This window comes from Acipenser ruthenus, chromosome 6 (assembly GCF_902713425.1).
Source record: "Acipenser ruthenus chromosome 6, fAciRut3.2 maternal haplotype, whole genome shotgun sequence".
Taxonomy (NCBI): domain Eukaryota; kingdom Metazoa; phylum Chordata; class Actinopteri; order Acipenseriformes; family Acipenseridae; genus Acipenser; species Acipenser ruthenus.
Genome location: NC_081194.1, coordinates 21,928,271 through 22,033,976, shown reverse-complemented (window position 1 = coordinate 22,033,976; position 105,706 = coordinate 21,928,271). Strand labels below are relative to the sequence as shown.

Sequence of the window (105,706 nt, the reverse complement as noted above, 5' to 3'; positions counted from 1 at the left end):
CCAACTGAGCTTGGTGGAACAGTACACACACAGATCACCAACACTGTATATTACTCATTTTTTAAATTTACTAATAAGAAATGCAATTAGCCCCACTGGGATTCCCAATTCACCACATGTGGCTAGCGGCTAGCATATTGGAAAATCTGGCCTTAGACCATAAGCATCAAATAGACAAGAGAATCATTAAACCAATGGATCTGCCCCTCCCGTTATGGAGCAAAAGTATAATTTAATAGGCTATATACTAAATACATTGATTTCTAGGAAAAAGTGATTTCACTTGATCTAACTGAAATTTTCTAAAAATAAATTTTAAGTGGAAGAAAAACAAATGTCAGATAACTTGCAATCCATCTTGATGGCACCACTTCCACTGTCTCCTCATTTGTGAATTCTACTGTCGCATAGGAAGCCATTTGGGAATGGAAATTCACTTTGTATTAAAACCAAGGACAAAATAAATCTATGGATATTGCAAAACTCAGCATGTTAATGCAAACACAACTATGATCATATTTCAGCTTATGTTTTTATGTTCTAACTTTAATCATTTTTGATATGAGGCCACCCAAAATGATATATACAGTATATGTATATACCCTCGCATACCGCCAGCTATTCTCTCTGAACAAATGTCACTAATATGAAAACAGTGCTATTTGTACCCGTTATATCGCCACCCCGCTGTCCTCCACCCGCCAACTTCCCAAGCCAAGCAAACGTAAATATAAGCATTGCAGTTTTCCTCATTGTAGCACCAGTGAAATAATCATGGCCAATTAAAACAACAAAGTTATGCAGTTAACCTTTGACTTGCTTTCCCAATTCGTTGTTAAATGAACGTTCATACCAATGCCATCAACACTCCCGCTCCCAAAGCAAAACAGAAAGTACAAAATGGCGAGTCAACCCTACATTTAAACACCAGAGCAAAAGAAAAAAATCTGCATGTACACATCTGAAAATAAGAAAGCAAGTCAGCAAGACATTGCAAATGTTTTCTCGCCTAAGTGAGGCATATACTGTTAATCGAAGGACAATTGGAGACATTCTAATGGATAAAAACAAATGGCTTACCTTGATGCTGTCGATTTGTTTAACCTGAAAAAGGCTTGACACAGTCTAAAATAAGTGAATTTTATAAACCACAGTAAATGTTAAAAAAAAGTCTCTCATAGATCACCCAGATAGAGTTTTCGTTAGTTATATTATTTCTGGTCTGAACGATGGTTTCCCACTGGTATCTTAACTCCTCCCTCTGTTTCCCACGTTTGCAGTAATCTAAGATCTGCTCTAAACAATCCCAATTCTGTTGATATTTTGCTCAAGAAAGAAACTTCCAAAGGTTTCATGATCGGCCCATTTCCTGAACCGCCCTTCCCGTCATTCTGTATTAGTCCACTGGGAGTCGCAACTCACAAATATTCAGGCAAGAAAAGGCTCGATCTATCCTCACCTCATTCAGGTTCTGTTTTCAGCATTAACGACCTAATTCCCCCTCATCAGTTTTCTCTAAACTATAACAGAATTGATGCTATCCATTTTATTAAAACAGCAGGTCAAGGGGCCTGGCTCTCCAAGCCTGATATCACAGATGCTCAAAGTCATGCATCCTTCCCAGTGGCATCTCTTTGGAGTTCAATGGAGACAACAATTCTATTTCTCAGTTCGCCTCACTATCTGAAGCATTGTGTTGGATTCTACTAAATAATTTCAAATTGCCATTTCTGCTCCATCTATTAGATGACTTTCTATTCGTGGACTTTAAGGATCAGCCCCCTGCTCGTTCTATTAGTATTTTAAGAACTGCATTTTTCCTGGAATTCCTCGGGATTGAAATGGACTCCAACAAAATGGAAGCATGTCTCCCCCAAGACAAATTGCATCAAATTTCAGACGTCTTACAATCCTTTCAGGACAGAAAATCTTGTACTAAACACAAACTCCTCTCTCTACTGGGTCATCTTAATTTTGTTACAAGGATCATTCCACAAGGATGTTCATTTGTTTCTTATCTTTTAAAAGTAGCATCTTCCGTATTCGAACTACAACACCATGTTAACATCAATGTGGGGTGCCGGGCCGATATCAACCTATGGTCCCACCTCCTCTCCAACTGGAACGGCATTTCCTTATATTACAATGACTTACCTACTTCTGCAGACTCTCTCTGTCTCTATAGCGATGCTGCCCCCTCTCGGGGCTTCGGTGGTATCTCAGGTTCCAAGTGCTTCTACAGGAATTGGCCTACCGAGTTCTCGTCCCTTCCTTCCACAGAGCAATCTTCAGCGTTGTTTGACGCATACATGGTCAAAAATGGTCATAACATTTAATTGCGACAACCTCTCTACAGTAGCTATTATCAATAAGGGCAGATCCTCACGTCCCGGGTTCAAAAAACATAATCGCTGACTCTCTCTCTCATTTTAATTTTCAGAAATTCCACGCACTGTTTTCAGGAGACCCCCTACCACATCCATGTCCAGGGTTCAAGGACCTCATATTGTATAAAATCAATCATCTCCCAACATCCAGATCTCTGAATCCACAGTTAATCTCATGAAACAATCAGTCTCACAAAACACCAGAGCCGCTTATAATACAGGGTGGCAGTCTTACATCAAATATTGCTCCCTGTCACATTCATGCCTTACTTCTGAATCTTCCATCATATAATTAATTACTTATTGCTTTTTAAAATGTAATCTCTCCCTTTCCACCATACGTCGATACTTGTCAGTACTACAGTTTCACTGTCGTTTGCTCAGAATCACTATCCCTCCCCCATCTCATCTTCCTCGGATACAAATGCTGCTCCGTGGGATTCAATGAACTGCTTCCAAACCTTCATCTTCCAAGTTGCCTATCACAAAGGAAGTCCTGGAATCCATGATCAACACTCTACGCTCAGGCTGCATTTCACCATACAAAGATGTCCTCCTGGAAGCAATGTTCATCTCAGCCTTCTGTGGATTCCTACGATGTGGCGAAATCACATGCCAGAACCAGTCATTCGACCCATCCTCGGACCCTGCATAGGAGATCTCCATCATCAATCCCAGGTCACGTACTCTTTACTTTTAAAACATTCAAAATCAGACTGAGAAAAGAAAGGCGTGCATGTTTATTTATCAAAAACACATTGTATTATTTGTCCTGTTTCTGCTCTTTTCAGCTATCTGTCACTATGTCTGATGCCAGCAACCAGGATCCCCTGTTAGTCGTGTCCAGGATCTGGTTCTGTGACTACCTTCATTGGTGTCTCCTTCGCGTTGGGCTTCCTCCCGACAACTACTCCAGACATTCGTTCAGGATCTGCAACTTCTGCTGCTTCCAGGAGTATCGCTCCACACCTAATCAAGGCTTTGGGGAGATGGACTTCCGGTGCATATAAACTCTGCAATCGAAAGAATGACTTATTATCGGCTCAAAAAATGTTATGTAGCTAATTATGGACTTTTGGAGTCATTATTTTAGAGGAAAGGTAACCCTCTGCCATGGATTCCCTAAGGTTTCCCCCTATTTCTGGTAAGTAGGGGGTTTTTCCTTACCTGAGCGCTGAGTGGTTTAGATCTGCAGGGAGGGGGTGGCTTAGGTCGCTTCGTTCTTTTGAGGGAAGGTGGCCTGAGTGCCACTTGTATTGCCCGCTGGCCGAGTCATTCTTAATCACTGTATTGCATTCATCTTAGCTCGGCCACAAAGGGGCAGCTATCGAGCTCCAATGGATAAGGCCATGGGCCAAATTATAAATGTGAATGTATTACGTATCTGTCGGCTGTCATATTCATGTTGGGCATAACTGTTTGCCAATTGTTCATGTGCCCATCAGGCATATCTTTCGCAATCAATAAATTGTTATTTTCTACTACTAAGTGGACATCTCCTTTCTGAACAGTAAAATTCAAATGACCAGTACAGAAAAAAAAAAAAAAGTACGCTTTTTTGTTTTTATGTAATTGTTGTTTGGGTGATTTGAAACTAAATTATTTTTTATATATTTATTTTTTTATTATTATTTTTTTTTAAGTATAAACTGTTCCTCAAAATAAACCATGTATGTTTCATACAGATGGGAAAAGATGGTAAAAACATCACTAGTAGACCTGCTGTTGTGTTAAGAACTAGTACTGTTGTTTTAAAAAAAGATGAATGTTTTATTAAAATGGCCTGGAGATACTGTAATTGTATAAATAAAAAATAAAATGTTTGGATTTATTGCAAACATAGGTTGTGTGTGTGTGTGTGTTTTTTGTTGACCCTCACTATAACACCACCCTCGCTTATTGCCCGTTTTTGCCCATGGCCCTTAACAGGGGGTATAAAGAGGGTTGAGGGTTCCGCCAGTCAGCTGCTTGCGCGGGACAGAGGGTCTGAGTGATGGGTCAGTGTGTATGTAAATGTACCCTTGTTTGTGTGAGCCAGTAGGGCTCGGGGGGATCTGTATTTAGGAGCTGCCTACGAGCAACTCGGGGTTGTGTTGTGTGGTTGGCACTGCCTAACTGAGCCACGTATCCTGTTGCTAAAAAGAGCGTCCTTTTGCCTACCATTCCTGTTTAAATAAAAATAGCAGTTTTAACTGCTTTGATCTACATCCTGTGTTGCCTTCTCTTATTCCGCTGCGGACCACATACGCCTCAGGTACAATATATACGTTAATGTGCGTGTGTCTCTTTCAGATTTAAATCACTGCTAGATCAGAGGTGAAACATTGATTTAGAATTGTTTTTACACCAAATGCATCTCAGCATTGTGGCTTTTACATCATCTTTCAATGAATTACATTTTTTTTAGCATGCACATTAATGTATTTAGAAGAAATTAATGCTTCAACTTGTCAGTTCCTAGATCTGACACACCTCCATGGAGATTTTCTTTTGGATTATTATACTGAATACATGTAATCATTACAATCTATAGACTTGTGATACACGTTCACTTTAAACAAAAAAAAAAAAAACAGTATGTGCTGCTGGGATGACCCTAACCATACTAACTGTACAACTAGACTATTAGCGCCCCATGAGAGCTTTTAAAATTGGTAGCCTAACTAATTTGCATAATAATTGACCCAAAATCTAGACCCACTTAGGGAACAGCGCAGGTGCTCTGTGCTAAATCATTAACTAAAGTATTCTGAACCAGACCACTGAAAAAAGAGCAGTATAAAATATATCCAAGTTTAGCTGCTTTTAACTACATAGAAAAACAGGACATTTCCAGTCCTGGTCTGTCATGTAGGCTTTGAGAGAATAAGTAGTTGGTTTCAAAGCTATTATGTGCATGAATATGAAGAAAAACAAATTCAGTTGTGAATAACTGCAATTTACACTGTAATTGAAGGGCAAAAACACGACTTTATAGGTATCACAAGAATTTGGATTACACAAGCATACAAGGAATCATAGTGCTTGTTCCACATTTGAGAAGAGTTTGGAGTTGCGAACACTGAAACTAGCAGAGCTGTGTGGTGCTACAAGAACCGCTACTGCAATAGAAACCTGTGTTATTGATACCATGGTGCCAAAAAAACGAAATAATACAGAACACCTGATACAATTTGATTATTTTTTTTTGTGTGAAATGAAATACGACCCTGACCTAGTAAACGCATTACTGTGTGGATTGTGGAGTCAATCATGCTAGGGCTAGGAAGATAAACAGGCTTAGATTAGTTCACCTCAGCAAACCCTGCTGGTGAGGCAGCGACCAGCCAAGCTTGACTCTGACCTCTACGGATCAGCTTGTCAACATCTGGGCAGCAGTGTGGAGTAGTGGTTAGGGCTCTGGATTCTTGACCGGAGGGTCATGGGTTCAATCCCAGGTGGGGGACACTGCTGCTGTACCCTTGAGCAAGGTACTTTACCTAGATTGCTCCAGTAAAAACCCAACTGTATAAATGGGTAATTGTATATAAAAATAAAGTGATATCTCGTAGCAATTGTAAGTTGCCCTGGATAAGGTTGTTGGCTAAGAAATAAATAATAATAATATGGGACAGCGTGAACGAAGGTCGCCAATTGATCAGCAGTGGTCATGATTATTATTTATTTCTAAGGAGACACCCTTATCCAGGGCAACTTACAATTGTTACAAGATATCACATTATTTTCACATACAATTACATTATTTTTTACATAAAATTACCCATTTATACAGTTGGGTTTTTTTTCTGGAGCAATCTAGGTAAAGTACGTTGCTCAAGGGTACAGCAGCAGTGTCCCCCACCTGGGATTGAACCCACGACCCTCCGGTCAAGAGTCCAGAGCCCTAACCACTACTCCACACTGCTGCCCATTTCAAATGTATAATATGAATCTGAGATACTGAGGGACGTTTCCCTTCAGTAAGTGGGTAATGTGTCTCACATTTTTATTTATTGTTTGGGTTTTTAATTCATATTATAATAAACATGGAAAACAACAACTCGTGCTTGAATTCTATCTTCAGTGCTCTGTATTGTCAGTGTGGGACTTGATGCAGCAGGGGGCACACTAGGTCAGTGCTGCTGCCCACAACATAATTAAAAGGTACTTGTTGTAGAGCCCTGGTTACAGTTGCTAGATTGCTTTCAAATGTTTGCTTTCAATTGAAATGATTTACAATGCTACAGTCATCCTGAAATTATACTACATCTTTTTTTTAATCCAAAAACAATGATGCAATGAACATTTCTAATATAATTCATTTTTACTTTGCAAACTTAAAACAGCATAGCTACAGAAACAATTGTTTTACTCATTTTAAAATATATTTTTCATATTAAATTACAGTATTTCATCCCTAAGGGAATACTACAGTACATGTATTTTTCCAAAGTGTGAGGTGGTGGGGTTGACAGCTCTTGATCAAATGCAGCTGGCAAGTTACTAAAAAAGTAACACTATTGTATCTGAGCCTTTCAAAGGGATAATAACTAATGGATTGGAGCATTCTAACTTAACCAAAGTTCAGCATAAGAAAATCATCTTGTACTGAATTCTAAATTTAAAGTCTGAGCTTTGGTGTGGTGTTGCTTAGGATATTATTATTATTATTATTATTATTATTATTATTATTATTATTATTATTATTATTATTGTACATGGTGAACAGTCATTTTCCTATAAATGTCAGTGTTTTACAGTCTTATAATAACTGGTGAACAATTTTTTCAATGGACTCATCCAGCTATGTGCAACACGCAACAGAACGTGACCCCAGCGCGAGCTGTCAAACTGAAAGGAATTCCAACTGTACCTCACATAGTTGCTGTCTCTCGCTCGGTGGAGGTGGAGGCGTGAGATAATAAGATTGTGTGTATGGTAAGGTTGATGAAAATCTTTAAAAACAATCTCTACCACCAGTACATGAAAACAACAAAACACTGTCAATACCAAATCAAACAACAACGGCTTGCAGATTTAAGCTTGTATTCACAGAAGACATGGAGAAATTTGTTAAGAGCAGATTAGCACAAGTACTCTAGAAAAACAATAAGCGACATGCATTTAGTAAGAAATTACCTCAGCCACATTCCCTCTGTGGGATGTTAGGTAGACCGATAGCCCTCAGAAAGCAGAGGCTCTTAAGTACAAGGAAATCATTCAACTCCACCCTCCAAAAACACCCAAACAAATATTGTACTCTGATTCTTAGTAATAATACACATAGTTTAAAGCCTTGTATGAACAAGGCTTTGAACAGCTGGGTGTACATCAGTATTATAAGTATTAATAGTGGTTTGGTCAGTACAGGAAATGGGGTTCATGGAAGAGTCTGTGTAATATGCATTAAACACTGTGGCGGAGTGTTCCGCCCCTTTGTTTATATTATTATTTGTATTATTATCGTTTACGGCGCGGATGAAAAGCCCCCGCCATTATTTGTTATTGTTTTGTATTTTTGATTTTAAAAACCACATGAGGATGCGTGACTGATCTGCTACTGATTAACTAGCTGACAGTCACGCATCCTTATTAAACTCATGCAGACTATGGCTGAGGGGTAATAAGATTAATAGCTAGTTAACCCCTCGGCCAGAATATAAAATGTTCGGAGAAAGAGTGTTTGGAGAGTGGTGAACTAGGTTGGAGAGAGGAGTTAACTGAGAAATATAACAATTGCTAAGCATGCTGTCTTAAACACCAGCACGATACTTATTTGTTATTTCTTTGGCCAACGCGCCTTTTTGTTTGTGTAGTTTTGTGTTTGTTTAAATCTTTTATTTACTGTTATTTAATAAAAGAGCTGATCGCCGTAGGGTTTCAGTTTTGCCCCGCCATTACCTGTTTGTTTTTTGGTTTTGTGTTTCTGGTATGACATCACCCCTGCAGCCATTGATTTCACAATTGGTGTCCAGAAGTGGGATATAGCGCCTCCAAGAGTCAGACCAGGAATGTTTTTTTTTCAAGAGAAGTGTTTTTGTTTGGGAAAAAATAAATAAATAAATAAATAAATAAATAAATAAATAAATAAATAAATAATAATAATAAATGGGAAGAAGAGGCCGGAGGAAACAGCAACAGCAGCAGCAGGTCCACCAACAGCAGAGCATGGCCGGTCGCAGGTACCGCCGTGTCTATGCCACGTCGGACGTCTGCCTCGCCTGTCTGGATGAGGAAGGGTGGTGCTTCCTTTGTGGTGAAGTCAGGTACCTCAGCCAGAACAATGCGTGGCAGGAGAGAGAGGAGCCAGAGCATCCAGCATCGGTAGGAGAGGGCTCGCTGGCTCCAAGGCGGACAAATCCACTCTCCTCTGAGAGGATCTGGGACTGGCTGGCGGAGCCTGAGAGGGATGTCGAAGAGGCCCTTTCTGCTTTGATCAACCTCCTGTGGGCCTGAGATGGGGAGCGCTGGGAGGCCTGGGAACAGCAACACCACCCAGCATCCCTCCCAGACATCGCAGCCATGGTGCTCAACTACCTGGCTGCAGATATGGTAGGAGCCATTGCTGTGTTCTACAGCGCCAGAGAGGAGCCATTGCTGCCGTCTCCAGCGCCAAAGGGAGAGGAGCCATCAATGCCCTCTCCAGCGCCAGAGGGAGAGGAGTCATTGCTGCCATCTCCAGTGCCAGAGGGAGAGGAGCCATCTCCAGCGTCAGAGGGAGAGGAGCCATCTCCAGTGCCAAAGGTAGAAGAGTCATTGCTGCCGTCTCCAGCGCCAGAGGGAGAGGAGCCATCTCCAGCGCCAGAGGGAGAGGAGCCATCGCTGCCATCTCCAGCGCCAGAGGGAGAGGAGCAGTCTCCAGTGCCTGAAGGAGAGGACTGTCTTAAACACCAGCACGATACTTATTTGTTATTTGTTTGGCAACGCACCTTTTTGTTTGTGCAGTTTTGTGTTTGTTTAAATCTTTTATTTACTATTATTTAATAAAAGAGCTGAACGCCGTAGCGTTTCAGTTTTGCCCCGCCATTACCTGTTTGTTTTGGTGTTGTGTTTCTGGTCTGACGTCACCCCTGCAGCCACATCACTTTCACAAACGCGTACAACAATTCCTAGAAACTGTCTAACTACACACACAATTCTTAAACACAGTGTTTAAGAATTTGCAAAAAACAATATTGTATTCAACAATTAAACTACACAGCCATCCTGAACATGGCAACACAAATAAAAATAACTTGTGTGGTATATTACTGTATAGGGCACCTTGCAGCATTAGATGAGAAGCATAAAAAGGGTAAATTCCTTATGAATAGTAGTGGTATTAATATTAGTTGCCGTAGTATAAATCATATAATTCATAGTTATAGTAGTATTGTACATTATGAGCTTTTATTTTTTTCTATGAACCTTCTGTACCTAGGTCAGATAAGACTGTAAACATTCAATTATTTTAAGTATGTATGTTATTCTATAGCACAAGGTTGCAATGAAAGACACCACTAAACTAAATAATAATGGCCTCCAGATTTTAAATTAAAGAGAAGTCAAAGAGACCAAAGGCATTCTGTTCGACCACCTGACACCCAAAATGCATTATGTATTATAGCAAATAAAATACACCAAGCAAAAAAAAACACCAACACTACTTAATCATTCTCTCAGTTCTGGTTACATCAATGAACCATAATTGATGGTTTATCATGTCATACAATAGCCTGAAGATGATGATGCTAATGGTGATTATTATGTTATTGTTGCTTTATTTTTATTAATATAAAATAACCTTTCCTCAGGAAAATCAGGAAAAATACGTGAGGTCCTTTTCATAAATACCTTTAGGGTAACAACAGTAAGAGTTTTTAAGAAAATAAATATGAATTGCATACAGTAGTAAATCACTAAACAGTTAAAAGAACACTCATTAAATACATGTCTGTTCATGATGGGTTTGTGTTCTTTTGGGATTTAATGTGGAATACAGCATAAATTCAAATTATTCACACATAATTCGTTTTTGGTTTAAATAACACTTCTTACAAAGTGTTACCCAATGATTAACAGGTTCAAATTTACCCTTGTATTTATGTATGTTGTAAAAATGATCTAACAGCTCTAAATACAATATTAAAAAGTCCATGTTAGTTTTTAGTTTTTAAGTTTTTGTATATATGTATATTTCCAGCTGTTCAGATAATTAAAATACTGTATGGTCTTAACAGCGTGGTACACTTTTATTGGTAACATTTTTCTAAGAAGCAAGTAAATGCCTACTATAAAGCACAGGCATTTTCTTTTCTTTCCATGGTAGAAAACTATAATACCATTGACGTTTTAACTATTAATTGGGTCCATATACAATACACATCCTGAATTTGCAGCCGGTTTCCACACCATAGAATAATTAAAAGAGATATATAACTAGTGTAGTTGTATAGCATAACACTTTGCATTGAATGATTTACTGCTTCAGCAATTTATTGTTTCATGTAATTGTATTATAAATCATAATAAACCAGTGATTGACAAGTGTTGCCGAACTAAGCTGTCTCCCTTTAGTGCCCTCTATCCTCCTTCAGTGTTAGAGACCCCTAGAGCTGCATGTTTTTTAACCTTGTTGCAATGGATAGATAAAATAAGGACAGCAGACCATTGTTTATGTGTTTAGACTGCATTTTTGTGTAAGATCTATTGTTTCATTTTATTCAATTTAATAAAAACAGTCTAAAATACTACTCAAAATCACATTACTAATTTATAAATAATGGCTAAAGCAGACAGTTTTGTATAACACACCACTTGACTCTTTTGACAATAATGTGGAAAAAGCATAATAAATAATTACATGAGAGCGTGCCTCAGGACAGTTGCTATCTTCTTTACATCTGGTTCCATTTATGACTCATACTTCCCAAACAAACCATATGTGGCTGCAGAAGGCCCTATAACTTGGTTTGATGCACACTGAGCTATATCCATCTGGCTGGCAGCCACACAAAGGTAATAAAATCCTCTCCTACCTAATATAAAGATGAATTCCCAGTACAGTAAGATTTAATCACTGGTCTGCATCTCATTTTGGACCAAAAGAATGTAAAGACCTCTACATGAGCAATGTCCATACTCGCTGATCCTACACAAAATGTCATGCAATGCCTCATGGATGTGTACCCTTCATAACATTTGCATTGGTTTACCATCAAAAAGTAGTTTCTGGAACTGGATCGTTCTGATTGTTGTGCATTTAAAATGCATACTAGTTTTGAAACTGGGACTCCAGAAGAAGAATATTTTGACACACTGTCAAGCATGCTTACAGTATAAGTATTTGGACATAAAAATACATGCAGAACAACTGGGATGGGGCATTGTTTGCCCATTTTACCCCACTTACTTCCTTCACTATCCTTCAATACATAAGTTCCCTCACATGTGTAATGATCTCATTACCCACCAATTCAAAATAACTTGATGGGTATTTAGATGTTGGATAAATGTTGAGTTTAGAAATCACCATGCAAACCTCCATCCAGTATAATTAGTGTCTCAAAAACTTTTGTAAAGCTACTCTCCGTCACTCACCTAGAGAACAGTTGCTTCTGTCAATAACAGAACTGCAGCCTTGTTTCACTTGATGACCTCAACAGTCATGGAACTGTTGGAAATATCCCAACAGGGTCACACTCAAGCCTACAGCAAATCACACTGGAAATATCTTGACTATTCCCACATTAAACAATATGTTCAAATCTGTTTCCATCACAGTTGTATAGAATACTTGCGGGACATAAACAGACTCAATATTCTCACATTTGGATGCGAGCTTCGAACAGGATTTCTTTGTGTTTTTGTACAATTGGGGATGTGATGACGTCACAGTGAAAATATGGATCAACAACAACACAGGGAAAACCTCTGGGTCTCTGGGTAACCTTAACAAAGTTCTCAGTAATGCACACACAAAGTAATCATATGCAAACAGAGTCACAAGCAGAGAGAAGTTTGAAACATTTTAATTAAAAAAGATGTAGTGGCTATATTTGTCCTTGAATGACTGTAAAGGCATTAGCTGATATGCTTATGCTAGTTTTATTTCTGCTCATGACTAACAGTACTTGATAACTCTTGAAATCTTACACGGTATTTTCCGTTTCCCTTGCTTACCTTCTTAGAGAGGGCTGATACAGTATATCAGAGTGTAATTAAAGATAACCAGTAATGTACATGGAAACAATGTTTTGACTCTCTGTGCACTACACTATCTCTGAATGAATACTTGGATTGCCATAACACAAGCAACTGCCAGCACCCAATGGAGATGTTAAGAAATGGAAAACTTCATATAGGGTTTCTTTTTGTCCTGGCTTGAACCAACCAAAAAAAGAATGGAAAAACTTCAACATTGTATAGCTACTGTTGCCATGCAAAAAAAAAAAAGAACATATCCTGACATTAATGTGCAGCATTCTGTTTCCACCAAATAAATCTAACACCCAGTATACACAGTAAATGGTTGCATGTGGCCAAGTGACCCAATTAATGAATGGCGTGTGTTACTTAATACAAATTGCATGTTCACTATGAAACCTAGAAGCAACATCAATTAAAATATAGCATGGCTCTGAGGGTAGCCAGATGTTCTTATTTTTCCTCCCTTATTGAAACAAACAAAAATAACTAGGGCACTTTTTTCCATTGTTGAGAAGCTGGTAAATCCTCTGATGCTCAAACCACAAGCACAAACCCCTCTCCCCACCTCCACAATGCGTTAGTTCCTTGTATTTGGGTATGTTAGCAGTTCCACTTTTGCCCACTGGTATTGGATTGATAGCTTTTGAGATAAAAGTCCCCTCTATATTATCCACATAGCTAGACTATCAGATGCACTGGAGGAACTACCTGCAGAGGGAACAGTCCATTCTCCATGCCCAACTATTGTCATCTCTTTTTCACCCTGATTGAAAAGGTACAAACTTTTTTAATTAAATTGTGGCATTACCTCATTACAACCCAAAGTTTGTAATTTACGAAAATTCTAAGGCCCTACACAATACATAACCGATCTTGAGAACCGTACTCAAAAACGTTTTAATTAATCCAGCTCAAAGCACTAAAAGCACTAAAAGCACACTAAAGTACCATTTCATGTTTAGTTGGGCTTAATGCATACAAACACTTTTAAAATAGTTTGGTTACAGTTCCTAGCAGCGCAATGGACTGTGGGACTTAATATGACATTATCCCACCATGCACTGTGTTTTACGTTTACAATCCTGCATATATGGAGCCCGTGCCCATGGAAGACATAACGCTTCTTAGCATGAATGTTATGGATTTGTTTCTTAAACACAAGGTACATTTTATGATAATGTGTGCATTTCGTTCTGAAGTTCTCCTTGACTGATTTCATCACTCCACATGCCTTGTTTTCGGCATCTGATCAGCTCCATGATCCACCATTTTACAACAAGCATCAGAAATTGTATATGGTACAGCAGTAATGATAGTCGTTCTCAACTCTTTCTGTGTACTGTATTTGTAATGTCCACGCGCCAAAACATATCAGAAAGCATTTTGGGATAATGGAGGATGCACAAAAAATGTATTTTGGTATTACAGCGTCCACACTTCTGAAAAAGCACACTACCTGATGCAATCTAATTTAGAACCTGACTCGAGATCACTCCCTGAGGTGGTCTCGAGTCCAGTTCTCGAGTATGGTATTAAACGCTGCGTAGTATAGATGCTAACCGTATTTAGCACTTTTAAGCCGGTTTAAAGGGAACTAATATGGTTTAAAGGCATTGAGTGGACAGGGCCTAAATTACTCAAAGCTGCCTGATCAATATGTGTTAGAATGAGCTAAGATGATGCAATACAACCAAAAAAAATACCTCATAAGCATAGTGTATTGATGAAATTAAAATAAATACTGTAGTGTTGTATCATTAAGTTGTTTTATTTCCCTGGAGGACTAAAAATAAAATATAGGAGGAACCTGAAGATATAAAGTATTTGAGGTTTATTCTGTGTATCAAGATTTTCACACCAGTTACCAGTTTTCACAGTGCTGTATTTTCCATTTCAGAAACAATACTGTCAGATCATAATCTCATATAAATAAGTATGTAACAAATTAATTCTTTATTTAAGGACCTTTAAACCCACCAACCAGCCCTACCACACACTGGGGTAAATGTAAGGATGCACACAAAGTAATTTGCGGGTGCAAAACCTCCATAATGCTGCCGTAAATCGTGTTTAACAGCCATACAGTCTGATTTTAGTTGCTGCTAAAAATGTAGTGTATGTAAAGAATAGTGTTCACCTGGCGTTCTGCACCTGCTATCAAATTTGCACTTTGCTACAATTAATCCATTAAATTATATTGAAATGCATTCAAATGTTTTCCAAACAACTCAATTTAATGCTCTCAGCTCCTTCTCAGAAAACTTTTCTTTTCTTTTCTGTGCACTAAGAGGACTTTGCTGCCCTTCATCTGACATATATATTTTTTGGTTTGTATTTTAGTGCTCCACAAATGTCATACAGTGCCTACTGCTCTCTGTACTCCTAACTCTGTCCCCTCTGGGCTGCAAGTGCGGCCGCTTATAGACCGATGTGCTCATTGAGACCCTCATTATCATAATTGCAGATCATTATTTGTGCATGTTGAGTAATTTACATTGATCTTAAGCTTACATAGGGCACAGTGCAAAATAATTGCCTGGCTGCAATGCAATTTTAATTTTTGCATCCACAATTATTTGCAATGCGCTTATACTTAAATCTACCGCACTTACTTACAGCACCATAAAATATCAAGAAAAAAGTAATATACTCCAAACATGAATCTCCTGAGCATCTATTTGTCTTGCAATATGCTGTCTTTTAGATTTATAAAATATGTGCATATTTTATATTATATATAATAGCTAAAAAACACATTTTCTTGTAATCATCTATGCCCTCCGCTTAAGTAGCGTATTTGTATCTTGTTTGTCTTTATTGTCTTTGATCAAATGAAGATTAGGAGTCACTCTGCAGACTTAATGGTGCCAAATAATTGGAGCTTTAGAAAAACATGTGTACTTTTCTTTGAGTTTTAATACTGTTATACTGTTTTTAATACTTTCTATAAAACCACCTCTGCTTGCCAAGGCTTCTGAAATTCCCAATAACTTGCTTAAACAAACTGCACAAAGCAGCTGTCAAGGTAGTTGTCGATGAGCCTGAAATAATGAGAATTCAAAAGAATGCAATTCTCTCATAAGTGGGGGAGTATATTTTTTATGTAGTATTCCATTTCCCAGACTTTACTTGGAACCATCACAAACTTTTTTAATGGAACTGCGTGATTCAATAATAATGGAGCAAGTTCCCAGAATTATTAAAAAGTGAAGACTTGACATGAAAAGGCAAGGCAAGGGCAAGCATGGTGACAGGCATCTCTGGATCAAAGTTATTCCTGAAGGGATAAAGTTCCTGCCAATCTGATCAAAGTATATATGATAACTTGAATCAGCCTTTGGGTTAGACAAACACTCTCATGTTAGCCCATGGTCCTATCCGATAAACCCTATACTGCATGTTGTCATTATGGTTTACTCACTGTTTTTATTCAAGCCTGAAGCAAAGTGTTTCCATACAGTGCAGAGAAAATATATTTAATATGTACTATACTTTTTTCTTGCTGTGTTTTCAGTGTGTGCCATCAGATAGGTAATCATTTAAAAAATGATACAAACTCAGAATAATACACAAAATAGGTTGCATTTTACATTGGACATTGGCACTTAAGAAAGTAAGCAAATTAAAATGCAAAGGAGTTTTCCACTCATAATTTCTCATGTCAGAATGTTTAAGTCAAAGCTGTTTCTGCACAGTGCATTATTAGAATGATTTTGATTGAAGATTGAATATGCATTCAGTCATGTGTGTCTGAAATTGCAATTCTCATATCAAAGGGTAAAGGAAGCATTATTTGTAAGAAGCATTTTGTCTCTCTGCCTGTTCTATTTCTTGCTCTTGATGGCTCATCTACTGCTTGCTAATCAGCCACATTTATTTTAATGAAGCGTGTCTTATTAATTGGTGTCATGATATTCCTAAACTATGCAATCTTGCTTGCTTCTTAGATATGAGTTGCTGGACCCTCTTATTGTTTTCTCTTTATATGAAACTGCATTTAACATGGGTGTATATACTATTACTGTATTTGATATTCCAGATGTATTTATTTATTTATTTTAATTATGTAGTTTTAGTTAACTTATTTACTGTAATATTATGCTCTTTTGTGCTATAAATAAGGGCAATACAAAAGCTAGCGCACAATGCTGCTAATAAGTCTGCTAGGAAATCTATAACAGACCTATTTACAAAGATACCAGGTTGATAACAGGTGTTTTTTTTTTTATAACGGTGCTCAAAGTGTAGATGTCTTTTTTCACGGTTATCACAGATTTCCAGATTTCCGTGAAATGTACCCATTGCTGTGCAGTTCCCTGAGAAAATTCCCATTTCTGAAAAAAATATTGTAAATATACACATTTTGTATCACTCAAATACAGTAAACGTTTGCCTTATTGACGCACTACCTGTTACACTGGTTTTAGGAACCTGGCAGCCGGTTTAGGTAAAAAAAGACACCAGTTGCATCAAAGTTTGGAAATAGCTCTTTCCAGTACAAGGAAGGTCATTTCAGGTTTCTGTTGTTATTTTAAATGTCTTAAAATGGTGGACATAAAAAACCCCACAAAATATTCTACAATTTAGCGTTTACTGTTTTTAAGGTAAGCATTTAAATATTTAAGACTGTTGTAATAACTCTAGAGAATATGATCAATTTTCAATGTGATGCTATTTATTCTGCTTCAATAAGTATTATGTATAATCGTGAAATATGTTGGAATACCTATTTTTATAACTTGAAATGCATTTAAATAAATACAGTCCTAACAATGCATTCAATGAGAAGAGAACAGTATTAAATATACAGATTATGTTCTTCTGCTTCATCTGTTTTAGAAGACATGTTCTGCACATTTATTTAGCATTCACTATTTATTGTACACTTATCACCTAGTAAAAGTAGAAAATAGTCCAATTTGGCTTGAGGGCAAGAAACATGTTTTGAAACACATTGACTAAATTAAGTAAGAACTCATTTAAACTTAGAAATATATTTTTTCATTTATACTGATTAGGAGGCAAGGCAGACTAGCATCTCGTACCAACATTATGATTTAACAGCTCTCATAACCATATTAATATCCTTATTGTAGACATGACTGTAGCATGATTTCAGGTGTGTTTCAGAGCTCAAGCTCTACAAATATATAATAAAGAGTTACATACATGGTATACATGTATAATAACTAACAACTACAAACACTAATGACACTTGAGACGTATGTATTTATATATAGCCTATAATCGTACATACTAAGATACAATCAAAGTAGATATCATAATAAGAAAATAAATTGAAATCAATATATATAGATGGCTTACGGTATTTTTTATTTATTTCTTTAAACAAAAAAAGATTGTAAAATGCACATTAAAAGAGCTGTATATATTAAGCTGTGGCAAAATACCTCCGCGAATGAGGTAAATGACTAATGGGGTTTAATTTTTATTTTTTAATCTGTACTGTCTGATTTTTACACACATGCCAGATAATCGTAAATCAGCATTTTATATGTGGTGTTCTAAATAAATGTACATTCTGCATGACAAAATGCACAATTTTAAATGAAGTTTACAAATTATACACAAAATATATATTCCTATTATTTTTTATTTCCATTTGGCTGCTGCTCGCTGGTGTGAGATCGCCTCCCTGTATGCTAGTAGTTTCCATAACAGTGAATCATGCCTCCATTCATTTTTCTTGATCTCGTTAACATGCATTTTGATTAACAAGTTCCCTTATCAAGTCGTTGAGACCGGAAGTGATGTATGTGACCTGCGACAATTAAGCTTTTTAATGAGAAATGCGTTCATTACGACCTCATTGACTCAATTTCAAAGCATTAACGAATTGATTTAATTAACACATTTTATTTGAAAATCACTTGCTACTAAAGCTTTTGTTACTATACCACAAGTTCGATACAATAACACTGGTTTTTGAAAATCCTGCCCATTAGGTCTTCTTTAAATACAGGTCAGAACAGTTTTCAAAGTCTTAAAATAAAGGTTAGGGCCCATATACAAAACAAAAGCGCACAAAAAATGAATGCATAACATGCAAATTATAGTAGTTTTATTTATTTTTACCAACAATCCTTTTTTTATTGTACTGTAATTGATTATGCAAACCATGTTTTACAGAACATTTTATTTTCCACTGAACATCACAAAGGTTACCAATGTTTTTCATTTTTCTTTACAATGGTTGTGCTTTTTTTTTACCTTAATTTTAAAGACACCGTAATACAGTTAAGTGAATTTCAGGGACCGCTGACATACTGTCCATTAAGTAATTACACATAATTGTATAGACAGTGGACTCATATATATTTACATCAGCTGGAATGTATTCCCATACTACTCAATAAATCAAGTACATAGAGCAACATGATTCACATGAGTTAAAATACCTTTAATATTTTATCATACTTCATTAAGCTTTGAAAAATGCACAAGAGCACACATTGTTTCATTTAATGCTTAACAGTACTATTTTCTTTAAAACACAACTAGCACTTAGTTGTAGCAAATGCAGCAAACAGGAGACAAAAGTTACAAGCATTAAACTACCATATGCAGTTATCAATCTAATGAATAAGAGCAGAATGATATATATATCTTATTCTGCTCTTGCACGACCACACATATATATATATATATATATATATATATATATATATATATATATATATATATATATATATATATTCTAATTTAAATTGCAAGTTTACAGTATACATTTCATTCTAATAGTAAAACTCATGCTTCACATATAAAAGGCATCCACAACATTGAGAAAAAATTTACAATTTATGAAACATAGTACAATAAATATTAGTATTATAGAATTGCTGCTGTACACAAAAGCAATTAAAATTTCACTCATATAAAAATATGTTTAGTGCAACCTCACATATATTGATACTATTTTACTTCACATCATTCAGACCCAAGTGTCCAAAAAGAAGAGAAATTACATTTATTACAAAGCAGATACACAAACTCTAAATATTTACAAATTCCTGCTTAATGTGCTTATAAGAATATAAGCAAAAAGTAAAGAAAAGGCACAAACATCTGTATATTTAAAAGTACCAGACTGGACAATAAAGTAAGTCCATAAGCAATTTTGGTCAGGCTCATGTACTGTATAAATTAACATTATATATTTATTTTTAATAAGAATAAAATCCTTACAATAGCAAACCAAGTTATAAAAGGCATGCTATGCTTTTAAACTCTACGGAAACTTGAACAAAGTTGCTTGTTTTAAAGACTTTTTTGCCACTTGTATTCAGTATCAATGATATTTGCCTTTTTCCAAGACCTCTCTTGCCAAATCTTTACCTATTTTTGTGCTTGTTGGCAATTTTGTCAGGCCTTGTTGGCCTAACAGTCTTTCATCTGCACTTTTGCTGTAGAAAGCGGAATGAGCTAATACAGTTTCTGATGTACTAAGGTTGTCCTTTTCAGTGTGTGAGTCAGGCTTGGTGGCTGAAGCACAGGCCAACTCGTGGCTGTCCTCTGATCCACTAAAGTGCTGAATGCCAAGCTGTGCACTTTCTAAGGTTTTTTGATGGTGATCAAAAACCTTCAAAGACATATGAGTTTCTGGGGGAGCAATGTCTACAGAAGCGATTCTAAGAGAAGCAATGGCTTTTGTACAAGTCTGTATGCTTTCCTCTTGCTGCTTTTCCTTTTCTATGATCTCTGCAATTTCTTCATTCGTCTTCCAACTTGTTTCTTTCAGTGAAGGGATCGACAGGACTGGGGAAATCACTGAGGCCATTAGCTGAGGGGAAACAGGTTTGTCCTGTTGTTTTGTAAAGTCATCAGGTCCCTCAATATTACTTTCTGAAACAGGGTATGTCACTTCACTGGTGCTTGATTCCTCAGATGCACTCTTCTGTAAAGGTAGCATTGAAGAATGAACGAAGCCGGTCACAGAAGAAGGTATCGAATGGACCATCTGGATACCTCCAATGGGAATCATGGGGAATGGCACCCGTATTTGCTGCTGGGAGTGCAGAGGAAGATGACTAAAGAGATATCCTTGATGACCCCCAGCGGACAATGTAGAATTGAGAGGTTTGTGACTGCCTGGTTGTGTTTCAAAATGATCAGGAGCTTGAGACATACCCTTCCCTGCACTCTGTAACCAACAAAGAGAGTGAATTAGAATGAGAAACATTTCATTTACCTGTACATGCCCACACATCTTACTTATTACAGAACATGGTGTACATAGTCATTCAGAACCTATCCATGTACCCTTTCAAAAATCAACTTTTATAAAGTGAAATTTAAATCTGACATGGATATTTATATTTAAAAAAAAAAAAAAGCTTGCAGAAGACAATCCTGCACAGGATCCTGACAGAATGCAGTTTAGTAGTAAAAACCTGTCTTAATGCTAAGAGGACTGTTTCAAATGCAAGAAAAAATTCCAAATCACAATGTATTACATCTGTGTGACAGGGTGAAGGATGGTATGAGGAGTGAAATCTGGCCTCCAGACAGGTGGAGGCATTAGAGGAAGTAACTTGTGCGACCACATCAAGATGAAGCATGCCTTAACACTAGAACTGCATGCGGGTCAATTTGACCCATTTTTTATTTAAAATGTTAATTACTCTTCTGTTGTAAATCATATGAATGTCAATTTTTGACTTTTCCTAAATATATTAATTAAATATCATAATGGCGTTTAATAGCCAGAAGCGCAAAAATGATTAGAAACAGTTCTAGAACCGCCACGTGGGTCAATTTGACCCATGCATTACAATACATGTTTTTTTTGTAAATGCAGCAAACAAGAAATGCCCCCTCCTCCTCTAGCACATGTTTTTTTTATTTCAAACCTTTCTTTGTGTGTAGACTGACTATGAGACAGAGATTACTATGATTGTGGATTTGTACAATTGCACCAATATGCCAACTCAGTGAAAACCTATACTTTATTTCTCAATGTACCTGGGAGACAGCAATCCTTAGTTTTGTTCCAGAAATGCAACGGGAATATATCAGAGGGAAATATTTTATCTTGAAAGTAGTCATTTTGATTGGAATACGGCAAGCTGCACTCAGATGCACACAGCAAACCGAAATGACAGGTAGGATAACAACTTATGTGCATAATATGAAACGTTTGTTTTTTTATGTAGTATTAGAAACAATGATTTCGGTTTTACAGTTTTGTTTGTACATATACCCGTTTACACCTGTAAATGGGTATATGTACATACATGTTTCTTTTTAAATGTGTATTTTATTATATTTTTTTCACTGTTTGTAGTTGTGCTGTATATGCACTCATTTTAAAAATAAAGCCTTTTATGTTTAATTTTCCATTTAAATACAGTGTTTCTGCGATGCAAATGTTAGTTATGACGTTCATGAATAAAACTTTTGAGTTGTATCCAATAGTATGTCTTTCATTTTAATAACGAAGCAGTTTAAAAATGTATTGGTCAAAATGACCCATGTGGCGGTTCTAGTGTTAAGCATAGAGTCCGGTTGTGACAGCCATCTTGGGAATGTCGGAAGCACAGGTGTTTCGGGTTCGGCTAATATCAAGTAGGTCACAAGCACAACTGAGTAGCGTTTGGCTGTGATGGATTGATGGAGGCATGGCCAGGGTTACAAAAGGGGAACTGTGTGGACTAGCAAGATTCCTTGGGTGCAGGAGGTTGAGGGGTGCAGTGGATGGTGGGACGTGCTGTATGCTAACTGCCTGTATTGTATTGTGTTGTGTTGTTTTTCCTGGAACCAAGCCTGTAGATCCAAGAGAAGGATTACTGGAGACCGGAGAGAAGGACAGAGCGCAGCCAAAGCGGCGAGAAGATGCACAACCATTTGGGAGCAAATAAAAAAAGAACTGTGTTTGTGTGTGTGTATATATATATATATATATATATATATATATATATATATATATATGTAAATAGTGTGTGTGTGTTGGAAAAATACACTGTTTGCTGCACCCAATATAAAATACTCTTGTGTGTGTTATTTCCATCATGCACTTAGTAGTGTTTTGTACTTTAAATATGAGCAATACTCAACACACCTGTAAGTGCCTGGATGTATTATTTTAGGTTACTGATTGATAGATGGAACACACCAATGCCATACTTTCTTCACATTAACTTAGGTAAGTGTGTTAATTATTTAATATGCTTATTTCAAGGTAGCACTGGTAATGTACTTGATAAAAGGTAAAAGTGGTTACCCTTGTTAAATATGTTAAAACTGAAGGGTAATCCTGGAAAGAAATCACTGGTGACATAAGACAAAATGTTTCCCATTAAAAAAAAAAAAACATTCATATTCTTAACCCCTAATTACATAGAACAGAACTATCAATTTTAAAATGCATGTTGAAAGATAAGCAACAACATATTTTTTGTGTTGCAGGATTATCTACTGTAACCAGTGGTACAAATCAATTGCAGTCCATGATTTTGTTCCAATCATGTCCTAACCTTTTCAATTGAACAGTACCTAACTTTGTTCCAGAAACATTGGGGACCTGGTTGGACCAAGGCACTGGATACAAATTGGACTTCTAGTGAATACCACCTATACCAGGAATACTAGCAAGGCAAAAATAGCTGCAGTAGTGTATTTAAATACAGTGCATGTTTAATGTGACAAAACGCTTACCGTGTCCATCTCTGACTGTGTTCTGTTTCTTTGCCCCAATGGGGCCAATTCAGACTGTAAGTACTGCCCCAGTGACCAGGAGGTGTTGTGGTGGTGGGAGCCCCTCCTTGGTGATGCTGCTCTTATTATGGCTCTATGTCTACTCCTAGGAGACAGTTCCCGCCTGCTGGACACTTCCTTCCCCGGGGACATTGGCCTTCCCAAGGAAAATGGTGACAAATGTCTTCTCGGGGAGAGGTCTCTCCTTGGAGACAACTCCCTCCTGAAAGATACTTCCCTTTTTGGTGAAAGGTGCCTCAAGGGGGAAGCATCTCGTCGTGGTGACAAGTGTCCATGAGGTGATACATCCCTTCTTGGTGACAAATACCGCCTTGACGTGGGTGAAGTTTCTCTATGCAGTGAAGAATCACAGCCAGGTGACGACAGCCTAGAGGGTGACAGGTCTCTAGAAGATGAGCTGTGTTCTGGAGACAGCATGTAGCCCTCATCCATTGAACTGGGCACATCTAACCTGTGCTTGTAGGGCTCACTAAAAGCACCCTGGAAAAGCCTCTGGTATTCTGTCACCTGTGCATCTCCACCCTTATCACTTGGTGCCATTAACTGTGTGACTTGAATACTAGGAAGGGTAACTAGGTAGCTTATGAGGGAAGGATTGCTGGGTGGCCCCAAAATCTCTTGTGTTTTCTGTGAGGCGGCTGCAGCTGTTACAGGCAGAGAGGAGAATCTGCACGGCTGTGGGCTTGTACTTCTAGACCTTGTCTTAGGCGTTGAATCTCCATCGTATTCGTCATCCTCATCATCGTCGTCATCGATTTCATCTCCCTCTTCTTCAGCTCCTTCCGAGTCATAGGCATCAGAGAATTGGTGCTCTGCGAGAACCTCAGACTTTTCTACCATATCAGATTCTTTTTGGGCATCATCAGTATTATCTGAAAAAAAGGTTGTATTTTTTTTAAATTTTGTAAAATTTTCCATCTTGAGGAAAATGCCTGCTTATTATTTTGAACTGAATTACTGCTAAACCAGGGGAAAATACATGCGATATATCATTGACTGGTTAACCCAAAGGAGGAAAATATATTTTTGAACTCTAAGTGTGAATGCATATGGATGTTGATCTAAAACTCACATATATTACCCCCACAACCCCCCCCCCCCCACCTGCCCCCCCCAAATCAATTTAACAGAAAAGCAACATGATTACTAATGTTTAGTTTTGCATAACCTTGCAGTAGAAGAATTCTACAAATAAAACCTGATTTTGTAACTGAATATCATCAAAATGCTGTTGTCATCTTATAGTTTTTGTATGTTTTTTTCACACTAGAAGATTAGCCATACATTATGGATTAAAAAGCCCTGCAATCCTGAAAATCTCTATCATACATTTCTAATTTTATAATGTTATCTAAACCAGGCAAACCATGACATTTCTGTTTTTCATTATGCTAATTCTCCCGCAGAAACCACACAACTGCAGTTTGCACAGTGCAGTATTTATCACACTTTGGTTATTATGTACAGTACACCCAATAACTGATTCATACCAGCTTCATCTGTTTCCACATCATCCCCAGATGTCACAGATACACCCAGCTCAAGACATTTTTTCATATGTGCCTTAGACTTCATATGTTTGGTCAGGTTTCCTGAAACCAGAGAGACATAATTAGACTACTGAAATACAAAGGTCTAAAAAGTATTAGTACTGTATTTAATTCCAGCAATACATTAAAGTATATTTTTCAACAAAAATAAGCCTGTAATGACTCATTAATTATTTTTTAATGTGATTGATTAACACATGAAAACAACGCTGCCCTGCAAACCTATTCTAGTCTGCTAATGATGAATGTGGTTGTAATTAATGAGCTTCTAAATCTGACAATTGAAAAAGGCCAAACTGCTAATTCCTGGTAGACACACAATGTTACAAAGAAAGAAAATTGCTGCATTTAAAAATAACTTGCTGTAACAGCAAACAGGAAGCAAAATGCACATATCTGTCATCTGATTAGCATAACATTTTTATGGCTATTTCTACGCATCTTTCAAAGCCTAAAAAGAAAGTGGCGAAATCCTAAATGGCTGTTTTTTGTTTTTTTTTGGTTTAAACCTTTTACTGAAAGTGAAGGATACAAGAATTCTGTATACAGTGAGAAAGAATGAGCAGCAGTCAAACTAAATTTTATGATTTATTTATCATTAATTGATGTGTTGTGCAATATTTCCAATAACTATACAGTCGGTGCCGCCTAATCGGGATACTGATATTCATGATTTCTGCTTAAATGGGATACAACTCTGGGAGACAGTACTCCCCAATGCTATTTATGTTGTTTAATTGGGACGTTACTTTGTTTAATTGGGATACAGCATTTTCAAATGATGAATGCCGATCACTTTTCAGATCAAGACAGGTTTGTGAAGTACAGTTCAGTGAGCATGTGAGTACCCTGTGACTTGCGTAAATTGAGTAAACCAGCTCTTGAAGAAGAAGGAGTCTCCTGTGGTTTTTCAGGCTGCTGTTGCAAAGAAAGTTGGAGTGTCAACATCACAGCTGACTCGCCTTGTGATAAGATGTGATTTCATTATTTTTCATTTCATGTAGAAATAAAAAACTGTGATTCATTTTGTTTAGGAATAAAAAAAAAACAATTGACTCGCATTTTAAATTATGTATTTAGCATTTAATCATAGTGTGTTATTTTTCTTTTCATTTAGAAACAAAAAGGTGTGACTAAGATTGTCTCAAATGTCTCTCGTTTTAATTGGGACAGCTGCATATTCAGGATAGTGTTTCTTCTCCTGAGCCATCCCAATAAAGTGACGCTGACTGTATTATTCAAAAAATGATTGTATCGAATGTGTAATACAATTTCAGTCTGATACAGTCTGTTACAAAATCCTGCACATTTTTGTCTCTAACTAGTTTTCTATTAAAAAGTTAAATAAAGGTGTCTGACAAATCAATGTGTTAAAATCTGTATACAGCCTATTGAGATTGTATTAATACCTGTCTGAATTAGATCAGCTACCATTATGATTGTTGTGTATTAACCGCTCATCAGCGACATTTTAGATCACAAGGCGGAATGGGGTGCATATGCACCCCTCACACATAAATGCAGTAAACTCATGAATTAAAGAAAAAGAAAATCGACACAAAGTATGTTTTTATCAATATAAATATAAATGTATTGGTCACACACAGTTTTGAACTTCTGGAATTATTTTTAAATTAACATTTTTTTTAATAAACACTTTCAACACGCATATTTTTCTGTAAGTGCAACTCGCTCGCTATTGTATACAAAAACGTTGCATTAAGTGGGTCATTTGATGTGTCATATAAAAGACTACAACATCAACGATGTAATACAAAAAGCTCCATCATTTAAAATATAGTATTTACTGCATATAGTATTTAAAGAGCCCAATGTATCATTAACTAAAAGTTGTTAACAAATAAAAGCACATTTCAGCATATTGTTAAACAACTAAATTAATTATATTAAAAGCTTACCTTTTGTTTTGAAAGCAAAATTACAGAATTTGCATACATAAGGTCGTACGTCGGTATGTGTGCGGATATGTTTTTTCAGCATGCTAGGTTTTTTGCAGCGAATTCCACACTCTTCACAAATGTACTTTCCTCTGCCTCGTCCCCTGACATAAATATAGTCCTCATTGGATTTGTACCTGTAAAGAATGCAGAATTTTAGTACTGCTGTCTAATTGCACTGTTATTTAACCTTCAGTAAGTATCAGAAAGTTACAAAACACAGGGAGGATTTTCAAAGATTTTTAGTCCGAAGATAAATAACTCATAATTACATACCGCTTTGTAGTTTTCCATATACTTGTGACATTTTCTAATTTAACATGAAATACTGTACTACTATTATGGCTTCCAGTAGACTTCTGCAATATCATTTTGTAATGTCTTTGATTTCATGATGTTAAATAAAATATCTAGATTATGTTCATATATTATTGTTTTAATGATGTCTCAATACTAAAATTAGGTGATGCAAAACTAGGTGATGCAAAACTTTTGGCCATAGCTGTATAAATAAATAAACACAACTGGGACTGTATTAATGTAAGAGAGTACAAGTAAGTTAGGATATTTATATTTCAATTTTGTTTTTTTGTTTTGTTTTTTGAATAATTTACACTTTGGAGTAAAATCAACCCTATGTTTTTTATCTTTATTTTTTTTTAACTATGAAAATATATAGTAATTGTAAGGCTTCGTTCTTTTAGGTAATGTATCCAATTGTGCATGCCTGTTAACATTATAAAAAGCTTACTGAACAGACTACAATACATGAATTGTAAAATGTAAATGACAGAGCTAAGAGGGATGAGAGACAGACATTATAAGCCTGATTTGATGTTGTGGCTCCATAACAAATGGTCAAATAAAAGCATATAAAATGAATGGACTTTGGGGGAATACGCTGTGTACTGACAGAGTTGCCATATCAACAGCAGAAGTCATATTCCATCCATTACATTGCATAAGAAACATCATTCCAGTTCATTTCATTTCAGTGCTGTGCTTTTATTTTTTTCACATAACAGACTATCAGCAGGACTTAAAACTGAAGAACTGGCTGCCTTCCAGCTTTGATTTTTAAATTGCCTACATTTGCAGACAGTATTTGACAGTAATTATGTAACTAAGGCAATGTTCCAAGTCCTGTATCCTGCTTTTAAAGACTTGACCATTTTTTATTCAACATTTCAGACAGGCTGTAGAGTTAATGATTTTATGTATCAGGCAGTTAATTAAAATGCACAATCACTTTAATTGTAATAAAAAGTAAAGTTATCAAGGATATTCATAACATTTTCCACAGAAATCCTCAGTAACAATAGTAAATTACTGACATTCTGAGTTAAGAATATTTTGACAGCTAATAGGATACTATGGGAAGTACACTTGAACAGTTACTCATTAGCATCTAATTTTATAAAGCTATCCTTTACAAGGAACTGGTATTATTATTATTATTATTATTATTATTATTATTATTATTATTATTATTGCTGCTGCACTCCCCGAGTGGTCATTTCTAACCCCCCTGTTCATCCTCATGTGCTTTTATTTTCTGTGTCAGACCTCACATGACTAAGCTGCGATGGGTGGGCCTGTTTCTGTGAGCAGTTATTTTGATTGGAGTTTTAAAGAACGGTTCTAGTTTACTTTTCATTAACGCAAATTTACCAAGAAAAAAAATGATTTTTTATTTTTAAATTGATAATTACATCAAAAAATGATTTATGTGAATTCATAATCTGTGAAGTTACACCCATGAGGTACCAGCACAGTCAGAGCTTCGAATCTCCAGCTATAATCTTTATAAAACGGAATGTTTGAATGCTGCACACTGATTGGCTGTTGAGGATTTTTTACTGTGCAGTTAAATAGTACAAAACTTATTTTTAACAAATTAATAAATTATCAATATACAACATATTAAACTCTCAAAAAAAATACACATTGTTAAGGTTTTAAAAAATGAGTGACATTCCTTTTGTCACCGTTGATCTTTTCAGAGGCATGATAATAGACAAGAGGCTAGAATCACAAGAAGCAAAACCTCTGTTGAAAAAAAAATAAAACAAATCTATAATAAGACAAATAATTTAAATGATAATAAGAAACTGAATAATGAATAATAATTCACCCTAATTCATACAGGGGCTACACTGCTCCATTTACTCCCTGATCCTTTGCAACCTTTTTTTTGTTTCTGGCAGGCTGAAAGGGCCTGAGGAGAACCCTGATTTGTTATGTTAGCCTCCGTGCTGGTCTCAATCGCTCCGTAAACAGTGCTGACATAAACCGTAATGATAGCCTGAGTGTTAGTGACCAAGCATGTAAAAATGCCAATAATGTATTTTTGTATTGGCTTCTCCAGGTCAGCGGTAGTAATGCATGGATAGTGAACTTTGTCTTTGTCTCCTTTTTGGTATCTTTTCATTATCAACAAAAATATATGATTGGCATTGAGACCAGCACGGAGGCTTCATTAATTTTCATTAATTACAATAAATGGAAACGTTGAAAACCTCCAGTTTAATGTTTATAACAAATAGAACCTTGTTTGAGGGACTATTTTTTCTCCAAAGCAGAGGGATGGATATATATATATATATATATATATATATATATATATATATATATATATATATATATATATATATATATATATATATATATATATAATTTTTTTAAAAAACGTTTGTTAATGCAACACAACGCACTCTCTGTCATGGTCATGTGTTATCACTTTTTACAAGCTGCTGTGTTGAGTGCACGTACATTTTAGACACTCAAACTCTACAAGACGGAGAGTTTAAACATTTTTTTAACTTGGAGATATTCTCCATGTATGCATATTCTTCCTGCTTCTGTAACTGTTTTAAGGTCTCACATTTTTGGGTTTGCAATAGGATCTATAAACTATGCTGCCGCTTCCTTTCCGTAATTATGTAACCTTTCCACAGACCACCTGGTGGTCCACGGACCATAGATTGAGAACCGCTAGACCATAGAAATGATATGTTATCATACGAAATGTGTTTTATGTAATAAAGAATACACAAAACATACATAATAGGATATTAATTAAGACATAATGTAGATGGTATCCCTTTAAAATAATCAGTATATGAGGTTATTTAAGCAACTTAATCACCTCTCACCTTTTATACTTAACAGTACATGTAACATCTGTTCTTTAATGTAAACAGTAGTAAAGAAAATCATCACCTACCCTCCTTCAAAGATTTTTATCCGTGTAGGCTCGCTTTGCTTTGTTGATACGTCCTTCTCACCAGGATATTCTCCCTTTTCTCTTTCCCGTGTCCCACTTCCTTTCACTTTCTTTTCAAATTTGTTCACTTCCAACTGTGCAAGCTCTGGCTTCACCTGTAAAATCAAATTAATGAACTATTTTGTCTTTCACTATACTAAATGTAATTTGCTCTACAAAAGTTTGTATCTGTTGCCAGTATACATATATACTGGATTTTTTGATAAAATATGTGCCAACTGCTCAGTAGTGTATATTCCACAACACAGCAGTTTCACAACTTGCCCTAAAATTCATTTTGAGTTTCTTGACCATCAAAATTGATCAAATATACAACTCATCTGTATTAATGGCCCTGAAATAAGTACATTTAACTTGTGGTTCTACTATCACAGGTTCAATCTTCTGTTTTGATAAATCACTTCGCATCCACTTACTCAAAAGCCCACAACAATAGAAAAATAGCAGCCCTCTTTAAGATGCAGTATTGCATGCAGAATTACCTTCAATAAAAATTGTTATACTCACTAACATCAGTTCAGTTTTTAACCATATCAATCAGAATACAGCTATCTACTTGCAGCTGACTCAGGATACAGCTGCCCTCATATAGCGTAAAGTAGCCACCTGCTTCTTTATTATGCTTTAATATGATACAGTGCAGGGCATCAGTCTTTATTCTGATAGTAACAAGCTTCGCCTTTTTCTCTCTCCTTCACACACATACACACACACACATATTGTATATTACTGTATTAACATAGGGAGCACAGAAAAAAAATCTTACCTGATCAAACTTCTGTTTCCAGGTGATTGAGGATACCAGTTTGCCAGTCCCTGCTTTGTACAATGCAGCCATAGTGTAATTTTCTGTATTCTGTCGTTGCTTGGACCTTAAAAGGGCTAAGCTAGCCTTGGTGCTCAAATTTGGTGGATTCGGATTATAAGAACTGATGGACCAAGAAGCATAAACAGAAGATATAGGAGTGGTCTGGGCATGGTTTGGTTTGGTATAATTCAGAAAACACCAGCTAACACTTGTGTTTGTGCGAAGACTGGGAAACTGAAATAACTGCTGGGCATCAGCAACATCTGTCAGCAAAAGTGTACTTCCAACTGCCCCACCTCGATTAGCAGCCAGCTGCATCAGCATATTAACTGGGATCTTGCTTTTCTGTTTTAGCTGGGTGTCCTCCTGGATATCACTCATTGAAGAAAAAGACTGTGGACTTGAACTGATCTCTGGTATGGCTTCATCAACATCTAGCTCTTCTGGTGACTCTCTCCCATCAGGTATGTTGGTTGGTATTTGCTGTGGTGGACTTAAACTGTCTATAGTCATGCTTTCTTTGAGGTGGGAAACAGACTTAAGTGAAGGTGTTGTGGATAAAATAAAATCCACGGCAGATGGAGAACATATTCCTTCCTTAAATTCAACTGTACCTTTGTGCCTTACAAGCCCAGGTTTTTGAGACTTGGAATTATTTTTTGTCACATTTGAATTGTTGAGCTCCACTGCACTTAGTTCCTCCACAATCTGTCCATACATCTTTTCCTCCTTGACACGTTTCTGCTGCTTAGTTTCCACGAAGAGTTCTAAACTGCTTGCTGGTGACAGCATGCGCTTGCTTCCTCCGATGTTGGAAGAAGCATCTGTAGTTGAGATGCTTCCAGAGGTCAAACAAAGAGGAATTCCTGAATCTAATCTACCTGGAAGTGGTTGGGGAACTTTCCACAGTGGATATCTAAGCAGTCCTTCAGGATGACCCAATATTTGAGATAAATTAAGTCCTATCCCTTGCATTGCACTATTGTTTGAAAAGGTCCCTTGGGAAGCATTATCACTAACCTTACAAATCACCACTTTGGAGCTAGTGCTCTGGGCATGGGTGACCAGAATCTGTGAAACATTTGTGTACATGACACTACCATAAGATGGCACTTGGGTCTGGATTCTTACAGGAACTAACATCCCTGGGAGCGAGGGTTGGGGGCCTGCATTCTGAGTGGCAAAGATTGGCTGTACTTGCTGCAACAAAGCTGAACTTGTTGAGTATGCCAGATGTTGTTGAGATGCTCGAGAAATATATTGGTATTTGTTATCACTTACGCTGTCAAGGGCTTTTGTATCCACTTGTTCTTGAATCTGTTGCAGCTGGTGAGGAGAATGTGATTTTTGGGGCAGTGGTTGAAGATTTGGGAGCCTGATATGTAATTTCTGCAGCTGTTGAGTTTGGAGGGCTAGGTGCTGTTGTATGAACCTCTGTGATTGCCAGAAAAAAGCTTGTTGAAGAGGTGAAGCAGGAAATGGAGGCAAGTTGTGAAATGGAGGGTATTGCATCACTTCTTGTGCCTGCTGGTCATTCTCTGTCGGATGTTGACTGGGAAGGTAAGTAGTTTTATAGATTAGCGAGTGTCCCTCCTGTTGAGTTTCTTCACTCATGCTAAGCTGTATTGCGTGATGTAGACCAGGGTTTGGTGGCATTCCTCGCTTAGATATTGCTGAATCTTCTGCAGGCCCATAGTGAAGCCCTGGCGAAAGTGAGCCGTGCCAAGCACTATGTAGTGAATGATGTCCACCTTGTAACTGCTCAGCATGTTCTTGCTTTATGTTCTGATCTATGGCTTGATCTTGCACAGCACCTTCAGGATATACACTTAAAGATGCCTGTCGCACCAGGAAACCCCTCCTCCTCTCTCTCACAGAACAGCAAGTATAGGAATCACCTGGCGTGGATGCAGCTGAAAGATATCCATAGTCAAAAGACTTGCTGCGCACTTCTGGGACTTCTGTGGGCAGTGGACAAGGCGCTTGCTCTGAAGATGAGCGACGCATCTCCCTTTGCTGGTGCTGACTAGGAATAGCAAGGGAATGTGCACTGCCTGGCACAGTTAAGAACTCAGATTGTTTTCCAAACTCATCCTGTTTGGTTGGGGAAACCGACTTAATGTTTTCTTCCCTGTCAAATGACATTGAGAAGCTAGAACTGTGAGACAGATTACTTTCTTGGCTAGGGCTCCTGGAAAGGCTGGTGCAGTTGGATTCAAAGCTAGATTCCCCTGAGGAATGATCCATATCAGCCAGACGCAGGCGCTTCTTTTTCGGAGGCAGTTTCTCTGCCGGAAGCTGGGAAAGGGTTTCACTTCTTTGAGGCCACTGAAACTCCTCTACTGGTTTCTCTGGTTCTTTAATCTGAATCACAGGCTCTTTCTCTGGTTTGTCAGGCTCCTCTGTCACTCGAATTTCAGGCACTTGAATGTTGGGTTGTCGTACCAGCCTTGGTGGCATATGATATTGCTGGTGGCTCTGAGGCTGTGTGGATGATGTCCCATCACTTTGCTGCTGTTCCATGCTTTCTTGCTGAGCAGTCTCTGGGCTGTGCACTTCCTCTATGTTTTCTGAATCTGACTGGTCACGTGAGAGGTTTGGATGCTGTGTGAGAGATTTATCCTGCTGGTAAGACACATGCTCAATTGATTCAGACTTTTCAAAAGAGCTAGGCCTGCTTAATGAGTTTGTGTGTTGGATGACAGAAATGACATTACCAACATTTTTTCTATTACTGGCTTCCTTTTCAGAGACTGGAACAAGCACCACATCTTCAGGTGTCATGATGCCAGAAGTCAGAAGAGTGCCACCAGTTTCAAAACTGTCTGATTGACTGTGTACACTAAAATTGTGAGCTTTTACACAGGGTGAAGCCCTTGTAGCTTCCAGGTTTACAGGTTTTGAGTCATAATCCCCTGTTGACACCAGCATCTCTACGGAGGTCCCATGATCACTGCTATATTGGCCAGGGAGGTCTTCGTCATCCCCAACACTCTTTTCCTTTCTTCGCTTTCTTGTTGCAGTTTCTGTGGCCTGTTTGTGTTGCATTATTTGGGTCTGGGTGAAAATTTCAGAACAAGACTCTGCTCCCAAATTAAGGCCAAAAGCACGATATTTGCCATGCATTTCTGGGCATGGAAGTAGTCTATGAGTTTCTAATTCCTCCCATCTTCTGTAACTTGCCCCACATAGTTCACATTCAAACATGCTCCTCTCCCCTATCTGTACTTTATTATCTGACACAACTCGGTTGATTTCACCCAGTTTCACTCTTCCAGAGGGTGGAACAGTATTTTTGGAGATGTTAACATAATTTTCAGATTCTGAGTGACCCTCATGTGCTGAAGACAGTTCAAAAGCAGCTTGTCTTCTCAGCATGCTTCGGTGTGACAAGCCTGCCGTACCAGGATAAAAGACATCATCAGAGGCTATTCTTTCATCAAATGAGTGACTTCCTCTTAGTCCTTGTGGGACATTAAGATTTGATGCTGTGGGTGTTGGCATTGAATTGCTTCTTACAAGTGACCCAGCATCAGAGGGGGGTTCTAAAAGTTTACTTTGGCAAGAGCCTGCGGGATACTGTTTAGCATCAAGACCTGTTAGCATCTGCGATTCTGAACTCTCTCCCCTTGAAAATGGTTTGAGTTTGATGGTACTCTGTTTACTGGGATCAACCACTGTTTCATTGTCTGTGATAAGCTGGGATATGTGATCCTTAATTATCTTGGTTATCCCAAATTTAGAAGTAGCATCACCAGACTTTTCTTTTATGTCCATTACATTTGTGTCTTGGCCTTCAACTGCCATCACTACTGTCACTGCAGTCCTGGGATTCAGTTTGTAATATTTCCCAAACATAATTTCTTCATAGGACTTAGCATTCGTATTCGGTGGACTGATTTGCTGCTCTGCACTTTCTGAACGGGAAAAGTAGCCCGAATCTGTACTGCCTTTACTGTGAGGACTCAAGAGGTTTAAAGATTGCTCTGAATCATGTCCTCTCTTCTCACTGAGTCTCATCGCAAGTCTTTGTTTAATGGTGTGAGATTCATCTCTGCAAACAAGAACAGGGTTTTGAGATGCCTCTATTTCAAGGAATTGTGAACATTCGCTGACTGGCTGAATTCCACTTTTTGGGACTATCAGAATAGGCACTTTCATTGTGGCCACTGCCAATTCTTCAGCCATATCCACATAGATTAGTTCATCGCTCTTTTCCATTGTGCTTTTATCCACTTTAAAAGAAATGTGGGGTGCAGGGCTGCTTTCAGCACTTAAAGCTGTCTCTTCCTCGGTGTCCGTGCTTTGCTCACCATCTGAATGTACCTCTGCTTCTCCAAAAGAGGAGGCTTGTTCCATATCAGAACGAGCAGATACGAGATCTGAGTAAGGAACTAGCCCTGCTTTAATGGCATGGGCATGAGATTTTCTATGCTTATACAAGTTGCTCTTTGTTTTAAAAGAAAACCCACATGGAACACAGGGGTAGGGGCGTTCACCAGTGTGTGACCTAATATGCTTTTTCAGTACACTAGGTTTGGCGCAAGCCCTTCCACAATAGTGACAGATATATTTGCCAGGTTTCTTAGGTTTTTGCTCTTTCTTGTGTATTTCTTCTGGTTGCTCCATCCCTGACTGGGAATACTGGTTATAAGCAGCAGGTAAACTATGAGATTTCCTTTGTGGGAAGACTCCCCCGTGGCTACGAGCATGCATGGAAAACAAGTCTTCTGAGGCAACAGACTGTAACTGGTTAGGAAACTGCCAAGCATGTGCTTCCAGGTTGGGCTGTGGTTTTGCATTCTGGAGGAATCTCTGTGGTATAGACTGCTGTGAAAAAGAATGAGGGAGCTGGTAGGAGTAAGTGCTTGGGAAATGCTGTGGATACTGCTTTTCCTGAGGATGCTGGCCCACTGCGGTCGATATTTGCAGCTTCCCAGAAACATACTTTTGTGCTGACCCAGGACTGCTGCTTTGCACTGCATCACAGTGTGAGTGCCTCTTCCCCGGATCTGCAAAAGTGCTTCTTTTTGTACCTGCCGAGGGTTCTGAGCCCCATTTTCTCTGCAACTGATTCTTTTCTCTTGGCTCCTTGGTACTTTTTTGACCTGTAGCAGATTCGATCGGCTCCATATTATTTTTTGTAGAAATTATCAAAGGTAAGAAGTTAGGTTGCTCTGAAGTCAGCAGACACGTTGAGTGTGCCCACTGTTGTGGCTTTTAAACTCCTGATACTTCCATTCCCATTTTTTTCTTTCCTTGTGGTTGCCCAGAAGTTCTTCTGTATTATTTTAACCCTGTCGTTTCTGTGCTTCAAATCCCTCTGTAAACTTTACTCAGTTCTTCTCATTGCTGGTACTTTAAATCAAACAGATATTAGTCACTACAAAGCATTACATAACGAAAGCTTGTTGTTTAAAGCTTATTCCTTTTGTTGTGTTGTTGACATCCGCTGCTTTGAAAACAATCTTAAATAATCAGCTTCTTAAGATCAGACAATCTCTTTCTTGAAGGGTTTTCACCTCCTTGGGTTCAGCAAGCACTCTGAAAAAAAAAAATACATTACATAAAATGTAATTTAACAAAATGATACAGCCATTACAGTAATACTTAAATGGACTTTTGTGGAAATTCAGTTTCTACAGTTGCCATCACTATGCATTTAATTACGATTTCTAATGTAACATACTGTATTGTTATTTCATAATAAAAGCATAGCTTACTTATTATTGGGACTGTATTTCATAGAAGATGAATGTTGTGCTACTGTAGTTCATTCTTGGCTCTTAAACTTCACTTACAAGGGAAAACACAAAATTATATCATTATTCTGATGTATTGTATTTAACAAAAACAATCAAGTATGTAGACTTTACAGTAGTTCTGTTTGCCAGTCCCAACAAAGCTATGGGGCACTGTACAAATTTTTGCTTTATTTTATTAGAAAGCAAGCAAATAACATTGTGAATTTTACACTTATTCGGATGACACTTTACTGTTATTCAAACTTAGAAAGCTGTTTTTTCTGAAAAGGAGTTATATCTAGGAGAAAAAAGGGGTTATGTAGCAATACAGTACATCTTATAAACCTAAAATTTGTATGTACTACACTGCTGTATTCAGAGCAAGATTGAATCCTTCATGGTACATCTTCTCCACTCAAGAAGGTATCCACGATGCAAGGCACATACTGTTTGCTTCATTCAACATAACAGCAATTACAATCTTAATTAGAACCTGTGGATAACACTTGTTAAACATAAACCATAATATATGTATTATTTTAAGAAAAACTAATCAAAGGTAAATTATCAATTTACCTTTTTATTATCAATCTACTGGCAGTCTATATTTTCTTACTGCGCTAAAACAGAAGTAACCGGTGTGTCGATCTCCAATAGATCACAAATCACAAGCCCCTAGATCCACACGCTGAGAAAAAAATGCCAAAGTCAAATAAAAAAATCAACAGGTTGGATTTTATTTACCACAGGCTAAAGTGTAGTAGACAAACTATACAAAAAGTCAAACACTGCCTGAAACGTTTGCACGGTGTAAATGGTCAATTGATTAATAGGCTAAGCACTTTCTTTTGGTTGCCTCGCGGCGCTGTCTCCACCGTCTAATCAGCATACGATGCCATGCATAATGAGGGCTAAGTTAATACAAAAAATGTGTACAGGGCAGTATTAATTAAATCTGCATACATAGTAATCACCAGGATCTAGTTGTGGTCAGTCTAATTCAGTCTTAGCAGTGTGCGACACCCAGTCAGGAAAAACTCAATTGTGACGTCAAACCAAAACTGAGCACAACTGATCGCAGAATCTGTGCATACTCAGATGAGATGAGTCGGGACGACTTGAGTTGGGCTGAGTGCGGCGGGCTTAAGACTACATGTGTATAAGAATTCTGGTCTGAGGACAAAAAAATGTGTCCAAGTATTCTACACGTTTTACCTTTTAGCAGTACTGTAAAGAGTGTTGATTGTTCTAATCTCAAAATGCAGTCTAAGATGTGAATCCATGATAGGCAACATGCCCACTCAGCTCCTCAAAAGACACAAAAGGTGTAAAAATAGGCTGTCAAAAACAGCAAGTATGACGTGACTACTAGACTACTGCAACTCCCTCCTGGCTGGCTTCCCTGCGTCCACCACCCGTCCGCTCCAGCTCATCCAGAACTCTGCTGCCCGCCTGGTGTTCTCTCTGCCTCGCTTCGCCCACGCTACTCCACTACTCCGCTCGCACCACTGGCTCCCGATCACCGCTCGCATCCAGTTCAAGACTCTTGTACTAGCCTACAGATGCCTTGACCAGACTGCACCCAGCTACCTCCAGACCCTCATCTCTCCCTACACCCCCACTTGACCTCTCCGCTCCGCCTGCACTGCTCTACCTCCGCTACGCTCCCCTGCCTCCAGAGCCCGCTCCTTCTCCACCCTTGCTCCACAGTGGTGGAATGACCTTCCTACAGATGTCAGGACTGCCCAGTCCCTGATCACATTCCGGCGCCTCCTTAAGACTCAGCTCTTCAAACAGCACCTGTAGAACTCCTCTGTTTGTATCCTGGGACACTATCACTCTTCATTTAAATGTGCTTTATTTTGCTATTATCTGCCCCCTATTTTACTGCATTTAATCCTGTACTTCAGAATACTGTAATCTGCCAAGTGTTTAACCTGTAGTATTTTGTATTTAATCATATCCTGATGTAACTGTCACTATTTAATCATATCCTGATGTAACTATCACTATTATCTGCTGTATTATTGAATTGTGGTTTGTCACACTTGAACAAAAGTTATTGTATTTCTTGCTCTTATTGTATTACTTGTATTGCAACACTTGAAATGTATTTGCTTACGATTGTAAGTCGCCCTGGATAAGGGCGTCTGCTAAAAAATAAATAATAATAATAATAATAATAATAATAATAATAATAATAATAATAATAATAATAATAATAATAATAATAATGAATGTCAAATGGCACTCTGCCGCTGAAAAGGGCAAACTATTAAGAGACCACATGGTTTCTTTTGCTTTGTTCTTACTGGCACATTTGATCAATTTTTATTGTATGGCAAATGACACCTGACAAGATTTACTAGCTTCTATGATTACACAATTGATAAAATCTCCTGTGCCTTGGCTGAAACAAGGAAATAACATGATGTCTGGTAGGCAAAGCTTAGGACTAAAAATAGAGGCAGAAGTACCACTGATATTTATAGCTCCTGAAACATTAACTTTCCTTGTTTACTTCTATTGTAATCACCTATCCTTCACTCAACAAGTTATTTGCTGAACAGCACAAAAACCTAAGTTGTAGCTAAGGTTTATAACTATTTATAGGTAAATGGAAAATGTTCAATGGTTAACTAATGAGGCACAAAACATTGCTACCATGTCTATCCTGTAGCAAAAAAGTTAGCAGTGAAGTTTGGATTATAATTCTGGGAGTTTAATTTCCAGATAGGGTGGATACAGTCTAGACATGAATATTGAATACTGTCAATACTGACAGTTCTGAATACTTGCTCCATTTCACAAAATACCGTCAGGGCGGAGATATCAAAGCTAAGGATACCAGTATCCTCGTCCCACTCAGCTACGGTGTGTTGTCAGTTTAGCTGGTCAAAAACTACTTAAAGTGGCAAAATATGTTGTATAATTAACAGGTTTCAAAGAAGAACGTTAGGTTATTATCATAACCCTGGTTCTCTGAAATAGAAATGTAACCATTACTGTTTGGATATTTACCTTCAAAAGACCCCAAACTTGAATAAGATATATCAAAGCTGCTTGTAGAGCCTGTGACGCAGTCATGGCCCACCGCTGAGGGCACAAAAGCATTGCGGTCACAGGCCTCAATGTTATTTTTCCTTCAAGCCAGCTGCAATCATGGACGTAGTGACCTTGAAGTCTACCAAAGCCGTTGTAAGGGCAATATTGCATAATGACTGGAATGCTACAAGGCTAAGCTGAGGCTGCCTTGTGTGTTACCATAAGGAACCCCAGTAACAAGTAGCTAGGGCTAAACAACTGAGGGAGAAACTCACCTCTAGGCTTGTATTGTAAAGGTCGACTGAGAAGCTGCCCTTAACACTCTAGTTCCAAAACCAGGGTTTTGAGGATCCACGACATTTCTGATTTTTTTTTAATCCTCTTTTATAGAGGTACAAACTCAGCACATCTACTTCAATGCAATTTAAATGTATCCAATTTTGCGAAGTCTGTATTTGAATTATGAATAACAGCTGCTACCACTTTAAGCAGTCAAAAGGGCTGCGACGCGATGCATCCCGTACAGCAAATAGTGAAGCTGCACACCTTTTAGCTGCAACAGAAGTACTGTATGATAAGGCTTTAATAGAGTATTCCACAATTCTGAAACAAACAGCATGTTGTAAAGAAAGCCTCTGTAAGCCGATGCATTTGTTCTTCTGTCTTTACAGAAACAGCTCACTCACTTTTTTTTTCATTTCAGCTGTCATCGATGTACATGCTTGCTTCTCTCTCATTCGCTGACCTACACAGCTACACGTAAATGCTGCGTGTACATAACCAAACAATTTACAGATACTCGCAGATTTGTATGTTCAGTGCATGACATACTGCAGTTTTTTAAGGAAATAAAGGAATCGCCTAATTAAGTGTTTTTACATCCATTTCCAAGATTTCACAGACTTTATTTCAAATTCACAATTTACACGATTTCCGTGACCTCCGTGACAAAATCGTAGCCTTAGTCATAAATAATTCAGCCAGCTTTGGTGCCAGCCATGGCAACAACCACTCCTTAAAAAGAACAGCCCTGTCAGTCATACAGTAGTCTTGTCAGCTACTGTATCAGGATAGTTGGTTATTTTATTCAGTAAATGCGGTACTAGTGTGTAGAATAATTCAGTCTCTTTACTGTAGCTTCCTAAGCTATCTCATGCCAATCCTGACATTAAGGCTACTGCAAATTATAGTAACAAGAATATTGAATGTACTTTTACATTGACATTTACAATCTCATGTACACAAGACAAACTATATGGCTATCAGGTTTAAGTAATATCCAGCACCATTTTCAGTGTTACGCATTGATGTGTAAAAACAAAAACCTGAAAGCCCTGAAAGTCTTTGCTTTTTATATTAAAAAGTTACATAATATCATATAAATCACAGTATAGGTCACGGTGTAAAAAAAAGATCAGCCATTTTGGCATTCGGTTAGTTAATTATGCAATGCTATTGCTCATGTTAAGTCAAGATGCTTTCGGTTAAAACAGTCAAAAATGTTGTGATGCATCCTTACAACACCTGCTCTGTAATTCACACGAAGGCTTTGAACAGAGCCCAAAAGGAAGGACCTGCAAGAGTAAAAATCTGTTTGAAATGGATGACATTCTTATAACGAGAGCAATCACATACTGCAGCTAGTGGAAATGCAGAGATCTGTATGACTCAGACGAATTATATAAGATAATAAAATCATATCAACAGAATGTCCATTCTGACAGGCTCGTTTGGTTTCCATAGTTCCACTCCAACCAACACAGTCAAAGAAAAGAACACCCCCCCCCACACACACACCACCACCACCATTCATCCACTTTAACGTGTGTGAGATGTGTTCTGTGGCTTCTTTTTCAACACAATTAAATATGAATGGTTAGGTACAAAAGCTGTAGGCCTCTCCCCCTGTATGTTTCACAGTGATGATATATTTAGACGTGGGAAGTGCTTTGTCACAGACATCACTTGTCCTATAGACTGACACACATCCTCATTGTTGTATTAAAGGCCAAACCATGTGCTGGTTTTTTTTTTTGTTTTTTTGGGGGTTTTTTTAAACAAAAATAATACTATTACCTAATTCAGGGATTAAAGATTTACATGATCAGCTCAGTAATGATGGACAGGTTTACAATATTTTACCGTGAACAGATAACATGTGGTAAAACTTTTAGCTAAAATGTAGCTAAAACTGCCAAAACAAAATATCGCACATACACATACTGTACCAGTGGTGTAGTCGAGGGTATACACAGGTAAACAGCGTTTATCCACTTTTAATTTGGGCAATATAGCATTTACCCACTTCTCATATAAGGTATACAGAGTTTACTCATTTCTGCTTTCCTGTGAGGTGCAAATCCTGGGTTAGACAAGATATTTTAATGGTGAGCGTGTGTTGTGTTGCTGTGCGCGACACTGACAGCTGAGCACTCAGTTAGCGAGCAGGGGGGCGTGGCCACTGGACTGCATGTTCTATTTGTGTGTGTGTGTGTGTGTGTGTGTGTGTGTGTGAGAGAGAGAGTGTTCTGTGATTGGTTGTTTATGTTCTGTTAATGTTCTGTTGTTAGGCACATTGGACCTGCAGGGAGGTGCTAGAAGCCTTCATTCTAGCCCGCGAAAGGACGTTCAAAGAACTGTTCAGTGAAGCGCACCGTCGGGTCTGTGACTGTTCACACGTGAAGTGCACCTGAGAGGGGAAATAACTGTATGTGGGGGCTCTGGTTGGCTGAGGGACAATAACAATCTGTCTGTTCAACCATCAAACGGGCATTTACTTTACTTTATTTACCACTACACCACTATACTGTACTTATTATACTGGACACAAACATAAACTGCTTATAAGTATCTCAACCATCTAAGTGTTTTTTAAAGACCAGTGATTTACTTAAACACAGAAAATATTATACAGGATATTCATAATAAATAGGTGTTTCTATGCAGTACTGTATAGTACTGTATGCATATATACATAAATTATATGATGAGAAATGCCCTTGAAATACACATATGGGTGTGCATTTCACACACTAATAGCAGAGTGGGGTTAACCCTTAAAAGCCTTATTTACATTGTTAAATAAAATAATGAAAATGTAAACTGTGCGATTTGGAACTGCCATTTTGGTTCTGGGTATATCTAGGGCTAAGAATGAAATCAACAATTGTCACTGTTAAAATGTGGGGAGTGAGAAACCTGTTACGCTGTTCTGTATAAAACAGTGACCTAAAATTGTATAAATGACAACAGTTGTTCTAAGGTTTATGTGCTGCACAAAGTAGCAAAGGTGTATTTGCTGGGAAAAAAAATTTGGGTCATTCCTTAACTGAAACATTTTTATGTTAATTAAAAAAATATATATATTCTGATTAATTTCCTGTTATATAGATTTTCCTAAATAACATATCACAATATTTGGACCCTGTCAACTATTAATATGCCCTTAACTATTATTCATACAGTTTCATGTTGATATAAGGCTATGCACATTTTCTGGATGTATCAGCCAAACTGGTTGAGAGTGAGCCCCTTAGAATGCTAAATCACTGAGATAAAAGCATTACAAAGAGTAGTAAATGCCTCATGTAACAGGGTCATTTGACTTCCAGTTCAAGCAATATTACTGTTTATATATATATATATATATACACACTTCTAGCAAAAAACTGCATGAAAATACAAGAAGCACTGCTAATAAATTGGCACAGTAGAAATTGGGAAACATGTCAGTTGTTACTGAGTTGCTTCAACCAACTAGCCTTAAAATATTAAGCTCACAATTCAAATGAAGGCCTCATATAAAAGCAGTGATTTCTCCAGAAACTGCCTAATATGTCTAACAATAAATTTAGGAACTAAATAAGCTGATAAGTATTTGTATTAACTTGTGGTTACAAGACTATTCAATTGTGAACACCGATTTGTCTGTGTAGGCATACAAGTGTGGGTAGGTGTGTGGGTAGGTGCCTGTGTCCACAGGTTTATGTGTATGTGTGTGAGAGAGTGAGTGAGTGAGTAGATGTCAGCTTTAGTGTGGCACGAGCATATGGTCCAGGGTTGAGGCTTACACAATTTTGATCAAATATGTTTTGAAAAGCTTACATTTGTATTTTTTGTAGAGGAGGTTACTACTGGGGGAGGAGGGTAGATACTTTTAGCCTCTGCTGGATGCCTGCTCTGCAACCACAACCTTTTAAATGTAGCTATTATTGTACACTTGTAATGCAGGTGCTTGTGACAGTGGCTGAAACACCCTCTTGTGTACAGGGTACTGAAAAAGCCAGCAGTCTTGAAAAGTGCATGTATGGTTACCTTACTGCTACATTCTGACATAATATTGCATCTGAAAAATGTCCCTGTATCATGGCCCTGTGTTTGCTGCTCTAAGGTAGCTCAAAATACTTTCTTAGCCTTGTCACATCAGGTTAATACAGATTGGTAACAACTTAAAGCCCTTTAAAAGCTACTTGAATTCTACAGCTGTAAAATGCCTGGCTCATCACAGATCTGTTTTTGAGCTTCAGAGTGGAAAATGACAAGTGGCAGATCAATATCTTTCCACTTTCACTTGTATTTTCCAGTTACAATATGTGCTTACCAACGGTTTGGATTGACCCTACCCCTTTTCTTAGGCTCCACAGTAAACTATTAATTCTCTTGGCTGACAAGTCACAGAACTGGTATTAAAAGGACTTAGCTGCAGTCTGCATGGATGATGGACGAGAAGATACATTTTTTGTTGTATCAATTGTGTAGATTTGTTTTACCTTAACAGTGTTTGGTGAGGATTTATTAGGACAAGGGGGGAAAAAAGCCCCCAAAATATTCTTCAAGACATGGAGGAAGGGATTCGCAGCCAGTTCCTAGGTTGGACTCCTGGGTCACTTAGATGTGCCAACCCAGCATGAAATTCAGGGTGGAGCACTTCTGACAAACAGAATTGCAAAAATAAGGACTCCCTTATTAAAACCTTCTCCATCCCCACCGTTCCCCACCCCATGCTACCATGCATGAAATGTCTTTTGCACTGCAAAGTTGTAAAGCATGAAAACTGTAAAGTGCTTAAACCTTGCAACTGTGAACCATACAACATTTTTACTGTGCTTTTTTCTACCCATCAACTTCACAGCTGCTGTTGTTTACATGTTTCCTGTAGCACTAGAAGCTACATATCACTTCCCCATATAGAAAGCATTAAACAAAAAAAAAATCATGTTGGTCTTAATTGACTATGGAAAGATTGTCATATTTTCCACTGGCCAAGCTTGAAACCATTACTGAGCTAGCCTTCATTAAATTTTCCACAACTTTTTACAGAAATGTCAGGAAACAGCTGCACTGGTGCTGATTAATTGTCTTTATCACTGGCACTATGGCCCACTTGACTATACTACATTTACTCGATAGGGCATTTTTATACTTTATGAGCTAGCTTGAATTCTATATAAACATAAAATATGTGATCAGTTGTAAAGTTTTAAAACTATGTAACGTTAGGAAAAAGACTGTTTCCTAGAAATCTCAGTTATGTCTATCTTGGACTGAACTTAATACAGCTTTTGATCTGCAGGCAATATACATCTGTCAATCTGAAAGCCAATTTTGTTTTTCTATAAAAACTTGCTGAAAGACTTGCAGCATTTTTATTACACCATGTGAATACAAATCTATCAAACAGGGCATTGTACATTTCTGGCTAAAGCAAGTGGAACAGTATACCTCATAACTTCATGTATGTAACCGCTGCAATTCTATAAAGCAAAGGTGCAAAAAAGAGTGCAACCATCTGGAGTGTACTGGATGGGGTTTAGGGCTGAAAGGTCCAAACAGCTGCTGGTGTACGTGTCTGTAACCCCTGTATAAAAAAACAGCATGTAGTGCACAAGTTACATCTAACTGTATGTACTTTCAAAGAAAGACAACATGAAACATATTAAGTTCAACATTAATAATCTAAAAGCAAATTATTATATGTTCCACACACTTCATCCATTCAATAATATAACTAAGAAAGGATGTTCTAAGTTTCAAGCCCTGCTACATTAACAGTACAAGACAAACTTGCCAACATTTGGAAACTGTTCAGCATGACACACTCGCCCTGGGGGGGGTTATAGTTATTTAACCACCTAATAGGAAAATGCATGACATTTAAAGTATAATATCTGTTTTTCTTCAATTTAATAAAGCGAAATATTTTATGTTATGTGTTGACTCTTTTTATTTCCTTAAAAAAAAAACTAAAAAGCCCAAGCATAAATAAACACTTCCTACCAATAACCTTCTTGTGTGTCCTGGAATATTGCGATTTACACACCATATGGAAAAATAATATATTGCAGTATATGTCAAAGCAATAAAAAATATATAATTTAAAATACATGGCAATACATTGTCATCTCTTTCCTAATGATATGCTTTATAGTGCAATATATTTTTAAATATATTCTCAAATATTTCAGAACAATTTAAAATATATTGCAGTACATTCCTACAAGAATAGAAGATATATTTTATAGATGGCAGAATTCTAAAATATATTTTGGATTTCATCAAAATATATTGCAATGCATTAAAAAAAGGCTACTTTGCATGCCATGGCATGCCCACACTGTTTCTGTAACCTACACATTTTCTTTAGTGCATTTAAACAATTCTTAAAATGTTATCCTGGGTCTAAATTTAATTTCTTGCCAGACATTATATTTTACTAATATAGGAAAGGAACACTCATATATTGCAGTTTTGATTTATTATTAATTTGTATTTATCCTTTCCTGAAGAAGTTTAACACTTTATATTATCACACACAAGTCATTATTGTCTTGACACAAAATAGCTTTATAAATGACAATACAAGGAATCAGGGACCTAATTAGAATATCGCCGGAGCGGGGCATGCTGGGACAGAGCGATTGTACTTTCTTTCGGCTCTGAAAGACAAGTGGACTGTTCTGTTTCCTTTTTCGGACGTTAACCCTTGTGTTATTGTTTCCCCTTGTGTGTACCACCATCCTGTTCTGTCTGGGGTAAGTGTGATGTGTTACTGTATAGTGTGTGTGAGTCATTTGGTGTGACCCCCCCCCCGTCTCTTCCCCGCTACGTGTGAAAGGCCCTGATCTGTGTTATGCTCTGCTGCTGTATGGGTTGGATGAATAAAACTTGGTTAATTTAATGCTGTTGAATCTGTCATCACTTCTGGGTAGAACGGTAACTGAAATGTTACAATATGTTAGAAAATATTACAATATAAATCAAAATATTGTAAAAATATAAACTGTTGTATATTTCAAAGTATATGTAAGCATACTTTGAAATATGTTCAAATATATTTAATTTTATGGACATTTTATATATATATTTAAATATATTTTGGACATATATTACCAACATATTTCAAAGTATATGGAAGCATACTTTGAAATATGTTCTCTTATATGTCATACTATATGTTGGGATATATTTTAATATATATGTCAATGTATATCTAAAATTTAAATATATACAATTATATATTTTTACAATGTATTTCAATATATTTTTGCGGCCATTTTTTTTATATATTGGGATACTGGAGTTCGTGTATGCTTGTGAATTCTGAGAGGAAAACTGATTAGCTGGGCTAACAGTCAACTCGGGCTCACATTTTAGGGCCCCCCTACTTTTTGTCCCATAATTCGAGCACTTCCCACTTCCTTTTTAATGCACTACATAATATAATTGCACTCACTCAAATGAACCGATCTCTGATTTTATTATTATTATTATTATTATTATTATTATTATTATTATTATTATTATTATTATTATTATTATTAATTTCTTAGCAGACGCCCTTATCCAGACCGACTTACAATTGTTACAATTATATATTTTTTTTTACATATAATTACCCATTTATACAGTTGGGTTTTTACTGGAGCAATCTAGGTAAAGTACCTTGCTCAAGGGTACAGCAGCAGTGTACCCCAACTGGGATTTAACCCACGACCCTCCGGTTAAGAGTCCAGAGCCCTAACCACTACTCCACACTGCTGCCCAATCCATTAATAACATTTGCAATCCATTTAATAAGATAACCTAATATTTGCAAAGAATTACCAAAAAATAAAATTTGCGACTTCTGTAAATTAAAGCTAGTTAAATGCAAACACTTTACCACAATTAACAGAACCAGACTTGTTCTGTAGTAACGTAATCCTCCTGGTAGAGTGTTAATGGCATTTGTGTACAGTACACACAGAACTAAATCAGAAGAGTATGGTTGCTTACAGTAGTTTATTTCATAACAGAGGTAGGAATGGGGTTGTGTGGCTCTTTCTGCTTCCCTCACCAACTGTTCTTATCATCAAACAGCGTTACCTAGGTATCTCTCAAACTCAACAACAACTTGGTGAATTCATTTGAATTTCAAAGCGAGGCTGCACTGTGTAATGAACTCACGACCGTAACATGAACAGGGTCAGCTACAGTAGCATCTTCTTCAAAGACTGGATGGAGTAGAAATCAGGACAGCCCTTTAACACATACCTCAGGGGAAAAGGCAAGAAACAAGCAAGCCCCCAGGATTCAAACGGTGTATTTAAATGCTGTGTTATTTACATGTTTTCACTGTAAGCAAAATAAATAACCCATGTGCCGTTCCAGATGTACCTGGATTCTGTACCAAGGTTACAGATTCTTTCTCCCAAGCTGCTCTGCATTGATTTAGTTTAAAAGAGCAATCAAATTCAATGATGGACATTCAATGTGGTGCTTTATAAAGCATGTCCCTGCTGCAATTCCTTTACCATTACTGAACAATTACTATGTCATCCAATATAATTTGAAAGACTAATGAGAGCCCCTGGCTGGACTGATGATGTTACTAAAAGCAATACCTTTAATTTGTCTCAGTCTCTGCATCACTAAAACTAGGATTAAAAATAGCCCATCTGATGCTCTTTTTTTTCATGAACAATTTAATATAAATGAGATTTGATACATATGACCTTTCCAGAACTGTCAAATTTACCTTCTGCAGTCTAAACAATAAAATCATTTCCATGAATTTGCTACGGTTTGTTGATTGCTGTTTACGCAAAGAAAAAGAGAAACATTTACCTAACCAATAACTTAGGCTCTTTAGATTCTCCTACCACTGTAGAATGTTTCAACTGAGCTGAAATTAACTGCAGATCATTAGCCTAAGCGTTCTTATGTTATGTTTAGTGGTCATGTACAGTAGTACTGACAGATAACCAGACAGACATCCATTGATGGTGAGAGTATGTACAATGTTTTATAGTTCAATGCATAGTTCTGCCTTGTCGATAACTGAAACTTGTCTATGAATCCCATAAGGTTAGCAGTTTCTTTATTAAAGTGACATCTGTAAAAACACTTCACAGCACAGAACACCCAATTACACTGGGCATGTTATACTTATCACAGGTAGCCCAAGTAGTGTACTAGGCCAGGTGTCTTAATTCCAATCTAATTCTAAAACAAAATTATCTAGTCTAAAGTTCAGACTGGCCAAGGTGTTTCTTAGTATCAATGCCCTCTTGACAAATACAGTCAGTATATACCAACTGTAGTTCTTGAATAACATTTTTTGCAACAAGTGTCTCCACTTTTCCAAGGTGACATGCAGTTTCCATGTCACTCAGCAGTACACTTTCCCAGCAGAATAATTATTATTTGTTTATTTATTACTTGTTTATTTAGCAGATGTCTTTATCCAAGACGACTTACAGGGTGTGTGAACTATGCATCAGCTGCAGAGTCACTTACAACTACGTCTCACCCGAAAGACGGAGCACAAGGAGGTTAAGTGACTTGCTCAGGGTCACACAGTGAGTCAGTGGCTGAGGTGGGATTTGAACCGGGGACCTCCTGGTTACAAGCCCTTTTCTTTAACCACTGGACCACACAGCCTCCTAACTTCCACCACTGGGTTAAACTACATGATGGGTTTTATTAAACTAGTACTTTCAGTGTCACATGATTCTTCTCCAGTAAGCTGTACATAGAGTATAGAATACATCTATGCATTTTTATGTTTCTGTATGCACCACTAAAATGTACTCAGTACATGTAACTTTATAGTTAGAGAGATTAAATTAAGACGCTTATAAAAGAACCATGGTTTCAAACAAGTTTAGCAAGGATATCTGACATGTAGAAATTGATCTGCAATAGATCCAGTTATGTGGGGGTAGAGTGTTGGACAGGGTACAGCTTTATCCAGGGATAACTTGTTTTATGACAGACAGCCACCTAAGCATATATCATTCATAGTTTTGTGACTTTCCTACTCCAACAACCACCCCCATTAATAATGTAAACGTGGATACACATCATTCCAACAACAGTACACAATTTAGCAAGATTATTTTTACACTTATGTGTGATATAAAGGAAGAGCTTCATAAGGTGTAAAGATTATTTTAAAAAAATTCAATATAAGACACATTTAACCCAGTTAGTTGATCTTGAACAGGTTTTCTCAAAGGTTTTAGGTCCTGGATCATGAAGATGAACAACTTGTGACTCTCCATTTGTCAAGTTACCAAAAGTCAAGAGAAACTGAGTACATTCCAAATAAAATTGCTGAGATAATAATGCATTTCACACAGACAGCCAAAACATCACAAATACTATTTTTTATGTTTCTGTCCTGTACTGTAAAATCTAGTACATTTCATATTTCTGATGAAGCATAATCTATGTTTTTTTGTTGCATGTCTTTTCAGCCTTTCATCTCTACGGGCCTCTGTTTGAATTAGGCTGAGGTCATACAGAAAGTGAAATTAACTTTGGTGATATCAGCTAAGTCCTCCGTGGGCAGCAGTCCAAATCATAAACTCACTCTGCCATTTGCAAAGAAGTTACATTATTTGCTTTGAAGATGCCAAGGACTAAACATTAAGAGGAGTTGTCACTCATGTCAGAACTGCCAGGGAAGCATATAGAGTATAGTGCCTGCCCATAATCTTAGAATAAAATTCATTATTTTTTAATAACACAACTTGTATTGTGTCTCAAATTCACATTACTCTTCAGGACAATTGAATTCGAAAGCAGGCAACGACGTATTACTGTGTCTTTTATTTATTTATTTTTCCATTTCTACAGCTATATAACCTACATCAAATGCAATTTCAAAACAGATTTGAGACGAATAGAAAATAGCACTACAATAAACTAATTTTTGTACAGTAGCATAATGAAAAATAGCATTACAGTGTTTGGGGGTATAGAATAGATAAAAGTCTAAAAACACGTGTATAACTGTAGTTTGTGCATATATAAAAAACTCCGAGACATTTGCAAAACACAAAAAACTAACTTGGCAGCTGAATTTGGCAGGCCTGAAGTGCAGTAATGATTAACTGATCCATTGTGGCTTTACTGTTTTATCACCTTGGTAGAGGAAAGACTTCCTGTTAATGTTTACAATTAAAATTATTTCCTTTCAACGTATTAAAGATCCAGTAGCATAGTTTAACCTTCATAGTTGTGTACATGCATCCTTGTTCAATTATAAACAATTACAGTACTTACAAAGTTTTCGTGTTGTGTTTTGCCATTCTCTCGTTTTCCCATTTCAGAGAGACCCGTCTCCTTATTGGGTTACCTGAGCAAATTCGTAGTGCATTTTCAATTTACATCCCAGCTTGTTTTCAAAACACAGCAGAGCTCAAGATTTACCTGCTCACTGCAACAGAAGTAACCTGTCATTCACAGACTGTCAGCTTATCAGTGGAGGAAACTACGACACTTGGGTTAGCTTTTTTTATAAAATGACTGGTATTATTATTATTTGTTTATTTAGCAGATGCCTTTATCCAAGGCGACTTACAGAGACTAGGGTGTGTGAACTATGCATCAACTGCAGAGGTCACTTACACTTACGTCTCACCCGAAAGACGCAGCACAAGGAGGTTAATTGACTTGCTCAGGGTCACACAATGAGTCAGTGGCTGAGGGGGGATTTGAACCGGGGATCTCCTGGTTACAAGCCCTTTTCCTTAACCACTGGACCACACAGCCTCCTATAATATCAAAATAAGTTCTTAAAATCATATTTGTTATAAATTATTTATTAAGCGATGCATTTTCAAGACATGTGGTACTGACCACAGTCAAGAATAAAAGGACAAAATAATTGCCTAAATAAAATATAAAAGATAATGTCTAGTCTACATATACACTAGTCAAAAATTTTACACATTTTTTAAAATGCTGTTTAATAAACCGTGTCTAAAACTGATAGGCCATTGAGTTCATTCATCCCAGATGACACTGCTGCACGTGACACAAAACAAAATATACAAAATAAACTAAATAACTAGGCTGGCCAATATTGCTATGGTAAATATACAGGACATCACTTTAACAAAGACTAAAAATAGTTAAACTGTTAAACAACAAATACAAAATAAGCACTGCTCAGCAGTTAAAACACTGCAATGCTAAAGCACTGAGTCTGTGGGTTTAAGACCAAACACCTCTCACCAGAAGCCACAACTCTGAGTATGTGAATGGGTACCTTGCTCAGGAAAGTAAAAGCTTTCAGACTTGTCGCTGGTCACTTTATCCCTTGTACACTGAAACCATAGTAACAGCACTTGTCATATACACCTGCACTAGAAGTTAGGGACTTCATTCAGTTCAGAACATACTACCTTTTCAGGCGGACAAAACACTACTGTCATTACTGTAATCTATTGCTCTTCATCTGCAGCAAAGCAAACTGTTAATGCCTTGTTGAAAATGTATTGCATTATTTATTTATGTATTTACTGAAATGTGGCCTCATTATGAAGATGGTCCTGGAAGGACAACACCAGATGGCAGCAGCAAACATAACAATCATCACAACACTAAAACAGCCCCCATCATAGCAATGATCCACAAAAACAGGAGCTCAGGGTTGTTTACAGCTTGATTTCAATCAACCAGTTATGGACTTCCAACATTGACAGGGATCCACAACATATTCCAAACACAGGCTTTAAAAACACTGCAAGTGATGTTCATTGACTGTGCACATAATAAGATATTTTGAGCAGGCTATGTGACTTTGGACAAAAAGTTCAAATACAGTATGGTGCTGTATGCTTTCCTAAATCCTAAACTGTTGTTTTTAAAAATGTGTGAGTACTAAATGAATGAAACATGAGTACTGCTCAGTTATACAAAATATCATAACACACCATTTGTATTTAAAATAGTTTTAGGACCCCTTTTTAAAGGGCATGCCTATCCCTCTTTTATATGAAGTTTGAATGTCCTGCATAATTAATACCAGAATACTTAATAGATACTTATAGACTTAGTGCCTTTGTGCTCTTTTAGTTTCATTAGGTGATTGGTTTTCGGAGCAGTATGACAAGAAAATGAATATTATGCTTTAATGGGTACACTCAAAGCAGAAATCTATAGCAACAGAACAAATATTAGACATTCTGAGCATAGAAACCTGTTTCAAATAAATTGAAAGAGAACTATAAAATGAAGGCAGTAAAATACTAATGTTGGGTCAAAAATGATTTTTCATGTTAGAATATTCTTTAAATATTAACATGGAATATTCTTATTTTATTTAGCTGAAAGTGTATAACATAGCACTGTATTACAGTTGAGTGTTAAAAAACAAAAAACACTTAATGTTCTTCTATTGTAAATCCAAAAGTAAATATAAAACAGCAGCACATCCTGATGAATTAATTAGTCAGTAAGAAACATCTTCCCTACAGCAAGTATAGTAGTATCTATGAAAACACACAGTTTTTATTGTTCTGTGTTCACTGTTCCTATGACAGCAAAATTACAACTCATTACTATTCATGACTACAGGTAATTAAGTAATTTTCCTTACAGGACACACCATCTTTTATTTTAATTATCCTAAAATTACATTTGCTATAGTAAAAAGTGAGTTAGTCTAAGAACCATAACATGCCCGGGCTCAGAAACTGCAAAAAAACTACTTTTAATTCTCTTATATATCTTTCAATTCAATCTATGTCTACATACTGTATGTTTCCTTTCTTCCACCCATATATATTAAATCTGTAGCACAGGCAGACATCATTCAAATTACTGTACAGTACATGTCTGCTCTACAGTACTTTTATATCAGTCAGATAAGGTCCACTTCTAAGGAAAATATTTATAAAATGTAAAGTTGCTCCATAAGTTCATATGGCGATTTACAGGAATATGACTAGCCATGAGCCATACTTACAGTAATGTTCTTAATTATGCAACAAAGGGCTAATCTTACTGGCATGTCAGTGCGTCAGACAGTAAAATTAATACCCCATCTTGAATCTTTTGCAGATGCCACTGATACATTTTTATGACTGTTTTCGAAGGAACTCACTAAGATACTTTACGAAGATTTGTGATATGCTTCACAACTAAGCAAATATTCTGAGAGAAGAAGTGGGATCTTTATGGTTTTATAATTGAAAAGTCTTGAACAACAGTGCTCACAGAGCACTGTATGAGTCCCTGTTTTATATAATCCCTCTGTGAATCTGATGATTGACAGAGGGGGTCGAAATGTCAGAGGGCTCTGGGTGCTCAACACTAAAACACTTTATCAAAGATGGCAGAGGGCCAGGAAATACAACAAATTAGCAGAATACTCCCTTTATTTTCACAGCAGACTGTTTTTCTTCATTTTCAAATGGTCTACTGTAAAACCCAACTTCAGGATTCATGAATACGTAACAATTAAGATTAACAAAAATAAATAATATTTTTCAGAATCACTTCTGTTGAACACCATGTGATGTTTTTTGCAAAGTGCAAAGCCGCTTAAGGATTAAGAATGTGTGAAATATTTTGGTGATGATCCCTCCTGTTTATGTGCCTTATTTCTGTTTTGCACACTCTCTAGACAAACACACTCCATGAATTCAAGTTTCCACTGTGAAATCATTTGAAACTAAAGACCCTAAATTGGGAGCAGAGCACTTAATTCAAAATTGAAATGGAATTATAAATATGGCACAGCTATCCTTCTAATGACCTTTAAAAAACACCAAATAACTGAACAACCATAAACTGTGATAAAGATTATTGATGTTTTAGGCAGTTTCAGCATAAGATAATTGAAAATTAATCTTAATCACTTTTTTATTTTGGTAATTTTGTTAAAGCTGCTAACACAATAGCAATGTACTCTTACTCAGAGCAAGAATGTGTGCAAATTAAAAATGAACGGCACACCTTGTATAAAGCCTGTTGTCAATATGATATGGTTCTTTCCAAGTCCAGTGTATAAAGTATATAACACACACTGTGACGTTAACCACAAATATCTTGCTTCATCTATGCTTTATCCAAACAGTGTTGGAAAATGACTGGGAACTGTGTTCTTATTAAATGTTGGCACTAATTCATTTATAACAGGTCACCCTTGATAAAACTGCGAGCATTTGATAAAATCATTAAAGTAGGTCAAAAACACGTATTGCCCAGTATATCAGGCTGTTACTATAACAAGGAATTAAGCTGCTTTCTGAAGTGTGTGTGTGTCACTTCAGTTAAATCCATATTAAAAATAAATAAATAAAAAAGGAATATCTTATACAGTAACATCTGCAATCTTACAGTACTGCTCAGGGGCAACAATGCTTAGCTCCTCATGAAAACTTAACTTTCAAAAATGGTAATCTGTTGGAAAACAGGTACAGTATGACTCAACTAAGGACCATCAAAAAGAAATGTCTTTGCTTTCCATTGACATGTTGATTGTATTACATGTGTATTGACACAATACTACAGTCAGTCACCAGTTCATCTTATGTCAACAGAGTTTGTTTGAACGGCCTAATGCAGTATATTTCTTATTTAAACAATAATGCATGACTTGTTATTGCTGTAGATTTTTTTATAAGTGAGTTTTTGCCTAAAAGATAAATTAGAGCATATAGTAATCTAATCATCATACTTAAACCCGTTTCCCGTAAGTGATGAATTGGGACTGCACTATTTTGACAGGTTACAATTATTATTACAAATTTAGAACAGTAATAACCTTATTCCTTATGGCTTACCACGTTTATAAGCCTACTGTAGATGTACAAATCCTGCAGTTTACATTCACTGTGATGGAACACAGCTACAATGGAACACAGAAAATGTTCAGCTTCGTAGTGCCATCTTCTGAATCATTACCAATATAAGAGAAAACCCCAGGAAGTGGTTAGAATATAATCTGCACCAAAGGCACAAAGGTATCACCTGATTGCTTAATGTGAAGTGGGGATTAACTTTGTTTTATCTCTTACAGTTTAATTATTCACTGATGTTTACATGCAGATCTCAATTACAAAAAAAACACCACTCACTCCTATAAGAGGGAGAAGAAATGACTGTGTTAAGGTGGCTGATAAGTGGAAATACATAGTACACAGTTCCACAGTCACAGTTCCATCTCAGGAAACTACCAATGTTCCACCTGTCTCAATGTGTGTGTGTTCTCCAGAAACATCTTCCACTGGCAGGATTATATATATATATATATATATATATATATATATATATATATATATATATATATATATATATATATGTTCCCACCATAATTTATGAACACAAAAGTGTTTTTTTGTTTTTTTTTAACAATATATACAAATCCAGATGTGATTTTTTTTCCCCTGTGTAATTTACATAAAAAAGAACTTCTTATAGATGAAAATTACTGAAGCGTTGATGAGCCCATTGAAATACGGCAATCCAATCTTACAATACCTTTCTATTTAGGTAGCAATATTGGAGATTTTTAACATTTGTTTAAAAAAAAAATGTTATGGTTTAAGCATGAAGCCACAAAAGTCAGGAAATTCCATACAAAAAAAATTGCAAATCAACTACAATGGTGCAGCCTAAATAAATGGCGAGAAAAAAAAAAAAAAAACCCTACAGCTATGGCCAAAAGTTTTGCATCACATAGAATTTTAGGATTGAGACATAATTAAAAAAAAAAAAACTATATGAACATAATTTAGATCTTTTAGTTACCATCATGTAATCAAAGAAACTACGAAATGATATCGCAAAAAAGTCTACTGGAAACCATAATAGTACAGTAGTCCAGTATTTTATGTTAGATTTCTAAATGTCACATTTTTTCATTTTTAATTGCAAGATCAAGTTACAGGTTGAGTATATGAAAACTTCAAAGCGGTATGTAATTCAATATGTTAACTTAATATTATTCATCAAGTTTCATTCGACTTTATGAAGCAAAATTTGTTGATTCTATATGGTGATGCAAAACTAGGGTAAAACAAAAAGATAATTAAAAAACAGAATTTGTGAACACAAAAGTGGTATAAGGAATCGTGAACCTAAATCATCAGTAGCAAGACATTTTACCCCAATGGGACATGACATCTGCTCCCTTAGATTCTTGGGCATTGAATTGGTTAAGAATCCAAGGAAGGGTGGTGATCGAGATAAAATACTGTTACAAAAAGAAGTGAAATGGATATATAGGCTTTGAACTGAATCTCCAGGAGGGTTAAATGAGGAATTTTCATTGGTTGCATTTCTGTAATTGTATTGTTGCAAAATAATTAATTGTAAAATAAGTTACTGAGAAACAACTGTTGTGTACTGTTTTACCATAATGTTGAATCTTTCCCTTTAAGAATTAATTAAATAACTAGTTGTAATAATCACCAATAACTAGATACAAATGTTATTAATTTTGTTTGAACACAAGCTTGGTCTGCTGTTTTAATATTATTAATTAATATTATATATATATATATATATATATATATATATATATATATATATATATATATATATATATATATTAAAATTAAGAAATAAATAAAATATTTTTTTTAAAATTATGTAGGTCTGGGAATGAAGTGACATGCTTGAAAAGAGTATCTGTTAGAATTAAAAATATAACTGGCTGCAAAGGTGTGCAAATAAATGCCAGCTATGGGGATACTCGTAATAGATGCAAGGTGTCAGATTATTCCTTACCACGTTTCATCACCAGTGGAAAAGCACTTCTCGAAATATATGTAAACTTGTATGTGGGATATAAGGCCAGACTAACAGACTAATGCACATATTGAGCACACATTTTAACCAGCAGCATAGACAACAATTACCACTTGCAAAAAGAATTAATATAAATTATGTGAATAATACTACTGTTTTTAAGAAAGACAAAATAAGATAACGAACCAAAGCTTTATTTGGACTGAATATAGCATTCATGGTTTTAGGTTTGAGGCAGTGTAAGTGTAAATCTGTATGGAAGACAGTAAGGTCATTTCGAAACATGTACAGCATTATTCCACAATGGATGATGGCTGTTTTGCAAAGCATACCTTTTTATAAACAAAATAAACCTGTAATTTGATCTTGCACAGAAGTACTGTTAGGAAAACAGGTGTATAGTCAGGTGGAATTTCTTCTTAATATTGACAGAAGGTTTCCCTTCCCTGTATGAAAACATTCAATAAATAAACAGACAACCATTACCTACAAGAAACACACAACTGTGCACACAGTTCTACCAAAAGTTTCCAACAGATGTGGAGGTTTTCGTGCCTAGCCTTGTGACTGGAAGGAATGCAGAGATCTCGTAATGTACCTCATATTTTTCCATTCCTGCTGTGTACACATCCCATTATCAATTTTATATGAAAGTAGAAAATACCTCAAAATAAAACTATACTATAACCCAAAGGTCTGTCAATTTACATGTTACAGTATTCCTTAATCTGTGGCTGCAGGGCTAGACCTTACCTCCAGACTTCTGAAGGAGGCCCCTCGATAGTCTTTTTAATTGTAATATAAAAAAGCTGTTTAGTAACTGTGCAGGTAATAATAAGGGTCTAAAAAACCCTGTTGGCAATGTTCAGCTTTATAAATGTCACATCAAGTTTTTGGAAAATTTATAGATTTTATTTTATCCATAAACAACAGTAAATGAACACAGTTGGCTGTTCTTTGTGATGTTATTTATTTATTTATTTTTTTATGCACAGTGGAATGACCTTGAAGTTCATGTAATACAGCACAAATGCCTTTGAAGGAAGACAATATACTGTCATTGACAACACAGTTCAAGGTTGTTTTTTTTTTTTTTTAACATAGAAAACCCCACCACCTTGGGAGTACAAAGCTTTGACAATCTTGCCCATTATATCCTACATCTGTTTATTTTTCTGTTTTCATGTTGCCATGTTCATCAGCTAAGTTAGTCAAAAATAACCAGAAGCTTTTGTGTTCTAAAGAATTTAACACGACCTTAGCACATAAGCAGAGAAATGAAAAACGTTAATTGCCTGCAAATTGTTGGATGGGTATATTTAGCAGTCTAAATGTATGTGTGTATGCACTAACCTGTATGTTCTTACCCCTAACACTCAGGGACCACTTTTTTAGTTTAACTTCCCCTTTAATAAACTGACCAGCAAGGCAAATTGTAATGAATACCAATGAAAATCGTTATGAATCTATTGCCATAATTTGAAGTATTAACTATGTAAAAAAATACTACAAATCAAATGAGTTGACAAATACTTCAACTAGAAGTCTTATAAAGAAATGTATTTGGTAGTCATTAATTTGTTAAAGACTTTCACCAAGGTTTCACCTGCCCATCTGTGAACTATGCTATAAACATGATTTCCTTCTCCACTATTTGCGCTATTCCATTGCTCACAATCTACATTAGCTGACAATTTTACCAACAATGCCTGCCACTGCCTGCTGGCAGCCAAGATTTAAAAACATTGCACTGCAAACAAGATGCATGTTCCTACCATATCAGTTACTGATGCATCAGGTTCAGCTTCAGTCTACCTTAAATAAGGGCAACGGATCAGCAGAGGAGCAGAGACGCTGTAAAATCAGCCCCATGTAATTACACTAGCAAGTTAAGTCAGTGTATCTTTTATAACAGAATTTTTAATCAATGGAGTAAAAAGAGGGTGTGAAAACAGCTCAAAAAAAGGGATTATTAGTGACATGAGCTGAGCCAGCGTTTAGAAAAAAGTAACCAACTAAAAACTTAACAACGTGATTTACTGAAATACAGGGCTCTATTCATAAAGCTTTAACTCCTGAGTTAATTAAGGAATCCTTATCTAACAACCATTTTGATGAAATAAGGAAGGTTTGGTATCCACAAAGAGCTCTTTGAATGTTTTTAATTAGATTTTCGGTAACCTTAAAGAAAGTTAAAGAATGATTGCTTGTTTGCATCTCATTACATAAAACAGTGGGATTCATCTATGCGTTTGATGTTAAATCATTCAATAATGTAGTCGTTAGTTTAGTGCCCCTCCAAAAAATAATACAAGTGTTAAAAATGCACGTCACTGTAAACCGTATAATAATAATAAAAGCACAATCCGGATGTAAAACACACCTCAGTGTTTTCATTTATTGTTTGAGAATATATATTTTATACCCCCAAAAAAAAGAAGAAGAAAAAAAAAAGCTTTTCCAAAATGTGCTGAATTTACAGTGTTGTTGCTGCAACACATTTTGCTGTCTGATTCTGTAGAACAGGCATTTTCTGTCCTCTCATTTCTTTCTTGAACTAGCCAGATATTGGTTTTGCTGTTTAGTTTAGACAGGGCAGCTTAATGCTCTTATTGGAGAATTTCCGTGGTCATGCCTGACCATTTTTTAAATTTATGTTGGCATACACATTTTATAGCCAACCAAAAATGTAACATTTATGCCGTAAGTCAATCTACCATCAGTCAGGCATGCATGGCGACAGGCAGCAGTTCTTTTGAAGAGGGCACATAACTATATTTTGTTCCTCAAACCAAAACAGCACCAAAATAATGTTATAAATGAATATTGACTTGCCCAAGTTAAAAATGGCTGTTAAAGTAAGTGTAAGAGCTACCATAAGATGTGGTGGCTCTGGTCAAAATCACCCTCAGGCTGGACTTGGGAAGATGCTATTGATCTTATTTAATATTTCCACGAGTAACAACTTTTAACACATGTAGATAGGGAACTGCAACAGCAACGCCTTTCAAACCTGGCTTTATTCACAGGATATTTAATGTCACTTACGATCAGAGGCTGGTTCAAAGAAAGCTACTTCTGCTGAATATAAACCTTAATGTAGAGTGACGTCTTAAGTAACTATGAGTGTGCTGCTGTCAGGAACGGGCATCTGCTTGAGATCTGAAAGCAGCGGATGCTTATGACAGATTTTCATTGTCCACCTTACTGGCTAGAACAAGAGTCTAATGTATTAGCTGCACACATTACTCCTCAATAATAATAATAATAATAATAATAATAATAATAATAATAATAATAATAATAATATCAAATGTCATTGTAGCTCATGTGCTAAGGGCAGTTGTTTGATCTGTTGTATCAATGGCATGCATTAATTATATATATATATATATATATATATATATATATATATATATATATATATATATATATATATATATTTGGTGAAAAGCCCAAGTAACAACTAAAAAAAAAACAAAAAAAAAACATAGCTTATTTCTCTCTGTCATCCCCCAAATGGAGTAAATTTGGTCTAAGGTCTTCAAAACGTATATTTTTTGTCAGACCCAATCTAGCTGTGTGTGGCACACGTTACACGGCTCTTCTTTTGCATGCACAGAAAATATATCTTGGAACCCTTTTCTCCATCACATGTGGTATAAGTATCATCAACCACAAATTTATATTTTTCATTAAATTGAATGCATCAAAAGACATGTAAATCGATTTTTTTCCCTATTGTTTTTTTTTTTTCAATACAAAGGTAGTTCAAATGATAACAATTCACATTTTGACTGACCAAAATATTAAGTATCCCATGTTGAAATGAGACTAAATGTACAGTACAGAATATTAAAAGGGTTGCAGTTCTAAATAATATCATATTAATAAAGGGATTATTAGTTACAACAAAAGGCACTAAGCAGGACATTCAACCATTAGCCTACCCCTTACTGATACATGTGGGTACTGTCATGTAATGTGGGAGCCAAAAAGTGAGAATTTCACAATACCTTTGAGTCAGATGACAATTAGCCTAGAACTTCTGATGGCAAAGCTGTCTGCCAAGATGAATTCTGGACAGCTATTTGATATAATACAAATATAAGCAGCTGTTATGACAAGCCTATTTTGTTACAGTAGTTTCAAAGGGAGAAAAGGGTTAAGGTAATTTTACTCCAGTTTCCAGTAGCAACCATGTAAAAAGACAGTAACAGCAAAATCTAGGGGAAAAAATATATCCAAACAATCTTTGAAATAACAACCAGGGACTTTTCTGATCTGTCCAAAACTATTTAGAACTTTTTTTTGAAGTGACAACCAAACAAGCTACGTACATGTACTGTAAAGAAATACAAACTAGAGTACCAGTAAGTATTTAATAATGGCAAACCTGCAGCTGAACTTATCCTGTTAACTAGAGAACCACTAATCCATTCTGTAACCCACGTACTGTAATGAGAGGAACACAAGAGAGGTGCATTTGTGCATGTTTTGTCCATGCAGCTGGAAATGGAAAAGGTTTTGCACACTTGGCAATGAAACAAGCACTCATTCAGCTGCTATCAGATACTGTACCACTACCATTTTGTACAAAAATAAAGCAAAACTGTTCTGCAGACTCAGCCTGGAGGCTGTAGGGGGTGATACAATTTATAGCTAAGGGAACTTATTTCAAGGTCGTACTAATCTCACGACTGGGTTTCCTAGCCTTGCAAGTGAATGGAGGGAATTGTAAATGCAGAGCAGTCAGGAGATAAGCGTTACAGAAACAATGCACACCTTTGATGCAAAGGGAGAGACGATATACATTAAAGCATAAAGCAGGAACCTGAAGCATTTCCTTTTGTTATCAAAAGGATCCTTCATTCAGACAACAAGTTATTACCGCATGATAAAAATCACCCTTCAGCACACAACTGATTGCAATTTTTAGATATCATTCAAGTCACAGTATAAGGTGTATGTCATTTTAACCATAAACAGGAAAGAAAAATCTGCTATAATAAATAAAAGGATATCTAATGAATTCACTGCATCCCCAAATTAAACATATTTTATACTATCAATACTATTTACACAAACAACATACTGTGCAATTTAAAAGATATTATACATGTCACAGCTTACCAGCAATTGGTAACATATTAAGAAAAGCCCAAATCTGTTAAGGGATAGGTGGAAGTAAACTTTTTTGTTTCATTTCAACATAAAGCTCTACTATGCTGATGCCTGTGCAATACCTGTAGTTATTGTGCACACCACATATTGGAATAGCAGCCAGACGTACTGCATCAGTCAAACGCTAATAAAACCTGCAGGCTACAGTTCATCTAGTAAAGAACAATTTGCTACAATCAACCACAAACACACACACACACACACACACACACACACACAATACAAATATAGGACATTGAACATATGTACAGTGCAAACAAAATATATATATATATATATATAAAGAATCATTTACACATTTTACCACTGAAATGTGTAGAACGGCATTCCATTTAGAAACTTGTTTGTTTTTGACAAGGAAATCACCAGCTGCAAATGTCTGTCTCTTAACCTGCCTTTATCAGCACCCCAGTCCCACATCTCCAGTCATTCGCAGCATTCCACAGCTTGGAAATTCCTGTTGTCCATTCTCTGAGGTCACTAATAAAGCTAAACAGCAGCCGTAACTCCCATCAATCATAAGCCACTCACTGATAGAGCGCATGCTAGGAGACCTACTGATGTAAGCTAGTCACCAGAGAAAATACCCACTGATGACGCATATCCAGGAACAAAAATAGCTACAGGGCCCCCAAAGGGATTATTCAACAGCCCACATTTAGAGATACTTCCAGCAGCCCAGGAGTCAATTCTCTGTGCTTTGACGGCCGAGAAGGGTTTAAAGTTAACTTTTTTTCCCTCAGCAGACACAACCACAAATATATGGCCTGAATGAATAGCTGTAGTTAGGATAAATTATGACTGTTTGGTCAATTTTGACACTGCATCAGCATGAACTGTGAGGCTAAATAAAACCACTGTCCATTGGTAAAGAACACATGAGCGTTGTATAGTCTTGGTGGGGATTACAAAACGGTAACGTCCCCCTAAAGATAGTACAGATGTTTAATACCTACAAAACCTCTTAGCAATGTGCTATCCCTATCACAAACAAGAGCCTTAGTGCAATGACCTGATTTGCAGACTGATAGGGGATAACATGATGATGCCCTGTTCCACCCACCTACTGATACTCATTCACAGCTTTCTTTTCACTTAACATTTCATGGGACGCATCACTGGAATTGTTTATGCACTGAAAGGATTTTCTAGGGAAACTTGCTGTGATAAAAATTGTGTTTTCTTGGGTAGTCCTTCACACATAAAAAAGTACAAAACAGATTTGAAATTTGAATCCTTTTTACAATTTGCAGTTAACCTTTTGCTGCCCAGTGTCCAAGTATATTTGACATTGAGAAAACAGTCATTAAATAGGTGTGGGAACATACCAAGGGCAGTAAATGGTTAAGGGTGATAGAAATAAAAATGATGTTGAATATCATTAATTTTAAATGTAAAGTAAATCTACCATCTTATATTTTCAGTATTCTACTAGGAAACAAGTTTATGCCACATTTGAAACAAGTCTGTAAAACTCAGATCTCATCTTCTTCCAATAGCAAACTCAGCTGGCAACAGTTTCACCTGGTGTTGCACAAAGGTCACAGATTGCATGTATATATCAAGTTTTGGTAGCGTTATCACTTACAAATGTAATCACCAATCCAATATAACTGATTCACAGCTTGCTGTTCTGTTCCTTCAAGTCGGTCCCAGTGGCAGACGGAAACGTGATGTCATTACATAGGTATTTTTTTAAAGGTGAATTTAGTGCTTGTAATCATCAAATGTTTTCATGCATTTACATTTTTTTTTATCTAATCTAAAAATGATATCATAGTTATCATTGGTGATTGTATGCACCTTTAAAATAAAGTCATTAAACAAAATATACTTTGAAATGGTCACAGAAACAAAAGCAATGATTTCTTTGGATGGTGCTTGATAAGGTTTGGGTCATTAAGTAAAACATTTTTATTATTATTAATGGGCCATCATAATTGTACTTTCACCTTGTATGTTTGTATTATGAGTATTTTGTTTCTCTGCTATAAATATTGTAGTATCAGCACTGCAGCACTTTTTTGTACAGTATCGATAAGCATTGACAGGACATATGAATATATATCCAATGTATTGGCTAAATGAGCTCTAAAGGTGTATTTTATTGCACAGCAATGAATTGTTTACTATACAGTGAAAGTTAATTACCATCTGAGATACTGCCAAGTGCCTAGAAGCTAGTGGGTAAAGGTCCTGTTTTTTTTTGTTTGTTTGTTTGTTTTTTTAGCAACCTGCAATTTAATCATAAGTCTCCTTACCTTGTTTTAGGCTCAGAAAAAAATGTTACAATAATGGATTTGCCCAGTAGATCAATGAATACATATATATAAAAAAACAAAAAAACATTGTTCTGTTCTGGCAGGAACTGAAACAAAAGGTTTACGACAAGGTACCCAACCAACATTAAGGGACTCTGGTAGTTAATTTCTGAAGAATGGGTGCAGATTCATCATCCGAGTATCTGTACACATTTACATATGCAGGATTGTTCATAGATTCTTCCCATCAAATATTTTGCATCAAAGCGATGTATCTACTGCACTGTACATCCTTGCTCTTGACATTTTCCAAATACATAATTGAGAAAGTTGTCAGGGATTTTCATAAAACATGTAAGCACATATATTTTCATGTAGCTGCAGATTATAAACATTTTAGTTATCTTGTAATTCCTTCCAAGCAGGTCTATTGGAGCCCAAGTCAAGGAAGTCTAAAATGGGAAAAATCTATCAGGGTTATTGATTAAATAAAAAAAATGTAGACAAAATACAGATTTCACAATACCATTGATTTTAATAGAATTTTTATAATTATAATTTGTGAATGATGATAATAATGCAATTGTTAAAGGCAACTTGCCCAAAAAATGATCCAGGAAAATGTTTGAGCTACTAGTTTGAGAAGGATTACAAGGAAAAATATGTTGGTCTGGGAATGTTATCCCCTTCATTACATCTTTAGTACACACATTTTTAAATATAAGTACATCTTAAAGTATCCTATCCCTACAGTGATTCCATGAGAACTTTGCTATCTATATTAAAGTGTTTTTTTATTATTATTAACAACCTTAGAAAACCTGAATAAAACAAAAACTGTATTTCTTTTTGTTGTTTTACTAATTTATAAAACATCTTTAAGAAATTTTACAGTACACAGAATGCACTGACGGTATTATTACTTTACTGGTCCAGACCTTTATCATAGACGCATATGAACCCAACCCTATTTTACAACAGGTTGTGTGTTATTATTATTATTTATTTATTAGCAGGCACCCTTATCCAGGACGACTTACAATTGTTACAAGATATCACATTATTTTTACATACAATTATATTATTTTTTACATACAATTACCCATTTATACAGTTGGGTTTTTACTGGAGCAATCTAGGTAAAGTACCTTGCTCAAGGGTACAGCAGCAGTGTCCCCCACCTGGGATTGAACCAACAACCCTCTAGTCAAGAGTCCAGAGCCCTAACCACTACTCCACACTGCCCCCCTGTTGCAATACAGTCAGCCATAATGAGTTAAGAAACTAATTAATAGAACTAAAGCAATTTGATAGTGACTTTTACCAGCTTTTTATGCTATTTAAAGTTAATATTTATAGGTGTTGAAGTTTAACAAAACAAATTTTAACAAAAACAAAATAGTTTTGTTTACTATTCCGTATACTTTGAATATTTTCTTTAGGCTTGCATATGCAAATTTAGCATGACAATTATTTTAAGCATCACACACAAAATATCCGCATCAGACATGACTGGGCATGTTTCTTACACTGAGATAATGTTTTCCAGAACCCAAGCAGAGCCACAATGGTCACGTGCTAATTGATGCCTTAGCAATCAGGTGGGAGTGCACAGAACTCAGGTACCATAGACATTATTGCCAGCTAAATATCCCTTCAGTCACATAAGGCCTTCTGCAGCACCCGTGCCTAAAACAGCCATTATTTAAATACTACATTTGTATATTAATATATTTTAACTTTTATTGTTTGGGATATGCAAATAATTAATTAGATGGTGAGACCTGTCTGAACATCTTGATAGATGTTAACGTTACAGAGAGAAATGTAGCGTTGCAGCGTCCCCATGTGTTGCTACAACTGTTTAAATAGCATACCTGTAACTTTTCTTTTTATTGTTAACATACTGACAACTTTTTGATGGTGTAAGGAGTATTGACTGCATTCAAACAGATGACACAGCAATAACAATCCATGATGTGGTATAGCACAGAAAAGCCTTCTTATGTTTTTTTTTGTTTTTGTTTTTTTTTTAATCGCTCTTCCTAAAGTAATTTAGAGGACATATCTCAAACCCCAGTGCACTAGAGCAGCCATTTTGAAAAGAGCTTTGAAACAGACTTTAATGTTACAAGTGTAAAAAGTTGTCAGGATGTTAACAATGAAAAGAAAAATTACAGGTACGTTATTTAAACAGTTGTAGCAACATGTGGGGATGTATAACGCTATAATTTTCAGAACCCCACTACTTACTCTTTGAGGAGCTTGCCTGTGTAGTAATTATAAGATAATGTTATTTTGTACTGTACTTAGTCTCTAGCCTACAATACATGCAACAAATTGGGTATTTTTTGTTTAGTATATAGAAAAATAAGTTAATTTATAAATCTATCTAATTATTTTTATTTGCATAAGTCTACCTTAATACCAGAATGACTATGGCTGGATGACAAATATTACGAATATGTAAAGGAACTTTATGTAAAGTTAAAATCTGAATCTTGATAAAAGACTTTCAACAAAAGGAATAATGTGTCTTTGTGACACCAGGTGGTGCCATACATTTTTTTCATACATTTTTAGGCCTATACATGTACAGACCATTAACATAATCTCTATGGTACCTGAGTTTTGTGCACTCCCATGTGACCGCTAAGGGGTCAATTTGCATGTGACCATTGTGGGTTTGCTTGGGGTCAACAAAACATTATGCCAGAGTAAGAAACATGTGCCACCATGTTTGATGGGAATATTATGCTTACAGTAATTTTCTTGCTAAAATTACAAGCCTAAATAAATTAATCAGAGTAATAGGACTGTTAAATAAAACTAAAGTAAGCTCTGGTTTGTTCCACACCTACACATATTCACTTTAAGGGTATATGTGCCAAAGATGTAACTTCCTTCAACAATACATCAGTATATGTAACTCTTCCCTGTTTTCTTAATAATAACTTCCTTATAGACCCTAAATCTAGCTAGTGAAAAATGCCTATTTTTATTATACCTTTTTTATGTCCATAGCTCTCTGCAGCAGAGCTTCAGCACCATTTCCCATGGCAGGTTTCAATGAGGTGAAATTGCTTGCAGCAAATGCTTCCCCTCCAACAGGGACTTATGGTCCAAGTGGTAAAGTCCTGGTCTTTATGATCTTTTTATCTATCAATGTTGGATTGCTTTGCTTTATAGACTGGCAACACTCCTAAAGCACTCCTTTAAAATGTAATATAGTCTAGCCATAGCAACTAGGATGTGGGACAGTAATCCAAACTTAAAATCCTGAAAATAAGAAGTTCTCTGCAAACACATGTTGAAAAAAGTTAAGTATGCGTATAAGAGATATTGTAAGTATGAGAGGGACTCTATGATGCCATTTTATGCTAATGTTTCTTCTACAGAAGGCAAGAAACTCTCCTTTAGGAGTTTTCAACCAATATGCTTCAAGTTATAAATTTCAGAATACCACAGTTTAACTGGGTACAAATATTCTGAAGGATCTCTACTCTTTAGAAAACATCATCAAACAATATTATAGTACACAGCAGCGAAGGGCACACTTTCTGTTGACACAGTAGTTGCTGCTCATGAACTTGTTGCAGTGTTGCACACATGCAAAATGTCTCTTCCTGTCTTCTTGCCACAGGCAGAAACTGCAGCAGCCCACAGTTGGCTGCACTATTATTATATGGGGTGTAACGATAAACAATTAAGTATTTCTAACTATGAAGGGATTACAAATGTTAAAGAAAGCTGTGTGTGTGTATGTGAAATAAACACGTCACGACCACAAGTTTAGACCACTCACTGATTTTGCATGGTACACTTGCTACCATACTGCAACCCACTGGTACTTAAGAGATGGGAAAGATAAAATGTGCCTTATGTAGGCCTATTTATTTTGTTGTTGTCACTTCGTGGTGCAATGGTAACCAAATAAGAATGAAAATATAGGTAGCCTATGTTAGCATGCACTGATTCTGCAATATCCCATTATGTTGTCTTTTGCTCTCCGGGAATAGCCTTGAAATATTGATATCAAATACACAGGGGTCTTTTTCTCTGTAAATTCATAGCGCTTCCACAGCACAATCAGGATTCATCCACCATAGACACATCTTGCACACACAGCTGCAACTTGCTGTGTTTTGACAAAAAAAAAAACAAAGACTTCTATTACAGAGACCTAATTGCATTCCTGGGACTTTCTGAAATTGTGCATTATTATGCATAGTTATGAAGTAATTGTATAGTGTACAGTAAATTGCCAGACTTATGAAATATGAGCAATAAGCAGTTGTGTGACTTAATTAATATTTGTATTAGTTTGGAACAAAAACAGACTGATACAAAAGACTACTATTTAATAAGAAAAGAGCATGAATGAATAAATGACTTGACTTGTTCTGAATAGCTGGTTTCTTTGATCTATTCCAGAGAACATGTACGGTAGTTACAACAATTTTAAATGTAATTCAGTAAGCTTAAAATAAAAATTATATATATATATATATATATATATATATATATATATATATATATATATATATATATATATATATAAATGGCTTTATGGCATGTCTTCATTTGTGAATTTGATTTTATTTGATGGTGTTGAAACGGCGGGTCAGGATGCTGGGAGAGGAGCGGGAGTGTTAGTGTTAGGTATTGGTGTGTGTGTGTGTGTGTGCTGTCCTGTCTTCCCCGCCGTTTGTGTGTGTCACCCTGTGTGAGTCTGTGAGTGGAAGTGTGTTTTGTGTCTATGCAGTATTCCCTGCACCCCTGCACGCTACACAGGAGGAGGAAGGCCGGGAAAACTACCTGGGGGGCATTTTGGACGCTTGTGTGCTGTGTGTGCTGTGTCTGCAAAGAGTATGGGCACTACGCGGTGTACTGTCCCAGCATGCCGGAGGAATGGTGGCTGAAGCTCCTCAAGTCCTGGGCAGAAATAGTCGCAAGATGGGGATAGCCGCCGCCGCCGGCGCAAGCGCCAGCTCTTTTCAGGGGTCCTGCAAAGGGCGTGCACAGAGAACAGGAGCAGCTGGCACCACAGGAGCAGCTAACACCACAGCCACGGCCTGCATTGATACTGCCGGTACCACCACCACTGCTAGCATGGTCACTGCTAGAGTGCCCCGCACCGTAGCCAGGGTGGCCACGGCTGGTGTGCACAGTGCCTGAGTGCCAAGCATCGCCACCAGAGTGCCCAGAGCCGCTGTCTGAGTACCTACCGCTAGCATCGGTACTGCCACCGCAGCCGCCGACAAGAGCCTGCAGTCGCCCCCAGAGAGCTCCGCTCCACAACCACTGCCAGGGAGAGAGTATCCCAAGCAACCAGAGAGAGAGTGCCCTGCGCCGCCTGAGAGAGGCTGCCCCATGCTGCCAGAGCCCCCGAGGGAGAGCCCAGCATTGCCAGAGCCCCGGAGGGAGAGCCCAGCATTGCCAGAGCCCCCGAGAGAGAGACCAGCTTCACCAGAGCCCCCGAGAGAGAGAGCCCAGCATCTCCAGAGCCCCAGAGAAAGAGTCCAGCACTGCCCGAGACCCAGAGAGAAAGCGTCGTGCCACCAGAGCCCCTGAAAGAGAGTGCCGCATCCCAGAGCCCCAGAGAGAGAGCCCCACGTTGCCGGAGCCCTGTGCCGCCAGAGCCCCGCACCGCCAAAGCCCCCGAGAGAGAACCCCGCGTCACCGGTACACCTGAGAGACAGCGCCGTGTCGCAAGTGCCCCTGAGAGAGAGCACCGCGTTGCCCGAGCCCCAAGGAGAGAGTCCAGCGCCGCCACCTCAGAGAGAGTACCCCGCACTGTGGCTGCAGCACCCAGCTCTCTCCAAACAGCCAGGTTCTGAGGTTGCTGTTGGGGCTGCTCTGGCTAGACTCTGCCTCGCTGTGTGGAGAGGGGCAACAGTCCAGGGAAGCCAGGACCCAGGAGGGACAGCCGTCCTGGACTGGCACGGGGGTCTGGGATTGGTGGCCGTCCTGGAGTCCCGTGAAAGTGGTCCCCAACCCCTAAAGTGGTCATCGCATTGAGTTGCCCTCGAAGGTGCTGCCAGGACCCGACTGTTGCTGTCCTCAGCCTGTCGACCACGCAAGCTGTCACACCTGGACCAGATCAGTGCTTCCCAGGCCGGGAAGCATTAGAGCAGAGGGCAGTGTAACGGCGGGTCAGTTTGGACTGCTTAGGACTGGATGCTGGGAGGGGAGCGGGAGTGTTAAAGTTAGGTATTGGTGTGTGTGTGTGTGTGCTGTCCTATCTTCCCCGCCATTTGTGTGTGTGTCACCCTGCGCGAGTCTGTGAGTGGAAGCGCGTTTCGAGTCTAGGCAGTGTTAGCGTGCTGCCTAGGGTGTCACGTGCACAGTGCAGCTGTATGAGAGAGGGGTCTGTGTTGGCTGCACTGTGATTTGTGTTCGGTTCCGCCAGTCAGCTGCTTGCGCGGGATAGTGGGTCTAAGTGATTGGTCAGTGTGTATGTAAATGTGCCCTTGTGTGTGTGAGCTAATAGGGCTCGGGGGGGATCTCTATTTATCTCTACCTGCGTGCAGCTCAGGGTTGTGTCGTGTGTTGTGTGGTTGGCACTGCCTAACTGAGCTACTTATCCTGTTGCTAAAAAGAGTGTACTTTTGCATGCCGTTCCTGTTTCAATAAAAATAGCAGTTTTAACTTCTTTGAACTGCAACCTGTGCTGTCTTCATTTATTCCGTTGCGGACCAGATACGCCTCCGCTATAGTATGATGTACTTTTTTCATGGTATTTTTACAGCTTATACAGATTGCTTTCATTAGTCATCCTCTGCAGCTGTTGTCTTCCCCATCGGCCATCAGCCATTAGCAGACAGATTGATAGTGGTGTTCTATGGCAATACTGCGCTATGTTCTGAAATCCTTAGTGCCAAGGGTGTGGTTCAGCTGCTTTATGTAAAATTGCCTTACTAAAGGCGCACCCTGTAGATAGTCAACTAGATCATTTACATCCCTATTGATATTTGAAATGCGGATTCTGCTGCTTTAAAAAGATGACTGTTAAACCTATATATGTAGAAAACCTATGGCCTCCAGACACTTAGATCTAGGTCAGGGTCTTGCATTGATGAAAGATCACAGTGATATAAATTGCCAAAGTCTCTTTTACAGATGGCAAGAAACTCTGCTTTAGCAGTGTCCGTTAGGAAATACAGATATGCTTCAAGTTCATCTCCAAGTACCGCTTAGTCTAAACATCACTGCTATTGGCTTTAAGTCACTCATCTAAAAGAACATACAGTCTAAACATCATTCCACAGAATTAAATTAAGGGGACAGAACATATTGCAGTAAGTGTCTGGACTTTAATCACAGTACAGAAGTACTGTGGGGAGGCTGTTATTCCTGTTGTAAACAGAGATAGGAAAACATTTATAATGTAATACAAAAATGAATAAAAGAAAGAGTTAAAATAGTATAGTAAAATATTGAAAACCAAAAATACACTATTAGCACCACCATTTACTATTAAATGCCTTACAAGGAAAATACATTAATCTTTCACTGACATCTTCCAGTGCACAACCTTGAGTCTGGATACAAATTATACTCATACATAATGTACAGATGTATAGATCTAATTCTGATTCATACTTCCCAGGACTGATTACTGTGCACTATAATTATATTTTCTCTTTAATGTATGAACAACACTGCCCAGCTTTCCAAAGCAAACAATGACTCACATTCAACACAAGGTTTTAACATCCTTAATATTTCGGACCAAAATCCAAAATGACCTGATCCAGCAGTATTATATACATATATATATACACACACATATATATATATATATATATATATATATATATATATATATATATATATATATATATGCTACACTGCTATAAAACTTGGTTAATATTTAACAGGATCTCATTTTCTAGGAGGAATATCCAAGGACAGATGCAGAATTGAATTATCTATCTTACAGGTGATACATACAACAGCTAGTTCAGTGATACATTGTGAGAAAACAGCATCAGGGAACTGCTAAATTTAGGATCACATGAGTTCAGACTGTATTTCGAAGCTGCAGCTGAAAGCTCAAGTGGAAAACTGTGTACAGCCTGACAAATACAGTACAGAGTCAATTATCCGATCTTTGATCAACCGTACTGTCTAATCAACCGAACGCATCTGTAATCACGTGATGAATTGCATGTGGTGTTTTACGCACATATCTTCTGCTGCTAAAACGGCTACGAGATTTAGCTGCCAAAAAAAGGACCAGCAGACTGAGGCCAGTGAAATCTACAGAATTATTCAGACCACCAAAACTTTAAATGGAGCACTGTGTGCTTTAAATTGTTGCAGTTAAGCAAGTTAAGCAAGTATCAAAAGAACAGAAACATTTTACTGATTTTTCTTAAAGTTCTACTGACTGTTCTTAAAGTTGTACTGAATTGGTCCAGGCCTTGGTACTCTCCCGCCTAGACTACTGCAACTCCCTCCTGGCTGGCCTCCCTGCGTCCGCCACCCGTCCGCTCCAGCTCATCCAGAACTCCGCTGCCCGCCTGGTGTTCTCTCTGCCTCGCTTCTCCCACGCAACTCCACTACTCCGCTCACTCCACTGGTTCCCGATCACCGCTCGCATCCAGTTCAAGACTCTTGTACTAGCCTACAGATGCCTTGACCAGACTGCACCCAGCTACCTCCAGACCCTCATCTCTCCCTACACCCCCACTCGACCTCTCCGCTCCACCTGCACTAGAAGACTGGCTCTACCTCCTCCAGAGCCCGCTCCTTCTCCACCCTCGCTCCGCAGTGGTGGAATGACCTTCCTACAGATGTCAGGACTGCCCAGTCCCTGACCACATTCCGGCGCCTCCTTAAGACTCACCTCTTCAGACAGCACCTGCAGAACTCTGTTTTTCCCCTGGGACACTTATCACCCTTCCTTAAATGCACTTTACTTGCTCTTATCTGCCCCCTATTTTACTGCATTTAATCCTGTACTTCAAAGTACTGTAATCTGCCAAGTGTTTAATCTGTAGTATTTTGTATTTAATCATATCCTGATGTAACTACCACTGACACTATTATCTGCTGTATTATTGAATTGCATTTTGTCACACTTGTACTTGCTTCAACCAAAGTCATTGTATTTATCTTGCTCTTAATTGTATTATTACTTGTAGTGTGATACTTGAAATGTATTTGCTTACGATTGTAAGTCGCCCTGGATAAGGGCGTCTGCTAAGAAATAAATAATAATAATAATAATAATAATAATAATAATAATAATTGTATTCTTTGATGACTTTCAAAGTTTGTTATATGGCATGTTTAATTACTGTAATACAGTAAACTTTAACTGTAGATGTTAAAGTTTTAGTGAATTGCATTAATTTAATGATTTGCAAAGCTTTGTAATTGTGTATGCTTAAATGTGACAGAATAGGTTACTAGATATATATCATCAGTATTTGTCAATCATGAATATATTGCCCTGCACACTGATGTTTTAGAGTTTGGGCAGTTTAGCCATGTTCCTATTGATTTGTAACTCATGAGACCATTATTAAGTAGCTTTCTCTCCTTAAGGCCGCTACACACCAGAAGCGATGTGACAAGCAAAAATGGGCAGCGATGCGACAAAATGAACAGAATCTATACTTTTGATAAGTATCTTTCACACCACAGGTGACACCACAGGCAACGCGAAATGAATAGGATTGATTCACGCGACAACAACAGAATTGACCAATCAGATAATAGCTTCAATTCACTGAGTGAAGCAGTATCCAAAATGAAAAAATAATATCTACCGTTGAAAAATACTCAGAGACAAAGATCATCACAATTATAAAGATACAGAGATGAAATATAATATATGGGAATACATTTAGAAGGAACTAGATACGCCTGGTAAGGATTTATTGCCATATATGTTCAAATACCGTCACAGAAGACTCTCATAATTTCAACATCATGTTGTCGAATATGTAACAGTCTTGATCATAGTTTTCTCAATAGCAATTTGTAATAGTTTTGTAGATCTGTCAGTTTTCAAACCTGTCGCATCACGTCTGTGTTGCTTCAGGTGTGTATGGTCATGTTGCTGCGAAAGTATCTTGTTGCCTGATGAAAAATTGCATTGCATCTGGTATGGCCTTTACCCTCAGACTTCCAGAATACATACACTCCTCTAAGTAAAAGCATTTGCCTACAAAGTTTGTGCTTGTTAGTTATTTCTGACATGATGGTATTAAAAAGCAATGACAATTTACAGTGTCTACCTACACAGGATGCTAAATCCAGGGGAATCTTGGGAGCATCTCAAAATACTGTGGGCCCGATTTACTGGCATCTGATTTTTCAAGCTTGTTATAAAGCGGTAGATGTAAGGATAAGTGCAAAGTGATTTGCGGGTGCAAATCCCCCATAATGCATATGTAAAGAATGGTGTTCATCTGGCGTTCTGCACCCATTATCAAATTTGCATTTTATCATCATTAATCCATTACAATTATATTGAAATGCATTCAAATGAAGAAAAGAGCATGGAATTGGGCGGGATCTGGATACTAAGCGGGCGCAAACATTATAATGTGATGTAAGGAATCTGCATTTCATTAAAACTGTGTGACATTCACAATACCTATTTTGCACATTGTCAGTGTCATTTCTTTCTGCTGTCACTCCAGTTCCCACTGCATATTATTAGCTATTGCGTTTTAAATAGTTACAACGGTTAAAAAGTTAATCACATTCTGTCCTGAAGCAGCTCCATCTGGCACACGTACAAGATCGAATGGTGAGAGCGAAATATCTTTTTTTTTCATGTCTTGATTAAGAGAATAAAAATATCACAATGTGATTGTTCTGTTAATGAAGACTGTGCAACAGAGCATCTTATGAAGTATAATATTGTATATGTATATTCCCAGTTGTTTGCACAGATAGGTGAATATGAAAACTGATAGTGATGTTAAAAACATGGCAGCACAAAGCTAACACTTAAATGACAATAAAAAAATACATAATCTCAAATTTGTATTGTATTTTCATATATCTAAGCTGCTCTATGTTTGCAATGGACACTCTTGTCTGTGATGTTAAGAAAGGGGTTCAATCTTTAATCTGTACATGGGGTCTTAAGTGGCGGATTTAGTAAAAGCACTGCAGCTTGGAGGCATGCGAATGTAGTTCGAATAACGCTCGCCTTTCAGTTCCCATCATTGAGCTTCTGCTGCTTGGGCACCTGACAAGGCCAGGAAGAGATTTCCCAAGCTGCACCCTTACCTTCAGGGTTATGAAGTTTGGTAATATCCAGTGCCAAGGTTCAGCAGTTGAAAAGTCTTCCCAGAAGCAATGGAGGTCTTTCTGATCGGTAAATGGGTTGCAGAGGTGACACTTTAATTTGTCATTTGAAATCGGACACAAAAACTGGGGCAAATCTATAAATATATATTGAATCTGTTCAGATGCTTTCCTAATGGTATCGTTTTCTGAAAGAATGCTTATGCCTGATATTTAAATTAGTATCATAAAAAGCCTGGTATTTAAATTGTAAAGAAAATATACCTGTCAACTACCCAGAGAAACATAATATAACAATTTGCACAAAATAAATGACAGATTCCTATCCTTTCACCACAGGTTAACACCCACCAACGTTTGATAATTTTGTCCCATATTACAGTATACACCTACAAAAGAGCAGATTAACAAAGCATTCACTTTGGAAGTGACCACACCTCCCTCTATCTCACACACACTCACACACAAAATACCTGTATTGATGAAATATAAGGTTTAGACTCGCGGAAATGCATGAAAGTAATTCCGAAACTGCTAGAAAATATACAGTAAAGAAATTGATAAAAAAAAAAAAAATTCTCAGTATACAAGTACAAAATAAAGACCAAAGAAAAAAACAATACTAGCAACAGAACTCACCACACCCAGAAAGGTGGCAAACAACCAAACAAAGCCAGCTAATTCATCAGTTATAGAGGAAAACCTAATAAGAAACTAAGAAAATACTACAGAACAATACATGTTCCTGGACAATTGTATCATGCTCTACTCATCCTGGTGCTAATTTCTTAAAAATGATCACACGATAATTACGCACACCAAGGTATATCCAACAACTGGCTACTTGTTTACCTGCTTTACAGTGTAAATAATTGTATTTTAATTATTTCATTTTAAGTATACATTACAAATATAATAGTAATACAATTTTAAGCTGGTAGGTTTTGTACTACACCTTTACAGGATCATGGAATTCTCTATACAACACATATTGGCTTACAAATTATTTTGCCACGCCTTTAACTTGTACACAGCTTGTGAATAGAGCTCTGTCTCATTGTTCTTTGCTCTGCCATTCCCAACAGCCAAGCTTCAGTTTCTCTTTCTCCACTTTTGTTAGTTCTTGGCATTACACTGCAAAGTGAACCTCTAGGTCCCCATCCAGCATGCTAACGCTCCAGGTCCTCTTTGGGTTCAACTCTCCTGATGCATACAGTGAATGTATCCCAACTTTCTGCCACCACCCTCCAAGTCATAATACAGTGTTTGCATTTGAGCTATGTGAATGTGCATAAGCATACTTTAAATATGTGCCAGCTGCTTTGGGCTTTTGGTAATAACTGGTCTTAAGTTTACCACCTGTTCTAGGAGCTTTTGCTGTACTTTTAAAAAGACACGCAGCAAGTTCCCTGAACCGAACATATGCAGTGAAAACATTGAGGCACTTGTAAAAAGCCAATTTATTTATTTCTGTTCTCTGTTTGTTTTTTAATAACCAGAAAAGTATTATGCGCTTGCCTAGGGAATGACACCAGCCAATATCTCTCAATGAATATTCCTCTGAGTACTAGTCTAGCAGTGTGTAGATCACGGTTGACTCCATTGTCTGCTTATACAGCTGGCTCTAAAACTAAACATCATATTGTCTAAACATAGCTCCGGTAAATTCAAGATCCCCTCAACAACCATGTCTGTCCATTCCATTCATTTTTAAGACTTATTAAGGGCAAAAGGAAGAACGTTTCATTGCTTTTAAACTAAACAAGCACAAGTAAAGAAGAAGCCTTATGCCTGCAGTCTGTATGTACAGTAGGTAATGTGAAATGGGTATAGGTTGGTATAATAAAAGCCTTGATATGGAAAACCTTGCTCTCAGGTGGCCAGACTTTTGTTTGTTATTTTTGATAAATCACTGGAATGCAATGTTCAGTTTCGCCACTAAAATAGGAATATGCTTTGGCAATAGCCTACATCAGTAGTTTGCACCTATAGAAGGATTGTCAAAATTGTCAATAAAGTGTCTTACATTTTCTGTAGCCTATATATGTGTGTATATTTATTTTTTGTTTTTGTTATTCTGGACAATGTTCCACTTGTCCACTATACGATAACTAATTCCATATTTTATTAAATAATAGCAACTCCTGTTGAGAGACGCAGGACTGGAAAAGCTAAAGCCTGGCATTCATTTTTAGTGGAAACGTCCCAGAACTTTTAATTATACCTTAATGAATTCCATTTTTCAAATACAATGATTAAGCATACTTGTAAGAAGCCAGCAGAATATGATTTCCACTTTTTTTTTTTATTCAACCAGAAAATGTAATATTAATATTATCTTACACATTCTGTTAATTATAGTAAGGTCAACAAAAAATAAGTTTATCGTTGAAAAAAGGGTACTACTAACCATAGAAAAGAAAATATAATGTTAAATGATGGTTTCAATTCCCACAATGATGTGTACAGAATTGATTTATCACACGCTGCATGACCTAAGATGACAACCCCCCCCCCCCCCCCCCCAACCTCAAGCAAGCATTTCAGAAAAACAAAACCCTTTGCATTACTTATTTAAAATTTCTAGTCAATGATTCAAACTTGTAGCAAAATGTATATTTCTGTCAATTAACATTATGGAGTTTGCAATGCAGAACTATCCACTGTTGTGTGCCCCAACATCTACACCAGGCAGTTCTTTCTCTCAGGAAAACCAGCAAAACTAAAATAATTGCAGCAATGTGAACTCTAAAGGAATAGCTGTTATTCCAGTGGATTTCATTATTATTATTATTATTATTATTATTATTATTTATTTCTTAGCAGACGCCCTTATCCAAAGCGACTTACAATTGTTGCAAGATGTCACATTATTTTTACATACAATTAACCATTTATACAACAATCTAGGTAAAGTACCTTGCTCAAGGGTACAGCAGCAGTGTCCCCCACTGGGGAATGAACCCACGACCCTCCGGTCAAGAGTCCAGAGCCCTAACCACTACTCCACACTGCTGCCCTGAATGTGCATAACCGTTATTTTCCAATTACCAGTGCAATGAGAAATAATATTATTTGTATTATATCACAATGAAATGTCATTACAAAGCACTACAAACTGTTTGTTAATTTTATCTCTTAAACTCATGTTTGTGTCTTTGTTAATACGACTATAATCTCAAGCAGACTCAGGGAAGGACATCACAGTGCTCACGGTTCCCATAGTAACAGTTTGTATTGCTATACACTTACTGTCGGCAGTATGTAGGGTTCTACTCTAAAAGCCACAACTGTATTGCAGTGCACAATTATCTGTAGGTCAGTACAATAAAACAGTTGATATTTTTGTATAAGAGCAGGTTTAAAAAGATACATGCAATTGCTTTAACTCTAAAATGCCATTTGTTTAATTACTGCTAGACATGTATAATATATGTATATCCTTGTCTAGATGTGCCTCTGTACTACTGCATTGTCACAGGAACAGATCCATTCCTGCACTAAGAAGTGTTGGGCTCAGAAATATTGCTTGTTGACTTTCAATGAACTTTCACTGCAGGTAAAACCAATCACTTGTCAGACATGAGCTATAGAACAAATGGATTTCATATTTACTTTATTGGCCACCCAGCTCAGGGGTTAAATCCTTGACCTCTGTATTTAAAGGTTAGCTGAAATATCAGAGTAAACACCAGCATCAATCAGCTGATACATACTATCCAATTTTTCTATTAAGAACAAGATTCTCCACATTTTAGTGTGGTTGTCATATCTTTCTCAAGGGACTGTGTATTTGAAAACAAACAGTGAGGTATTATAGGTACCAAATGACACAGTGGCAATTTTAATATATTTTCTTTTTAAATATGTTCAGGAGTTAATGTCATTTTTCACTACTGGTGTACATTAATAGTGATGCTGCAATAATATTATTATTGTAGTCCCTTTTATTTAGTTATTTTAAGCACCATTGTATTAAATACATACTTTATCCTCATGACGTTTATTTTCTAATGTTATATATCTGAAAGGCAATTTGATCTTTTTTTATATAACAATGCTGATTTCAACAGTTATTTCCGTACAGAACATAATGAAAAACCTGTGCTGCAGTGCCTATCAAACAGCTTGTTCATCCACGTTCTGCAACCTGTGACCTTTACCCATAGCTAAACCCAATGCCCACCCACACACTGCTGCCAAATCCATGATACAACTGGCTGCGGAACGCTTTTGTGTTCTCACTAGAATGTGATCCCAGCTTGCTTAGTTGGCAGAGCGTCAGAATACAAAAGGAGAAAGCATTTCACAACAGTAATACATTTCACAGTGTGATTCATTTTATTCTGTACAGCAGGGATGGAAATAAGACTCCAGTTGCATAGCAGTTTCACCCATTCCAGGTTTTAACATATGCTTGATTAGCCCCCGTGAATAGATAACAAGCTTAGGTGCATCACATTAAAACGTCTAGTAAAACCAGCAATTAATCAAACTGCTATGCAACGGAAGTCTTATTTCCATCCCTGCCTATAACCACACTTGATAGATTGAAAAAAAAAATCAAGCAACACAGTTCTGTTCCATTTCTAAAACTATATCGTACTTGATTTTTTTTCTTTGGTTTTTTTTATAGAAAACATTTCTAATTACTCATTTACAGTATATTAAATGCATTAGTGAGGAGCCTATAGCCCCTCTAAAAAACATAACATCATATAACAAAAAAGACACAAAGACACATGCATAATATTTAAAGCACTGTAGATAAGTGCAGTCTTATAGTATTATATAATAACCATTAATACCTCACAGGTGTTTCATATAATAGTAAGCACCCTAAAAATGGCTATATACATAAATATAGTTATGCAGTTCAATAAATTTGTCGTTCTTAACATTTTCTTTTTGCTGTGGATAAGACCATAACTTATATTTCAATGGCATTTATGGATAATATTGCTCTTTTTTCATTGTTCTTTTCTCCTTGCATGTACTGTATCTTAACATTAACTTAGGTTGACTTTAAAACAAAATAGAACAATATTTCCTGGGACCCACCTCTGTGCACCACACGACCCCTCTTGGCAGTCCTAAACTAATCACAATCCACCATCATTTCACAGACCCTGTGTTTGAGAAAGGAGGAGCAAAAGGTCAGAACCCACATGCACAAACATACATGTAACCACACAAACACACAACGGCAATCACACAACAGCAGCTAACAACTTCAGTGGTCGTACACCTGGTCTCCCCTAGGGATGTCATTACTGGGGAGACACAGCACAGTGTCTAGATATCAATTCAGTGCAGCACAGTAAACAGTATTTCCAGTCTGTGCCTGATCTACTGTAAGGGTCCACTTTTCATTTTTTAATTTAAAAAACGTTTCTCTGTATAAATTATGGACACCAGAATGCATTATGAAGTAATTTTACTCATACTTCAGATATGTATAATAGTGAATTATTATTATAGCACCAGTATAAAACAGAGAAAGTCTATAACTGAAAATAGCAAAGAAGTGAGTCTTCCTGCTTGATAAAGCAGCACTCACTGAAACAGAAACCTCTACAGGCCACTAATTTCCATCATTATTCAGCAGTATTCAAGTGGCCGATTCAAATTGCACGCAGCCTCTCACATGCCCCCTTCCCACCTGACTGTGTATCCTCTGCACTATGCGAGTGATGGAGCCTCCCCGGGATAAATTATCGCCCAAGCATCCAGGTTCTCTCAGCTCTGTCGTGTGCACTGACATGCTCTGTAAAGTGAGCTATTCCAATGTACTGTAACAGTGTTCGCTTCTCTCTGTCACTTCACCGGCTCATACAGGGGAAAAAAAAAGGTAATATTTCTTCAGCATAAACACCTGCGTGCTGATTGGCTGGCTGATTCGAGTGGAAAATGGCACGGCGGTGCTGGCAGTGGTTGCTTGCAGAGAGCAGAGATAAAAAGTAGGTCTCAGCTGGCTCTGCTGCTGCAGAAACAGAGAGAGAGAAAAAGACTACTACTTTCTCAGAGCAGGAAGGAGGGGAGGCCATGAGTGTTTCCTGTTGTGCCGCTGAAGCAAGCAAGGACGTCACTGTATTCACACTCCCTCAGGGTGTCAGCAAGTTCAGTCATTTCCAATACAGAGAATAAAAGGGAGGTTTTAGGAAGTTCACCAAAAAAAAAAAAAAAAAAAAAAAAAAACCAGGAATAGCCTTTGGCCCAGCATTAAAATAGCCCTCACTATGCACTAGTATTTTATTAACAGTACACATACTGCAGTATATGATCTCAGCAGCCAACATGCACCAATGGTGACTGCTGAAACAAATATTGCTATTTTACGGAGCCTTTTGGATGGCAAGTTCATTCTAAATAACAGATTTGTAACTCTCCAACAATCCATTCCATCCATCACAGGATTTGAAAGCAGGAGAATAATTTAATAACATGTGAGTATGTGAGTTACACGCATATCCAAGGATATTTACAAATAACATATTAATTACAGGTGTCATTAAACTTTAAAATAAGGTCATCATGAACTAAATTCAAGTGTGACAATTCAAAGTCATTCCCAAAGGACAGCCTTCAACAGATCATCCAAACACCTGTCAGCACATTATTGAATTTGCCGAAATGCATGGCAATTGCAATGCTGAAAAAAACAGTACGTGACTGGAGACGAAACAAAGACAGTTAAACATCGTAAAATATCGCGAAAGAAAACGAGCTGATAGAGGAGAGGAGTGTGTTATGGCCCGATGTAGAAAACATTTTGTTTGAATGGAGTACTTTGAATGACTTACATACTGTAACTTGTTCTACATGTCAGTGCAACGCAGTGGTACACTTGTAAAGTATGTGTATGGTTATGGTTCTGATTAACAAAACTAAATGAATGCATTTGTACAGCTGGAAATGTAATGCAATTGTACTGCACCGTATGCAACACTAAAATCTTTTGTTTACTGGTTACTAGGTGGTGCACTGTTTAGTTAATTGTTGTGTTTTTTTTTTTTGTTTGTTTGTTTTAATTGATGCAAGCAGCACTGTTTAATACTTTTATTTTAAATTTGAATTAATACAATAAAAACTTGTAAAAGCCAATGCAGCTGGAACTATTGTCTAAGTATGGTTTTGGAAAGAAATGTTCAGTAAAGCGAACAAGATATGTTCTTGAACTTTACTTTTTAAATCCATTCAAGCACCATTTGTCAGTGGTTTACACTGTTACTACTGGAATTTACAGTGCAGTAGTAATATTATATCTATATTTTGATGAATTTTGACATTACATTTAAATTTACTTGAACTAATTATTTAGACATTTTGAAAAACTGAATAGTTTCTAGCAGTAACTAAAAACATAAAACAACACTCTAAAATTATTAATGCAATAAAATGTTGCAAACAAGGGTTATTTCAAAAGTAAACCTGTGTATCTTTCTTTATTTATCTGTGTTGAGCATATAGGAAAAAAATCCATTGTAAAAAAAAAGGTGTTTTCCTAAAATTGAAGTCTCAAAAAGGGGGGAAGGACTTTTACACCAGTGCGACTTATAAAACGATTTTTAGGGTACTACTGTATTACATAAAGTCCCCTAATTTATCTAAGCTAAGTTTCACCAGGGTACATGTGTAACATTTTGGTTATGTTACAAAACTAGCAAGAAATAAATGTCACTCATTAGTGTTGCTCTTTTAGGACAGTCAGCCTTTCAAAAATGTCTCTGCCAAAGTGGTTTTGTTCAGCTGCAGGAGAATCCCAGCATCCCTCCTCTTAATGTATATTGTTGGTAATAGCTACTCCTAAGCCATTTCATTCAACCCATTTCACTGCAATTGTCATGGTTTAGAATGTTTGCATTCTTGTTTCACCTACCGCTTCCCTTTAAATTAGCTTATTGCCATTACAGCTTAGAGAGAACCACTATTATCAATACTAACATGCTGTACTTTTATTTTAAGCAATTTCATAGTGGAAGAGTGCTAATGTTGTTGTTTGCTGGTAGTTTAAATGATCAAATAAATCACATTTTATACCACACAGGCTTTCATTTACTGGCAGCGGGGTAGGTGACTAATTTTTATGCATTACAGAATTTGATGACACCTGGTTCTTTTTTACCTTACCCACTTGAAGGTCTACCTATGGATCAGTAGTTACATTTTATGGTACCTAGACTGTCATCACACATATAAAGGCACAATCCCTTTGCTTTTGAGTCTAATTGCACAGTATGTGTCCGTATTTATCTGCATGTTGTACTTGATTGGCAAAGCAATGGAACATATCTGTTTCCAATGAAGCTAAATTCAAGCATTTACTACAATATACAGTAATCATGGAACTATTCTCTATACATTTCCTACATGTTAAAAAAAAAAAAAAAAAAAGTGCCATGCACTTTTTATGTATTTATTTTTCTGGGGAACCCGTCACAGGCTTGAACGCTGACTTCGGTCGTTAAATGCCAGTTGTGAAAGTGAATTTGATCCATCCCTTGCAGGGTTCTGTTTTGCACACAGAAAACATCTGCTTTGATCACAAGCAGAGCCCCTTGTTAACCCCCTTCCTGTAGTCGTATACGTCATGGAACATTCCCGGAACGGGCCAACGTTCCACCCACCTCTACACACACACACACACACACACACACACACGCACACACACGCACTGAGACAGTGACAGCGTACACACATTAAAGCAAGAGCCTGCATGAACACTCGTCACCAAAAGAACGTGCGTTACTCCTGCCTAAAATTGTAAAAAATTAACCTTTTGTCAGAAAAACGTCTCCCCAGTTCAAGCATTCTCCCCCCCCCCCCCGCCCCTCCTTTCACTCCTATCAACTATGCAAATTCCTCAGGATGTTACGCAAACTCCCTAATCTGCATGCAAGCAACTGGGTATTCCCCACATATCCTTACGATAATAAACATAATTTAATACGTATTCAATCACCTGTCGCCGTCAAATTCTATAATGTCGTATCACTCTCAACATTTTAAAATACACCACTTACCGTGTTGCTTGCATCCATAAGCGGTCAACTACATCCAAACAGAGAAATAGTATCTAAAATTGCCAAGTCAAGGTAGCCCAGAGAGATTTGAAAACGTAAATGACAACTTTAACCTAAAACAAAAATGACTGTTTTTCTTTCTGTGTAAAACACTCTGCTCCCGGTCATATGCGGGAAGAAACCTGTCAGTGAATTTCTCCCTTTGCGAAGTTCTGGAGAAGCCGGAGCTCAGAGGGTCTGTGCTCAGTAGACATACAGGGTTATTCCTGTCACTTCCCAGAATAGAAAAAAAGGAGCTTGGCCGATGACGTCATCGGATCCCCCAGCGCGTCCCAGAGAGGCTGGACTAGCTAAACCAGGCAAGCAGTGTGTGTACAAGTGCGTGTGAGAGAGAACTCCAACCTCATCCTGAGCTCTCTTAACATGTGTGGGAACTCCCTCGGAGCAGTCAGAACTTGTCAAGCAAAAACAAAACTTGAAATTCCACTGTACAAAAAACACTACGACGACAAGCCAACGACTCTGCTAGAAGACAGATATGTGTCTTGATAAAAACAATTCCAACAGGAAATAAATGTGGGATTCAGCTTTCAGTTTTCAGTTTTCAGCTCTTAAACAGTTGCAGATTTCAAGTTAACTATAACATTTTATAAGTAACTTGAACTCTGCAACTGTTTAAGAGTTGAAAACAATTAAAATAAGGTCTAATTAAGCAAATGATCAGTTCAATTAAAGGTCTAGTTAAGTAATTGAGAGCTCAGTTGGAAAGGAAACCAGCAGACACAGTGGGTCCCCAGGACCAACATTGGGAAACCCTGGACTTAACTTGTTGGGTGATTTGTCACGGAATAACCTATTTCCTAATTGCTTCCATGCTACCTTGCCTTCCTACGAAACTAATTAATGCAAAGGTTCCTGAATGAATCGTTTCAGAATTCACACCAAGATCCACTATTTATTGTGTCTCAGGTTGGTTCCATTAAATCGCCCCCAGGAATGATTTGTGTGTTTGCCGCTGCTCTTTAAAAGACCCAGCCCACTCCCGGGACAGGACCGTTGACTCAGATCTGCTCAAGTAGAAAAGAGTATGTAAAAGCCCACTCCTGTTTTATCTTTACTTGCAGGAAATACAATACATCAGGATGTTGTAGTGTTCTATCAATACAGAAACAATAAAACACATATCATTTGGGCGCTAGTGTTTAACCATAAATAACAGAACCGTTAGCAGATCACTCCACAACCTGCAGTAGCAACACAATGGATGCAGAACAAACACTGTGTTTTCCGATGGTCCTGACTCACAGTACTGAATAGGTTACCATAGTACAGCAACGGATAGCCTGTGTGCATTGCTTTATACTATTGTGACATCTTTGGAAATGACTCAACATTTCAAAGAGATGTATTTGCTGTTTTAAGAACATAAGAACATAAGAAAGTTTACAAACGAGAGCAGTCCATTCAGCCCATCTTGCTCGTTTGGTTGTTAGTAGCTTATTGATCCCAGAATCCCATCAAGCAGCTTCTTGAAGGATCCCAGGGTGTCAGCTTCAACAACATTACTGGGGAGTTGGTTCCAGACCCTCACAATTCTCTGTGTAAAAAAGTGCCTCCTATTTTCTGTTCTGAATGCCCCTTTATCTAATCTCCATTTGTGACCCCTGGTCCTTGTTTCTTTTTTCAGGTCAAAAAAGTCCCCTGGGTCGACATTGTCTATACCTTTTAGGATTTCGAATGTTTGAATCAGATTGCCGTGTAACTCCTGTGCCGGGTTGTTTGATTTAGGCATCTCTGTTCAATACAGGTGTTTATACTATTCCCAGCTGCAGACAACTGAACTAGCAGACATATCAGCAACCAATGTATTAATGAATTTCTTACAGAACAAAAAAAAAAAATATCATCTGGACTTTATTTTCAATTGAAATGCTTAACTACTCAAAAGCAAGGTCATTCCAATTGAAGATGTTTTGAAAACTGAGCTCCATAAGCTACGGTATATAAAATTGTTTTTGTCTACTCCCCTTCTGTTGAGCTTCCTGTTTTCTCCCAATCACTGATATCCTGTAGTCACAGCATGGGAAACTGATCTCTGTTCTTGAACAGTATGAGTGAGTAAAGCCCTGGGGTCACTGCAGCACTACAGACAGGGCTGCTGTGTTTGTTTAATTGATAACAAAGTTTAACATTCATAGTGACCTCTGGGGCTATAACCCACAAGCCTAAACGATCCAGTCTAAGATATAACTTTAAATAAATGTTTAAAAAAATGTTTTAAATAAAATTGTTTGGTTTATAAAGCACCTCTGCAATGGTCATTACCTGTTGATGTAGTAATTGACCTGTACTTAATTTCTGCTTGGTCAATTGTCTAGCAGGTCAGACATTAATACTTAAATAGTCACATATGAAGACATAGTCTGTTTAGTCATCAACAATGTTAAGTAAAAGACCAGTCATAGTCCACTTGTTTGTTGTTCACAGAGACTGGGTGGGTAGCACACTCAGGATAGCTCAATTAGACTTAATGTTGAAAACGTAAAACGCAAGCGGCAAAAAAAAACTCCATCTAAAAAACAATTATTTATTTTTTAAAAGCACAAAACACACAACGTGTCACCTCTACGTGTTTTTTTTTTTCTTTTGAATTAGCACCGTCTGTTTCAGTTTGCTTGTATACTGTTAACTGGATTACCAATTTAGCAGACAGATAAAGCAACAAATCAATTAGGTGTTCAGTAAATAGATTATAGCCCACCAACACTTAGAAACTAATCCCAGTGCTTTATATTGTGCATGCTGTAAAAATTCTTATTTTCAAGGAGCACACAAAGAAGATACTGGCTTTTAGGGAACAATCTCAGCTGTCATTACTAGAGTTCTGTTGCAATGCTGATAAACATGTTCTTTCTTTCCCATGAGTTCTTATTACAAAGAAATGATTATGATTCACATGATCATTTCTGTTGTGGTAACAAGAGTGACACATACCCATCACTATTGAACTGCGGGAAACTGTGAACGGGAGAAAAGGAATCTGAGCTGTAATTCTACCTCCTGGCCTGGATGGGAACTAAGTAAGGTTGGTGGTACACCTTCACAGAGATTGGGCCGACTCGATGGTAGGGCGGAAGTTGACTGTCTTGGTGAAAGGGCATAGCTGTAAGGCTGCTAAACAACTCTATTGTGATCATCTGTGTTGCGTGCAGTGTTGGGAGACAGTGTGGCACCGTACTGATCACAGGGAGGAGTATGGCAGTACAAAGTGGATGCAGCTATGTGAGTACAGGCCCTTACACTGCACAGTAACAACGCCAGAGCGCTGCATGTTTGTTATTGTTATTGCTTTGTAATTCAGGAACTGAAGCAACGGAGCCAGCACTACCACCCAGGGGAACCTGTACTGCCACATCACCTCATTGTATTCACCACTTGGAGCACTGGCACTTATACTGTGAACTGTGATATTTGTTTATTATTTTGATAACCTTTTGTTTGGGACTGCAAGCCCACTTTTCCCTTCCCCAATACCAGGACTGTCTAAAACAGGTCTGTTTGGAATTATAACTCATTTATGGACAGTCACTCCTTCCTGCACCACTCAAATCCTGACAGAAACCCATAGACATTTTCAATACATGATCGACTTTTATCTGTTTTTTACACACACCAGGAAAACTTAAGTTGGCACAGCCAGCTTGTTTTCAAGATGGATCCCGGAAACAAAAAGTAGTAACATCATCCATTCTCACACACATTTCTCATTGCTCAGTAATACTTCGAACATGAACAGAATTATTAATCAAATATTTAAATTTACACAGTGAAGCTGCATTTTGAATGTCAAAAGAATAGAACTCAGGAACTCTATACATAAAAGATATCTTTATTCTCATAAGAGGAATTTTCAATTTACATTCACTGTTCCTTAAAATATAATTCTCATTAACTTCACTTGCTAACATGGATTGTAAATATCTGAACCATCACCATGTCTACATTTACAATTTCAAAAACAGGTTGGCATAAAAAATGTAATGTTATTATTAAAAAATATTTACCAAATAACATGGCAGTGATTCCTCTGCAAAATGTATAATGCTGGTTTAAGAAATACATCTTAAGAAGGTTGTGACTCTAAACGTCCATGTGGATATACCATACTGTATCAGCTCTATCGAGAACATTCTATTTGGAAAAAAGGCAATTTCCTTCTTAATTTCTGTTCTACTTGAACAGAGCTTGAATATGTTGCTTAGGTAACGCAATCTCACTGTAGCAGGCACATGCCTATTTGACAAAGTGACAGGCAGGTTTTAAGGAAGGACATTGTATTCCTTGAGCTAAAACAAGTTTATAACAAAGGAATCTGCAGTAAGCTGGGGGTTTTTTTGTTTTTCTTTTGTCATTGTTACATTATTTTAGAAATAATTTTGCCAAGAGACCAGCTAAAACAGGTCATATACCAGTTTTATATCTTGTTTTCATAAATGAACAACTGACTGACACCATTAAGATCAATTTGCATATACAAAAAAAAAACTATATGATAAACATAAACAGCATCACCACTCTAAACTCCTCTCCATGAAGTACTGATATAGTTTAGGCTCACAGGACATACACTAATATTCACACTATCCTTCAACAAGTTTATGTCCCAATAATGTAAAGCCCTATTTCAGCATGGAGAATCCGCAATGAATGAATGGCAATGCATGAATGAATGATTGCAATTGCAGATGATTTAATGAACTGTGAAGGGTGCTCAGGACCCGATGACTGTGATGGGCGCTCAGGGCCCGAGTGAAAGATAAATTTGGCTGCAGGCCTCATCCGTGGGTGCCCGATGGCTACCTGCATGAGGCCGACTGGAAAAACATGAACAAATATTGAAATTAATGAAAATCAGCAGCTGAGTCCCCCAGAGCATGACTGTGCTGGGGGAGAGAGCCCAGCCTGTCCAACCCAACCACTCACCCCGCAGAACTAAATACGAACCACTCAGCACTCAGGTAAGGAAAACCCACTAATCACATATTTTTAATTCTTTAGTGGGAAACCTCAGGGAATCCGTGGCTGAGGGCAGCCCTTCAACTCCCATTTCAGCTTCCCAGTGCTTGACTGTCCTGGTCACAAAAGCAAAGTTTGTGGGGAATAATAGCCATTTTCTATACTTTTGAGGCATAAGCAATTAGGAAATAACACTTACTACCTAGGAACAAAAATTGTGTTACATAGTGTATTCTATAAAGAAAAGGCTTACCTCGCTTCCTCCATCAAACTTGACTAATATCTTTGCATAAGGTAGCTCCCAAAAACCCTTGTTTTGCAAGATACATTTCCTCTTTTGTTTGCAAATCTCTATTGTTAAAACCTCACCTAAATACGTGCTAAACCAAGATCTCCTGCAGAAATTGCATGCACTTACTATTTGCTACAGGTTACTGGCTGATTGCTAAAGATTACTCACCCTGGCCCCCACACCTACTTTATAGCTAGAAGCGATGTTACACATGTTCTAGCTGGAAGGATCTGTGTGAGCAACTATACAGTCATGGGTTTGTCAGGGCCAGAGATCCTGGCTCCTTTACAATCCAGACGTTTCTCAATTACACACTTAAGTGTGCTGTGAAGTGTTTGTGCTCACTTCTAGCTTGAAAAAACATAATGTGGTATGAAAATACAACAAAAATGTTTTATTCAACAATAAAAGAGTACACTTAAAACTTGTACACATAAAGGAGGGTAACATTCAAGACGCTGGCATGCAGCTTTAATTATATTTGATGTCACTCATGAACGTATTATATTCAGCTTTATATTCGGTAGAATGGGACAACATATTATATTCGGTAGTATGGGACAACCAATTACTGGAATGGTTTTATTCCAGGTGAAGGGTTAACCATGTAACCATGGTAATGGCTAGTTCCTTTAAAGAAAAAGACCTACCTTTGTCACATTGTGTAACTATTAAACAATTCAGTAGTTCAGGACAAACACCAATCACACATGCTTTAGGTACAAAATATTTATTAAAAAATGCAGAGTATGCAAGGACTGAAAACACAGAATAACATTGATGTAAACATTAATTTGGCATCAAACCTAACTTAACTTGAGGACTCACTGCCTGGCTGTATGGACAAGGCAGAGACCCCCAAAAGAATAAGCAGGTCTCAATGCCGCAAGTAGAAAAGGATAGCCCACTTGAAGAAATAGACCTACAAGGATTGTCAGCTTGCAGGAGAGGAAAACAAAACCCAAGTTTTTGGGGAAATAAACCTCTGTGAATCCATGGCTGATCTGATTGCCCTTTCTCCAGGCAGGCTACTAATGCTTAAGAGCACATTTTAGTAAAAGCATTTTTAAGATCTATAATATTTGTTCTAGTGTAAACTTGGTAAGCACTGGAGGACCAATGACCTAATTGTTCTGGAACAAGAAGCTGAACAAGCTGCTCCGATCCTGAAGGAATGACCGAAGAACTGCTCAGCTACAAATCCAGACCTGGAAAGAATCTGGTGAAGGTGAAAGAGGAATCAATGATGGGTGACAATTGCTCCATTTTTGTTAATAAACAGCGGGTCTGAGAAAGGCAGAGTTGGAGAAAAGAGAGAAGGAGTTCATAGGGACTAACATAGGAGTTTAATGTAAACAAATAGATTAGGGAACTCTTTCCTTTCTGGTCAGTTTTACTTCTATGATAGATCGGAGATACAGGAGTGAATCTGATGGTTGAATTTATTTGAATGTGAAGTAAACTCTGAACACCTAAGGAACCCAAAGAAGGCTAGGAGAAAAAGGGCTTCTAAGGTTTTATCTAAAAACTGGGAGGAGTAGCTGGAGTGAGTGAATGAGATGCACTGGGAGAGTATATTGATGGTGATAGGTAGGCAAGCCTGGGGATCGTTTAAGCCCTTTCAGAATTAACTAAATTTGTGAGCTGCTGAGTGTAGAGCTGGGTGCACCGGAAATTGAAACTTTGATGGAGGAAACTCCTATAGTTATATTTTTAAGGAACATAATAAAGGATGATACTACGGGCATTGAAAATGAAGGGAAGGGAATATTGAATGCAATATGACATTTTTTAAAGCAATTCTAGGATGACCAGTACGTTTGCAGTGTGCGGGGAGTGATGCAGAGAAGAGCTGTTTCTTGAGCCTGCAGAACCTGGGAATGGTTCTGAACCAGGTCTGAAAAGGGATCAATCTGAGTTGGCTTCAGGTGCTAATGCTCTGAATCTCTGCATTTGGAAATGTGAAAGAGAATCAGGGATTACATTCAGGTGGCCGGGAATCTGTTGATCTCTGAAAATGAACTGATGACTAACAGATAACCAGGTAATCCTTCTGAATATTCTCATTATATGGTGGGAGGATGAACGACCTTTGTTAATAATTTGGACTGTAGCTGAATTATCTGAGTGGATAAGAATTGATGTTTGAGCCCAGGAGGACCCCCGATGGTAGGGAAAGAAAAGAGATCAGTAGAAAACCCTTTAGTGAGACCATTAATTGAGTAGAACACAAAATAAGGGTCAGGGTGCTTGTGTAGTTCTGAGGCTAGAGTTCGGATGTTAATAGGGGTGGACAGAAATTTTAGTAGATTCCTTCATTGAAATTATTACAAATCTGGTAGTCTCCGGAGAATGTAATATTGCGGCACTGGCCATCTTTTGATGTGGAGGGGGAGAAAGAATGAGGAGGGACATGAGGGAACGGGCTGGAGAGTCGGTAAAGGAGCAGGAAATGGTGGGGTGAGCAGTGGAACTGCATACAGAGCATGCTAGGGGCTGGAGACCTGTGAAAAACCATTTGAATATGTCTTGGTCCATGGAGCCCTAGTTGATCCTCTGGTTCCATTGGGAATGGGAACCTCCAAATCTAACTGACTAAAATGATGGACAAATAATCATCCAGCTCATGCCAGCGGTTGGGCTAGAACTCACAAATGATGTCCCTGAAATGGCTGAAAGCTAAAATGAACTCGGAAATGGTGAGTGTTTTGAATAAGCGGGGGTCGGAGGATATAAATGTAGCTGAGAGGTCGGCACACTGAACCACGCTGGTACTGACAGAATCTAATGTGTTAGTGAGTAGGAAAACTAAGTTAATATCTGCGCCTGCTAAAATCTGATTACGTAGGCAAACGGACACAGGTTTGGTGTTGTAGATCAGGGCATTTTCAGGAGGAGGCAGGGCCATTGCTTTTTTTAAGGAAAAAAACAGACATTGCGGAGGGAGGAAGTAAAGGGTGGTTATCAAAAAACTAGAGCGCTGGGGGGACTTGTGGGGTGCCAGCTGAGAACTGAGAAGGCAGTGTAGGAGGAAGTGGCTATGGAGGCCTGCTGGAAGCCCATAGCCTTGGGGAAAGAAGAGGAAAAGAGAGCTGGGCCCGGCTGAGGTGCGAACACAGAACCTACTGAGGGGGCTTGCTGGGAACCCAACTTGGAGATCAAAAATGCAGGTGCTTGCTGCGAGCCTGAGAAAGAAACGGAAGCAGGGGCCTGCTGGACCGCTGGGAAGAACGGAAGAGTGGACAGAAAAGCAGGGCCCTGCTGGGCAGCCGTTTGAGGTAAGGAATAGAAGGTGGCTGCAGGGCCCTGTTGAAAGCCTGCAGTCGGGAAGGCAGAAAGAAGAAAAGCATTTGACAGAGAACGGACCACTACGGGGGCCTGCTGGACACTCATAGTGGCCAGAGAGGTCACTGCAGGGACCTGCTGGAAGCCTGCAGTGAGGGGGGGAGGGTAACCTGAAAGTTTACAGTTGGAGATACAGGGGGAGCTTATTGGACAACAGTGGCGGGTGCTGAAACCCCGGGATAAAACGGTCTCTGGATCCAAATGCTCAGAAACTGCTGAATGAGCCTTAGATTGACTGGTGCTTTGAAGGTCCTGCCTTCGACATCTTCCGGATGTAAACGCAGAGCTTTGTGGAGTTGGGGCAGTGGGTGCAGGGCGAGTTGGAAAGCGACGGTCTGTGCTGTCGTCATAACTCCTGCGACGGGAAGGATGCTGCAGAGTGGAGAGAAAGAGCTTAAACAAATTCTCCTTACGTACTGCAGATTTGAAGGGGATGTTATTGCTAGGAAGATAATGCTGAAGCCTGGGGATCGTCCAGTCTCTGATGTCAGGGGTTGCAGAGGAACAAGTGGCCAAGCGGGAGCTGCGGCGGACAGGAGAGCAAGCCGGTTGTTGTGCTGGGCGACGGAGAAGCAGACATCTGAGCAGAGAAGGTTGGAGTAGTAAACACCGCTGACCGAAGTTGTTGTGGAGTTGATAAATCAGGCACAGGAGGAGCTGGTTGAATTGGTTGAAGGGATATCAGCTCCGGGGAAACGGCAAACAGATCATCATCCGACAAAACAGAATAATCGAGAATGTTCTCCATGATACGTGCAGGTACGATGAAATCGAGACGTAAATGAGAGGTAACTGAAGAGGGTATAGATAGTGCTAGCAATCTTCATTAGCTAATGTGCGAATTGAATGATTGAAATTGGTGACGCGGTGATTGATGTCTGACCCGTCCCCAAAACTTTAGTTATTAACTTCATTTAACTTCTGTTTGCCCCTTCACAAATATGATTGACTCAAAGTTGAAAATCATTAACAACAGGAACTTTACATGAAAATGTCACATGGTCTGAATTAGATATATATAACCATACCAAAGTAGTGTCCATGGCTGCCTGAAGTAGCATGGTTGCAATTGAGTTTTGAATAGGAATTTGCATTATACATTGGCAAGGCTTCTGAATGTGCTGACAGGCTATGGATGCTGTAAATCCAGGGTGTGTCGAATGTTTATCTTTGAAGCCTTTGAGGGAAAGGGTCATCTATCCCAGTGAAGGGGTCTTTACTTTGCACAATTGATGTGCACAGCAGAGCCCCCTAGTGGCTGAACTGCCCTGCTGGTTAAAAACTAATGAACTTGTGGACGGACGTTTAATTTGCATATAAAGCAATCACTTGGGAGAAGCTGTTACGCTACATATATTGTATTAATTATCTTGACAACCATAAGGTTTTAGTGCAGGTTGTTGTTTTGTGTATTACTTTAGCATGGGCATCACTGGAATGGAGGATATATACCTATATTATGGCCATTTTCCTCTATCCCCGGAAAAAGGGCGCTAAGCTATAAATTGCCTAACATTTGCAGTGAATAAGGGAAGCCAGTCTGAGTTTTAAATGGTATTGTTCCCTTAAACTTCTTGTTATTCTCTAACTATGAAGCTAACCACAATGCTAACCAAGCTGTTTTTTAAGAGATGGCTCTACAGGTGACATGTAATTTACTAACCTTTGCACATTTTAAGCAATAATAAAACTAATTTGTGCTCCTTAGTTTAATAAATAAAATTATTACTGGTATTTTACACTTCTCACACAGTCTACAAACACTAACCTCACTACTCCACCCTTCCCCAAAGAAATCCCAATTGGCTTCATATGATATGTCAACATTGTACAACAGAAAATATATTCTGAAAATAATTCTCAATTTTACCTGCTATGTGTATATTATACTTGTATATATATTGATTGATTGATTTTCAGGGGTGCCCATTTCTGCTAATACCCAGATCAAAACTGAATTCACATATGAAATATCTTATAAAATGTAATTATTGCCTCTTCAAGTGGTTAATATTTTATTATATCTTTGATATTTGAAAACGATTCAGTACCATCAGCCAATCAGCTTCCAGTTCTAGCGGGCTAACTTGAGGTAGATGACCGCGACTGGAGTTATGCTTCCCGAGCCGTAGACGAGGGCACTAGATCGCTACATCTCGAAGCTGATTGGCTGTTCGCACTTAATCGTTTTCTAATAGACGGTAGATGCCCGCTGGAACGTCTCAGCACCAACTGTGAATCAAATTTAAAATCAATCTGCGCAAGTGCTGCCTTTTTGCTTTTTGACTTGCTGTATTTTTAAGCCTAGTTCACATTTATTAGACAGTAAATACTAAACAAAGACACAATTGGTCCAAATTAATTTATTACTTACCAAAACCAGCCAATCAATACTTTGCATCAATGAAAGCAACCAATCCCGTACCTGCAACTGCTGAGAGCCAATCACAGACTGTCAGCTTGACTGAAGCGCAGATACAGTGGGCGCGTTAAGCAGTGAGCCGCTCACAGCATGCTCAGAGCTGCTCAGTGACTTAACGCACGCATTTAACGACGTGGACAGTTCAGTAATATTGCTCCATGTATATGTAGATTCAGGAGAGAAACACAATGAGTTAGGGGACATTTTAGAGTGGTATTTAATGACAGATTGTATTGGTAGTTCAGACTCGATCGTACATGAACTGTTCAGTAATTGCGCCGTTCATTCCTCAGGCAATGTCCTGATTATAAATAGGGATTTAAAACCCTAACATTAATACAAAATAAAAACCGATTTACTATATAAAAACTCATTGTTTTTCTCTTTATATGTATGTCATCCTTGTTCTTTATTTAAAACATGTTCGGGACAATTTTCTTAGAACGTCTTTAATCAATACTAGTGAAGGTAAATCTAGGTGTTTTTTCAAAGAAAACAATGGTAAAAATTGTTTTCTAATAGAGATAGTGTCCTCTCGATGATGGCTCTACCGTGTGATAGTTGACCTGGACTTTCGTTAGCGCCCTCGCCTTCGGTTCGGGACGCATAACTCCCGTCGCGGTCAACTAGACTATCACTTAAGTATAAAACTAGCTAAAAACTACCATTCTGGACAATACATTAACTGCTCCTTCATGCAGCTTTATTGCAAATTTTATACAATTGGACTGTTTTATTCTTTTCAATGCAAGGTTTATACAAATTATATAATAGAAGCCTGTATTATTATTTTTTTACCATTGGGTTGCAACTTGGCACGTGTGTTAAAAGATATTTACACTAACCTGTCACAAGGCTGTAAGTTCATTTCCTAGTGCGACAGATATTAGGACCCCACATGAAACTGAAGAAAGGGACTTTGTAAGAAAGTTGAAAAATGAGAAGTACCATAAGAAAAATGTTAAAGCCTTGGTTATCACTACCCCTTTTATGCATCTGTGCCCATTGGCCAGCTGTTTGGCAATTCTCAAACAAGAAGCTCCAGATACATCAGTCATATCGATGCTGACATTCAAAAGCTAAATAAATTTATGGAAATAACTTTCTTTTTATAAGATTGTTTGTCACATTTGTAACGCAGTTCCTTTTATAAATATGCAAACTGAATGAAGAAACCAACCTGACCAGTCATTTTTACTGTAAAATAGAGAACACCTTATGATACATTTAAGACTGCATTCATAACTAGTAATGTTAAAGTGATTTATATATGTACTATTCCTTATAATAATCTTTAAAATCTATTTAATATCCTAGTATGTGTGATCTATGTTTGCCAAGCTTACTAATAATTCCAGGGGAAAACAATTGAAAAAACTTTTTAAGGCTAGTTGTGGTGAAGCATACCTGTGTTTCAAATGCTTTACCTATAAGTAGGGGCCTGGAAAATTCACAGTATTTTTTAAAGACATTCAAAACTCACCAGAAAACACACATTTTATTTACATTATATTCTACCAATGTAAGTTGCCTAAAATGTGTTAGCCAATCACAAAGCCAGTGAAGTGTTATTTTCAGGTGTGTGGTAAAACTTGGTATGTACGCACTGCGCTTGTTCGCGCATGCTTAAACAACTTCGCTAAGATTGAAAGCAGGGAAGCGCCAATTCAAATCTGGTACGGTATGCAGTCTTTTACATCTTTTTAAATTGAATTTATCATATTTTCCACTGTTAAGAAAATAGTATGCGAATATTTATCATATGCAATACATTGGGTCTTGTACATTTTTTTACCTCTGCAACTTTGCGGTGGACTTCTCATTTTGTCTTGTTCGTCGTGAATTGTTTTTTTCTTTTTAGAGAAATTGATTGTCTGTTTCCAGTAAATGTATAATTAATGGTAAATGGTAAACCTCTGTTTATAGCATCTGTAAACCTCACGACTCTCGACTATACTGGACTATATGGCACCAAATGGATCATTTGCTTGCATCATCTTGTTCTTGTACTGAACTGCTCCATACTTTGCTGTATTCCACTACTGCTATAACTATTTTGATTTTACTCTTATAGGTATCCGTATTCAGGTTTTTTGTAATTGGTCTTATTTGAATCCCTTTGTAATGAGGCAGGTGTGGAAAGTGGTCAGGTGTTAATGGATTTATTGAGTTAAAGAACATAAGAACATAAGAAAGTTTACAAACGAGAGGGGGCCATTCAGCCCATCTTGCTCGTTTGGTTGTTAGTAGCTTATTGATCCCAGAATCTCATCAAGCAGCTTCTTGAAGGATCCCAGGGTTTCAGCTTCAACAACGTTACTGGGGAGTTGGTTCCAGACCCTCACAATTCTCTGTGTAAAAAAGTGCCTCCTATTTTCTGTTCTGAATGCCCCTTTATCTAATCTCCATTTGTGACCCCTGGTCCTTGTTTCTTTTTTCAGGTCAAAAAAGTCCCCTGGGTCGACATCGTCTATACCTTTTAGGATTTCGAATGTTTGAATCAGATCGCCACGTAGTCTTTTTTGTTCAAGACTGAATAGATTCAATTCTTTTAGCCTGTCTGCATATGACATGCCTTTTAAACCCGGGATAATTCTGGTTGCTCTTCTTTGCACACTTTCTAGAGCAGCAATATCCTTTTTGTAACAAGGTGACCAGAACTGAACACAATATTCTAGGTGAGGTATTACTAATGCATTGTAAAGTTTTAACATTACTTCCCTTGATTTAAATTCAACACTTCTCACAATATATCCAAGCATCTTGTTGGCCTTTTTTATTGCTTCCCCACTTTGTCTAGATAAAGACATTTCTGAGTCAACATAAACTCCTAGGTCTTTTTTATAGTTCTCTTCTTCAATTTCAGTATCTCCTATATGATATTTATAATGCACATTTTTATTGCCTGCATGCAATACTTTACACTTTTCTCTATTAAACGTCATTTGCCATGTGTCTGCCCAGTTCTGAATGCTGTCTAGATCATTTTGAATGACCTTTGCTGCTGCAACAGTGTTTGCCACTCCTCCCATTTTTGTGTTGTCTGCAAATTTAACAAGTTTGCTTACTATACCAGAATCTAAATCATTAATGTAGATTAGGAATAGCAGAGGACCTAATACTGATCCCTGTGATACACCACTGGTTACCTCGCTCCATTTTGAGGTTTCTCCTCTAATCAGTACTTTCTGTTTTCTACATGTTAACCACTCCCTAATCCATGTGCATGCATTTCCTTGAATCCCTACTGCGTTCAGTTTTATAATTAATCTTTTATGTGGGACTTTGTCAAAACCATGTCGTATGCTTTGCAATTATCCATTGTCAATGTTGCATCCTCAAAAAAGTCAAGCAGGTTAGTTAGACACGATCTCCCATTTCCTGAATGTGTAGAGAACCCGCACAGCTGCTGTGTAAACCAGGGTGAGAACCAGGTTCACCGGATATAGACCAGAATAACCACAACTGTAAGAAAGGGATTCGTTTTGGGGATTCGGTGTCACTCAAACTTTATTCGAGTTAGGAAGAAGGTTCCTGGAGCGGGACTTCCCTTTTACTCTGAGCAGCATTCAGACACTGTTTAGACCAACTTGTTTTATTAGTTGTTTTACTGTGTTTTATTTTGAATGTTTTGGATTATTGTAAATCTATGTAAATAAAACCTGCGCGTCTGAGTGGCGTGTCAACCACAACCTCCAGGCTCTCCTATCTGTCAGTGGATACTCCCGCCCCTATTTCACTATATCCTAAAATTATGGTTGCTGAGCAAAAATAAAATAAATTCTAGTTTATTTAGCATAAATGCATATTTAGTAATCCTGTGGGAACATTTCATTTTTCATATGAATATGGAAATGTGCTTTTTATTGAATATAATTACAGGATATAAAGTGTATACTTCCTGTAACAGATAATGTATTCATTAAAATTTTACATTTCAAAAGCACCAGTAAAATTAAGATCCCTGGTTCCTATACAACTGAGGTACTTCATCCTACAGTTGTAAATTGTATAGCCTAAATCATTCACTTATTGACTTCTACAACATTACACCTGCTGGATACAGGAATTCACATTTCCTGTTACAAGTTAAGGTCTCATTCTGAGTTATACAGCTGATTTCATAGACACCAATTAGCACTAGTCTTGGACTATTCAATGTTAGTTTAAGTAAGTATAGTCTGAGATTAGTGCTAATTCAAATCTGTGAAACCAGCTGATGTTTTTTTTTTTTTTTAATTTAAACAAGGCATAGCAGGACATGAACATTTTGTTACCAATATCATTATGGGACTATTGGCCCCTTTTTTTTTCTCTGTGCTGTACTGAAACACTCTTTATGACCAAACAACGTCTATTTAATTGTTGCACATCCACCTGTTGGAAATACTGTCTTCAGTTTTTATAATAGTATAAATCACTTTGCACTCTGTTTGCAGAATGCAACGGTCTAGTGAACATTGTTTAAAATCACTCAAGTTAACATGTAAATGAGACAGCGCTCCCAAAGTTCTGCTAAAACCAATCACTTATACAGACTGCAGAAAGCCAAATTCACAAATAAACACGTGGACCTTTTGCTGGTGTACAAGTGCATTATGCCACCTTATCCCTAACCTTAAAATGTTTCTTAACAAAACAACAAGAACAAGAAATGTCTTCATGTTTTCTAATACTGTGATTACTGAGCGAGGTAGAAAAAACCTTTTCTTATCATAGGAAAAATAAAACAAAATACTATAAAGAAAACTTAGTAAAATCTTCCATTTATCACACAATTTAACTACCCATTTACAATTCACAACATAGCAAACAATGGAACGACTTGTGAACCATCTACCAAGCTTCCGTTCCAGTGGTAAGAAAAGGAAATTTGAACCAAACACTTACACAGCCTACTCACTTCATTGCAAGTCAGTGAAAACAATCTCTGGGTTTTAGATTACCGGTACTACAGCTTTTTCAAGCCTTACTCTTGTGGGTTATATGATGTCATCTGAAGCGCTTCGATATTATTGAGCTGGAATCCACTCCAGCCACGTCATAAACATCATCTCAAAAGGGTAAATCTGTTGACCAGTATATCAAATCCACAATGCAGGACAGCAGAGTTCATGCAGCATCTCTGACTCAGGTGTAGTTTTAACCAGTGGTACAGTTTCTAACATGTTTGTTAAAGACCCAATTTGCAATTGTTTTATGTAATTGAGTTTGTGTATAATGTGCATCTACAGTATAAGAGAGTATTAAACAATGGATCAGTTCCACTGGCTGCATCAGTGTACTCATTGTTAATACTGGTACAGTATTAAAAATGTGTTGGCTATTAACAAATGACATCCAGAAACATTAGCATGCATCCTTATTATGTCATTAATATAAAATGGTAATGAAATAATAATTTATAGAAAAATGACAGCCTTGAAGTGAAATGTTATATTGTCAGACACAATACTGTAATCTATCATATTGCACTAAGCTCGCCTTTTTAATGAAGATAATGCTAACACAGGATAACTAGTATAATGATCGCAGCACATAGTAAATAGTTGTAGCACTTGTCTCTCTTGCTCAATTACCAATTTTAAGAATGTGGGATTATATTTGTCAGCAGATTATAAAGACACGACCAACTTTTCTATGGCTGGGTTTTAATTAAACTATGCTATTGCCATTAAATAAGGAGTGTGTCTTGTGCTTGGGCTTCGCCTTGCCAGTAGTTTTAGAATTGTGCTTTAGTACCCCAAGCCTCTGCATTCTGGTGTAGTGGGTTCCAGTCCTGATAAAAGGGACTTAACTGTGAATTTAATAAGAACTTTTTTGAAACTTGTTTTAATTCCATGCAGCTAAAATTATATGTTGTAAACTAGGTTGAAAATGGACAAGTGTAACAGGGTGGACTCTGGGCATGAACAGGTGACCATGCACACTTCTAAACCACAATGCACAACAGCCAGGCTCATCTGCATTTCTGATTATCAAACTTTAATCTTCATCTCATATCACCGACACAGGTCACTATCTGTAAAGACAGTGCGTCACACAACACTGCCCGTTGGAAATGCTGGTACCATGGTAGTTTTACTGTAGAAAATTGTAAGGTGTTACATGCTCTTTAAAAGCCTTCACCCTGCCAATGACAAGATGAGAGCACAATGGATACTCCAAATGACTAACCTAATTTTTATAAATACACAGGATGTTTATGAATAAATAAACACTGCACTAAGTGTGGTCAGAAACACATTGCATATGCAAATGAGCACATGTTCCACAGAACTAAATGACTTTCATCACAGGTAGACTGTTAGACAGTGGGAAGCTATCCAAGTTCCAGTGAAGAGAGAAAACAAGCATAGCTACCTAGGCAGTTGGTCCCGCGAGACAATATTCCAAAGCGCCCCAAATAGTCAGTAGAGGGGAAACCCAAGAACAATGGCTGCAGTTCTTCCATACCACAAATGTTTCCCACAGTATACTACAGTAAATCACACCTTTTAACAAGAATACAAATGCAAGTAAATAGAGACGTTAGGACCATAGCGCTAACAGAGAAGCACTTACTGTATATATATATATATATACGTTTTCAAAATGATGTGGTCGTAGCCTTTATACAGTTAAGGAAGGTGGCTTACTTATTGTGAAGTAACCTTCAAATTTAGCAGACTGCACTCTTGCAAGGTTTATATGCAGCTTCCCCTTCCATACACCTTAACCACAAACTCTCTGCAAACTTTGCTATTTTGCAGATGCAGTTTGTGTGACTGAAACTCATATGTGTGCAGTGGGGAAATACATATCCTTTGTTTTTTAATGGCAGTTTTAAAGCTTAAAAGTGGCCCTGAAAACACAAATAATAAAAACACTGCATACAATTAAAAAAAAGTATGACAAAAAAAAGACAGACACAATCCTCCAAAAAACATTGGCAACTGTTAAAAAGTGATGATAAAGTGGTTTGCAGTGTGTAGGTGTAGAGGTGATGCAATGCGTAAACAGATGACAAACAACAAAGTTCACGGTCCAAACAATTCTTTATTTGTTTTTAATCCAGTTCGTTTTGGCGACCGTAAAACATAATCCCTGGCAATACACAGCAATGTGTGTGTATTGCATAGTTTAAACCACAGTCCCGAAATAATAAACACGGTATAAACACACACAGAACACAATAGTGTACAATATTGTGTACTGTGTACGATAGTGCAGTGCTGTCCGGGTTAGTGCTGGCCTTTAGCGACAGCTCCTGGAACGTGTTAGCCATCGAATTGACAAACAAGTACAATTAGATGGGCAAAGAAACAAACACGAAACACTCATGGTAACTTTACAGTCCTTCAGTGGTTCTGTGGCAACCACATCCCCTTTTGTACCTTCAGCCACGCCCCCTTGGTTAGCGAGTGCAATCGCTTTTCCTCCAGTCCGCGATTGCCACAATGCTTCCCATCTGGGTGATGACTTGGTGTACTGTGGCTCCGCCCCCTTTCTAGATGGCCAACTTCCACCTTTCCCTGGAACGAATTGTCAGACTATCCTGTCCAGGGCACACTGTTCCCATTACACAGCGCCCTCACAGGAGGGAGGGAGATTTATAACCAAGATTCATTCTTTCTCTGTCACATGTGCAAACTCAAAAGACATAAAAATTAAAAAAAAAAATATGGCAGCATAGTTGTAAGTGAAGACATGCAAACCCAGAAAGAAAAAAAGTAAGTTTTACGTAAGTTCTACTTTGAGAATGGAAATTGCCACTCAGTTACTTAAGATACCCAGTACTTCCCAGCCCTTTGGTTCCAACAGGTACATGGCATACAGAACCTCCGTAAAACTTGTTTTGCTGTTAGCTTTTTTTTCTGGGTTTGTATGTCATCAGTGCTACTACAGTATATCATTTACTGTGACAGGCAAAAAGAGCAGCAAAAAAAAAAAAAAAACGTATATTGGCCCAGCAAATGAAAAAATGTTTAAGCCAAAAAGCAAATGACATAGTTTCTAGCTTCATAGTTTCTGGTACACAGTACAGTTGACACCAGACCTTACGCTGTTGATGTGTGTAAGTAGCTGTTTGATAGGAGATAAGTAACTGGTGATGAGTTTTTCATGCATCCAGTGAAATGTACCCTGGTCCCCTGCGCCAAGTTTAAAGAAAAACTTGGGTATGAAATATCAGTTACCTGTTCTACCGTTGTGTTATGTATTCTTCTTGTTGTAGTTTAGTCTGTTTCAGTCATCACATTCTCAAACTAAATGTACCCATAACTTTTTAAAGCACCCGTGTGACTTCAATGGAGCTGTCGTAACTGTGATGGGAAAGTCAGGCAAAGTAAAAAAATGTGATTTACTCATGAGGAATTTCAGCACTGTACCATGTTGTTCTTTAAGCCCACAACACAAAGCCTTGCAGTGTTGATATTATGCTACTGTTAAAGCTGTTCATTTTGGTAAAACTTAAAACTTAACAAGCATTTCTTTTTCCATTTACTACATTTTAATGACATATAAAACCAGAACGCTTGAAACTGCTTTCCAGCAGTCAATCATGTATTATATAAACCTGCAGCAACAAAACAGAGCTAGCCTATTGACACTTGTGAAAGAAAAAAAAAAGATTTCTAAAGAAGTGGTGGTGCCAATTACAGTAACATAAAAGCAAATTGTTGTAAAGCATTGTAAAAGTTTGGTTAACTGTGGTAAACAATACACACACATAGCTATTGGTCAGAGCTTAAATGAATACCTGGACACCAACCTATTTTATTGCTATTCAACTGATTAAAAAGTCAATCAATTCTTACAGAAATTAGTATGTGCAGTGCTATAAATAAGTTATATGAACTAACTTATTCACGTGAGAAGAGCTGATAATTTTACAACTGTAACACTAAAGACTGCCTTTGGAATGAACATAAATGTTCTCTTTTTTTCTTCTTTTTTTATGTATAATGTGAAACATTCATGTTGGTTTCTACACATTCAGAATACTGGTTTACTTCTGAATATAGGAAAACAAACTTATATAAAAAATATATTGTATTTTTAAAATACATCTGTTGGACAAAAAATATCTGTCCTAACACTGTCAATAGTATGTAAGGTACCATGGTGTCGGTGATTCGACACATAGCAAGTCTTCAAAGTGTTTTAATTGTTCTTGCGGGATTCCTTCAGGGGTTA

General features: G+C 37.4%; 1 protein-coding gene across 4 annotated transcripts; it reads right to left on the bottom strand.

Annotated features, from left to right (window-relative positions):
* Positions 1-18,614: 18,614 nt before the first annotated feature.
* On the bottom strand, positions 18,615-85,747 carry LOC117410911 (transcription factor HIVEP2-like). Of its 4 annotated transcripts, none has more exons than XM_034017857.3 (8): positions 85,455-85,747; positions 81,493-81,560; positions 30,849-36,434; positions 30,023-30,177; positions 26,758-26,933; positions 24,779-24,880; positions 23,229-24,160; positions 18,615-20,715 (listed from the first exon to the last, which is right to left on the bottom strand). In XM_034017857.3, the coding sequence occupies exons 3-8, from the start codon at positions 36,021-36,023 to the stop codon at positions 19,864-19,866; spliced, it is 7,392 nt and encodes a 2,463-aa protein (XP_033873748.3). In that variant the 5' UTR covers positions 36,024-36,434; positions 81,493-81,560; positions 85,455-85,747; the 3' UTR covers positions 18,615-19,863. The 4 variants fall into 4 exon arrangements, with proteins under 4 accessions (XP_033873748.3, XP_033873749.3, XP_033873751.3 ...); XM_034017858.3 differs by lacking the exon at positions 85,455-85,747 and adding an exon at positions 82,094-82,420; XM_034017860.3 differs by lacking the exons at positions 81,493-81,560; positions 85,455-85,747 and adding an exon at positions 63,198-63,743.
* Between the last annotated feature and the right edge of the window lie 19,959 nt (positions 85,748-105,706).

Bases quoted from the DNA above. Each gene is read 5' to 3' on its own strand.
- LOC117410911 (XM_034017857.3), bottom strand. From the start codon at position 36,023: ATGGAGCCGATCGAATCTGCTACAGGTCAAAAAAGTACCAAGGAGCCA. The intron at 24,881-26,757 runs GTAAGCTTTTAA...CTCTGGTTTCAG, and splicing joins TTTTGCTTTCAAAACAAAAG to GAAACCTGACCAAACATATG. The intron at 20,716-23,228 runs GTAAGCGTTTTG...TGTTGGTTACAG, and splicing joins CACAGTCAGAGATGGACACG to AGTGCAGGGAAGGGTATGTC.